Genomic DNA, 135102 nt, shown 5'->3' with positions numbered 1-135102 from the left:
TAAAAGGAACACAAGTGATGTAATTATCACAAATAACTTCATAAGAAAATAAAAGATGAGGGGAAATCAAAATAATAGGGCTGGGCATGGTGGCTCATGCCTGTAATCCCAGCACTTTGAGAGGCTGAGGTGGGCAGATCACCTGAGATCAGGAGTTCGAGACCAGCCTGACCAACATGGTGAAACCCCATCTCTACTAAAAATGCAAAAAAAGTTTAGCCGGGCATGGTGGCGTGCGCCTGTAATCCCAGTTACTCAGGAGGCTGAGGCAGGAGAATCGCTTGAACCCAGGAGTCGGAGGTTGCAGTGAGCCAAGATCGCGCTACTGCACTCGAGCCTGGGTGACAAAGCGAGACTCTGTCTCAAAAAAATAAAAATAAAATAAAAAATTATTGTGAGAAAGCAATACATGTAGAAGCTAGGCACAGATGATTTAACGTACATATAAGTCTTGGAAAAGAATACCAAAGCAATGAAACAACGAATTCTGAAAAGTATAATTTGGCCGGGCGTGGTGGCTCATGCCTGTTATCCCAGTGTTTTGGGAGGCCGAGGCAGGTGGATCACCTGAGATCAGGAGTTCGACACCAGCCTGGTGAACACGTTGAAACCCCATCTCCACTAAAAATACAAAAGATTAGCCGGGTATGGTGGCACGCGCCTGTAGTCCCAGCTACTCAAGAGGCTGAGGCAGGAGAATCGCATAAGCCCTGGAGGCAGGGGTTGCAGCCGAGATCGCGCCACTGCACTCCAGCCTGGGTGACAGAGCAAGACTCCATCTCAAAAAAAGAAAAAAGAAAAAAAAATAGATGTTATAAATGTAGTATAGCCTAAGTGTACAGTCACATTTACTCACCACTCACTCACTGACTCACTGAGTACAAATTCTAGTCCTGCAGGCTCCATTCATGGTAAGTGTACACAGATGTATACAGATGTACCATTTTTTTCTTTCATACCACATTTTTTACTGTACCTTTTCTATGTTTAGATATGTTTAGATACACAAATACTTACCACTGTGTTACAATTGCCCACAATCTTCGGTATGGTAACATGCTGTACAGGTTTGTAGCCTACAAGCAATAGGCTATACCATATAGTCTAGGTGTGTAGTAGGCTATACCATCTAGGATTGTGTAAGTACACTCTTTGATGTTCGCACAACAATGAACTCACTTAACGATGCATTTCTCAGAACATAACCCCATTGCCAAGCAATACGTGACTGTAATACAGTTTCAGGAAGGAAATGGGCAGATATTGAAATAAAATTGATAAGTTGATAATTTTTGAAGCTGAGTGATTAGTACAGTGAGATAGATTATACTATCCCATCTACCTCTGTATATATTGGACACTTCCTTAAAAATTAATTTGTAAAACATGCTTTGTAACAAACTTAGGTCATAGAAGAAATATGAACTGAAATCACAGAATTTCTTGAAAAAATTATACTGAAGATAACATATCAGAATGGATGCAGCTAAAACAGATTTCAGAGGAAAATGAGCAACATTAAATATCTGTATCAATAAAAATGACAGTAGAAAATAAACCGATTATGTACCCAGCACAAAAAGCTAAAGAAAGATATTTATAATACTCAAAAGGTGGAAGTAACTCAAGAGTCCATCAGTGGATGAATGGATAAACAAAACATGGTACCGTATGTAAATACAATGGAATATTATTCAGATTAAAAAAAGGAATTAAATATTGATACATGATACAATATGGATGAATCTTGAAGACATTATGCTAAATGAAATAAGCCAGACACAAACGTATAAACATTGTATGATTCTACTTACACAAGGTACCCAGAATACGCAAATTCAGAACAGAGGTTACCAAGGGCTAGACAGAGGGGCAAATGGGAAGTTATTATTTAATGGGTACAGAATTTGGGGTGATGAAAAGTTCTGGAAGTGGATCGTGGTTATAAGGCAGGATAGGCAGTCAAGGAAGTGACAATGTCCGTGGGACATGGAAAATGTGGCGACACGATAAGCCTCAGCATTCGCATTGCAGTTAACGCTCATTCAAGCAAAGCAATCTTCAGTAGGAAATTTTCCCTGATTTTGATTTTGCCTGTCCTCAAACTGACCCTTTGCTTGTTATAAGAGTGAAAAACACAACCCTGCATGGAGATTTAAGATGCTAATGAGACATGGAACATATGAATGAGCATGTACAGCTACTGCACATATGCAGCCAAGACGTCACTCAGAACATGCTTACTAGTAACACTTCTTCCCACCACCTTAGCAATAATCAACGCTGTCTCATCCTTATGAGCAGCATGCCCAGAATCCTCTTTCAGGGTGTGCTGTCTATTCTTCAGTTAACTTTCGAAATATTCTTTTTCCTTTCCAATAAATTGCCCTATGCTGCATCTCCTTCGCTGTGTGTCTCTTGTTTAAATTCTTTTAAACTAAGAAGACTAGAACCCAACCTGGGCAACATGACGAAACCCCATCTCTACTAAAAATACACAAAGAGCCAGGCATGGTGGCGTGTGCCTATAGTCCCAGCTACTTAAGAGGCTGTGGTGGGATGAGATGATGTGATGCATAGGATTTGCTTCTAAATAATCTAGCTGGGAGAGGATAAAATGAGGTACAAATGATACAAGATTCGCCACATGCTAACTATTGAAGCTGAGTGATGGTTACATAGGGGCTCATCATCCTAGTCTATTTTTATTTGTATGAATCTTTCCATAATAAAACAGCTTTTAAGTGAAGGACCTAAGCTGATTGGGTGGGCCGGGCGCAGTGGTTCACGCCTGTAATCCCAGCACTTTGGAAGGCCAAGGCGGGCAGATCACGAGGTCAGGAGATCAAGACCATCCTGGCTAACACGGTGAAACCCCGTCTCTACTAAAAATACAAAAAATTAGCCGGGCGTGGTGGCGGGCGCCTGTAGTCCCAGCTACTTGGGAGGCTGAGGCAGGAGAATGGCGTGAACCCGGGAGGCGGAGCTTGCAGTGAGCCGAGATCGCACCACTGCACTCCAGTCTGGGGACAGAGTGAGACTCCGTCTCAAAAAACAAAAAACAAAGCAAAAAAAAACAAAAAAAACCTTTCCACATTATACACTTATGAAAGTAAAACAAACCATGTGTGTTGGAAGGCAATCTAGAAGAATATCTTTGCAACTTTGTATGTAACTAAAGAAACAAATAGAAAAACAAAAAACACTAGCCATAAAGAAAGATTGCATAATTGGACTATATTAAAGTTAAGAACTTCTGTTTATCAAAAGATACTATTAGGAGAGTGAAAGGACAAGTCTATACACAGAGACAATTCACAGAGTTCTCAGAGAAATGCTTGGTGTGTAGTAATCATTCAATGAATATTGGCTGCTATTATTCCTATTATTGTTGTTGTTGTTACTGGAAAACAAGAACTGGTCCTACATTTATGAAACAATTATGATGAAATAGTGACCTTCTCTGATACACAGAGCAATATGTTTATGCTCCTAGCAATATGTTTAAGAACTGATAAACATTTTCATAAGTGTTCGAGGTTTTTATCTATGAAGAATGTGTACTTGGTGCCTTCTGTGCGTTTCATCTTGCCTGTTTAGTTTTTATCTGTTCTAAATTTGGTTTAATGTTGCACTGATTGATCCAATCATTTAGAAATGTCATCTTTGTCCCAAACGCTAATTTTCTTGTATCATGCTCACTAGGAAAACAGATAACTGTTTTCACTCCCATGTCATGTTTAGTTCCGTGTCAGTTATCCTCTGGGATACTTTGTTAGCTTCCTTTGAAAGATCTCAGAGATGGATATTGTCTCAAATGGGAATTTTACAAAACAACGTCTTCCATAAGGAATATAAAGGTTGTCAGCCTGGCATTTTCTTTCTCCAGTGAAATCTGCCAAAATCCACTGGCGCCATCCGGCCTGTGGAGAATGTGGTACCTCTCGCCAACTTAATTAAGGAGGATGTCTTCTAGCATTGGTAACATGTTTTCCTTACGTACGTGTTAATAAAGTATTTTAGAAATATATATGTATTTTAAAAAAGGACAAGCATAGAAAGGGAGAACATATATCAATAAACGAAGGATACATACTGATAACTCTTTTATTTTTTAATTTTAATTTTTTTTATTTTTTGAGACGGAGTCTCTCTCTATTGCCCAGGCTGGAGTGCAGTGGCGCGATCTCGGCTCACTGCAAGCTCCGCCTCCCGGTTCATGCCATTCTCCTGCCTCAGCCTCCTGAGTAGCTGGAACTACAGGCGCCTGCCACTATGCCTGGCTAATTTTTGTATTTTTAGTAGAGACAGGGTTTCACCGTGTTAGCCAGGATGATCTTGATCTCCTGACCTCGTGATCCGCCCGCCTCGGCCTCCCAAAGTGCTGGGATTACAGGCGTGAGTCACCGCGCACAGCCCATACTGAGAACTCTTAAAAACCACTAAGAAAAAGCCAGGCAACACAATAGGAAAAAATAGGCAAAAGATATTAACAGGCAAATCACAAGACAAATATCTAATAAACATTTAACATTTCAACCTCTGTAGTAATGAGGAGAATTCAAGTTAAAACCACATTGATACACTATTCTTGAACACCTGGCCTCAAGCTACCTTCCTGCCTCCCAAAGCGCTACAATTACAGTCAATGTGCCTGGCTTTACACTATTCTATCAAACTGGCAATAATTTTAAGAGACTCTAACACCAAGTTCTGGTGAGGATGTGAAGCAAAATATACTTTTATATGCTGCAAGTGGAAGTGTAAAAAAATTAGGCGTTATCTACTAAAATTTGACATACACAAATCGTAAGATTAGTAAATTCATTTGAGTAAAATCCTAGAGAAACTTGTATGTAGCTGCACCAGAAGATGTTCATAAACTATATATTTACAGCCAAAATCTGGAAACAACTCAAATGTCCATCAATAGTATAAGAGATAAACAAACTGCTGTACATTCCTACACTGGAAAACTACAAAGGAACCAGTCCAGGTAGAAAAAGGAAAGCAGAGAGATGTCTCCAAAAGAGGGGATAAATGGATCAACAAAAAAGCACAGACAGATTACCTGACATATCAGAGCAAACAAAATAATTCCAGAAAAAAATTGTTCAAGAAATATAATTCTAGTATAGTACATAGTTCAGCTGTATTTTTTTTTTTCTTTTTCTTTCTTTTTTCTTTTGAGATGGAGTTTCGCTCTTGTTGCCCAGGCTGGAATGCTATGGTGCGATCTCGGCTCACCGCAACCTCCGCTTCCTGGAGTTTCTCCTGCCTCAGCCTCCAGAGTAGCTAGGATTACAGGCATGTGCCACCACGCCTGGCTAATTTTGTATGTTTAGTTGAGATGGGGTTTCTCCATGTTGGTCACGCTGGTCTTGAACTCCCGACCTCAGGTGATCTGCCTCCCTTGGCCTTCTAAAGTGCTGGGATTACAGGCATGAGCCACTGCGCCTGGCGGAGCTATGAATATTTTCATAGTCACAGTAATATAAACATTGAATATTAAACTACCACCATACCCCTCCTCCAGAGAAAATGAGTAGAGAGAAAAAAGGGGATTAAAGGAAACTCCACTTGAAAGAAGTAACAGGAAAAAAAGAAAAGCAAAGCAAAAATATAGTACATGCTGGAAAGCACAAAATTAATCGCTAGACATAAATCCAAATAGAACTGCAATGACAATAAGACAGCCAGAAATAACGATATATGTAAAAATTAGAAGTTATTAAATTGTAATCAAAATAAAATTTAGCTATACGTTATGTATAAGAAAAATACGTAAAAAATAAAGACTCATAAAGACAAAGAGATAATAAAAAGTATACTAGTTAAGGTCTGTCAAAGCAGAAATGTATGTTTTGAATCATTGGCCTTTAAAATTTAGCTCAGGCCAGGTGCGGTGGCTCACGCCTGTAATCCCAGCACTCTCGGAGGCCGAGACGGGTGGATCACTTGAGGTCAGGAGTTCGGGACCAGCCTGGCCAACATGTTGAAACCCCATCTCTACTAAAAATACAAAAATTAGCTGGGCATGGTGGCACGTGTCTACAATTCCAGCTATTTGGGAGGCTGAGGCAGGTGAATCACTTGAACCCCAGAGGCAGAGGTTGCAGTGAGCCGAGATCATGCCACTGCACTCCAGCCTAGGTGACAGAACGAGACTCTGTCTAAAATAATAATAATAATAATAAAATAAAATTTAGCTCGGGATTACTTTATTTCCATTTTTATTTTATATATTTTTGAGATAGAGTCTTGCTCTGTTGCCCAGGCTGGAGTGCAGTGGCATGATCTTGGCTCACTGCAACCTCTGTCTCCCAGGTTCAAGCAATTCTCCTGCCTCAGCCTCCCGAGTAGCTGGGATTACAGTCGTGTGCCACCATGCCCAGCTAATTTTTGTATTTTTAGTAGAGATGGGGTTTCACCATGTTTGCCAGGCTGGTCTTGAACTCCTGACCTCAAGTGATCCACCCGCCTTGGCCTCCCAAAGTGTTAGGATTACAGGTGTGAGCCACTGTGCCCAGCATTTTATTTCAATTTTTAAAGGGAAATTGTTATTACTGATCATATTTTCTCTAAGGGCTTACATCCTTCCTTTCCCCAAAGTTGGATTATCAATGTGGTAATTCTCATAGATACTGCCATATTACTTTCACAGTTATCATTTACACCCTAATTAACACCTGAGAATGTCTTATACATATTGTGAGCATTATTATTTCAATTTTTTTTTTTTTTTTTAAGACTCTGTCACCCAGGCTGGAGTGCAGCGGCGCTATCTCAGCTCACTGCAACCTCCACCTCCTGGGTTCTAGAGATTCTTGTGTCACAGTCTCCCAAGTGGCTGGGATTAGAGGCATGTACCACCTAGCCTCGCTAATTTTTGTGTTTTTAGTAGAGACACTGCTTCACCGTGTTGGCCAGGCTGGTATTGAACTCCTGACCTCAGGTGACCTGCCTGCCTTGGCCTCTGAAAGTGCTGGGATTACAGGCATGAGCCACTGCACTGGGCTATTACTTAATCTTAAACCCATTCTTTGATAAAGGAAAATTATTATCTTGCTTTAAATTTGCATTTCCCCAACTTTTATGAGGTTGAGCATATTTCCTTTTTATTGACCATATGGACTTCCTTCAGGAACTATCAAATCATATGTCTTGTCCATTTTTCTACTGTGTGACAACAGAAAATTTCCTTCAATCCCCTTTTTTCTGTTACTGGTTTTCTCTGGGAGAGAGGTATGGTGGTAGTTTAATATCAGTTCTGCAATTTATGTTGCAAATATAAGTATTATTTTTCTTCCTTACTGTCTGAGGCAAAAACCTCCAAAACAATGTTGAATAATCGTAACATTGTCTACTTGTCTACTTAAAAGAAATAGCTCTAATATTTCTGATTATAAAAACCAGCAAGACACAGTAGGTTAAACAGTCTTTAGGATATTGAAGTTGTCTCATTCTATTCTTATTCCTTCATTAGGAATGGCTATCCCACTATCACATATTTTTTCATCATGTCAATTAATTGCACCAAGTTCTTCAGTGTTAAAATATTTCATTAAGGAATAGGAACAGCTCTGGTCTACAACTCCCTGCGAGATCGACGCAGAGGATGGGTGATTTCTGCATTTTCAACTGAGGTACCTGGTTCTTCTCACTGGGACTGGTTGGATACTGGGTGCAGCCCACGGAGGGCGAGCCGAAGCAGGATGGGATGTCACCTCACCCAGGAAGCACAAGGGGTCGGGAGATTTCCCTTTCCTAGCAAAGCGAAGCCATGAGTGACTGCACCTGGAGGAGCAGTACACTCCTGCCCAAATACTGCGCTTTTCCCACGGTCTTTGCAACCAGCAGAACAAGAGATCCACTCCCATGCCTGGCTTGGCAGGTCCCACGCCAACGGAGCCTTGCTTGCTCCTAGCGCAGCAGTCTGAGATCGACCTGGGACATGGGAGCATGGTGGGAGAAGGAATGTTCGCCACTGCTGAGGCTTGAGTAGGTGGTTCTATGCTCACAGTGTAAACCAAGTGGCAGGGAAGCTCAAACTGGGCAGAGCCCACTGCAGCTCAGCAAGGCCTGCTGCCTCTCTAGATTCCACCTTTGGGGGCAGGGCATATCTGAACAAAAGGCAGCAGACAGCTTCTCCAGACTTAAACGTCCCTGCCTGACAGCTCTGAAGAGAGCAGTGGTTCTCCCAGTGCAGTGTTTGAGCTCTGATAACGGACAGACTGCTTTCTTAAGTGGGTCACTGACCACTGTGTAGCCTCACTGGGAGACACCTCCCAGTAGGGGCTGACAGACACCTCATACAGGCGGGTGCCCCTCTGGGCGAAGCTTCCAGAGGAAGCATCAGGCAGCAATATTTGCTGTTCTGCAGCCTCCGCTGGTGATACCCAGGCAAACAGGGTCTGGAGTGGACCTCCAGTGAACTCCAACAGACCTGCAGCTGAGGGGCCTGACTGTTAGAAGGAAAACTAACAAACAGAAAGGAATAGCATCAACATCAACAAAAAGGACATCCACACCAAAACCCCATCTGCAGGTCACCATCATCAAAGACCAAAGGTATATAAAACCACAAAGATGGGGAGAAACCAGGGCAGAAAGGCAGAAAATCCCCAAAACCAGAATACCTCTTCTCCTCCAAAGGAACACAACTCCTTGCCAGCAAGGGAACAAAACTGGATGGAGAATGAGTTTGATGAGTTGACATAAGTAGGCTTCAGAAGGTCGGTAATAACAAACTTCTCCGAGCTAAAGGAGCATGTTCTAACCCATTGCAAAGAAGCTAAAAACCTTGAATGGCTTTTTCATTCATAAAAACGAATGGCTAACTAGAATAACCAGTGTAGAGAAGAGCTTAAATGACCTGATGGAGCTGAAAACCACAGTACGAGAACTTTGTAAAGCATACACAAGCTTCAATAGCCGATTCGATCAAGTGGAAGAAAGGATATCAGTGATTGAAGATCAAATTAATGAAATAAAGCAAGAAGACAAGATTAGAGAAAAAAAGAGTGAAAAGAAACAAACAAAGCCTCCAAGAAATATGGGACTCTGTGAAAAGACCAAATCTATGTTTGACTGGTGTACCTGAAAGTGATGGGGAGAATGGAACCAAGTTAGAAAACACTTTTCAGGATATTATCCAGGAGAATTTCCCCAATCTAGCAAGGCAGGCCAACATTCAAATTCGGGAAATACAGAGAACACCACCAAGATACTCCTCGAGAAGAGCAACCCCAAGACACATAATCATCACATTCATCAAGGTTGAAATGAAGGAAAAAACGTCAAGGGCAGCCAGAGAGAAAGGTCGGGTTACCCACAAAGAGAAGCCCATCAGACTAACAGTGGATCTCTTGGCAGAAACCCTATAAACCAGAAGAGAGTGGGGGCCAATATTCAACATTCTTAAAAGAATTTTCAATCCAGAAATTTATATCCAGCCAAACTAAGCTTCATAAGTGAAAGAGAAATAAAATCCTTTACAGACAAGCAAATGCTGAGGGATTTTGTCACCACCAGGCCTGCCTTACAAGAGCTCCTGAAGGAAGCACTAAACATGGAAAGGAACAACTGGTACCAGCCACTGCAAAAACATGCCAAATTATAAAGACCATCGATGCTATGAAAAAACTGCATCAATTAATGGGCAAAATATCCAGCTAGCATCATAATTACAGGATCAAATTCACACATAACAATATTAACCTTAAATGTAAATGGGCTAAATGCCCCAGTTAAAAGACACAGACTGGCAAACTGGATAAACAGTCAAGACCCATCGGTGTGCTGTATTCAGGAGACTCATGCCACGTGCAAAGACACACATAGGCTCAAAATACAGGGATGGAGGAAGATCTACCAAGTAAATGGAAAGCAAAAAAAAGCAGGGGTTGCAATCTGGTCTCTGATAAAACAGACTTTAAACCAACAAAGATCAAAAGAAACAAAGAAGGCCATTACATAATGGTAAAGGTATCAATTCAACAAGAACTAATGATCCTAAATATATATGCACCCAATACAGGAGCACCCAGATTCATAAAGCAAGTTCTTAGAGATGTGCAGAGACTTAGACTCCCACATAATAATAATGGGAGACTTTAACATCCCATTGTCAATGTTAGACAGATCAATGAGACAGAAAGTGAACAAGGATATCCAGGACTTGAACTCAGCTCTGGACCAAGCAGACCTAATAGACATCTACAGAACTCTCCATCCCAAATCAACAGAATATACATTCTTGTCAGCACCACATCACACTTATTTTAAAATTGACCACATAATTGGAAGTAAAACACTCCTCAGCAAGTGTAAAAGAACAGAAATCACAAGCTGTCTCTCAGACCACAGTGCAATCAAATTAGAACTCAGGATTAAGAATCTCACTCAAAACCGCACAACTACATGGAAACTGAACAACCTGCTCGAGTTACTACTGGGTAAATAACAAAATGAAGGCAGAAATAAAGATGTTCTTTGAAACCAATGAGAACAAAGATACAATGTACCAGAATCTCTTGGACACATTTAAAGCAGTGTGTAGAGGGGAATTTATAGCACTAAATGCTCACAAGAGAAAGCAGGAGAGATCTAAAATCCACACCCTAACATCACAGTTAAAAGAACTAGAGAAACAAGAGCAAACAAATTCAAAAGCTAACAGAAGACAAGAAATAACTAAGATCAGAGCAGAACTGAAGGAGACAGAGATGCAAAAAAACCTTCAAAAAAATCAATGAATCCAGGAGCTGGTGTTTTGAAAAGATCAACTAGATAGGCCGCTAGCAAGACTAATAATAAAGAGAGAAGAATCAAATAGACGCGATAAAAATGATAAAGGGGATATCACCACCGATCCCACAAAAATACAAACTACCATTAGAGAATACTATAAACACCTCTACACAAATAAACTAGAAAATCTAGAAGAAATGGATAAATTCCTGGACACATATACCCTCCCAAGACTAAACCAGAAAGAAGTTGAATCTCTGAATAGACCAATAACAGGTTCTGAAATTGAGGCAATAATAGCCTACCAACCAAAAAAAGTCCAGGACCAGATGGATTCACAGCCAAATTCTAACAGAGGTACAAAGAGGAGCTGGTACCATTCCTTCTGAAACTATTCCGATCAATAGAAAAAGAGGGAATCCTCTGTAACTCATTTTATGAGGCCAAAAAAAGAGAATTTTAGGCCAATATCCTTGATGAACATCTATGCTAAAATCCCCAATAAAATAATGGCAAACCGAATTCAGCAGCACATCAAAAAGCTTATCCACCACGATCAAGTTGGCTTCATCCCTGGGATGCGAGGCTGGTTCAACATACACAAATCAATAAACATAATCCATCACATAAACAGAACCAACGACAAAAACCACATGATTATCTCAATAGATGCAGAAAAGACCTTCGACAAAATTCAACAGCCTTTCATGCTAAAAACTCTCAATAAACTAGGCACTGATGGAACGTATCTCAAAATAATAAGAGCTATTTATGATAAACCCACAGCCAATATCATATTGAATGGGCAAAAACTGGAAGCATTCCCTTTGAAAACCAGCACAAGACAAGGATGCCCTCTTTCACATCTCCTATTCAGCATAGTATTGGAAGTTCTGGCCAGGGCAATCAGGCAAGAGAAAGCAATAAAGGGTATTCAAAAAGGAAGAGAAGAAGTCAGATTGTCTCTGTTTGCAGATGACATGATTGTCTACTTAGAAAACTCCATCGTCTCAGCCCCAAATCTCAAGCTGATAAGCAACTTCAGCAAAGTCTCAGGATACAAAATCAATGTGCAAAAATCACAAGCATTCCTATACACCAATAACAGAAAAAGAGACAGCCAAATCATGAGTGAACTGCCATTCACAATTACTATAAAGAGAATAAAATATCTAGGAATACAACTTACAAGGGATGTTAAGGACCTCTTCAAGGAGAACTATAAGCCACTGCTCAAGGAAGTAAGAGAGGACACAAACAAATGGAAAAACATTCCATGCTCATGGATAAGAAGAATCAACACTGTAAAAATGGCCATACTGTCCAAAGTAACTTATGGATTCAAATGCTATCCCCATCAAGCTACTGATGACTTTCTTCACAGAATTGGAAAAAACTACTTTAAACTTCATATGGAACCAAAAAGGAGCCCGTATAGCCAAGACAATCCTGGACAAGAAGAACAAAACTGGAGGCATCACGCTACCCGAGTTCAAATTTTACTACAAGGCTACGTAACCAAAACAGCATGGTACTGGTACCAAAACAGATATATAGACCAATGAAACAGAACAGAAGACTCAGAAATAACACCACACATCTAGAACCATCTGATCTTTGACAAACCTGACACACACAAGCAATGGGGAAAGATTCCCTATTTAATAAATGGTGTTGGGAAAACTGGGTAGCCATATGCAGAAAACTGAAACTGGACCCCTTCCTTACACCTTATATAAAAATCAACTCAAGATGGATCAAAGACTTAAACGTATGACCTAGGACCATAAGAATCCTAGAAGAAAACCTGGGCAATACCATTCAGGACATAGGCACGGGCAAAGACTTCATGTCTAAAACACCAAAAGCAATGGCAACGAATGCCAAAATTGACGGGATCTAATTAAACTAAAGAGTTTTTGCACAGCAAAAGAAACTATCATGAGAGTGAACAGGCAACCTACAGAATGGGAGAAAATTTTTGCAATCTATCCATCTGAGAAAGGGTAATATCCAGAATTTACAAAGAACTTAAAACAAATGTACAAGAAAAAAGCAAACAACCTCATCAAAAACTGGGCAAAGGATATGAACAGACACGTCTCAAAAGAAGACATTTATGCAGCCAACAGACATATGAAAAAATGCTCATCATCACTGGTCATTAGAGAAATACAAATCAAAACCACAATGAGATACCATCTCATGCCAGTTAGAATGGCAATCATTAAAAAGTCAAGAAACAACAGATGCTGGAGAGGTTGTGGAAAAATAGGAATGCTTTTACACTGTTGGTGGGAGTGTAAATTAGTTCAACCATTGTGGAAGACAGTGTGGAGATTCCTCGAGGATCTAGAACTAGAAATACCATTTGACCCAGCGATCCCATTACTGGGGATATACCCAAAGCATTATACATCTTTCTACGATAAAGACACATGCACACGTATGTTTATTGCTGCAGCACTATTCCTAATAGCAAAGACTTGGAACCAACCCAGATGCCCATTAATGACAGACTGGATTAAGAAAATGTGGCACATATACACCATGGAATACTATGCAGCCATGAAAAACGATGAGTTCATGTCCTTTGCAGGGACTTGGATGAAGCTGGAAACCATCATTCTCAGCAAACTATCACAAGATCAGAAAACCAAACACTGCATGTTCTCATTCGTAAGTGGAAGCTGAACAATAAGAACACATGGGGCTGGGCGTGGTGCCTCATGCCTGTAATCCAAGTACTTTGGGAGGCCAAGGCAGGCAGATCACCTGAGGTCAGGGGTTCAAGACCAGCCTGGCCAACATGGCGAAACCCCATCTCTACTAAAAATACAAACATTAGCTGGGCATGGTGGCATGCACCTGTAATCTCAGCTACTCGGGAGGCTGAGGCAGCAGAATCGCTTGAACCAGGGAGGCAGAGGTTGCAGTGACCCGAGACCATGCCATTGCACTCCAGCCTGGGTGACAGAGTGAGACTCTGTCTCAAAAAAAAAAAAAAAAACCACAAAAACACATGGACCTAGGGAGGGGAACATCACACACTGGGTCCTGTGGGGGATGGGGGGTTAGGGGAGGGATAACATCACAAGAAATACCTTATGTAAGTGACCGGTTGCTGGGTGCAGCAAACTACCATGGCACATGTATACCTATGTAACAAAACTGCACATTCTGCACATGTAACCCAGAACTTAATGTATAATTAAAAAAAAATTCATTAAAATATACCAGGATTTTCAGATAATAGAGAAACAATGTATTTAACATTTGCAAAATTAATATTTAAAATTTAATTGACTCAACAGGCAACAAAATTTAAAAAGTGAGTTTACTGGTAAGTTATTTTAAAATAAGTATTTAATTAAATGAATCAAAAGATAATGTAACTTATCACTATATTTATTTTTTTATAAAATGCATTTGCAAAAATGTTTCATCAGACACTGGTGCTACAAAAATAAATATAAAACAAATATACATGTTTACATATGTTACTTATAACATAAATACACATTATTTACATCTTCAAAAATTCCAAAATTCCAGCAGGTTTTGTCCATGATTCTCAACATGTCTGAGACGCAGGGAAAACAATAAAAGCACAAATAAACCACACATCATTTACATTTTTGCTTTTAAAAGATTGTTCAATACAAATATATAAACATAGTAAGTTCGGGGGTTATGGTCTAAGAGCAAAGTCAGGTGTTCTATTTTATATCCACTATATTTAGTAAGTGATTCAAGTTTCATTCTGCTTTGTTCTCTCAGAATACATCTTTTACATTATAGGTTAACATTCTTTCATAGAAAGGCTTTCTGAAGACTTTATATTAAATTAAAAAAATCACTTTACTTGAAAGCCAACAAAAAAGTTATTTATTAAACTTATATGTCTGAAAGGAGTTTTAATCAGTGAAAATTAGGAGTCGGATTAGAAAACATCAAAAGGATGGAAGACAGACACTGTAATTTCTGTTTGATGTATTCTGGTAATTTTTCATTTTCTCCATACCTAAGTGAAGCAAAAGAAAAAAAGACAAAATCACAACTGAATTACTTGGTTCTTATGAGAGTCCCAAAAAGCACATTATATTTTTCAGTAATTCTTCAATAACAAGAGGCACCTCAGAAAAATTATAACAATTATTTATTAGATACCTATATCAAGTGAAGCATACACAGTTTCTTTTCTTTTAAAACAGACCATTTTCTAAACACATTTAAATAACAGAAGGAAAATTAGATAAACTTGAACTGGCTTCATAATTTCAAAAGCAAGCCAAAAATCTGGATTCCTCATTAAATTTAAAAGGCCCCAGACAGGCGCGGTGGCTAATGCCTGTAATCCCAGCACTTTGGGAGGCCAAGGGGGCTGGATTATGAGGTCAGGTGTTTGAGACCAACCTGGCCAATATGGTGAAACCCTGTCTCTACTAAAAATACAAAATTAGCCGGGTGTGGTGGCGTATGCCTGTAATCTCAGCTACTCGGGAGGCTGAGGCAGGAGAATTGCTTGAACCCAGGAGGCGGAGGTTGCAGTGAGCCAAGTCGCACCACTGACTCGAGCCTGGGCAACAGAGCGAGACTTTGTCTCCAAAAAAAAAAAAAAGTCCTAATTCTACAGAAAAATACCAAGCTAAACACATTATGAATATATTTCTATTTAAATGTTAACAACTTCCAAATGACCATACCAAATAAAATGTCAACATGTATCCTGGGGATAAGGGTTTTACCCACTTTGCATCTGCATCCTTCCACTTTCTGGAGCACCTCAAAGAGCTTTTAACAAAGCCTCTCACTTGAAACATAGTTATTTAAGTGATGGCACTGCATTATCTAAATTTAACACAAAAATGCAGTTGGTAGGTATCTACAGATTATATTTGTCCCAAGTACTTCCATTACAATAAGCATTTCTCATAAAAGAACATGTCTGCATTGGCATCGTCAGTACCCTACTTTTAGTAAGTTCTGATTTAAATGAGGAAAGCAAACAACTCGTTGTTTTTCGTATTGCCAGATTCCTTATTTTTGGCTTGGTGCCTGACACATATTTTCATATAGAATGAATATACACATTCAAAAAAGTCTTTCAAACATTAATCACTTTACATTAGATTGGGGATATAGCCTTTCATTTGGGAAAAATAAGCAGGTTATATCTTAAAGACTTCTTTTTTCTGTTCTTTAAGTAAACAGGTTTGGTATATTATTTGAACCTAGAATTAGAAGTCCCTTACTTCTGAAAAGGGCCATCGAGTTACACTATGGAACAGTAAGGCTACAAGGAACCCAATCTCTTAGAGTGGATTATTTATACCAATTGCCCTGAGTTAATATAGATAATCATAAAATATGCATTAATGACTACATGAATTGCTAAGAATAATTAACAGTTTAAAGAATTACACGATCATTGTCAAAATGAAAGAAGTATCTTTATTAAATCATCCATTTCAACATATAGAGAAAGAGAAATTATAGCAAAGGGCTGAATCTCGACCAGTATTTTAAGAACTTACCTAGTTGTTTGACCATTTGGTGAGGTATAACTGATAGAAGACACTCCTGCCTGCACAACCAACTGGGACCCATCATTAAACTGAACCCACACAGCTCCACTAGTTAACTAGAAAAATAATAAGCATGGGTAAGAACAGGCACAGAAAAAAAAAAAAACCAGCAGTAGTAGCACACAAAATTACTATACAGTAGAGGGTTTGTGGTTCTGTATTAATATTTAACATATTTAACAGGTTTTCCACAGTTAAAAAAAAACTAAGTGACTACAAATTTGGGGCTATGAAGGCAGAGCACTGAGAATATTCATGTCTTTTTCAGATTATTCCTTTAATAGCTAAGATATTATAATATTAAAATTATTATAAAGTGAATCCTGTTTCCCATTAATTTCCATTAGGATTTATAAGTTTTTTGGTTGTTGGTTTTTTCCCCCACAATATTTAGTATTTCTTAACAAGAAGAGATTTAGGAAATAAAAGCAACATTTTCTTTGTCCTTAAACCACAAGAATTTCTTTCCTGGCCTGAGAATATTACATTTTAGCCTCTGAAACTTCTTCCTGTAGTCATTAATAGTCACAATGTGTCACTCAAAACGGAGAAGTGCATAGTACATGGACGCCAAATCAAACAGACCGAGGCTTACATCTAGACTCTGCCAACTTAAGAGTACAGTGTAGGATTGTGCAAGTTAATCTACCATTATGAAGCATAATTTTACTATCTATAAAAGGAGATACATAAACTTTACTAGGTTATTTTGGGGGATAAACTAGACAAAGTATGTGAAAAACATGGTAGGTACCACAAAGCAAGTGCTCAACAAATGTTACCTACCCCCATAAAGTACTAGGTTGCATTTACTTTACTGTTAAGTAAAAGTACATGTGTCAGGCTCAGAAGTCTCCAAGTTTCAAGATTTTAGATAATATACATATATAGGTTCACAACTACATAAAATTCTATAAGTTTGAAACTCAATATTGACTTCACTTTTTAAAAGAGATGGGGTCTTGCTTTGTTGCCCAGGCTGGCCTCAAACTGCTGGACTCAAATGACCCTCCCACCTCAGATTCTTGAGTAACTGGGACTATAGGCACATCACATCACACCTGGCTTTCACTTGACTTTTAATGGAAAAATCCTTTTCTTCTTTTGCCAAATAAAAGTTACTCTACTGGCCGGGAGCAGTGGCTCACGCCTGTAATCCCAGCACTTTGGGAGGCTGAGGCAGGCAGATCACAAGGTCAGGGGATTGAGACCATCCTGGCTAACATGGTGAAACCCCGTCTCTACTAAAAATAGAAAAAATTAGCCCGGCGTGGTGGTGGGCGCCTGTAGTCCCAGCTACTCGGGAGGCTGAGGCAGGAGAATGGTGTGAATCCAGGAGGCAGAGCTTGCAGTGTGAGACTTTGTCTCAAAAAAAAAAAAAAAAAAAAAAAAAAGAAAGTTACAAGTTACTCTACTCTACTAATATTTATTACAAATAATTTCCAAAATTTAAAACGTCCCAGATATCACACTCTACTCTTCACAATTAGTCATTATCATGACCTCTACTTTAAAAACAAATGGCAAAAGTAGGTCACCCAAGCCTAGCAGGCAACCTCTTATCAGCAATGTCTGGAGTCTTCCAGCTGAATACAAATTTAAGAAGTTAAAATTTTTAATGATATAACCAATGTTAAAAGGTACAAAAACTTCCTTGTAAAAAGATATCATTACAATAATTTGTATTTTTTGGTAATTGTCTTATCAGTGTGAAAATGAAAAGAAATTCATACTGAGAAAATGCACTGTACTAGAAACTTCTCACCTGTGTAGCCCAACCAACATTTTTCACAAAAACAGATTTCAAAAGTTGTGCTGATTTAGGAAGACAATCTTTTAGACTATTAGAAGAGATGTCTGTTCCAGAAGCTGTAGTTGTAAGACCAAGTCCTTCATTTGTAACCATCTACAAAGAATAAAGGACATGAAGAAATTATTCCTCAGCATTTTTATAAGCCACATTCAGCAAAAGCAGACAATTATGAGATTTTTCACTAGCTTAATTTTTTAAAAATAAAAATTTTTTAATGAAAATATAACCACATTATTGGAAATTAGAAAAATACAGAAAAGAACCCCTCACCCCTCCCCCCGGCACAATTGCTGTTTTCATTTTGGTGGATTTCTTTCATCTTTTTATCCCATGGCATGTTCTTTTTGTGCACGTGGGTGAGTATACACAAATACACACACCTATTTCTTTAATGTTGCATTTTTCTACACTGCTATATAATCTTCATTCGCCATGTTCATTAAATATATAATAAATTTAACAATGAGTCTATCATGTGCATTTAGGCAGTTAATGATATTTTACTAGTAAAAATAAAACAACTAGCCTGGCGTGGTGGCTCACGCCTGTAATCCCAGCACTTTGGGAAGCCGAGGTGGGTGCATCACAAGGTCAGGAGATCGAGACCATCCTGGCTAACATGGTGAAACCCCGTCTCTACTAAAAATACAAAAAAAATTAGCCGGGCATGGTGTTGGGCACCTGTAGTCCCAGCTACTCGGGAGGCTGAGGCAGGAGAATGGCATGAACCCAGGAGGCGGAGCTTGCAGTGAGCCGAGATCGTGCCACTGTACTCCAGCCTGGGCGACTCCGTCTCAAAAAAAAACAAAAAACAAAAAACAACTATATATGTATATGTTAATACATTTAGCTTTTCCCAGAGGGCTGAGATTAGGGCTCATTGAGGTAATGTTTAAACAGAGACTTGAAAAATAAGACTTACACATATAAAGTTAAGTGGTTGGGGAAAAGAGTTCCAGGTCAAGTGAACAGCATGTGAAAAGGCCCTTTGACTTGTTTAAAGAACTGAAAGGCCTTTGACGCTCAAACATAGATAGTATGGAATAAAATGGCTCAGGATGAGGCTGGAAAAGTATGTAGATGATAGTAAAGCCACAATAAACTATTTTACATGAAGGGCATCAGGCAATCATCGAAAGGCTTAAAGTACAGAAGTGACATATATTTACTTACAGAGGGATTAAGGATTGGTGCCTGTGTTGGAGAAGCAGCACTATGCATGACCATTCTATTGAAAGATGCTCTGTCTCTTGTTGGGTAATTTGAATCCACAGAAGGAGGAGGTGATAAGGCCTTAGGTGAACTAGTACTACCAGGTTTTCTGAAGGAGAAAAGTCCAAATATATTCCCTTGAAGCTTTCAATTTACAGAAAACTAAAGAATGTTTATAATATAAACATCAAACTTTTAAAACATTTTAGCCATATGTTTAAAATTTTCTGACATTTACCTTCCTATGATTATTGGGAAAAAGGGAGCACTCCTAGTTTTCCTTTCCTCTTCTGAAATTATGGATTCCAGTGCTAAACAAATACGATGACCCTATTTCAAAAGAAGAGTGCTTCTGTCATTGTTTCACCTATGTCATTTGCAATCGTTATTAATTGGTATGAAAAACCTATAATTAGGTATGTACCTCATTAGCATGGTCCATATACATTTTTATCTCCTCTTTCAAGCTATTAACTTCACTTTCACTTTTTAAAGTGTAAGACTTCCCTGTCTTTTCAATCACCTGAATGAAATCTTCTGTTTTGTGTATTTTTACCCCTAAAAAAAAAAAAATCAGAAAACTGTTCTTATCCTTTTTTAAAATATTCCTAGATTTATATTTATTATCGTACCAGTATATAATGGCTCCTGGATCAAGGTATCATTTTTATTCATTTATTGACTATTAATAAAATGAGACTATCAAAGCATTCAATAAATATGGGTCATCCATTTTTTTCCCAACATATATCTGGTTTAAGCCTGATACTTTTACATTTTAAAAAATCACTATATTCATACAGAAAGATAATTGAAGGATAGCTATATGTGTACTGTGTGATATGAATGCTTTCTGTCCCTTAAAGGAGCTTTATAGATTAAAAAATAGTTCATCTTTATAGAATAGATTTAGAAAATAAGAACATTCATCTTTACAGAATAGATTTAGACTCAACCCTATCCTTTTTGCTACACTTATAATTCTCATAATTTGGTATATGTCCATTTAAGGTTTCTAATAAGAAACAGGACATCGTGCATTTCATGTGATTTTTATACCATCAGCCTAGACGTAGTTAAACTGGAGCTAAGTAGGAAAAGAGGACTAATATACATATTATAGGATAAATTGTTTAAAGGAAGGCTAGATAAATTTTGGTTAATATGATTTGACATGTATACTCCGCTGTGCAATTTATATGTATAGTTATGTACATACACATCTTTAAAACTCTGTTGAATTTTAAAAACCCACATATACGTAACTACTAAATTACAAACTAAAGGAACAAATTACCATTTCCAAATGGTACTTACCATCATAAAACCAAACCTCAAAATCAGCACCAGGAGAATTCTCCATCAAAATGCATTTAGCATATCTTGTAAAATAAGTGATTTTGGGAGATTTAGATCTTACAAGCTGTACAAACCTGGAAGCATATTGATATTTTCGCCAGTATTTTTCTAAGGAAAAAAAAATACTTAACATTAGGGAAGAAAGTGTTGACCTGACATACAGTTTTATCTATTTATTGTGATTTCTAATAGGGTTACATTAGAAAGGTTTTCTTATTCTTTTCTAAGAGTTACCTCAATGAAGTCTTACTATTCAGTACTTATGTCCATAGTCCATAATATCTAGAAACCAAACTGGGAGTCAAATTTGGTTAACTATAATTATAAATAATCATTTATGTAGCAGCACTGATTTCAAAGGTCAAAAGCCACAGACATGGTGAATTATTTTTTAAATACAGAATACTTCACAAATTTGTGAGTCACAGGGGCCATGTTCTCTGTAACATTCCAACTTTAGTATATGTGCTCTGAAGTAAGCACAATGTTGAATTTTTTTTTTAACACAACTATAGCCACATTCTAAACAAGTATACAAATTACATTTGTGAGACATATGACTAATGTTCTAGAGTTAGTTTTTAAATATAGTACCATTATAACACAGAATATTAATAATAAACATTGCATTAAAGACATACAACTCTCACCAGAAACAAAGTACAAGAATATGATATGACCTAAAGTTTGACTGAAGCTAAGATATTTATAATTTATTATATCTATATATAGAGTTTATACATATATACATATAAATCTACTATCAAAATTTATTCCCTAGTAAATTCGCATACCTGGTAAATTGTCAAAGCTGTACCTACTGATGTTGTCAGTACGTGAGGGTGGTCTATCAGCAAGAGGAAAACCTCTTCCACCATTTGGATAATAAATAGTGATCTGCCAAAAGATTTTTTAAAAATTCTAATTACATGCCATTAAGTTCCAGTACTATATTTTGCTAAAACATATACAAAGTGTTTAAATGTAACATTAAATATTATTTTATAGAAAAATGTTAAATATTCTGTAAAAGTAATTTTTTTGCTTTTTAACTTAAACCAAAAGTTTAGATTTTCTTACTAGATATAATTATTTTTAACACTGCATCAATTTATTTAAATATGTTTAATATGCTATTTCAATTTTTGAATTCCAGAGACACTATCATACTGGGAAACTAATTTTAAAAAAACTTACATCATTGTAAAATGAATTAGAATGCTAAACGTGCTTAAACGATAATTTGAAGTTGCAAGGTAATAAAGTAACTACACATTACCATATTTCCATCACTAGATATCTGAAGAACTTCTTTCACATATTCTTGAGATGCATACTCCTTTAGAAGCTCCACACACACCTCCTCTGAATCAAGTATGCTCACCTAAAAAAAAAAAAAAAAACCCAAAAATCAGTAATAATTCTTTTGTTTACTAGAACAGCTCTGACATACATAATACTTAGGAGTACTTAACCATGGCAGAAACAAATACTGAAGTCAAAATCAAACAGCTGCTTCACTACAACAGTCCAGATCAGAGGTATATTTGAGCACAACTGTGAACCATATGGTGCAAAGGTAAGAATGTATAATGAAGTGTGAAGTGATAATGAGCAGAAAGCAAACAGAAGGTAGGGTGGAGAATAAGGACTTTGAAAAGATAATAGCAAGCCAAACAAAGGCAAGGATGAAATGGGAAGTAAAATGGAAACAAAGAACAGGATAAAGACAGAATTAAAAAAACACACACCATTATCAATTCACATACAATAACTTTTAAACTCTAAACTTAAATGTGCATATGCCTTTTCTTTAGCTCCAGAAGCTAAAAAAATAAAGTTGTATTTTCCAGTTTTTTAAAATTTGAGGCGGGATTAAATTTATAAACAATAAAAATAGAAGCAAAGGATAGTATTAGCTCACTGACTGGAATTGTGAACAAAATAATCTTTAACACAGCATATAGCCAGTATTATTTTAAAATGTTTTTCATTCAAATCTACTTTAAATTAATAATTTAAAATTCAAAACTTATCAGTATCATGTCACTATTAAGAAGACAGAGGGGAATAAGACCTATTTTTCCATAAACACCCAGTCTCTTTTCTCTTTAATAAAGTTGATCATGTATACACCCCAAAGTAGAAGGACATTACAGAGGACTAAAAAATATGTTCTCCAGAATTGTATTCTCAAGTAAAATGTTATGTAGTAACTTAGGAAGATAACAGACATACCACAGCCTTTTTGGTTTTCTGTCTGATTGGTTTCAACCTGTGAGCAACCAATGGAGACGTAATGCTTCTTAATGTACGATTCTGATAACCCAATGGTGGCTCCATACCCCTAGTCTTGCTCTGTTCAGAAAGAGGATCTGAGCCAAAAACACATTCTTGTTGGATTATCTCAGGTTTACTGTGAAGTGCAGTCATATATTTCATGGTATTTGGCTGTTTTACAGAATGTGCATTATCAGAAGCATCAGAGTTCTTTTTGACTTTTGTATCAGTCCAGGCATTTTTTGATGTGTCCTTCTGCAAATCTGGATGGCCCTGGAAATCCCGAGTTGGGCTGATGCTGTCATATTCAGTAGTTTTTCTTAAATGAGCTATAATATACATAGAATGAAGCAATTTAGTAAATAACTAAAAACACAAGTCGACACAAAACGTCACTCTGATTATAATAGCATTTTTTGAACAAAAGAAATCTAGTTAAAAAAAAACAATAAGAGCTCATAATTTTCTAACAAATAAGCAGTTTAAGACATGACTTTGAAAGAACATTTTAAACGAGATCGTGAAGAAATACCTTTAGTATTCCTAAGACTAAGACATAACAGATATTAACATAAAATTAATTTTTCAATTAAGGCAAAAACTAGTCACTATATGGTCACTTATTAATCCTAAAGCATGCAACTGCCAATGCTCCAACAAAAGCAGATTTGAGTTCCCAAGTAATCATTCTACATGAGAAAAATATATAAATTTACTCTCTTTAAGCTAAGAACTGTCTAGCCCATCTTTACTTAGAAATACTTGCAATTAATGAAAATACGCAACTAAAAGCAAAAACACTATATGAACAGCTTTAACATTAATATTTAATATTACAGATGTACTTGCACCAGCATTTTTTAAAAAAGTCATTAACTTTACCAATTTTTATTTTGTATGGTTTTAAAGTTCACATACAGAACAGTATCTTTTAAAGGCTTTAAATGATTAGATTATATAAAACTTGGTAAGGCAATTTTTCAATGCTAAACTAAAAATTTGAATTATAATTTTTTTCTTAAATGACTTTTTAGTGCTTTCCCCCCACTTTCATTATGACAGAAAGTATTTTGTATCAAATAATATACTGAAAAATTGCAGGAACACTACTGATTATAAACAAGGTTATTTCTCCATCTCAGACAAGTCTGTGTTACTAAATGTAAGTATCTGTAAACACAACAGATGTGCAAAATTAAGTATGTGGCAGTTTTATAGTTTAAAAAACAAACCTGAATTATCATCTCTAATTAGTATAAATAAAAAGATTAATTTCCTTTTGGGCGTCTGAGAAGAATATACATTAAAAAAAAGAAAATAGACTCAAGATAACATACAACTCTCTGGTTAAATTACAGCTGTGTTATTTGCTTTTTGTCTATGAGGTAATACGATACTTAGTAAAAAATGATCTCCTCCTCTCCATATGTCTTTTTTATTCTTTTTTCCATCATTATTTCCCAATTCACCTTCTGTGAATCTGTCATGTTCATTAATGAGGAATGTTTAAACTTCAAACTCTGTATTATAAACAACATAATGACTTGGATGATAGCTGTTTAAAAATGTTTAGGTTTTAGTAGCTCTGTACTTTAGTGTGAGGTCCCATTGGTACCCTATAATGTCCTTATCAGCTTCCACTTAAAAATAAGGTCAATCATCTTTTCATTATTTTATAGGCACTGATAGAAGGTGCTGATTATAGAGAGGCTGCAAGAGCAGGGGTTAAGAATAAAGTCTCTGAGCCAGACTACTTATGTTCGAACCCTGGCTCCTCTACTGAATGGTCACATAGCTTGGGCAAATTAAGCTCTGTGTACCCAGTTTCCTCATCCGTAAGACGGAGATAATAACAGTATCTTCCTCATGTTTTTTTGGGAGAACTTAATATATGTTAAACATTAAGGACAGTGGCTGACTTACAGCAAATATTCAAATATTGTAATAGAGCTTTATTGAGACGTACTGAAAATGCTTTTTTTTTTGAGACAGTCTAGCTCTGCCGCCCAGACTGGAGTGCAGTGGCGTGATCTCAGCTCACTGCAACCTCTGTCTCTCTGGTTCAAGCGATTCTTGTGCCTCAGCCATCCAAGTAGGTGGGATTACAGGTGTGTGCCACCAAACCCAGCTAATTTTTGTATTTTTAATAGAGACGGGGTTTCACCATGTTGGCCAGGGTGGTCTTGAATGCCTGACCTCAAGTTACCTGCCCAGCTTGGCCTCCCAAAGTACTAGGATTACAGGCATGAGCCACCACGCCTGGCCGATGCTTTTTTTTTTTTGACAGGATCTCTCTCTCTGTCACACAGGCTGGAGTGCAGTGTGATCATAGCTCACTGCAGCCTTGAACTCCTGGGCTCAGGCAATCCTCCTGCCTCAGCTTCTCAAGTAGCTGGGACTACAGGTACATGCCACCACACTCAACTGATTTTTTATTTTTTGTAGATACAGGGTCTTGCTATGTGCCCAAACTGGTCTTGAACTCCTGGCCTCAAGCAATCCACCTGTCCTGGCCTCACAAGTGTTGGGATTACAGGCATGAGCTACTGCACCAAGCAAGAAAATGATTTTCTTTAAAAATCTCAAATAGAACACTGCAATGCTTGGTAAGTGTCCAAGTAATTAATTCTTGATTAAATACTCCATTAAAAACTCACCATTTATTTGCAGATTCCCAAACCACTGCTGTACCGTTTCAGTCTGAGGTGTCGGGTCTGCAAATGGAAAAGGAGTTTTTCCTGGACAAAGATGATTGGAGCTAAACAAACAAACAAAAAAAAATCCCATAAACTAATAAAAAATTATCAGGTAACTTTTTAAGGTAAAAATATTAGAAAAGAATTTCTTCTGATTTGAATACCTGAACATTTTAGAATAACTATAGAAAACAATATTGGCATAACTATGCTATCTCTAAAAAGCTACACTCCCATGCCAAAATGCCCAGGGCACTTTGACAGCATTTCTGTATGGCTACTGCCCTCTTATAATTTAAGCATAAAAATCATAAAATGAACAGAAAAAGAAAAAAAACACACACTACAGTCACTAAAAATTAGTTTTCATATTGGAAGCAGTCAGTATTATGACCACTCAATCTCAGCTTTTCTATCTATGTATACAGTTATTATTAGGTACTTTAGGGTGTAAGGTATGACTAATATATATGATACTTTGCACTGGAGACTCACTCCATATAAAATTAAAAAATGAGGCTAAAAATGTCCAAATATTAAACAATCTTATAAACACATTCATGAACACACACACTCCTTTTAAGACTGTTAACCATAGGTCAAAATCCATGACAGTGGTTTTTTTTTTTTAGACATTCATTTCCCTGGTAACCCCCCGCTTAGATGCAGCTTCATATTTATACTAGTATAATGTTACCAAAAAACAAAATGCCTCTGATAGAATTATTCTTACAGTGTTTGATTGTTATCAGGTCTTTCAAAAGATCCAGAACTACTGGATGTCTTTTCTTTAAAGAAGTTAAAAATGTTGGCATTGTTGTCTGTGGGTGAGTACCTCTCTTCATTTTCACCTCCTCCTGATCTTTTGGACATTGAAAGCATTTCTGCTGAGTGACATCGTTCCATTGTATATGTTTTTGCTTGAGATGGACTATTAAAAGTGCCAGATCTATCAGAGGAATAAGCTCTACGAAGGTATCGAGAATGTGGCCTTTCTTCTGCATCTTGAATTACTCTTCCCCTTCCACTATTACTGGTTTCTTGATTTCCCCACTGAGTATAAAAACTGTTTCCATCTCCTGAAGAAGAAAAATCACTTGAACTTTTATTCTTTGGAAATACAGTCATTTTATTTGGGAGTGGCTGACCAATCAAAAGTCTTCTTTTGTCAAATAAACTACCACTTATACTGGTACTGGAAGAAGCTGTAATCGCAGTAGAAAGTGTGGCATGCCCACTATCAATTGAGTCTTCCACAGTTCCTAAATCTTTACTTTTTGTTGAAGAATTTTGGGACATAAAAGGATGGTCCAATACTGAAGACAGACTTAAACGATCTGCTGGATTTCTACGAAGTAACTGGTGAATAAGGTCCTTGGCCTCCATTGACAAAAAAGTTGGCATTTCATAATCTGCCAATACTACTTTATTTAATGTGTTCTTGACTGTGTCAGTGTCAAAGGGTGGTCTCCCGATAAGTAATGTATAAAACATACAGCCCAGGGACCAAACATCAGATTCAAGGCCATGTGCACTTCGAGTGGCAATTTCTGGTGAAATGTAGTTAGGAGTTCCACATAATGTATAGTGCTTTTCATGTGGCATTTTCAGTTGAGTTGCCAGCCCAAAATCAGCAATCTTGATGTTCATATTACGAGTCAGTAGGAGGTTAGAAAGTGTGAGGTCCCGGTGTAGTATACCATGAGAATGAAGATACAACATCCCTGTGATGATCTGGTGCATGAAGTGTCGAGCTGTTAGGATTTAAAAAAAGAGAATTTACAATTTAGAAACTCTGGAAGATTCAGTATCTAGTATTTAGTATACATTATGAAACCCAGGTAAATATTCTAGAGCACTGTAGTAGAACACTGGCTTGGAGTTTAGATTTACCAGCCACTTCAATTATCAGCAATTATCAGAGTGGTACCAACACACCACTCTAAAGATATCATATTAACCTTTAAGAAAACTAGGCATTCCTTTTAATCTTTGCTCTTTCCAACTGATGAGCGTTTTACATGCAGTTGAGAGAAGCCTAATTTTTTTTTAGCAATTGAGAGTCATTAGGGTAACCATAGCAATTAAGAAAAACAATTGTACAAACAATTCATACATATATTCTAATTGTTAAAAAAAAGAAAAACCTAAAGTTCCAACGATGTCTCCCAAACTTTCCCAAGTAATCAATTTGTAAGCTTTTTTTTTAGATGGAGTCTTGCTCTGTCACCAGGCTGGAGTGCAGTGGCACAATCTCAGTTCACTGCAATCTCTGCCTCCCGGGTTCAAGCAATTCTCCTGCCTCAGCTTCCCGAGTAGCTGGGATTACAGGAGAGCACCACTACAGCCAGCTAATTTTTTTGGTATTCTTAGTAGAGACGGGGTTTCACCACGTCGGCCAGGATGGTCTTGATCTCCTGACCTTGTGATCCATCCACCTCAGCCTCCCAAGTAGCTAGGATTACACGCATGAGCCACTGTGCCCGGCTAATTTTTGCATTTTTAGTAGAGATGGGGTTTTACCATATTGGCCAGGCTGGTCTCGAACTCCTGACCTTAGGTGATCTACCTGCCTCAGCCTCCCAAGGTGCTGGGATTACAGGCGTGAGCCACTGAACCTGGCCTAATAAGGCCTTTTTTTAATGAAGTATTATAAAAAAATGCAGTAGTCTTTATCAAGATGAGTATCAATTTTTTTTCAATTTGTATTATTTCTTTGGAATAAGCTTCCAACAATGGAATCTGAGTCAAAGAATATAAATATTTCCATAACTCTAAATACATATGCCCGAATTGTTTTCCAAATGGCTTCTATAGATTCAGATGTACAAGAAGTCTATCAGCAACTACTTCTGTTAGCTTGTCTGTAATCTCAGCAGAGCAAGATAACTTGAAAACAATCATTTGTGTCAATGTACAGACCTTATTTAGTTCTGCTTTGAACTGCAAAAAATTATGAGAAATTGAGGAAGTCTGAAGCTATATATTTGATAGTAAAGAATTATTAGGTGTGACAATGACTTTGTGGCTATGTTTTTAAAGAAGTCTATACTTTGAAATACTTATAGTTAAAAATATGTCTATAATTTGCTTCAAAATACTTTGGAAAATCAAGGTAGTAAAAACAGTAAAGATGAAATAATATGACCATGAGTCACTAGTTTTGGAAGCTGAGTGTTAAGTTCAGGGGACTCATTATAGCACACTACCTGTATGTTTCATGTTTTCTATAATAAACAGTTTCAATGGCTATTTGTGCTTGATTTAGAACCACTTTATAGTCACCAATGGCATCCTAAAAAGGTTACTACATTTGAAAAGATACACAGTAAATTGCTACCAATAATTTAATTTAAAATGTGGTTTTAAGGACAGAAGGATAACAAATTTCTTACTTTACTACTGTAATAACTGAATTGTTTTAAGAATTAGCAGCTTGGGATGTAGGAAACCTCCTTTTCTAGCTTAAAGTAATAATTCAAACAGTTTTACTATATATTATAAAATAGCATATTCCTCAAAACTACACTTTAAAATGCAAAACTTTTATCCACCCAAACAAAACAAACCAAAAAAATACATGCCTACCTTCATTTTCTGAGAAGGGTTTCACTCTATTCTTCAGATACCTGTTCATTTCTCCATTATGGCACATTTCTAATACCAGATACACATAATTACTATCTTCAAAATAGTTATAAAGCTGAAATGTGAAAGGACATAATAAATTAAAATATACAAAAATTCAGTGTCCTTGGTCACTTCTACAAAATTTGTATCTTACCTCCAAGATAGAAGGATGTTTCAATTGGCAATGTATTTTCACCTCATTTTGGACTCTCTGTACCATTCCTGCTTTGTACATGGCTTTCTTATCTATCTAAAAATAACAGGTTTAAATGTTGACAGACTTTCAAATATAAACTGGTTAAAAGTGAACTTTGAAAATAAAGTATACTTTAAAATAGACTGAAGTCCTTTTATACATCTTTGCGGTCAACCTACTGTTATCTGTTTTCCCCATGCACCTAGCAGAGCACTCGGCAGAGAGGATGCTTGGTAAAAGTTTGCCCAATTAATTCTAATATCCTATCTCAATTTAAATAATCTAATAGCACAACTAGCCTAAGTATAAGAAAAAAAATCCCAATTCAGGCAAATTTTAGAGCAAAACCTCCAGTTCTTTTTCTAAGTGGTTTAGATAAATGGTTTTTTTTTTTTTTTTTTTAAAGGCAGGGTCTCACTGTCACCTAGGCTGGAGTGCAGTGGCATGATCACAGTTCACTGCAGCCTCAACCTCCCAGGCACAAGCTATCCTCCCGCCTCAACCTCCCAGGCACAATCTATCCTCCCACCTCAGCCTCCTGAGTAGCTGGGACCACAGGCACATGCCACCATGCCCGGCTAATTTTTTTTTTTGAGATGGAGTTTAGCTCTTTTTGCCTGGGCTGGAGTGCAATGGCGTGATCTCGGCTCACCACAACCTCTGCCTCCCAGGTTCAAGCGATTCTCCTGCTCAGCCTCCAGAGTAGCTGGGATTACAGGTGTGCGCCACCACACCCGGCTAATTTGGTATTTTTAGTAGAGATGGGGTTTCTCCATGTTGGTCAGGCTGGTCTTGAACTACCGACCTCAGGTGATCCACCTGCCTCAGCCTCCCAAAGTGCTGGGATTACAGGCGTGAGCCACCGTGCCCAGCAGCAGCTAATTTTTGTATTTTTGGTAGAGAGGAGGTTTCACCATGTTGCACAGTTGTTTTCAAACTCCTGAGCTCAGGTGATCCACCTGCCTCAGCCTCCCAAAGCGTTGAGATTACAGGCGTGAGCCACCCACCCGGCTGACAAATGATTCTTAATTTGCTTATGTTTATGTTACTCCTATTAGCCTGACTTCTAACAATCAAGAATAATATTTTGTATGTTACAGGGAAATACAAAATTATACACGGTGAACTATAAACAAATTATTTGTTAGTTGATTTCTACTCATTACTCCAAGTATGGATAATTACACCACATACGAGGTCTACTGAACATTAATGAAGATAAAACTTATTTAAGCAAGGTCAAGGCTTTCCTAAAATATTCTTAAGCTCAACGGCTGGACTTGGCACTATTGTCTTCTGACCACGCAAAGTGTTCCTTACACTATAATCAAAGGAAAGGCTGGTACATAAGGAGTTTCTGACATCTCTGATACCTCTCTAGTTACTTGCAAAGTACAGGAGAGAAGTTGATTAATTTATTCTTACCATTTTGATTGCAACTTCCAAACCAGTGTGAATGGACTCAGCTCTGTAGACACCAGCAAATGATCCTTTACCAAGCAGATTTCCAACTTTAAAATCCTTAAAAGTTAAGATTAAAGATTATGTGTGATGACTCACAGTAGAAAGGAAGATGGGAAGGGGCTGGAAAAAGAAGATAAAATGGATCGAGTGGGGAATTTGACAAAATTCAAGCAGGTATTACACCTCGATGCAGTAGGTGTCTAGGGTGGAAGGCATGTTGACTCCGTGCGGGGATACCTGAGCTTCCAGGCTAGACTGGAAGCTCAGGGTGATGGTGCACCCTAGTGATCTGGTTCCTCAACCTCAGTGCAGCCTAAGTGCCCTACTCCCATCTCCAGCCAACCCCTGGGAGCGGAGGGCCTGGTCAGAATCCCGCCGCAGGTCCCGCCAGAGATAACCGCCATCCCCTTGGAGAAGTGGCAGGTAGCCCTGCCCTGCTCTAACGCGGTAGCTCGGGCGGGATTGCTGAAAGAAAGCCGCAGTGCCTCGGGACATTGCCTGGGAACACTGCCGGGCGGCAAGGGACTCACCTGTCCCGCCTCCCCTACTCTTACTGTCTCTGAGGGGCGGGCCGCTCCGCCCCTAAACAGCTGAGGCCTGGACCGTTGGGACCCTCCCTAAGCACCCCGGTGCCCGCCCCGCAGCCGTTAGCTTCGTTCGCTCCCCTTCCCACAGCGGTCTCGTGTCCTCCCACAATTGCTCCCACCCGCCCCGCTGCAGACTGCCGAGTCTTTTCACCTCGATCTTCTCCCCGATGCAGGTCGCCATATTTCCAGGCCCTGGCCTGGGTTCTCCGGATTAGCTTCCTTCACGCAGTCCCTTCGAGGCAGCGCTCCAAGCAGCCAGCCGGCCTTGGCGCCCATCAGGCTCAGCTCTCTAGACCGCCGCTCCAGGCGACGACGCTGAAACCACGGAAAGTTCTCCCTCACACCTTCCGAGGCCTGGGCGGTGCCTCTGGGCTCCCATTTTGAAAATCTCCCGCCGGTTGCCGTCCGAGCTAGGCTGGTGGTGACGTAACGAGATGGCTCGCTCCGGAAAGGCTGCGCTGGGGCGCGCATGCGCGACAGACCTTCCTTTGCGGCCGGCCCAGGGTTCTAGACTTCTGGGCCAAGGGCCGGAAGCGCTACGCAGAGTTTAGTTCGGGCTGGAGGCTGTCTCGGGCCAACTCTCGGAAGAACTTCTGCAAGACGGGTAAAAGAGCAGGCGTTAAAGATGGGATACTTATGGCTGATCGGTTACTTCACGGTCCGAAATACCACTTCTAATTCCGGAAAGGGTTTAAAACTATTTTAAAATGTCAAGCGTTTAAGACTTGACGGAACAGGGCAAAAAACATTACCTTCCTTTAAGGAACACCGTTTACACCACTACCGCTTATTCCGTAGTTTGTTATAACTGTAGTTAATGTGTACGGTACCTTAAGAAAACGAACTCCATTCTTTATTTTGGCAAACTCCTAAGTATTTAATGTTATAATGTCATTTGTATAACAACTTACAGTTAGGAGATCTCTCATACACATAATTTGTATGGATCAAAAGAGACCTGTAAGTTTGGGATGGTGTTTTGCAGGTGAGAAAAGTGTGATGCTTAAGGAAGGATATTTAACAAACAGAAGTAGCGCACAAACTTAGATCTTCTGTTATTAGGTGAAAGCTCTTTTCCTTGACGTTAGTGTATATTTCTTTTTCTTTTTCTTTTTTTCTTTTGAGATGGAGTCTCGCTCTGTCGCCCAGGCTGGAGTGCAGTGACTCGATCTCGGCTCACTGCAGCCTCCATCTCCTAGGTTCCAGCGATTCTCCTTCCTCAGTCTCCTGGGTAGCTGGGATTTACAGGTACGCGCCACCACGACTGGCTAATTTTTGTATTTTTAGTAGAGACGGGGTTTCACCATGTTGGCCAGGCTGGTCTCGAACTCCTGACCTCAGGTGATCCGCCTGCGTCGGCTTCCCAAAGTGCTAGGAATACAGGCGTGAGCCTCCATGCCCGGTCCATTTTTTTTTAAACTTTTTATTTTCAAATAATTTTAAGCTTACAGAAAAGTTGTAAGAATAATAGAGAACTCCTATTGTCCTTTACTCAGATTCACCAATTCTAAACATTTTGCCACACTTGTTTTACTATTCTTCATGTGTAATATACATGTATAAATATATAAATAAGCCTATTATTTGTATTTTATGAATCATTCTAAAATAGGTTACATACACTGTGCTCTTATACCCCTTATTTCTAAAGTGTGAATTTCTTAAAAACCAGGGTATCCTCTTGTATGTTTATCAAATTAAGGATATTTAGCATTGATACAATATTTATATTTAATCTGATCTACAGTTCATATTCCGATTTGTCAATTGTTCCAGTAATGTCTTTATTTAACATTTTTTCCTTCCAGTGTAGATCTAGTACAGGATCACATACCATATTTAGTTACCATATCTTTTTAATCTCCTTTAATATGGAAGAGTTCCTCAGCATTTGTATTTTTGTGACACAGATTTTTGAAGAGTGCAGGCCAATTATTTATCATTCGTTCATTTGTTCATTCCAGTATTACTGAGGTATAGTTGACAAAAATTGTATTTATTCAAGTTGTACAGCATGATGATTTGATATACATTGTGAAATGATTACAACAATCAAATTAACACATTGTCACCACTCTTAGGGGTGTGTGTGTGTGTGTGTGTGTGTGTGTGTTACGGGCCAGTTATTTTACAGAATCTTCCCTACTTTGGGTTTGTCTCATGTTTCCTCATGATTAGATTCAGGTTATGTATTCCTGATTGTAATATTACATACACGAGGTTATATTCTTTCCAAGAGACCACATTTGGAGGCACGTGATATTGTTTGTCTCTCATTAGTGATGTTAATTTGATCCCAGTTTCTCCACTGCATAAATTGCTGGTTTTCTACTTGCAACTAATAAGCAATCTATGGGGGAGACACTTGAATTTCCTGCAAATATTCTGCTCCTCAGCAAACCCCTCTCTCACAATTTAGCAGTATTATTGATTTTTCCTAAACTAGTCTTTACTATGATAGTTACAAAATGATAATTGTTCTCTCTCCATATGTATTAGAAACAATTTTGCCAAAAAGAAGAGCCCCGCCTGGTGTGGTGGCTCAAGTCTGTGATCCCAGCACTTTGGGAAGTTGAGGCAAGCAGATCGCTTGAGCCCAGGAGTTCCAGACCAGCCTGGGCAAAATAGTGGAAACAGCCTCTACAAAAAATACAAAAATTAGCCAGGGGAGGTGGCTTGCACCTGTGGTCCCAGCTACTCAGAAAGCTGAGGTGGAAAGATCACTTGAGCCTGGGTGGCAAAGGCTACAGTGTGCCAGGTTCACGCCACTGCACCACAGCCTGGGCGACAGAGCGATACCCTGTCTCAAAAACAAACAAACAAACAAACAAAAAACAACCAGAAGAGCCCTACATTTTGCCCTGTTCAATGTATACAGATGGTCCCCAACTTATTATTATGATGGTACAATTTATGATATTTTGTCTTTACAATGTATTTGTAAGGCTATTAAATGCATTTTTTGACTTAGGATATTTTTGACTTATGATGAATTTATTGGGATGTAGCCCTCTCACAAGTCAAGGAACATCTGTGTCTTCAGTATGGATTTAGGGATTCCCAGATTATTGAATCAGTTATAATCCATTTCCTCAAAGGATTATAATCCATTACAGTCTTTACTTATTTTGGTGTTCAAATTGTCTGAGATTTGTTTAGTGAGAGCTCCTTTCAACCTAGCTGTTTTGATAGGACATATATATATAAAAGCAGTTCTTTACTTTCTGGTACAACAAGATGTTCTAATTTTATTTTGGGCTTTCTCTCACCCAGCACTGAAAGGAACCGTTTCTGCAAAGTGTCCTGACACCTTATAGTAGAAAATGGTGCTTAAAAAACAATATCTGGGAGCTTAGCAAGCTTATTGCGATTTAGGTGTCATTGCATCTATGCCTTTTCAGCAGATGAAACTAAAGAAAAAAATATTAGTAATCATGAGTTCAAGTTGATATCACCAATTCTAATCTAATTTCACATAGTTGTTCCTACTACCTTAAATTTCTATTTAATCACTGTTACCATATATACATAATTTTAAAAATCAAATTGTTTTATAACAAATATTAATAACAAGCATACAAACTCTGCATTTCTCCTTCCCAGATGCAACCCTCTTCAATTCATTTAACTGTTCATTTTTACATATTCTACCGTATTTCTAAATAACATGCTTATTTTCTTTTTTGATTTTTTTCAGTTATAGATTTAGCTCTATTAACTTTCTATTGTGGAAGATGAGGAACTATTTCTTTAGTTGCTTTTACTTTCACCCCTTTTCTTTTTTTTTTTTTTTTTTGACACAGAGTCTTGCTCTGTCACCCAAGCTGGAGTGCAGTGGCACGATCTCAGCTCACTGCAACCTCTGTCTCCCAGATTCAAGCGATTCTCCTGCCTCAGCCTCCTGAGTAGCTGGGATTACAGGCACACACCACCACACCCGGCTAATTTTTGTATTTTTAGTAGAGACGGGATTTCACCATGTTGGCCAGGCTGGTCTCAAACTCCTGACCTCAGGTGATCCACCTGCCTCAGCCTCCCAAAGTGCTGGGATTACAGGTGCGAGGCACCATGTCTGGCCACTTTCATCCCTGTGTGTCCTCAGTTCTTGTGACCTCATTCTCTAAATGTAATTACCTCATGAATTTTTGTTTTTTCTTTGAGACCGAGTTTCGCTCTTGTTGCCCAGGCTGGGGTGCAATGGTGCGATCTCGGCTCACTGCAACCTCTGCCTTCCGGGTTCAAGTGATTCTCCTGCCTCAGCCTCCTGAGTAGCTGGGATTACAGGCATGTACCACCAAGCCCGGCTAATTTTTGTGTATTTTTAATAGAGACAGGGTTTTTCCATGTTGGTCAGGCTGGTCTTGAACTCCTGACCTCAGGTGATCTGCCTGCCTCTGCCTCCCAAAGTGCTGGGATTACAGGTGTGAGCCACCGCGCCCGGCCTAACTTTTTTTTTTTTGAGACAGAGTCCCCCTCTGTCGCCTAGGCTGGAGTGCAGTGACGCAGTCTTGGCTTACTGCAACCTCTGCTTCCTGGGTTCAAGCAATTCTTATGCCCCAGCCTCCCAAGTAGCTGGTATTATAGATATGTGCCACCATGCTCTGCTAATTTTTGTATTTTTCATAGAGACATGGTTTTGCCATGTTGGCCAGGCTGGTCTTAAACTCCAGACTTCAAGTGATCTACCTGCCTCAGCCTCCCAAAGTGCTGGGATTACAGGCATGAGTCACCATGCCTGGCTACCTCCTAACTTTTGTTTCCCAATATTCAGAGTTTACAATGTTATTATAATTAAGTAAATATTACAGCTGAGATACACAAAATCCTTCCCCCTCTTTGTATAACTTTTAGTTACTTTACGGTTTAAGAAAATACAGAACAAAGCTAGTGCTCTGAACAGCACTTTAAGGAGTAGTGGTGTGTAGTTCTGAGGAAGCTGTGTTAAGACTATCTCATCTCATATCTTTACTTGAAATAATGTTTCCCTCTGAGATAGTCTGAGTCAAGAGATAATTCTTTACTAAGATAGTCTATTGGCTATATATAGGAGCTATGTATAGATGAAGGGATTGCAGGGAACTTTCATTTTCTACCTCCCATAGCCTTGATTTTTAAAATATTTATATTGAGCATGGAATTTTTTATTATAAAAAATTTTCAGACAAAATGATAAGTAGAGAGAACAGTACAGTAATGAATTTCAAAGTTCAGTAATTTTTAGAAATGTGTCATAGGGTGAGTTTAACTTTTTTATGACTCTTTGAGTGAGAGAAGTTCCAGGTGGTGCCATGTCTGTGCAGTCTTAACCAACTGAGGAATCAGACCAGAATTTGGGCTGACCAGAGCAGCTAAAAAGTGAGTAGAAAGGCATACAGGGTGAGAGAGGGAAACCATTAATTCCATGTAAAAGCTCTGCCCAAATATTTGGCTGTGCCCTGAATTACACATGTGCTGTGCAGATTTTAGTGTTAATTTCACAGATTTTTTTTTAGCTGCTGCCCACTCCAAGGAAGATAGAGTTTGGAATTTGAGTTTAGCTCATTTAGATATCTATAAAAACAACATAATGGTACTTTTTAAGACGAATATAACAAAATCTATTGTCTCTAACATGAAGTTTTCAAAATGCCCAGGCTAAAATCTAAAATTAGTAGATATTAACAAAATAAGAAAATGTGACATGAAATTAAAAAAGACAAAACAGAATCAATAGAGACCAACCACAAAGTTGACCAAGATGAAAGAATTAGTACTTAAGGATTTAAAAGTAGCTATTATAACTATTATGCTCCAGAATGCAAAGGAATTTATGCTAGTAATGAATGAGCAAATAGGAATTTCAACACAGAAATAGGAACTAGAAAAAGAACCAAATGGAAATCATAGACCTGAAAAAAGGGCAAATGAAGACTTTGCTGAATGGGCTTAATAGTAGAGTGGGGATGACAGATGAAGGAATCAGGCAACTTGATGATAGATAAATAGTACTTAAAAAATCTTATGAGCCCCCCCTCAAAAAAATAAAGAATACAGCTTCAGTGATCTGTAGAACGATATTTTTAAAAGACAAATATACATGTTATCAGACCCCCACAAGAAAAAAGAGAAAGATGGAAGCAAAAAATATTTAAGAAAGGATAGCCAATGAAAAACATAAATATACATATTCAAGAGGCTCAGTCAATCCTAAGCAAGATAAATTCAATGAAAACCACACCAAGGTACATAATAATCAAGTGACAGTCATAATTTGACCATCAAAGTCAAATGATTATCAAAGATAATGAGAAAAATCTTGAAAACAACCAGACAAAAATCAACATATTATACACACAAAAAAGTAATATAAATGATGTTGACTTCTCACAAGAAATAATGGAAGGAAAAAGACAGTGAATTGACATCTTTAAGTGCTGATGAAGAAAGCCACTGTCAATTCAGAATTCTATTATCTAACAAAAATAGTAATTTAGATAAATGAAAACAAGAGAATTCATCATCCACTGACCTGCACTACAAGAAATGCCAAAGGAAGTTTTTCACACTGCGTGGATTTGATAAGAAATAGAAACATATTGTCAGAAAGTAATGAAGAACATCAGAAATGGGAATTATGGGCTGGGCATGGTGGCTCATGTCTGTAATCCAGTCACTTTGGGAGGCCGAGGCAGGTGGATCGCTTGGGCCAGGAGTTAGAGACCAGCCTGGCCACCATGGTGAAATCCTGTCTCTACTAGAAATAAAAAATTAGCTGGGCGTGGTGGGGTGTGCCTGTAATCCCAGTTACTCGGGAGGCTGAGACACGAGAATCGCTTGAACCCAGGAGGTGGAGGTTGCAGTAAGCTGAGATTGCACCACTACACTCCAGCCTGGGTGACAGAGTGAAACCCTGTCTCAAAAAAAAAAAAAAAAAAAAGAAAGAAATGGGAAATATGTAGATACATATAAAGAACTATTATTTTGTTTCTTTATTTCTTTAAAATACACATCAGTAAATAATGTGAAAATTAAAACATTTTATTTGGCCAGTTGTATATCTCCTTCCTTTTTAAAAAAATATGAGACAGGGTCTTACTATGTTGCCCAGTTTCATTTCAAACTCCTAGGCTCAAGTGAACCTCCTGGCTCAGCCTCCCAAGTAGCTGGGACTAGAGGTGCGCTTGGCTGTATATCTTATTTTGAGAAGTGATTTTTCAGGTCATTGGCCCATTTTTTAATAAAATCACTTCTTTCTTGCTATCAATTTGAGTTCTTTATATATTTTGATATTAACCCTTTATCGGATGTATGGTTTGCAAATATTTTCTCCCAAGTCATAGGTAGTCTCTTCACTCAGTTGATTGTTTCCTTGCCTGTGCAGAAGCATTTTGGTTTGACACAATCTCAGTTGTCAATTTTTGCTTTTGTTGCCTGTGCTTTTGGGTTCATATTTTAAAAAAATCATCGCCTAGACAAATATCATGGAGCTTATCCTTTATATTTTCTTCTAATAGTCTTACAGTTTCAGGTCTTGTGTTTAAATCTTTGATCCATTCTGTGTTGATTTTTGTATATCAGCTGACATAAGGGTTCACTCTCATTCTGCTGCATGTGGAGGTCTAGTTTTGACAACACCCTTTATTGAAGAGGCTGTCCTTTCCATATTGTGTGTTCTTGGCACTTTTGTTGAAGATCAGTTGCCTAAATGTATGGATTTATTTTGGGGCTCTCTATTCTGTTCCATTTGCCTATATGTCTGTTTTTAGGTCAGTACCATGTTGTTTTAATTACTATAGCTTTATAGATTATTTTGAAATCAGGTAGTATAATGCCTCCAGCTTTCTTCTTTTTGCTCAAGATTGCTTTGGCTACTCAAGGTCTCTTGTAATTCCAGGTTAATTTTAGGATTGCTTTTTCTATTTCTGTGAAAAATGCCATTACAATTTTGATAGGGACTGCCCTGAATCTGTAGATTGCTTTGTGTAGTATGGTGTATTAGTCTCTTTTCACACTGCTATAAAGAACTACCTGAGACTGGGTAATTTATGCAGAAAAGAGGTTTAATTGACCCACAGTTCTTCAGGCTTAACAGGAAGCATGACTGAGAAATGACCATAGTTCAGATGTCAGGGATTAGCACGGGATTGTGAGGGATGATGGCTCCAGTCCTGAAAAGCACAACAGTGACGCCTTTGGAGGGGGCATAGCCATGTTTCCCTCTCTGGTGGTAGTGGTGGGGTCTGCAGTGGGGATGGCTGTTGGTTACCTCAGTTGCTGGTGTCCTCTGTAGAGCAGGTGAGTGGGGACCACAGTAGCCCATGCTTTGTGGCTGATACTAATAGCTCCTACCCTTGTCTTTTGTTCCTGTCTCTAGATGTCTCAGGTATACTGCTCTCCTTTGATTGTTCCACATGAGTTATTCTCCATTTTTCTCCTCCACTGTGTTACCGCAGGTTCTTAAATGGGCCCTTAGATCCCTCCCAAAGTTATTGTCATTTATGGTTAACTATTATTATCCATAACAATACTCTGCCAGCTTGCTAACATCACTCTCCTCTCCAATTCATTTAATAATTATAAGATTATTTATTTATTTATTTATTTTGAGATGGCTTCTCGCTCTGTCACCCAGGCTGGACTGCAATGGCCTGATCTCGGCTCACTGCCACCTCTGCCTCCTGGGTTCAAGGGCTTCTCCTGCCTCAGCCTCCCAAGCAGCTGGAATTACAGGCTCATGCCACCACCCCTGGCCAATTTTTGTATTTTTAGTAGAGACGGGGTTTTGCCATGTTGGCCAGGCTGGTCTCAAACTCCTGACCTCAGGTGACCTGCCTGTCTCAGCCTCCCAAAGTGCTGGGATTACAGGCGTGAGCCACTGCACCAGCTGACATCTATACAATTTTATTTATTTTATTATTATTATTATTATTTAGACAAAGTCTTGTTCTGTTGCCCAGGCTGGAGTGCAGTGGCATGATCTGAGCTCACCGCAACCTCCGCCTCCCACATTCAAGTGATTCTCCTGCCTCAGCCTCCCGAGTAGCTGGGATTACAGGTGCCAACCACCATGCCCAGCTAATTTTTGTTTTTTTAGTAGAGATAGGGTTTCACCATGTTGGCCAGGCTGGTCTTGAACTTCTTACCTCAGGTGATCCACCCACCTTGGCCTCCCAGAGTGCTGGGATTACAGGCTTGAGCCACTGCACCCAGCTGACATCTGTGCAATTTTAAAGACACTTCCTTATAGGATGCTTTGGTTCTTCATCTGTTTAATCATAGCTACATCTCTATTTTTTTTCTTCTTTTCTTTCTCTTTTTTTTTGAGATGGAGTCTCGCTCTGTCACCCAGGCTGGAGTGCAGTGGTGCGATCTCACTGCAACCCCCACCTCCCGGGTTCAAGCGATTCTCCTGCCTCAGCCTCCGGAGTAGCTGGGATTACAGGCATGCACCACCACACTCAGCTCATTTTTGTATTTTTAGTAGAGACGGGATTTCACCATGTTTGCCAGGATGGTTTGATCTCCTGACCTCATGATCTGCCCACCTCAGCCTCCCAAAGTGCTGGGATTACAGGCGTGAGCCACCACGTCCAGCCACGTCTCTATTTTTTTAAGTAGCAGTACACATTCAATTCACCAATTCCCTACTTTCTGTAATCAGAGTTGGTGTCAGTTGCTTTGTCACTATCATCACGTGAAAAGAATAAGGTTCTAGATCTCAAGGCAGCATCTGATACTTCCTTGCTTAACTACTCTCTCCTAAAATCAAGACATAGGAACAGGATCCCCCCCAAAACTCATTCAAGTCCTACCGTCTTGCCCACTATGTGTCAAATAGCGGTGTGGTACCCTCACAGCATGTATCCTAGGCTCTGAGAAAAGTAAGGAAAGTCAACATTTAATGAATATTTACAATGTACCAGGCACTATTCTGAGAAGTTTGCCCACATTAGCTGATCTAATCCTCACATTAGGTTTATTCTTTTTCCATTTTAGTGGTGAAGAAACAGATAATATTTTACAGATGAAGAATCTGAGGCAGCCTGGCTCCAAAGCCCACTCCAAAGCACCACATGTCAAGTGCTGGCATCCATTGTTCATTCTTCCTGCTTTTGCTCCTGCCCCAGTTTGTCTATTCACCACATGGAAGCCATTGAAATTCTGTTAAAACATTTTAGATCATGTTGGCCCTCTGCTCAATCTCTGCAGTGGTCCCCATCTCACTCAGTAAAAGCTGAAGTCCTTTCAGTAGCTTACCAGGCTCCTCCACGTGATCTTCTTTCCCATCACGTATCTCCTTGACCTCACTCCTGCTGTTTTCCCTACATCCACTTCACTCCAGCCACACTGGCCTCCTGACTTCTCCCAATACACCAAGCATACTCCGGCTTTGGCACTTGCTCTTCTCTCAGCCTGGAGGGCTAAGTGACTCACCTTCACCTCTTTCAAGTTTGTATCTAATGTTAACTTTTCAGCACAGCCTTCCCTGCTCATTCCATTTAAAAACTGTAAGTCCCTCCCTTTTCCTGGAAAACCCTATTTCCCTTCCCTGCTTTATTTTCAGAAGAAGAATCTCAGGCAGCCTGGCCTGTCTGCTTTATTTTCCCTTACACACTTAACATCATACTTCTTTATTCCGCTCATGGTCTGTTCCCCCACTAGAACGTCCTCTGTGAAGACAAGTTTTATTATTTGTTCTTTTGCTGCTGTACCTTCACTATCTGGAATAGTACTTAGTGTATAATAAGTCCCCAGAAAAATATTTGATGAATGAATGAATTAATCTAAATATATGGAAGTTGGAGCAGATGTTGAGAGGCTGAACAAAAATGGGTGGGTACAAGTCTTACAAGGAGGAATACCTCAGAGGCCTGGAACAGAGAGGATAGGGAGGATTAATGCTAGGACATGGAATAAAGAGGAGGAGGCTGCCTTGGGCTATTACTTGTTCTTCTAACTCCAGGGATCCTTGTTTGACCTGTGTGTATCTTCCTGTAGGACAAGGGTTCTTGATTTTGCACAAGATAGTGATTTGACAGTCTGATGAAGCCTATGGACCTTTCTCAGAGCAATGTTTTTAAATGCATAGAATACATAGGATTGCAGGAAATTATTATGAAATAAAATTATCAAAATATTTTATACTTTGTGATATAGTGCAATGTGTATATTTATAAAAATCTAGCAGCTGATTTAATAACTCCTAGTTTTAAAGTAGCAATGACTGCAAATAATATTTTATTGTACCTACATCTGTAATGCAATGTGAAAATGTTTGCAATTTTTGGTAGTTGCAAAATTAACTACTATAGTGACTTATATGGCTACTATGGCTACTACAGTGATTTGTTGTTTATATTTATGGAATCCTAATCTTCAGTCAGATATTAATGAAAATAAATACTTCACTTTTTTCTCATCGAAAAAATAAACATAAATAAAAATGTGGTATATATATGCAATGAAATATTATTTGGCCTTAAAAAAGAAGGAAATCTTTTCATTTGGATAACTTGGATTAACCTTGAAGACATTATACTAAGTGAAATTAGCAATCACAAAAAGACAAATGCTGCATGATTTTACTTACATGAAGGATTCAAAGAAATCCAACTCATAGAAACAGTGAGTAGAATGGTATTTGGCCCCTTCTACCATGGAAGGGGAAACAGGTAGCTGTTCTTCAACTTTTAGCTCAACTTTGAATCGTGAAAGATGAAAAAGTTCTACAGATGTATTGAATTGCAGTGTGCATTTAATTAGTAATACTGTACTGTATGTACACTTAGAAATTGTTAAGAGGGTAGATTTATGTGTTTTTAAAAATATATGTATCTTTTAGAGAGGGGGTCTCTCTATTTTTCCAGCAATCTTCTCACCTCAGCCATCCCCAGCACACACCACTGCACTGGCCTCTGTGGTGTTTTTTTGTTTGTTTTTCTGCAAAGGAAAAAAAATCGGTCTCCTAAGCCAGACTCTTCTCCTAAAATGCAACCCACTGTATGTGCAGGTGTCATCATTCTATTTGTGCTGCCTGGTAAGAATTAGGCCTCAGGGAATAGGCACAAAATTGCTGACAGCCAGGCTACTGCTATTATTAAAAAAATAAATTGTTCTTCACCCTTGGTCCTGGAGTTTTATGTATACTACCAAAAGTTGGGTATTTGCCAACTTTACCAGCATCAGTGAGACTGTGTCAGGCTGAGTTACCTTGCAAGTAGGGCAAAATCCAAGACTCTTCAAAGTTTGTGACAGGTTTACAGATAAAATAGATTTTGTTGATTTCCTGATTATTCCTCCATTTCTTGAATAAATCTTGCATAAATTAGTAATTTATTTATTTATTTATTTTTGAGATGGAGTCTTGCTCTATTGCCCAGGCTGGAGTGCAGTGGCACAATCTCGGCTCTCTGCAACCTCCCTCTCCCGGGTTCAAGCGATTCTCCTGCCTCAGCCTCCCGAGTAGCTGGGACTACAGGCATGTGCCACTACACCCGGCTAATTTTTAGTATTTTTAGTAGAGACGAGGTTTCACCATGTTGGCCAGGCTGGTCTCGAACTCCTGACCTCGGGTGATCCACCCGCCTTGGCCTTTCAAAGTGCTGGGATTACAGGTGTGAGCCACCACACCCGGCTGAATATTAGTATTTTTAAACAGTGTTAGATTCTTTTTGTTAAGGCTTGGTTTAGAAGTTTTTCACTGTATTTTTAAGTGAGATTGGTCCATAGTTTAATCTTTGCCAGGCTTTTTTTTTTTTTTTATATAAATGTGGGTGTTTTTTGTTTTTTTTTTTTTGACCTTCCAAATTAATTAACTTAATTTTTGTTGTGTGTCCTGGGATGGTTTAAAAATTGGACTCTTCTCTTGAATTTCAACATAATTCAGCTATAAAGCCAACTCAGTCATTTTACTACAATGCAGCTCTTATGCTGTCTACGCAGAGTTAGTGCAGACTCCACAGTTTGAGGACACAGTCCCAATACTGCCCTCACTTCAGACACTTGTTGGAAGCTCAGGTGTTCTCAGGCTACCTGGATTTCTGGCCAGTTGGCTGCAGGGGGTTCCCACTACTCTCTCAGGTTTGATAATTTCCTAGATTGACTCACAGACCTCAAGAAAGTGCTGTACTTACAACAACAGCTTTATCATAAAGAATACAAATCAGGACCAGCCAAGTAAAGAGATGCATAGGGTGAGGCCTGGCAGGGTCCCAAACATGAAGCTTCTGCGTCATCAAGATGCATCACCCTCCTGGCACATTAATTTATGTCACCAATGAGAAGACTGAGCTTTAGTGTCCAGTTTTTACTGGGGTTTCATTACACAGACAAAACTGATTAAATCACTGGTTACACGATTGAACTCAATTTCTAGCCCCCCACTCCTCCCTGAAGGTTGGGCTGATTTCACCTTTCAAAAAGCCCAACTCTTTAATCACATGATGTATCTTTCCATCAGGGTGAGCCCACAACCTGAAATAAATTTATGCTTCTGTCCCTCGCCACTCCCCACCCTTTCCCCTGAGTCCCCAAAAGTTTGTAAGTCCATTGTATCATTTATGCCTTTGAATCCTCATAGCTTAGCTCCCACTTAAGAGTGAGAACATATGATGTTTAGTTTTCCTTTCCTGAGTTACTTCACTTAGAATAATGGTCTCCAATTCCATCCAGGTTGTTGCAAATGCCATTATTTTGTTACTTTTTATGGCTGAGTAGTATTCATTCCATGGTATGTATGTAATTTCCTAGATTGACTCACAGCCCTCAAGAAAGTGCTATACTTGCAACAGTTTTATTATGGTTTACAGATAAAATAGATTTTGTTGATAGAACACACACACACACAGAGACAACAGCTTTATTATGGTTTACAGATAAAATAGATTTTGTTGATAGAACATATATATATGTGTATCTCACATTTTCTCTATCCACTTATTGATTGATGGGCATTTGGGCTGGATCCATATTTTTGCAGTTGATTTGTGCTGCTATAAACATGCATGTGCAAGTACCTTTTTCGTATAATGACTTCTTTTCCTCTGAGTATACTCAGGGGTGGGATTGCTGGATCAAATGGTAGTTCTACTTTTAGTTCTTTAAGGAATCTTCACACTGTTTTCCATAATGGTTGTACTAGTTTACATTCCCACCAGTGGTGTAAAAGTGTTTTCTTTTCACCACATCCATGCCAACATCTTTTAAAAAAATTTTTTTTTATTATGGCCATGCTTGCAGGAGTAAGGTAGTATCCCATCATGATTTTGATTTGCATTTCTCTGATAATTAGTGATGTTGAGCATTTTTTCATATGTTTGTTGGTCATTTGTATATCTTTTGACAATTGTCTATTCATGTCCTTAGCCCACTTTTTGATGGAATTGTTTTTTTCTTGCTGATTTGTTTGAATTACTTATAGATTCTTGATATTATAATAGTCCATTCTCAGATGTATAGATTGCAAAGATTTTCACCCATTCTGTGGGTTGTCTATTTACTGACTATTTCTTTTGCTGTGCAGAAGCTTTTTAGTTTAAGTAAGTCCCATCTATTTATCTTTGTTTTTGTGGCATTTGCTTTTGGGTTCTTGGTCATGAAGTCTTTGCCTAAGCCAGTGTCTAGAAGGGTTTTTCCAGTGTTATCTTCTAGAATTTTTATGGTTTTAGGTCTTAGACTTAAATCTTTGATCCATCTTGAGTTGATTTTTGTATAAGGGGAGAGATGAGGATCCAGTTTCATTCTTCTACATGTGGCTTGCCACTTATCCCAGCACCATTTGTTGAATGGTTTTCTTTGCTTTGTTGAAGATGAGTTGGCTGTAAGTCTTTGGGTTTATTTCTGAGTTCTCTATTTTGTTCCCTTGGTCTATATGCCTGGGTTTTTTTTTTTTTTTTTTTTTTTTTTTTTTTTTTTTGAGACAGAGTTTCACTTTTGTTGCTTAGGCTGGAGTGCAATGGCGTGATCTTGGCTCACTGCAACCTCTGCCTTCCAGGTTCAAGCAATTCTCCTGCCTCAGCCTCCTGAGTAGCTGGGATTACAGGCACCTGCCACTGCACCTGGCTAATTTTTTGTATTTTTAGTACAGGTGGGGTTTCACCACGTTGCCCAGGCTGGTCTCGAACTCCGCCTGCCTCAGTTTCCCAAAGTGCTGGGATTACAGGCATGAGCCACTGCGCCCGGACTGTATGCCTGGTTTTTATACCAGTACCATGCTGTTTTGGTGACCATGGCCTTATGGTATTGTTTGAAGTCAGGTAATGTAATGTGGTGCTTCTAGATTTGTTATTTTTGCTTAGTCGTGCTTAGGATATGCAGGCTCTTTTTTGGTTCCATATATGAATTTTAGGATTTTTTTTCAGTTCTTTGAAGAATGATGGCGGTATTTTGATGGGGATTGTATTGAATCTGTAGATTGCTTTTGGCAGTATGGTCATTTTCATAATATTGATTCTACCCATCATGAGCATGGGTATGTTTCCATTTGTTTGTGTTATCTGTGATTTCTTTCAGCAGTGTTTTGTAGTTTTCCTTGTAGAGGTCTTTCACATCCTTGGTTCAGTATATTCCTAAGTATTCTGTTTTATTTTTGCAGCTGTTGTAAAAGGGGTGGAGTTCTTGATTTGATTCTCAGCTTGGTCATTGTTAGTGTATAGAAGGACTATTGATTTGTGTACATTAACTTTGTATCCTGAACTTTTGCTGAATTTATTTACCAGTTCCAGGAGCTTTTTGGATGAGTCTTTAGGGTTTTCTAGGTATACGATCATATCATCGGTGAACAGTGACTGTTTGACTTCTTCTTTACTGATTTGGATGCCCTTTGTTTCTTTCTCTTGATTGCTCTGACTAGGACTTCCAGTACTATGTTGAATAGAGGTAGTGAAAGTGGGCATCCTTGTCTTGTTCCAGTTTTCAGAGGGAATGCTTTAACTTTTCCCCGTTCAGTATATTGTTGGCTATGGTTTGTCATAGATGGCTTTTATTACCTTTCAGTATGTCCCTTCTATGCTGATTTTGCTGAGGGTTTTAATCATAAAGCAATGCTGGATTTTATCAGATGCTTTTTCTGCATCTATTGAGATGATCATATGACTTTTTTAAAAATTTTATTATTATTATACTTTAAGTTTTAGGGTACATGTGCACAATGTGCAGGTTTGTTACATATGTATACATGTGCCATGTTGGTGTGCTGCACCCATTAACTTGTCATTTAGCATTAGGTATATCTCCTAATGCTATCCCTCCCACTTCCCCCACCCCACAACAGTTCCCTGTGTGTGATGTTCCCCTTCCTGTGTCTGTGAGTTCTCATTGTTCAATTCCCACCTATGAGTGAGAACATGCGGTGTTTGCTTTTTTGTCCTTGCGATAGTTTGCTGAGAATGATGGTTTCCAGCTTCATCCGTGTCCCTACAAAGGACACGAACTCATCATTTTTTATGGCTGCATAGTATTCCATGGTGTGTATGTGCCACATTTTCTTAATCCAGTCTATCGTTCTTGGACATTTAGGTTGGTTCCAAGTCTTTGTTATTGTGAATAGTGCCGCAATAAACATACGTATGCATGTGTCTTTATAGCAGCATGATTTATAATCCTTTGGGTATATACCCAGTAATGAGATGGCTGGGTCAAATGGTATTTCTAGTTGTAGATCCCTGAGGAATCGCCACACTGACTTCCACAATGGTTGAACTAGTTTACAGTCCCACCAACAGTGTAAAAGTGTTCCTGTTTCTCCACATCCTCTCCAGCACCTGTTGTTTCCTGACTTTTTAGTGATCACCATTCTAACTGGTGTGAGATGGTATCTCATTGTGGTTTTGATTTGCATTTCTCTGATGGCCAGTGATGATGAGCATTTTTTCTTGAGTTTTTGGGTGCATAAATGTCTTCTTTTGAGAAGTGTCTGTTCATATCCTTCACCCACTTTTTGATGGGGTTGTTTGTTTTTTTCTTGTAAATTTGTTTGAGTTCATTGTAGATTCTGGATATTAGCTGTTTGTCAGATGAGTAGGTTGCAAAAATTTTCTCCCGTTCTGTAGGTTGCCTGTTCACTTTGGTGGTAGTTTCTTTTGCTGTGCAGAAGCTCTTTAGTTTAATTAGATCCCATTTGTGAATTTTGGCTTTTGTTGCCATTGCTTTTGGTGTTTTAGACATGAAGTCCTTGCCCATGCCTATGTCCTGAATGGTGTTGCCTAGGTTTTCTTCTACGGTTTTTATGGTTTCAGGTCTAACATTTAAGTCTTTAATCCATCTTGAATGAATTTTTGTATAAGGTGTAAGGAAGGGATCCAGTTTCAGTTTTCTACATATGGCTAGCCAGTTTTCCCAGCACCATTTATTAAATAGGGAATCCTTTCCCCATTTCTTGTTTTTGTCAGGTTTGTCAAAGATCAGATAGTTGTAGATATGCGGCATTATTTATGAGAGCTGTGTTCTGTTCCATTGGTCTGTATCTCTGTTTTGGTACCAGTACCATGCTCTTTTGGTTACTGTAGCCTTGTAGTATAGTTTGAAGTCAGGTAGCGTGATGCCTCCAGTTTTGTTCTTTTGGCTTAGGATTGACTTGGCGATGCGGGCTCTTTTTTGGTTCCATATGAACTTTAAAGTAGTTTTTTCCAATTCTGTGAAGAAAGTCATTGGTAGCTTGATGGGGATGGCATTGAATCTATAAATTACCTTGGGCAGTATGGCCATTTTCACGATATTGATTCTTCCTACCCATGAGCGTGGAATGTTCTTCCATTTGTTTGTATCCTCTTTTATTTCCTTGAGCAGTGGTTTGTAGTTCTCCTTGAAGAGGTCCTTCATGTCCCTTGTAAGTTGGATTCCTAGGTATTTTATTGTCTTTGAAGCAATCGTGAATGGGAGTTCACTCATGATTTGGCTCTCTGTTTGTCTGTTATTGTTGTATAAGAATGCTTGTGATGTTTGTACATTGTTTTTGTATCCTGAGACTTTGCTGAAGTTGCTTATCAGCTTGAGGAGATTCTGGGCTGAGATGATGGGGTTTTCTAGATATACAATCATGTCATCTGCAAATAGGGACAATTTGACTTCCTCTTTTCCTAATTGAATACCCTTTATTTCCTTCTCCTGCCTGATTGTCCTGGCCAGAACTTCCAACACTATGTTGAATAGGAGTGGTGAGAGAGGGCATCCCTGTCTTGTGCCCGTTTTCAAAGGGAATGCTTCCAGTTTTTGCCCATTCAGTATGATATTGGCTGTGGGTTTGTCATAGATAGCTCTTATTATTTTGAGATACATCCCATCAATACCTAATTTATTGAGAGTTTTTAGCATGAAGCGTTGTTGAATTTTGTCAAAGGCATTTTCTGCATCTATTGAGATAATCATGTGGTTTTTGTCTTTGGTTCTGTTTATATGCTGGATTACATTTATTGATTTGCATATATTGAACCAGCCTTGCATCCCAGGGATGAAGCCCACTTGATCATGGTGGATAAGCTTTTTGATGTGCTGCTGGATTCGGTTTGCCAGTATTTTATTGAGGATTTTTGCATCAATGTTCGTCAAGGATATTGGTCTAAAATTCTCTTTTTTGGTTGTGTCTCTGCCAGGCTTTGGTATCAGGATGATGCTGGCCTCATAAAATGAGTTAGGGAGGATTCCCTCTTTTTCTATTGATTGGAATAGTTTCAGAAGGAATGGTACGGTACCAGCTTCTCTTTGTACCTCCGGTAGAATTCGGCTGTGAATCCATCTAGTCCTGGACTGTTTTTGGTTGGTAAGCTATTAATTATTGCCTCAATTTCAGAGCCTGTTATTCGTCTATTCAGAGATTCCACTTCTTCCTGGTTTAGTCTTGGGAGGATGTATGTGTCGATGAATTTATCCATCTCTTCTAGATTTTCTAGTTTATTTGCGTAGAGGTGTTTATAGTATTCTCTGATGGTAGTTTGTATTCCTGTGGGATCAGTGGTGATATCCCCTTTATCATTTTTTATTGCGTCTATTTGATTCTTCTCTCTTTTCTTCTTTATTAGTCTTGCTAGCGGTCTATCAGTTTTGTTGATCTTTTCAAAAAACCAGCTCCTGGATTCATTAACTTTTTGAAGGGTATTTTTGTGTCTCTATTTCCTTCAGTTCTGCTCTGATCTTAGTTATTTCTTGCCTTCTGCTAGCTTTTGAATGTGTTTGCTCTTGCTTTTCTAGTTCTTTTAATTGTGATGTGAGGGTGTCAATTTTAGATCTTTTCTGCTTTCTCTTGTGGGCATTTAGTGCTATAAATTTCCCTCTACACACGGCTTTGAATGTGTCCCAGAGATTCTGGTAAGTTGTGTCTTTGTTCTCGTTGGTTTCAAAGAACATCTTTATTTCTGCCTTCATTTCATTATTTACCCAGTAGTCATTCAGGAGCAGGTTGTTCAGTTTCCATGTAGTTGAGCGGTTTTGAGTGAGTTTCTTAATCCTGAGTTCTAGTTTGATTGCACTGTGGTGTGAGAGACAGTTTGTTATAATTTCTGTTGTTTTACATTTGCTGAGGAGTGCTTTACTTCCAACTATGTGGTCAGTTTTGGAGTAGGTGTGGTGTGGTGCTGAAAAGAATGTATATTCTGTTGATTTGGGGTGGAGAGTTCTGTAGGTGTCTTTTAGGTCCGCTTGGTGGAGAGCTGAGTTCAATTCCTGGGTATCCTTGTTAACTTTCTGTCTCGTTGATCTGTCTAATGTTGACAGTGGGGTGTTAAAGTCTCCCATTATTATTGTGTGGGAGTCTAAGTCTCTTTGTAGGTCACTCAGGACTTGCTTTAGGAATCTGGGTGCTCCTGTATTGGATGCATATATATTTAGGATAGTTAGCTCTTCTTGTTGAATTGATCCCTTTACCATTATGTAATGGCCTTCTTTGTCTCTTTTGATCTTTGTTGGTTTAAAGTCTGTTTTATCAGAGATAGGATTGCAACCCCTGCCTTTTTTGTTTTCCATTTGCTTGGTAGATCTTCCTCCATCCCTTTATTTTGAGCCTACATGTGTCTCTGCACGTGAGATGGGTTTCCTGAATACAGCACACTGATGGGTCTTGACTCTTTATCCAATTTGCCAGTCTGTGTCTTTTAATTGGATCATTTAGCCCATTTACATTTAAGGTTAATATTGTTATGTGTGAATTTGATCCTGTCATTATGATGTTAGCTGGCTATTTTGCTCATTAGTTGATGCAGTTTCTTCCTAGTCTTGATGGTCTTTACAATTTGGCATGTTTTTGCAGTGGCTGGTACCGATTGTTCCTTTCCATGTTTAGTGCTTCCTTCAGGAGCTCTTTTAGGGCAGGCCTGGTGGTGACAGAATCTCTCAGCATTTGCTTTTCTTTAAAGTATTTTATTTCTCCTTCACTTATGAAGCTTAGTTTGGCTGGATATGAAATTCTGGGTTGAAAATTCTTTTCTTTAAGAATGTTGAATATTGGTCCCCACTGTCTTCTGGCTTGTAGAGTTTCTGCCAAGAGATCAGCTGTTAGTCTGATGGGCTTCCCTTTGTGGGTAACCCGACCTTTCTCTCTGGCTGCCCTTGACATTTTTTCCTTCATTTCAACTTTGGTGAATCTGACAATTATGTGTCTTGGAGTTGCTCTTCTCAAGGAGTATCTTTGTGGCATTTTCTGTATTTCCTGAATTTGAATGTTGGCCTGCCTTGCTAGATTGGGGAAGTTATGCTGGATATCCTGCAGAGTGTTTTCCAACTTGGTTCCATTCTCCCCGTCACTTTCAGGTACACTAATCAGACGTAGATTTGGTCTTTTCACATAGTCCCATATTTCTTGGAGGCTTTTTTCGTTTCTTTTTATTCTTTTTTCTCTAAACTTCTCTTCTCGCTTCATTTCATTCATTTCATCTTCCATCACTGATACCCTTTCTTCCAGTTGATCGCATCAGCTACTGAGTCTTCAGCATTCGTCACGTAGCTCTCGTGCCTTGGTTTTCAGCTCCATCAGGTCCTTTAAGGACTTCTCTGCATTGGTCATTCTAGTTATCCATTCGTCTAATTTTTTTTCAAAGCTTTTAACTTCTTTGCCATTGGTTCGAATTTCCTCTTGTAGCTCGGAGTAGTTTGATCGTCTGAAGCCTTCTTCTCTCAACTTGTCAAAGTCATTCTCTGTTCAGCTTTGTTCCATTGCTGGTGAGGAGCTGCGTTCCTTTGGAGGAGGAGAGGCACTCTGATTTTTAGAGCTTCCAGTTTTTCTGCTCTGTTTTTTTCCCATCTTTGTGGTTTTATCTACCTTTGGTCTTTGATGATGGTGATGTACAGATGGGTTTTTGGTGTGGATGTCCTTTCTGTTTGTTAGTTTTCCTTTTAACAGACAGGGTCCCTCAGCTGTAGGTCTGTTGGAGTTTGCTAGAGGTCCACTCCGGACCCTGTTTGCCTGGGTATCAGCAGTGGTGGCTGCAGAACAGCGGATATTGGTGAACCGCAAATGCTGCTGCCTGATCGTTCCTCTGGAAGTTTTGTCTCAGAGGAGTACCCAGCTGTGTGAGGTGTCAGTCCGCCGCTACAGGGGGGTGCCTCCCAGTTAGGCTACTCGGGGGTCAGGGACCCACTTGAGGAGGCAGTCTGCCCGTTCTCAGATCTCAAGCTGCAGGCTGGAAGAACCACTACTCTCTTCAAAGCTCAGTTGGAAATGCAGAAGTCACCCGTCTTCTGCATCGCTCACGCTGGGAGCTGTAGACTGGAGCTGTTCCTATTTGGCCATCTTGGCTCCTTCTGACTTTTGTTTTTAATTCTGTTTATGTGGTGTATCACATTTATTGACTTGTGGATATTAAACCATTCCTGCATTCCTGGTATGAAACCCACTTGATCATAGTGGATTATCTGTTTGATATGCCATTGGACTCTGTTAGCTTTTATTTTTTTGAGGATTTTTGCATTTGTGTTCATCAGGGATATTGGTCTGTAGTTTTCTTTTTTGTCATGTCTTTTCCTGGTCTCGGTATTAGGGTGATACTGGCTTCATAGAATGGTTTAGGGAGAATTCCCTCTTCCTCTGTCTTTTGGAATAGTGTCATTAGGATTGATACCAGTTCTCCTTAGAATATCTGATAGAATTTAGCTGTGAATCCATCTGGTCATGGACTTTTTTTGTTGGCAACTTTTTAATTACCATTTCAATCTCATTTCAATAACAGTGAGATTATTGGTCTGTTCAGAGTTTCTATTTCTTCCTGGTTTCATCTAGGACGGTTGTACATTTCCAGGAATTTATCCATCTCCTCGAGGTTTTCTAGTTTTCTAGTTTATATCTAGTGATATTGGTTGTAGTATCTCCCGTTTTGTTTCTATTTGATCTTATTTGCATCTTCTCTCTTTTCTTGGTTAATCTTGCTAATGGCCTATCGATTTTATTTATCTTTTAAAGAACCAGCTTTTTGTTTCATGTATCTTTTGTATTTTGCAGGGGTGGGGTTTCAAGTTCATTTAGTTTTGGTCTGATCTTGGTTATTTCTTTTCTTCTGCTGGGTTTGGGTTTGGTTTGTTCTTGTTTCTCTGGCTCCTGAAGTGTGACCTTAGAGTGTCTATTTGTGCTCTTTTAGACTTTCTGATGTAGGCATGCAATGCTATGAACTTTCCTCTTAGCACCACCTTTGCTGTATCCCAGTGGTTTTGATAGGTTATGTCACTGTTATTGTACAGTTCAAATAATTTTTCAATTTCCATCTTAATTTTATTGTTGACCGAACAGTCATTCAGAAGAGGTTATTTAATTTCCATGTATTTGGATGGTTTTGAGGGTTCCTTTTGGAGATGATTTCTAATTTTATTCTACTGTGTTCTGAGAGAGTACTTGCTATAATTTAAATTTTCTTAAATTTGTTGAGACTTGTTTTGTGGCCTATCATATGGCCTATCTTGGAGAACGTTCCATGTACTGTTGAATAGAATGCATATTCTGCAGTTGTTGGGTAGAATGTTTTGTAAATATCGTTAAGTAAATTTGTTTGAGGGTATAGTTTAAGTTCATTGTTTCTTTGTTGACTTTCTGTCTTGATGACCTGTCTAGTCCAGTCAGTGGAGAATTAGAGGCCCCCACTATTACTATGTTGCCATCTATCTCATTTCTTGGGTCTAGTAGTAATTGTTTTATAAATTTGGTAGTTCCAGTGTTAGGTGCATATATATTTAGGATTGTGATATTTTCCTGTTGGACTAGTCCTTTTATCATTATATAACATCCCTCTTTGTCTTTTTTAACTGCTGTTGCTTTGAAGTTTTTTGTCTAATATAAGAATAGCTATTCCTGCTCACTTTTGATGTCCATTTGCATAGAATATCTTTTTCCACTCCTTTAACTAAAGTTTATGTGAGTCCTTATGTGTTAGGTGAAATCTCTTGAAGGCAGCAGATACTTGGTTGGTGACTTCTTAGCCATTCTGCAATTTTGTATCTATTAAGTAGAGCATTTAGGCCATTTACATTCAATGTTAGTGTTGAGATGTGAGGTACTATTCTATTCATTGTGGTATTTGTTGCCTATATATCTTTTTTTTCATTGTGTTGTTGTTTTGTAGGTTCTGAGATTTATGCTTTAAGGAGATTCTATTTTGGTATATTTTGGGGATTTGTGTCAAAATTTAGAGCTCTTTTTAGCAATTCTTGTAGGGCTGGCTTGGTAGTGGCAAATTCTCTCAGCATTTATTTGTCTGGAAAATATTTTTCCTTCACTTATGAAGCCTAGTTTTGCTGGATACAAAATTATTGGCTGCTAATTGTTTTGTATAAGGAGGCTAAAAGATAGGAACCCCAGTCCCTTCTAGCTGTTGGGTTTCTGCTGATTAATCTGCTGTTAATCTGATAAGTTTTCCTTTATAAGTTACCTGATGCTATTCTCCCACAGATCTTAAGATTCTTTCCTTCATCTTGACTTTAGACAACTTGATGACTATGTGCCTAGGTAATGATCTTTTTGCAATGCATTTTCTGGGTGTTCTTTGAATAGTGGTTTTCCTGTATGTCCTAAATTATTGTCAGTTTGATTCCATGCCATATACATCATTCCTTCCTTTTTAACAGAATCCCAATTTTTTGAGGGAAAGTAACATACAAGGTGAGAAACTAAATTTTTTAGCTTACTTTGCAGATACAGGTAGCCTTGACACTAAGTTCTGGGAAAAGCACATGGGTCACAGTTACTGTGTGAAGGTTCTAGGAATGTTTTCTTGTTGTTGTTTGTTTGTTTTCATTTGCATGGTGGATAGGCCTCCTTTGTTCTTCCCCCTTTATGAGGATATTTTTTCCTGGAATGTGGATATTAATACTTTATAAAAGAAATTACTTAAAATACTAGGCCAGTGAAAATTAATAAAGAGGAAGTGGAAGAATGATTATCTGTCAAGCTGTCTGATGTCAAGGTGGTTAATGAGGACAGTGATCCAAACTGAAAGTAGCCTTCAAGACTTTATTCACTTGCTATGATAGTTCAGGCAACAGACAAAGAAAAAGTGCCAGCTCCTCAGTGTTTCATTTCACTCCATGCAATGGCATTGGGTGAGGGCCAGTCCGATGACAGGCAAGGCAGGTGGGTGGGTAGAGAATGCCTCACTGCTGAAAAGCACTGAACAAAAGGCTTCTGCCATTTATGGACCTACGCTAGGCCTACAGGGAGGAAAAGGGAAGGGCTAGCCGTGGAAAAGTACTGGGTCAAAGGGGAAAAGTGTCTTAGTCAGGGGCCCCTTACAATGACATCTCCATGGAGGCACCCACCTTATAAGGAGGTCTCTGAGTGGAGGCACCTGGACTAAGCCTGCTGAATGTATAAGCAATGATGGCCCTAGGCAGGGGTTGGGAGCTGAGTACTTGTCTGCAGCTGTCCAGAGACTACAGTGCATTGACTGTGCATCAAATCTGATGTGGGTAGGGCAGTTTTCCCCCATGAGGCCTCCTAAGCAGAACTTGTGGTTGGACTTGAAGTATCACACACAGGAATTTGGCCTGGAACCAGACTCCTCATTACCAAGTAAGGTGGAATTTAAAGTTAAAAGGAATAACAGGCATAAAAAAAGGATGTTACATAATGATAAAAGTCACAACTGATTAAAAAGATCCTATAAATCCCTTTGAGACAGAGCAGTGACCCCTCTTAGTGGCTTATAGCTCCCCTACCTTGAAAGCATGAAAATAAAGGAAAATCTTGAGTTCCTTCAAGGGAAATTCCAGATACCTAGTGAACTCTGGGCAGTAAATGAGCAACTTCATAAGCAAGGTTATAGTAGCTTAAAAATGATATCAAGGTAGTTAGAGTCATAAGATGTTTTGTTCCATATAGAAACTAAAGATAAAATCTTAACATGTGTCCTTGAATTACTTTTCAGAAACCTGTACCCCTGTCAAATGGATGCACTGGCACATACATAGACCTCAGATAAGGGGGAAACAGAGGACTGAACTCTGACTACCCTTCTTTGTTCTAAAATTCTTCTTGAGGGGCTTGGAGGAAGTCACACCCATGAGGCAGTGCTAATTCTTTTCTGCTGACCTGAAATTTTTAAACAAAGCTTCTCTTTCTTAACCATTTACAAATCAGAAAATCTTTGAATTAACCTAAGATCTGTAAGACCCCATTTTAAGATATTCAGCCTCTTTAGGTCAAACCAATGTATAACCTCCACATATGGATTTATGACTTTGCCCATCACTTCTGTCTCTCTACCTTTAAAACCCCTTACTTGTAAGCCATTGGGGAATTCAGGTCTTAGCATGAGCTACCTAATTCTCTTTGCTTGGTGCCCTGCAAATAAATGCCTCACTTTCTTTGTTTTTTTTTTTTTTTTTTTTTGAGACGGAGTCTCTCCCTGTCGCCCAGGCTGGAGTGCTGTGGCGTGATCTCGGCTCAGTGCAAATTTTGCCTCCTGGGTTCAAGCAATTCTTCTGCCTCAGCCTCCCAAGTAACTGGGATCAGAGGCGTGCACCACCATGCCTGGCTAATTTTTGTAGTTTTAGTATAGATGGGGTTTCGCCATGTTGGACACGCTTGTCTCAAACTCCTGACTTCAGGTGATCTGCCTGCCTCAGCCTCCCAAAGTGCTGGGATTACAGGCGTGAGCTACTGTGCCTGGCCAAATGCCTCACTTTCTCTCACTGCAGCCCTGATGTCAGAGTTTGGCTTTGCAGTGCTGTGTAGGCAGGCCCAGGTTTGATTCGGTAATACTTTGAACCAAAAACTATAGTGGTTAAATACACAAAAGTATTAGAAATTCAAGAACATGATTTTTTAAAAAAGCATCTATAGTGGGAGATAGCATCATAACTGTGATACATATGGAATTAAATTTTAACAGGCTTGTATATGTATACAAATATACATACATGTACCTGTGTGGATATATGTCTATGTGTGGATATATGTCTATAAGTATGTGAACATATATGGCAACTGTCTCAAACTAGTTTAGTAGCATTTTATTTTTGTTGCTGCCAAGGAAGACAACCATTCAACTCAGGATCTGGTTTTGGTTAGGTACTTTTTAGAACATTATTTGTTGTCATGAATTACAGTTCTCATATTGTGATCAATAACTAATATGTTTAATATTCATTTAGATTTACTCTCATATTTATTTGTATTTTCTGGTGTAGTCTTTTTCTTGCATTTTCCTTCTGTTTGAAGAATTCCCTATTAGTATTATTTTTGGTGAATATTTGGTAAGAACCAAGAGTTTTTATATGAGAGAGTATTTTGTCTTCATTTTTGAAGGGTATCTTCGCTGGGTATAGAATTCTAGGTTAATAGATATTTTCCCTTTTTCTTCACTACTTGAAGTAGTGGACATTTCATTCTTTTGTCTCTTGGAGTTCATCATTTACATTGAAAATCAGCCATTAACTAGTCTTATTGCTCTGTAGAGGAGAAATGGTCTTTTTCTCCTTTTCAACAGTTTTACAACTCTGTTTTTTTTGTTGTTGTTGTTGAGATGGAGTCTCGCTCTGTTGGCCAGGCTGGAGTGCAGTGGCATGATCTCAGCTCACTGCAACCTCCACCTTCCAGGTTCAAGTGATTCTCTTGCCTCAGCTTCCCGAGTAGCTGGGATTACAGGTGCCCGCCACCACGCCTGGCTAATTTTTTGTATTTTTAGTAGAGACGGGGTTAGCCAGGATAGTCTCGATCTCTTGACCTTTTGATCTGCCCGCCTTGGCCACCCAAATTGCTGGGATTACAGGTGTGAGTCACCGCACCTGGCCCTACAACTCTCTTAAAAGAAAAGATGGCCATCGTATTGGGGCTTTGTGATCAAGGAGGAAAGAAGTAAAAGGTGAGGTCAAAGAGTTAATGGTACAAATCATGTAGACCTTACAGGTTATGGTAAAGACTTTGGATTTTATTTTGAGTGCTATGGAAAGCCATGGAGTGTTCTAATCAGAAAAGCAGCATGTATCTGATGCAAGTTTTGAAAAGATCAAATTTGAGTTCCCTATTGGGAATAGATGTTAGGAAGGCCAGTTAGTGCATTGTAATAATCATGTAGGTGAGAGATGGTGGTGGTTTAGACTAAGGAGTGGTATAAAACTATTTTAAAATCATAAAAGAGTAATCAAATAGTTTTTCAGTATTTGTTATTATAATAATATATGTTTTCCTTCCTTAGTCTGTTGACATGGGGAATGATGTAGATTTTTTAACATTAAACCATCCTTGCATTCTTGGGATACCACCAATTTGATAGTATACTTTTTATATATTTATGAATTCGGTTTGCTAGAATTTAGAAATTTATAATTTATTATGTCTATGTTCATGAGCAAGTTTAGAAAAATACTTTTGTTCTTTATACCAAACTTTTCTGGTTTGATATCAAGAGTATACAATGAAACTGGCTTTATATGAGGAGTTGGGAAGTATTCTTTTCCAAGTTTCTATAGCATTTTAAGTTCAAAAGGACTTATTTATTCCTAGAATATTTGTTTGTTAAAACTATAAGGGAATGGTATATTTTTAATAGGTAGATTTTAAACTCAAAATCAATTTCTTTAATGCTTATATGTATACTTACCTTGATCAAATTTGCTAGAGGCTTGTCTGTTTTTTAAAATACATATATATTATTATTTTTTTCTTTTTTTAAATTTTATTTTATGGCCAGATGCAGTGGCTCACACCTGTAATCTCAGCACTTTGGGAGGCCGAGGCAGGCAGATCGCTTGAGCCCAGGCATTTGAGACCAGTGTGGGCAATATGGTGAAACTTGTCTCTACTAAAAATACAAAAAAATTAGCCAGGCAAGGTGGCACATGCCTGTAGTCCCAGCTACTTGGGAGGCTAAGGTTGGAGGATCACTTGAGCTCAGGAGGTCAAGGCTGCAGTGAGTCAAGATTGCACCACAACACTCCAGCCTGAGCAATGGATTTAAGCCCTGTCTGAATTTTTTTTTTTTTTTTTTTAATTTAGGGGGTACATGTAGATGTTTGTTGCTTACTGGTGGGGATTGGGCTTCTAGTTATACCCACTACTCGAATAGTGAACATTGTACCTGATAATGAAGTGGCATTGTTTATCTGGGGGAAATACCTGAAATTCGTTGTTTCACACTAACGAAATTGAAGACGCAGACACACACAAAGTGGCTTTAATGGTGGAAAGTTTAATACATGAAAGAAAGAAGAGACAGCTTCCTCATGCAGAGGAAGGGGGCCCAAGCGGGTTTCTGAGTTTGGGGCAAGATGTGGTTGGTTTTATAGATGAGCTTCAGGAGGCAGTATTTGATTTATATAGGGTCCAGAGGATTGGTTGGACCAGGTGTGCTATTTACACAGCATGTGAGGCAGCTGGCCTTCCCACCCTAATCTTTTACTATGCAGATGGGGTCTCTACCTGGCTGATGCCATGACACTTGCACACGTGGTGACAAAGAAAAAGGAGGAGAAAACCTCCATGTTGAATATACCTGGCTTTCAGGTATCCCTTTTCTATTGGCACAGCTGCAGGCATTCACCTATGCAAGCTTCCACCTTGCTTATCTATGCTTGCAGCTTGACTTTTCAAAAAGGCTGCTTTTTGTTAGAAAAGAAATGATTTGGGGGCTGCTTTTTTATTAAAAGAAAATTCCACTGAGATCTCTTCTACCCTTACTAACTGCCTAAGTAACTCCCTTTTAGCTCCTATATCAATAGGTTATTTTTCAGTCCTCCCCGTCTCCTACCCTCTCCCCTTCTGGAGTCCCCAGTGTTTATTATTTACATCCTTATGTTCATATGTTTAGCTCCCACTTGTAAGTGAGAAAACGTGTTATTTGGTTTTCTGTTTCTGAGTTAGTTAGTTCACTTAAGATAATGGCTTCCAGCTTCATCTATGTTGCTTCAAAGGACTTGATTTCATTCTTTGTTATGGCTGCATAGTATTCCATGGTGTATATATACCACATTTTACTTATCCAGTCAATCATTGATTGACACTTACGGTAGTTCTCTGACTTTGCTATTGTGAATAGTGCCACGATGAACATGTGAGTACAGGTGTCTTTTTTTTTTTTATACAATGATTTCCTTTCCTTTGGGTAGATACCCAGTAGTGGGATTGCTAGGTTGAAGGGTAGTTCTATTTTTAGTTCTTTGAGAAATCTCCATGCTGTTTTCCATAGAGGTTAAACTATTTTATGCCCATCAATAGTGTATAAGCCTTTCCTTTTCTCTGCATCCTCTCCAACATCTGTTATGTTTTGACTTTTTAGTAATAGCCATTCTGACTGATATGAGATGGTATCTCATTGTGGTTTTAATTTGTATTTCTCTGATGACTAGTGATGTTGAGCATTTTTTATGTTTGTTGGTTACTTGTATGTCTTTTTTGAGAAGTATCTGCTCATGTCCTTTGCCCACTTTTTAATGGTATTTTTTTTCTTGTTGATTTAAGTTCCTTACACATTCTGAATATTAGTCCTTTGCTGGAGGCATAATACAAATATTTTCTCCCATTTTGTAGGTTGTCTGTCTGCTCTGTTGATTATTTCTTTTCCTGTGCAGAAGCTCTTTTGTTGAATTAAATCTCATTTGTCTATTTGTAAAAATTTTGTTGCATTTGCTTTCAGGTCTTCATTATAAATTCTTTGCCTGGGCTAATGTCCAGAATGTTTAGGCCAATGTTTTTCTCCTAGGTTTTCTTCTAAGATTTTTTTAGTTGGGTGTGGTGGCTCATGCCTGTAATCCCAGCACTTGGGGAGGCCAAGGCAGGTGGATGACCTGAGGTCAGGAGTTCGAGACCAGCCTGGCTAACATGGTGAAACCCGATTCCTACTAAAAATACAACAAATTAGCCAGGCATAGTGGCACATGCCTGTAATCCCAGCTACTTGGGAGGCTGAGGCAGGAGAATCACTTGAACTCAGGAGGGGGAGGTTGAAGTTGGTCGAGATCGCACTATTGCACTCAAGCTTGGGCAAGAAGAGCAAAACCTCTGTTTTCAAAAAAACAAAAAAAACAGGAAATAAAAAAACAAAAAGATTTTTTTTTTGTTTCAGGTGTTGTATTTAAGTCTTCAGTCCATCTTAATTTTTATATATGGTGAGAAATAGGGGTCCAGTTTCATTCTTTTGCACATGGCAAGCCATTTTTCCCAGCACCATTTATTGAATAGGGTGTCCTTTCTCCATCAATTTGTGTTGACTGTGTCAAAGATCAATTGGTTATAGGTATGTGGCTTTGTTTCTGGGTCCTCTATTCTGTTCCATTGATCTGTGTGTCTATTTTTGTACCAGTACCATGCTATTTTAGTTACTATAGCCTTGTAGTATAATTTGAAGTCAGGCAATGTGATGCCTCTGGCTTTGTTCTTTTGGCTTAGGATTTCTTTGGCTATTTGCCCTCTTTTTGGTCCCATATGAACTTAGGATTTTTTTTTTTTTTTTTACAATTTTGTGAAAAAATGATGTTAGTAATTTGATAGAGATTGCATTAAATCTGCAGATTGCTTTGGACACTATGGTCATTTTAATGATACTGATTCTTCCAATCCATGAGCATGGGATTTTTTCCATTTGTGTCATGTATGATTTCATTCATTAGTGTTTTGTAGTTCTCCTTGTAGAGATCTTTCACCTCCTTGGTTAGATGTACTTGGAGGTATTTGTGTGTGTGTGTGTCTGTTGTAAATGGGATTGTGTCCTTGATTTGGCACTCAGCTTCAAAATTGTTAGTGTGTAGAAATGTTACTGATTTTGACGTGTTGATTTTGTATCCTGAAACTTTACTTAAGTTGTTAATCAAGACTAGGAGTCTTTTGGAGGAATCTTTAGGGTTTTCTAGATATGTAATCATGGCCAGTGAACAGAGATAATTTGATTTCCTCTTTTCCTATTTTGATGTCTTTTTATTTCTTTCTCTTGCTTGATTGCTGTGTCCAGGATTTCCTGTACTATATTAAATAGCAGTGGTGATAGTGGATATCCTTGTCTGGTTCAGTTCTTAAAGGGAATGTTTGCAACTTTTCCCTGGCAATGTTTGCAACTTTTCCCTGGCAATGTTTGCAACTTTTCCCTGTTAAGTATGATATTGGCTGTGGGTTTGTAAAACATGGCTCTTATTATTTTGAGGTGTGTTCCCCTGATGCCTAGTGTGTTGAGGGGTTTTTTATAAGGGGATGTTGGATTTTATTGAGTGCCTTTTCTGCATCTATTGATATGATCATATGGTTTTTGTTTTTAGTTCTGTTTATGTGGTGAATCTCATTTATTGATTTGCAAATATTGAACCATCCTTGCGTTCCTGGAATAAAACCTACTTGATCATGATGAATTATTTTTTTGATCTACAGCTGGATTCTGTTTGCTACTCTTTCATTGAGGATTTTCACATCTGTGTTCTTCAGGGCTATTGGCCTATTGTTTCCTTTTTCTGTTGTGTCCTTGCCTGATTTTGCTATCAGGGTGGTACTGGTTTCATAGAATAAGTTAGGGAGAAATTCGTCTTCCTTGATTTTTCAAAATAGTTTCAGCAAGATCAGTATCAGCTCTTTGTACAGTCAGTAAAATTCGGCGGTGAATCTGTCTAGTCTGGGGTTTTCATTGTTGTTGTTGTTGTTGTTGGAAGATTTGTTATTACTGATTCAATTTCGTTATTCATTACTGGTCTTGTTCAGGATGTCTATTTCTTCCTGCTTCAATCTTGGAAGGTTGTATGTTGCCAGGAATTTATTCATTTCCTGTGGGTTTTCTGCTTTGTGTGCAGAGAGGTGTTGATAGTAGTCTCTGGTGATTTTTTTTTTTTTTTTTTGAGTTAGGGTCTCACTTTGTCACCCAGGCTAGAGTGCAGTGGTGAGATCTTGCCTCACTGCAACCTCTGCCTCCTGGGCTCAAGTAATCCTCCTGCCCCAGACCCCCAAGGAGCTGGGACTAAAGGCATGCATCACCATGCCTGGCTTTTTTTTTTTTTTTTTGTATTTTTTTTTAAGAGACAGGGTTTTGCCATGTTGCCCAGGCTGGTCTCGAACTCCTAAGCTCAGGCAATCCATGTGCCTTGGCCTCCCATAGTGCTAGGATTACAGGCATGAGCCACCGCATCCAGCCCTCTGGTGATCTTTTCTATTTCTGTGGTACCAGTTGTAATGTCACTTTTATCGTTTCTGACTATACTAATTTGAATCTTCCCTCTTTTTTTCTTAGTCTAGCTAACCATCTGTCAGTTTTGCATATCCTTTCAAAGAACCAACTTTTGTTTTGTTGATCCTTTGTATCTTTTTTTGGTCTCAGTCTCATTTAGTTCTGCTCTGATATTTGCCATTTATTTTCTTCTGCTAGCTTTGGGTTTTGTTTGTTGTTGTTTTTCAGGTTCCTTGAGGTTCAACATTAAATTTTATTTGAGATCTTTCTATCAAGATGTAGGCATTTCACACTATAAACTGTCTTAGTACTGCTTTTGCTGTATTCTAGAGAGTTGGTATGTTGTGTCTCTATTTGCATTCGTTTTGAAAATTTTTTTGATTTCCGCTTTAATTTCATTGTTTGTCCAAAGATCATTCAGGAACAAGTTGTTTGGTTCCCATGTACTTGTGTGGTTTTTTAGAGTTCTTTTTGGTATTGACTTTCTTCTTTCTTTCTTTTTTCTCTCTTTCTTTCTTTCTCTTTCTCTTTTCTTTCCCTTTTTCTTTCTCTCTCTCCCTCTCCCTCTCTCCCTCTCCCTCTCTCCCTCTCCCTCTCTCCCTCTCCCTCTCTCCCTCTCCCTCTCTCCCTCTCTCCCTCTCCCTCTCCCTCTCTTCTTCTTTTCTTTTCTTTTTTTCAGTGGAGTCTCACTCTTATCACCCAGGCTGGAGTGCAATGGCATGATCTCAGTTCACTGCAACCTCCACCTCCCAGGTTCAAGCAATTCTTCTGCCTTAGCCTCCTGAGTAGCTGGAATTATAGGCACCTCCCACCACACTGGGCTAATTTTTTTTGTATTTTTAGTAGAGACGGAGTTTCACCATGTTGGCCAGGCTGGTCTTGAACTCCTGACCTCAGGTTATCCCCCTCCTTGGCCTCCCAAAGTGCTGGAATTACAGGCATGAGCCACCATGCCTGGGCTTGTATTGATTTCTAATTTTATTCCACTGTGGTCCAAGAAGATACTTGATCTCTGTTTGTTTTGTTTTGTTTTGTTTTTCTGAGACTTGCTTTAAGGCCAAGCACATGGTCAGTTTTGGAAAATGTTCCATGTGCAGATAAGTATATATATATTCTGCAGTTGTTGGATAGAATGTTCTGTAAATGTCTATTAGGTCCATTAGGTCTGCAGTCCAGTTTAAGTCCAGAGATTCTTTGCTGATTTTCTGCCTTGATGATTTGTCTAGTGATGTCAGTGGGATGAAGTCCCCCATTATTATTGTATTTCTATCAGATAGTTTTCTTAGTTCAAGTAGTATTTGCTTGATGAGGCTGGGGGCTCCTGTATTGTATGCATATGTATTTAATTAGGTTAAATGTTCTTGTTGTTTTGAACACTTCAGCATTATATAGTGCCCTTCTTTGTCTTTTTTTTTTGTTTTTGCTTTTGTTGGATTAAAGTCTGTTTTTTCTAATATGAGAATGGCTATTTCTGCTTGCGTTTGCATCTTTTCAGTGGAATGTTTACTCCATTTACATTCCAAGTTAATACTGATATGTGAGGTTTTCTTCTGTTATAGTGTTGTTAGCTAGTTGCCATGGAGTTTCAATTATGTAACTGCTTTATAGGATCTGTGAGTTTTGTACTTACGTGTTCTTTTGTGGTGGTGCATATTGCCCTTTTGTTTCCATGTTTAGAACTTCTTTGAGCATTATTTGCAGGACTGGTCTACTGATGACAAATTTCCTTTGCATTTGTTTGTCTGGGAAAGACTATTTCTCCTTCACTTATAAAACTTGGTTTGGTAGGATATAAAATACTTGGCTAGCATTTTTTTTTTTTTCTTTAAGGAGGCTAAAAATAGGCCCCCCAGTCTCTTCTGGCTTGTAGGGTTTCAGCTGACAAATCTGCTATCAGTATGATGGAATTTTCCTTATAGGTGATTAGACTTTTCTCTCTTGCCAGTCTTAGAATTTTTAACTTCTTGTTAACTTTGGATAGTCTGATGACTGTATGCCTTGGTGAAGTTCTTCTGGCAATGTATCTTCCAGGAGTTCTCTGAGTGTCTTATATCTGGATGTCTAAATGTCTCCCATGGCTAGGGAAGTTTTCTTTAATTATTTTCTCAAATAGGTTTTCCATACTTTTTACTTTTTCTTTTTTTTTTTTCTGGAATATCTATGACTTATATTTCTTGAAGGCCTTATTTTTTAAAATTCTTTTAAATTTTTGTCTGTTTGGTCTAATTAGAAGGGACTGTCTTTCAGCTGTCAAATTCTTCCACTTGGTCTAGACTGTTGTTAAAGATTTCAACTGTATTTTGTAATTTCTTCAATTAATTTCTCATTTCCTAAAGTTCTGTTTGGGTTTTTAAAATGATGTCTCAGCTTTCATATCCTGAATTGTTTTTCTGATTTCTTTGTGTTGGTTTTCAGCTTTCTCTTGAATCTCATTGAGCTTCTGTAAAAATCTACTTCGATTTTTTTTTTTTTTTTTTTTTTTTTTTGAGACAGGGTCTTGCTGTGTCACACTAGGCTGGAGTATTTTGAGTTCTTTATCTAGTATTTCAAAGAGTTCATTTTGGTTGAGATCTGTTGCTGGAGAGTTAGCATAATCCTTTGAGGGTGTTGTTTCGGTCTTTTTTTTTTTTTTTTTTAAATTACTTTCAGTGTTGTTTCTCTGGTTCTTTCTCACTGGATAAGCTATCTCTCCTTATATTTTTTTAACTTGCTTTCATTTGGACAGGATTTGTTTCTCCTTTGAAGGGATGTCTATAATGTATTTTGTGTAGGGTGCTTTGGTTTTGGTTCTGGGTGCTTTTGGTGGCAGAGTCTAAGTTGCCTGGTTATAGATAGTTTTTGTATGGTGGCTTTTCCAAACACTGTAGCAGCAAGGTACTGGGCATATGAGCAGGCTCATTGGCTCCTGTGTGGCTGGGGTGGAGGAGGTGTTAGGAAGCTTATCTTATTCTCCAGAGTTGCATGCTTGTGTCAGCAGATTTCCTATTGTGTTGTTCCATTTAACCTCCAGGCCAGTAGGTGATGCTTATGGTAAGAGTCAGTTGTGGCTGATGCAGATGGGTATATACTTGATCCTTCTTTACTGGGAGAAACCCTCTGTTGCCTCAGGCATGAGCTATGGAATGTACAGTGGTCTGAGCTCCCTGATAAGACCTGGAGAAGGGGAAAGATGGGTGGGACTAGACTGGGCAGGCCTGCCTACAGATTCTCCAATGGCAGCAACAGGCACCAGCTCCAAGTGGGTGGGGGGTTTCCAGTGGGTGGATCTCCACTGACCCAAGTTCTCTGCATGGGAAAGAGGGGCAGTCTAACCTCCTAATCTAGGAGTGGGTGCTCCAAATGCCTGAAGATATGACCAAGCAGTGAGTGGTTAGAACATGACTGCAACCAAGATCTGTGCACCTGAAGGGGTGGGATGGCTCAGGCTCCTAATCCAGGTGAATGGGTGAGCCAAATGCCTAGAAATATGTCCCAGCAAGGAGCTGAGAAACTGCTGCTGCAACAAAGACATTGCAGGGGATGGGAGGGGTAGCTCAACCTCCTAATTCGGGGAAGCAGGTGTGCCTCAAGCAGTTACAGGTAGTTAAACAGGCATGAGTGGGGCAGGAAAGGGATCTCCTGCAAACTCACTAGGAATGCTGGGTGATGGTTTGGCAATTATTGCATTGCCTATCTAAAAGTGATATGTTGGCAGCTGGTGCCAGGGAGAGGCCATTTCCTGATGGTCCACACCTGTTGCACTAAAGTGTTAACTGAATGCAGATGCCAGGGAGAAGCAGAAGGGCATGCATATTAAGAGATAAAATGGCAGAGTAGGATGTTCAAGGGGCACTCCACTGGAAAAAGGAAGAAAGCCTCAGATGGGCATACATACAACTTCTGAAACACACTGCATGTGTTCACCTCCCAAGCAAAAGGAGGGCGCTGCACATGCAAGCAGCCCATTCTAAGGGAAGAGTCATGGGAAAGAGGTGAGCCTATAAAGTAGGATCACAGTTAAATGTCACACTTGACCTTCAGGTGCCAACTTGGGTCTCTTCCAAGTGAACTTTCCTTTCCTTCATGTTCTAAAGCCTTTCTAAATAAATTTCCACTCCTGCTCTGGAACTTGCCTTGGTCTCCTTTTCTGCTTTATGCCCGTCAGTCAAATACTTTCTTCTGAGGATGCAAGAATTGAAGTTGCTGCAGACCTGCATGGATTTGTTGCCAGTATCACCTCCCACTGGTAACAAAACCAGATATAGATAAGCCCAGGGCAGGAGCAGAGAAACTGCTACCACAAGAGGGAAAGCAGGGGTGACTCAAACTCCTAATCCATGGGAGTAGGTGTGCCAAATGCTTGGAGTTACATCTGGGAGTAGAGCAGAGGGAGTGCTGTTGCACCAAGTTCTTTGTGTGCGGAATGGGAAGGTGGCTTAAACTCTTATTCTAGGGGGCAGGTGCACTGAAAGTCTGGAGTTACATCTGGGTATGGAGCAGAGAGTGCACCACTGTATCAAGATCTGTGCACAGGAAGGGAGGGGCACCTCAGTCTCCTAATCTAGGTGAGCACATGCCCGATGGCCTGGAAATGTGTCCACTGGTGAAGAGTGAACAACTGCTGCTACAACAAAATATTTGCAGGGAAAGGAATGGGCAGCTCAGGCTGCTAATCCAGATGAGCCAGTGCTCCAGATTCCTGAAGATATGCCTGGGTGTGGGGGCGAAGAGGGCCCCGCTGCACCAAGTTCTCTACACAGTAAGGGAGGGGCAGCTCTGTCTCCTAATCCAGGCTAATGTGTTCTCTGAATGACTGAAAATGTGTACCCTGGCAAGGAGTGGAGGTACTGCTGGTGCAATAAGGTCTTTCCAGGAAAAGGGAGGAGCAGCTCAGGCTGCTAATCAAGGAATGTGGGTGCTCCAAATGCCTGGGAATATGCCTGGGTTTGGAGTGGAGAGAGTGCCACTGCACCAAGATCTCTGCACAGGAAGGGAAATGTGGCTTGGGCTGCTAAAGTTACTCTGAATGAGTTGGACTATGAGTGTACCACAGAGAATGCACCCCTGACACTGATGTCTTTGCAAGGAAAGAGGAATTTGACCCATTGCTCCCAGTCCAGGCAAGACAGAGTGGGGTCCACCTCCCACTCCTTGTAACTGGTGGGGCACTCTTCCGACTGACCAAGGGAGCAGGATAGGGTACCCAGACACTTGCAGACTGATTCTAGCTTGCAAGGCTGTCTCTGGTTTCAAGTTTCACCACCCAGGATAAACCTCAGCTTCAGCAACTCTCCTGCCGCTATAGTCCTCCAGTCCTGCGGTGGTAGGGAACCCAATTCCAACGCCTAGTGCTGGGGCACTTGCCACACTCACTGCTCAGTTCTGGCTGTGTGGGCCATTTCCTGCTCAGAGTGTGTGCTCTAATCCCCAGCCAGAGACTAAAATGCCTGCAGTGGCTCCTGCTGCCAGGTAACCAGTGACTGACTTTGTGTAAGCCAGGGTTAAAGATTGCGTCCTCATCTCAGTCCCAAGTCCGGGAAAACGGCTGCAGCTTTTCCTAGTGTCTCTCTGTCTCTTAGCCTCTCTCCAAGTTATCTCCGGGGTTTGAGACAAACAAGTTATTCTCCCTTGGCCTGGATTGCACGGATCCCTGGTGGAAAGATGAGTCACGGAAACTGGCTCTCTGCCCCCTCACGTACTGGAGTGTCACTTTTATCAGCCAGAGACTATCATGGGGGCCACTTGTCCACCTCCTCCTCCTCGGGATCTGGGGTGTCTTTTGCTATTCCCGTGAATTTCTGTGTTTTTTTTTTTTCTCACAGAGTGGATCTTTATGCATTATTTTGCTATTTCCAAGTGGCTGAGGCACACCATCTTGGGAAAATTCCATTATCAATTTATGCCATTAATTCCTTCCAAGTTCTTTTGGTTTATTTTGTTGTCCATCTCTACTTGGATGAGCATGTCATTAAATAATCATTTTCAGTATATGCATTAAAGCATATAAACTAACACTTTAGTTGCATCCTACCAAGTCTTACATGCAGCTTCCATTTATTTAAAAATTGTTGATCTCTTACTATGTGCCAGGCATCCTTGTAGTTGTATGGAAAAGATAAAAATTGCTGCCCTTATGGAGTGGGAAGATACATTTTACAGTTAACATGTATACATACATGCACACATACATATATAGGGATAGATGCAATGGGAAAAATAGAGTATATTAAAAAGCAGTTGGAGTTTAAGGGGTACAGTTGCTAAAGTAACTTAATATTCACTGTCATTTGAAGTATTTTCTAATTTTCAACATGATTTCACATTTCTAGAAGTTAATTCTTTCAATTCAAGCATATGGACATTTGGCATGTCTTGGAGTATCTACATATTTTTTTAAAATTAAAAACATCTAAAAACTGATATTTGTACATATTAGTGGGGTATATATGTGGTATTTTGTTACATGCATAGAACGTGTAATGGTAAAGTCAGGATATTTAGGGTATCCATCACCTCGAGTATTTATCATTTGTGTTGGGTACATGACCAGTTCTTTCTTCTAGTTACTTTGAAATACATTGTAAAGCAAATGTATACACTGTTAACTACAGTCACCATCTCTATTTCATAGGTGATTTCTAATCTTGTCTCATAAGGTGATTTCTCTTGTCTGAAAAACTATTATGGTCTTCAGTATTAAGTTTTGCTTTGTGGTCTACTATAATGAATTTTTATAAATATATTATTCCATGTGTACTTGGAAAAGTTTTACCTAATAGTCCAGTGACAGTTTATTATATAAGTTCATTAGATCCAGCTTTTAAATTTTGCTCCATTCTTTTATATACGTATTCACCACGCCCGGCTAATTTTTAGATTTTTTTGTGACAGGGTTTCACCATGTTGCCCAGGCTGGTCTCAAACTCCTGGGCTCAAATGATGTGCCTGCTTTAGCCTCCCAAAGTGCTGGGATTACAGACATGAGACACCACACATGGCCTATTACTATTCTTATGGGTTTCAGCTTCTCATTGTGAATTGCTTCATATATTTTGAGGCTGTTTCAGAGTTATAATCCTGGTGAATTGCTCCATTTATCATTGTTAAAAGCTTACTCTTTATTCCAACACTCCCTTTATTATTTTACCTTAAAATCAATTTTGAGGTAATTCCAAAGCAAAATCAGTTTTTTTATCTGATTGTCACTTCTCTTTTGATAGATTTTTAGTATATCTTTTCCAATCTATTTTTAACTATTACATTATTAAGAAGTCTCTGTAAACCATTTTTTTTTTTTTTTTTTTTTTGTGATTCTCCTGCCTCAGCCTTCCGAGTAGCTGGGACTACAGCCACACGTCACCAGGCCCGGCTAATTTTTTTTTGTATTTTTTTAGTAGAGACGGGCTTTTACCATATTGGCCAGGCTGGTCTCGAACTCCTGACCTTGTGATCTGCCCGCCTTGGCCTCCCAAAGTGCTGGGATTACAGGCGTGAGTCACCGCTCCCCACCAAAGTGCTGGGATTACAGGCGTAAGCCACCGCACCCCATGCCCGGCCCACATGTGGTCTTTAAACTTGCAAATTTATGGTACTTATTGTAACTACTTAGATATTTGGATTTGTTATTTTGTGATTTTCTTCTTTGCTTCTCTGTTGCCTTTAACAGGGTTCATTTTATTACATGTTTTTTCTTATTTATCTAAATTTAACCTGATTTTTGCCTAATACACAAATACTTTCAGGTTTATACTGCTTTATCACTACAGCTGGACACAACTGGTTTCATACTGCCTTCTGGCAATTGCAGGATGTCTGAACTCTCTTGAACCTATTTCCTTACCTTTTAAAATGATAAAATTTTGTGGGTAAAATATTGGGTACTTACAATCAGACAATCACCTCTGAAAGGTTACAACTCTTACCTCATTAATCACTAGGAACAGGGTTTTGATTTACAGCAAAACTCTTATTCTTCCAAACTGAGGAGTTAGCAAAATGGGAATGAACTGCCAGTTATTCCGCCTTCTAGACTTTATTCACATTTGTTTAAAGTGCATAGGCGTATAAACACTTTTCTGGATTAAGGATCCAAATCCTTCAAATTTCCCAAGTTGTCCAACCACAAAAAAATTAAGCACCAAATGCTCCAGTCTAGACCGGGGACCTCAACCATTTTCTTATCCCAACATGCTAAGCTATTTGACACATTTTTATCAGGAACAGCAATTCTCAAAACTGAGGAGCTATTATCAGAATCACTGGGGCAGGAAGCTTCTGTTTGCCTGTTGAGAATTTCTAAAGTCTTAAAATTCATTTATTCCTGGGTTCTTCTCTAACAATACTTCCAACATTAGCAAAGTACTGTTTTAGTTTTCAGAATCAATAGTATCTGAAGGTTTGAAAAATTTGCCTGGTTACTTAAAAACCCTCATTGCCAAGTAAATTTTTGTAAATGAACTTGATGATCTGTCCACAGACCATCATCAAATCAATAAAGTTCAATAGGTGAAAATTAAACCTCAGATGTGCAAAATTCATGGTTCAAGGAGTAGGTAGACATATTTATTATAATTACACGATTGTTAACAATGTGTACTGCCATCCAAAAATGAACTACATTTATTGCTACTTCGTTCACTAGCATAAAGATGAAATTTACATACATAGAAAATATTTTATATGCTTTGATACTGCCATGTGTAAACATTCTTATGGATACGTTTGTGAACTAAAATTGACAAATATATATTCCTGTGTTACCAACTTAAGATCATAAACCATTCTCATGTCTGCTCATTAAAGCTAAAGGGTCTATTACATGTGAATCTCAATTATTTTTATAGAAACATCACACTTGATTACCATTTTCTGCATTTCAGTGGTTGCTGTTTGTATTGAAAACAAACTGGGAAATTGAGAAATCAAATGTAGTACCTCTCTTAAAACGAGGAATTGTTAACAAGTAGGAACTAAACTGCCAAAAGTTATTTTCCATAATGACTAGAGTCAGTCATTACATACACAAATTATTATTTACTTATTTTTTCTTGAGATGGAGTCTTGCTTTGTCACCCAGGCTGGAGTGCAGTGGCACGATCTTGGCTCACCACAACCTCTGCCTCCCAGGTTCAAGCTATTCTCCTGCCTCAGCCTCCCGAGTAGCTGGGATTACAGGTGCATGTCACCATGCCCCCGCTAATTTTTGTCTTTTTTTTTTAGTAGAGATGGGGTTTCACCATGTTGGCCAGGCTCGTCTCAAACACCTGACCTCAGGTGATCTGCCCAGCTTGGCCTCCCAAAGTGTCCAGTTATTTTAATAATGGAGAAAAGAAAAGATGACCTGGATGCCATATTAGGAATACTAAACAATTCAGTACCCTCATTAAAAATTGCTTCTATTTGCTGTGGTATTAAATAACAATGGCTTTATCCTACCAAATATAAAAACCACTTTTAATGTGAGTCTTTTTCCAAGACATTAAATCATAAAAGTTTATTTCAGGGAAAAAATGCAACACTTTAAAGCTTCCTTTACCTAGATTTCCATTTCTAATTAAATTTTTTTTTTCTTTTTTTTTTTGAGACAGAGTCTCGCTCTGTTACCCCAGGTTGGAGTGCAGTGGCAGGATCTCAGCTCACTGCAACCTCCACCTCCCAGGTTCAAGCAATTTTCTTGCCTCAGTCTCCCGAGTAGCTGGGACTATAGGCACACACCACTACACCCGGCTAAGTTTTTCTATTTTAGAAATGGGGTTTCGTCAGGGTTCAAGCGATATCTCCTTCCTCAGCCTCCCGAGTAGCTGGGACTACAGGCACGCACCACCACACCCAGCTAATTTTTTGTATTTTTAGTAGAGACGGGGTTTCGCCATGTTGCCCAGGCTGGTCTTGAACTCCTGAGCTCAGGCAATCCACCTGCCTCGGCCTCCCAAAGTGCTAGGATTACAGGCGTGAGCCACTGCACGGGGCCTCTAATTACATTTTGACATCTACATTCTGGGTAGAGTCATATAATTTTAAGAACATTTTAAAATACTTAAGTCCCCAGAAGCAAAAAATTTAGGAAACTCTAAAACAACAAGGAAGATGCACAACACACATACATAACCAGAGAGCAGCAAAGAATCAAAGGTGTCTAACAGCTATTTTGAATTTCTGACCCTTGTTATTCTGTAAAATTGATATTTGGATTAAAAATGAGGGATGTTGTTTACTTAATAGGCAATACTCACAAAACTGACCTCTTTTGGTCCAGAATTAAAGTATTCCAAGGCCAGAATACAAAAAAAAATCTACTCCAGAATGCTACTATTAAATTACACAAAGAAATAACATGGCTTATCAAGTACGAATTTATAGCCAAAAAACCCTTAACAGGAAGAATAAGTATTAAAAAGGAAACAAAAAGTAATAAAATTAACTATCCAAGTGATTGGATTATCAGTAAAACTATTTTTAAAAAGCCATGAACAAAAATATCTAAAGGATAATAAAAAATAACAAATACTTGAGAAAAATACAGTGATTATTTAAGAGTCTAGAATTGGATAAGAGGATAAATAAAGCAAGACAAAGGAAAGACAAAGATCATTTTCATTTATAGTTTATATGCTATAATGCAATTAAATTATTTAAAACATGTTGAATTTCACCATTCTCTTTACAGGATAGGTAATTTTCAGGTGTCAATGACATTTCCCTAATAATCATCCTGTGACTTAGGGCATGACAGTAAATTAGAGATTCCAAAGCAAAGAGCATACTATTAATTTTTTTTGTTATGGATTTTTACTTGCCTGACAGACCGAACCAAATGTACATTATTTCAATTAGCTTTGTTTCTTTGACTGGAGAGCTCCAAGTCATTTAGTAATCTTTTTCAGCAAACCTTCTTTTTCTTTTAATACTTACTCTAACAATATGTTAGAAGTATCCTTAGGGATAAGGAAGATGAAAGAGCCATCACCCACTTAACACTGATCACCTCCATAGACATTTAGGTTTCTTCTTTTCTTCTAAGCGGTTTCAGTTTTTTAATGTTCTGAAAATTCCAGGTGCCCTTTTATTGTATAGAATAATTACCTTTGAATTTAGAAAAAAAATTGTAATGACATCTGGCAGCATTATAAATCCAAAGCTGTTTTGTTAGAAAACATGAGTATATAAAAGAACATTGGTCGGGTGCGGTGGCTCATGCCTGTAATCTCAGCACTCTGGGAGGTGGATATGGGTGGATCATTTGAAGTCAGGAGTTCAAAACCAGCCTGGCCAACATGATGAAACCCCATCTACTAAAAATACAAAAATTAGCTGGGTGTGGTGGTGAGTGCCTGTAATCCCAGCTACTTGGGAGGCTGAGGCAGGAGAACTGCTTGAGGCTTGAGCCCAGGAGGTGGAGGTTGCAGTGAGCAGAGATCGTGCCCTCCAGCCTGGGTGACAGTGTGAGACTGTTTCCAAAAAAAAAACAAAAACAAAGTATTAATTTTCATGCATTTTAAATTAGAGAGGTGATAGTTAAACAGCTAAAGTTTCTTTTTGCTTGTTTTGGTTAAAAGCCTTGGTCTTTGATCTGCATTAAATTTTTGTTACTTTTTATCAAAAGAAATTATATGCTTCTTAAAATTATTTTATATTCTTGCTTTAGATTAAATCAAATGTTGGGCAAAACCCAAAAGGTATAATGTTAAACCTGCCATCTTTTTTGATAAAAAGTATCTTCTGAAACTGACTGCTTTACAAAGATTAGTTTGCTAAGTGGACTGATTTTTGCAAAACATACTGTAGGTAGTAAGAGGAAAATATCAGAATTAAGCTTTATAAGCATATCCCTCTCATGCCACATGAAGAGTCATCAAGGGCTATTTAACCAGTGTTACTAGATTTTAAATGTATGTTGATATGTACAATTAGCTGTGCCTCTCATTAACAGTTTATACAATAAAATATCACAAAACAAAATTCTGCTTACAGTTCAAAACTTTAGAAGTTTAACCACAAAATAACATTAACTTTAAAAGCAAAAATTTTTGGCCGGGTATGGTGGCTCACGCCTGTAATCCCAGCACTTTGGGAGTCTGAGGTGGGTGGATTACCTGAGGTCAGGAGTTCAAGAGTTCAAGACCAGCCTGGCCAACATGGCGAAACTCCGTCTCTATAAAAATACAAAAATTAGCTGGGTGTGGTGTCATGCACCTGTAGTCCCAGCTACTCAGGAGGTTGAGGCAGAAAAATCGCTTGAACTCAGGTGGTGGAGGCTGCAGTGAGCCTAGATCACCCCATTGCAATCCAGCCTGGGTAACAAAGCCGTACTCTGTCTCAAAACAATTTTTTTTGTAAACTTTTAAAAACTGAGAAAGTTATATTTTACCAATAACTTAAGAATCATTTCTAAATCTATAATTTGTAAAATTAATGCAATGACTTTAATTGTGGACTACCAAATACCAACTATTTACTATAAAACAGAAAATCCTAATGGGAGAGGCTTATTATTTGTCAAATTTATGAAAGTGGAGGAATGGTTGTATGTATTTAGGGTGAAAGCAAAATCAGTTAATTTGATTACTATATTCAAATGTCTACTACCTTTAATAAATATGGATTTTTCAAAACAGTTAAAGATGGGCTAATTTGGATTAAGTGCTTTAACACTGACATTATGTTAAATTATTGAGCCCCAAAATTCTCTTTAAAGACTTCTATCATGGAATTAATCACAAATATACTAAAAATTGACACCCCCCTCCCAAAAAAAGTCTAAGAAAACTTTACTTCTTTTAGCTCTTAATATACTAAAAATTGACACCCTCCTCCAAAAAAAAAAAAGAGTATAAGAAACCATTAATTCTTTCCTTTAGCTCCTCTTAGTAAATGTCTTGTTTTCCTTTTATGTTTTTGTTTTGTTTTGTTTTTGAGATGGAGTCTTGCTCTGTTGCCCAGGCTGGACTGCAGTGGTGTGATCTCGGCTCACTGCAGCCTCCGCCTCCTGGGTTCACACCATTCTCCTGCCTCAGCCTCCTGAGTAGCTGGGACTACAGGTGCCCGCCACCACGCCTGGCTAATTCTTTTGTATTTTTTAGAAGAGATGGGGTTTCACCATGTTAGCCAGGATGGTCTTGATCTCCTGACCTCATGATCTGCCCGCCTCGGCCTCCCAAAGTGCTGGGATTACAGGCGTGGGCCACTGCCTTTTATGTATTTGAGACAGGGCCTCACTCTGTTGCCCAGGCTGGAGTGCAGTGGTATGATCATGGCTCATTGCAGCCTTGACCTCCCAGGCTTAAGTGATCCTCCACCTCAGCCTCCTGAGTAGCTAGGACTACAGGTGTGCACCACCATGCCTTGCTAAGTTTTTATTTTTTCTAGAGACAGGGTCTCACTATGTTGCTCAGGCTGGTCTTGAACTCCTGGGTTCAAGTGAGCCTCCCTTCTCAGCCTCCCAAAGTGCTAGGATTACAGGTGTGAGTCACTGTGCCCAGCCTTCTTATCCTTTTCAAAATCAAGTTTATCTGTTATTTCAATAGCCAAATTCTTTGCTGTACTCTTTCTAGTTTTTTGGAAGATTTTTTGTTTTTTTTGAGACGGAGTCTTGTTCTGTTGCCCAGCCTGGAGTGCAGTGGCACGATCTCAGCTAATGGCAGCCTCTGCCTCCTGGGTTCCAGTGATTCTCCTGCCTGAGCCTCCCGGGTAGCTGAGATTACAGGGACATGCCATCACGCCCGGCTACTTTTTTGTATTTTTAGTAGAGACAGGGCTTCACCATGTTGGCCAGGCTGGTCTTGAACTCCTGACCTCAGGTGATCTGCCTGCCTTGGCCTCCCAAAGTGCTAGGATTACAGGCGTAAGCCACAGCGCCTGGCCAAAACTTAATGATTTTACATTACTGCTAAGGAATTAAAACATCACAAACTTCCGTTATATTATTTAACAATTGTTTTTTATAATCACAGTACAACTGGCTATCAAGAGATGGTTTCTAAAACCACAATTTATATTTTCCACAGAGCCAAAGTATACTAATTTATATTAATCATTCCAAATATTCCCTACAAACTTCATTCTTATTTGCTTACCATAGGAAAACACTGTTTTACTATGCATCTTTAAAAATAATTTCTGAAATAATAGCTTTTTATTTTGAAAATCTTTGTCTAGCATCGCATATTTTAATGTAGATTAAAATTGGACTGAATTAGACTGTCTACCCAAAGCTGTATTAAAGAGAGCGCTCTCTTTCATTAATGAATTAAATAAATAAATACATTATAAGGCTAAATCACTTTTGAAATTATCTTTTAAGTTGAATAATTGGGTAGAAAAAGTATATATATATTTCGATGTATTTAAGTTATTAAATGAAGTGTTATATAACTACAAAAATTAGTGGTACTATCTGACTAAAACACAAAACTAAAAGTGACTTCAGAGCAGGAATGGAAAATGTCAGGATATACTAGAAAATTTAGATGTATTAATAGAAAAGTTGTTCCCATATTTACTCCCAGGAAGTTTCTGAGGCATAGCTCCTAACCAAGTGAGTGGATGTTTTAACTCAAATAAAAGCTCTAAAGTCCCTACTTGTATTGTTACATATTTGCTTTCATTATCTTCATGCTTTTCTTGAAATGAATCTGTACATTCAACATACAAATAAAAAGCATCTATGTTTTTAAAAAATGTATTTCATCACCTATTGGATATACCTATTTCATTTTAAGAGAATTAAGAGAAAGTTTAAAGACTAGGAGAGTTTAAAAAATATATTTTTATATGATTTTTTAATTTAAAAAAGAGATTCTTCCCCTCAAAAGACGGAATAAAAATCCCTGCAAAATGCACTACTCCATACTCTCCATTAAGTGCCGACTACATTGTAGAAACAAAATCTCTCGTAGAGAACTAGTTGTGAGAAATAATGACTATCCCTAAAGATATTATACTCTCAATTTTTACAACTTAAGTCAATATTTAATTGTTCCTAATATAAAGATTTAGCTTTGGGAGAAAATGAGCCTTTTGAAATTTTAACCTAGGTCAATCTAGTTGATTGGCATTAAGGACATAAGGGCTCATACACTTGTCTATGCTTCTGTCTCTTGTAGGTTGAAACACCATTTCAGTCTGTTCCCATACTTAAACAGTTTCAGGTCTCTGGACAGAAATTAACAATGTGAACAAGTTGGGTGATGAAGCACAGATAAAGTCCTTAAAATACATCCTAAGTTTACAGTCCCTTTTCCCATTTAATTTGTATAAGAAGCACCAAAACTGGAGCCAAGGTTTCAAAAGGTAATGTTAACAGCAGGAACTATAATTTAATCACACAACACTATGTAACATTCTATATTTTTGCCTGTTGATATGTAACATAGTTAAGTTTATTACAAACATTATTTCCTAAGACTTATGGTATAAGTGCTCCTTTTCAAGTATTACCACTTAATAGTGTTTAATCTACAAGGTAACATTAGGTAAATCAATGATAAATGTATATAATGCAATACACTGTGCCACTTCTTTGTACCCTGTGTTAAGGTATTATTAACAAAATCAAGAAAAAAACAAGACAACTATTATAACTGAAACAAGGCTATGAACATCACAGATGCATGTCTGAGTAGATAAACAGCATTTCCCCTTAACATGAAAGTCATTTTGTCAGAGACTCCTATATCTTTAGGCTAGCATTGTTTTAGCAGCAGCTAGTCTTCAGGACAAGATCAAAAATTTCAAGCGAAAAAGACAATGAGTTACTCTGAGAAAACATCAATCCACATTACTAATAAAAGAAGCAAACTGCTGGTTTCACCTTAACATAAAATTGGGTGTGTTCCCTTTCACATGTAGATTTAGTTCATTTATGTGATGACAGCAAAGCTTTGGATTTCTGTGGTACATCAATGAGATGGACTAATTTGTTGAGAAAGCTCTTATTTGTTTTAATATTTAAATTGTAGCAATACAATAACTAGAAAAAGGTCAGTGCCTCTGTAGCTTTAAACCCCATCAATTTTCATTTGTTTTTCAAAATAAAGATGCAATTAAATCTATGCTTCTGCAACAATAGTGCAATAAAGTATCCTTTCCTGAATAAAGGAATTGAGGTTTATCCCAGTAGAAGCTTTAAATAAGGTAGAGTGTTGCCAACTATGTATCAATCCTGTATGTTTGACATAAAATTATCCGGAAAGCTTAAATTGTCTTGTAAATCTAATTCGGCTAAAGCTTCATACAAGCAGCAATGGAAATGAACAGAAGTGCACTCAATATAAAACACTTTTCAAAACTACTCCAAAAAACAAATGACAAAAGTGGTTAAGAACAACTGAGCATCTGTTGTGTGTACCAGATGTAAAAGATGGACCCTGTGGTTACTTGCACTGTTTGAATTATGTGAAGGTAAAATTAAGACTTAGTCCACTTCCATCTCTCCAGAGGATTTAGTAGGCTGTGAGTTGTCTTTTGTTGAATCTGATTTAGTTTCGGTTCCACTCGGTCCATCCATTGGGCCATTGTGTTCATTATTAGCTTTTGCTTTGTCTTCAGGAACTTCTACTTTTGGTTTGGGCTTGTAAATGATGGGGTTACAGAAATTATCCAGTTCCTAAAGACATGAAGAAATTGATTATATTAAAACGATTACATAACAAGTTACCATTAACTTTCTAAATTCCACATTAACTTTCTAAATTTTCACATAATTCCCCCTTTCTGAATTTGCTCAGCTAGATAGCCAACTGTTTTCTTCAAATGCCTCATGATTTACCTTGTTTGTTAGTATATATCTGTGGCAGTCAAAAATTATTGAATCTTAAACAATTATTTTTTCTACTTAACCTTTCTAAAGCTTGTTTCTTTATAATAATTCAAATACAGTTTACTTTGGCAGGAATAATTTTTAATTCTTCCTTTAAATTATGTGTAATGCTTTGCTATGGAGAATTACATCAAATAACACCTATTTCATAAATTGAAAATTTTCAACATTTATATGAAAACAATTCTGATAAATGGAATCATACAAATACATACACAAACAACATTTTTTTTTTTTTGAAAATAGCTGAGTAGCCTCTTCTGAAGGAAAAAGTGCCATGAAAGTAAATTGGAACTTAATAATTTAAATGAAACAATGTTCTTCAATTTCCTTGCTTTTTACAAACAAACAGAAGACCACTATACAAACACTACTCAAATTTAAAAACCTTTGAAGATCAATGTCACAAAGATTGGGGTAGGGACGGAAATACAGGGATTAACATCTTAGGGGGAATGTTTTAGTTGCAAACTGCTCTTGTCACACTCCACATCTCATCTCATTAGGAGTAAAATATATATTATAGCTTATTGGCAAAACTTTGTTAGAATAAAAATATTGTTATTATTTACTTCATTATAAAAAACACCAGCTTTTGTTAAAAAAAAGAAAAAATCACATATCCCAAAACATACTGAATGTTATTTTAAAAATCCCCTGAAATTCCATCTCCTACAAATTAACAATATTAACCTTTTGGTGAATATCCTTCTAGATGTATGTTCAGGCATACACATACATATAAACAAATCTATGAGCACACATATTTGTACAAATGAATACATTTTATTTAGGTTCTGTAATTTAACTTGGCAATATACTGTATACATCTTTATATCTAAACAGATATCTCTATATGTAAAATGCTATGTTTAATGGCTGCATAGTGTTGTATGGATGCATCAACTTATTGATCTAGTTTCCTACTGATAGGTATTTAGATTGCTTCCTTTTTTTTTTTTTTTTAATAGACAAGGTCTTGCTCTGTCGTCCAGCCTGGAGTGCAGTGGCACGACTGTAGCTCACTGCTGCCTCAAATTCCTGGGCTCAAGGGAGCCTCCTGCCTCAGCCTCCTGAGTAGCTGGGACTACAGATATGCGCTACCACGCCCAGCTAATTTTTGTATTTTTTGTAGAGATGGGGTTTCGCCATGTTGTTTATGCTGGTCTCAAACTCCTGGGTTCAAGCAGTCTGCCTATCTCAACCCCCACAAAGTGCTGGGATTACAGACGTGAGCCACCACGCCTGGCCAACATTTTCATTAGCAGTGTTTTTTAAATTGGAAAGTTTATCTCGGAATAAGATTTCACCATGGAAGTTTATACCCTTCAAACTAGGTCAAAGACAGACTTATACTGAAAAATTTTGTAAGGAAGACTTAGAGGTCTCATCCAACCTATAAGTCTGAAATACTTAATCAGAAGTTGTCACATTGCTTTTATTTCATTCTGTATTACTCTTGAAGTTTAAAAACCAGCCTGGTATATGACAAATTAAATCAAGGGATACTCCATACCTAAAATCTTAAATTTTTTTAACTAAATAAAAAATTAGTCTTAAATTTCTGTTCTAAGTTCTTCTGCAAGTTGATTATTTGCCAAAGTATGACTCTCATTAAAAATTTTAATACTTGAAACCATTAAAAAGGCAATTTCATAAACTTCTTACCTTTGACTTTGCTACTATTTCTGAAACTTTTACCACAGGATCTTGAGTGAGACTTAGTTTGTTCTGTGCATTCATCTTACTATTCAGCCAACTCATGGCATCACTGATATATTTTTCAACCTTTTCCATTTCAGTAGGATCCAGATGATCATATCTTTCATCCTATTTAAAAAAAAAAAAAACTTGACTGCATGTTAACGATTTTTCAGCTAGCACTAGTTTATTAGTAATTTCTACTTTAAAAATTTAGACTCTTATTGACTGTATACCTCAAATGTACTCATCTGAAGAAACCCCATACAAATAACACAGAACTGAAGAGAATGGGATAAAAGATAAGATCAGTGTGAGTTTAAAAAGGAAAGGCTCTCTGAAGAAATCAGGTTTGGGAAAGAATGACTACTAAGGAATACTCATGGAGAAAGCACTTAGCCAAGGAAGAAGTTGCAAGGAAATGGAATTTGTAAAGGAGAAATAAGGTGAACAAGGCATATAGCAAACTAGACACAAAATTATGAATATATAACAGAAAAGCATATTAAATTCTTGATTAGAAAAATGATAAAATTCTTCCTGAAAAAGAGAAACTGCAGCTGTCACATGTAATACACAACCAAGTAGTCATGGTTTAGATTAGTAGTGACAGAATCACAAAGAAATGGCAATGAACATATAGAAAGAGAATCTCCTGATGGATTACAGTTTGGACACAGAAGATAAAGGGAAAGAGAATGTAAGAACACTCCAAAGTCAAAGAAGTGGGAAGATGGTGATGCCATTTTTAAAACCATAAAGCTATATATACGAAGAAAAAAAAAACCCAAACAAACAAAACACCCATAAAGCTTCCTAGGATACCCAAATCCTCTTTCTGCTTTTATTACAAGTTATGCATCAATCATCTGACTCAGTTTCTAGGTCGCCACATTTTCTTGAATTTCTTCCTATGTCATGGATCACTTTTAAAGTTTCTTTTGCCAGTTCATCCTCATTCATCTCTCTACCCACATGCTTTAAAAAAAAAATCTCTAGCCTGAACCTCTTCCCTTAATTCTCAACTCTATATCCAACTTTGACTTTCTATTTGTAAAGTTTGAAATGCTTATGTTTCAAACACCTGATTATGTCCCCACCTACTCTTCCCAGTTTTCCTCATCTCAGCAAATGGAAACTTCATTCTTTCCGGTCAAAATCCTTGGAGTAACTTTCAACTTCTTTGTGATAGATTTACATCAAATCTATCAGGAAATCTTAAAAGCGTCTACCTTCAAAATAAATGCAAAAATCTAACCACTTCTTGGCTCCCCAACCCTACCATCTGGGTTCAAGCCTCCCTCATTTCTTGCTGTATTATTCTAATAATGTCTTATTCCGTCTCTCTGCCTCCAGATCCTTAAAAAAAAGGCCAAATGTTATTACTGCTGTGCTCAAAAACCTCCAACAGCTTCCTATCTCAGAGTGAAACCCAAACTTTTACAAGGGCCAACTAGACCCATTTATGATCTGGCAACTGCTACACTTACCCCTGTTTTCAACCACAGTGACCTTGCTGTTCCCCTAACATGTTCTCCCCTTGGTGTTTTGCAACTGCTATTCTTTGTCTAGAGCATTTCTCTTCCAGTTATCACACATCTTTGAGTTTTCACTTCATTTCTCTCCTAACATGTATATCACCTTATTAGTACACCTTTCTGACAAACCTCTTCCAACCCTGGCAGTCCTATACTTTTTCTGCAGCTTTTTATTACTATCTGACATAACTTACAATAATTTATTGTCCACTTTTCACTATTGAAGCATATTAAAAACAAATTCAATGTTTTGTTTGACAATATAGCTCAGTCATCTAGAAAATAGCCTAGCACATAATAAAAACTCAAATGTTCGAGCAAAAGTGAAGTCTTGCCTTGTGTGGGATAATATCTTAAATCTGCATATTGAAGAAGATAGCTAAAGCCTGGGGAGCACTGTGACACTAGTAATTATACCAGATTTAAAATATTCTTGGTGTTTTCATTGGGTTGTTTCTTCCTTCTTACTTTTTCATTATCCTTACATTCTATCTGTGCCTATAAGAACAATTTGAACACTGATATTAGCCGGCATATTTACAATCAATATCTCAATTTTTCCTTTAGGTTTGCTGGACTGCAGCTTTTGTTTCACAAAACTAAAAAATCTCTTATTTCTAAAATAAGTAACTCTTTTCCATTTTGTGTAGTGGAAAGCAGTATAGTTGCTGAGAATTTGTATATTGATGTCAGACTGGTTAGGTTTGAATATTGATTCCATCATTAACTACTTGGGTAAACCTCAATAAGTTGTTTAAGTATTTCTGTTTTCTTAGTTGTAAAATAAAGATAATAACATTAACTTTGTATAGGATATATCCTGGTGAGATAATCCACAAAAAGTACTTAAAATTCATAACGTGCACAATAAATGTAAGCTATTTTGACATGCTTGAATATTCCTGGTGCTGGTCTCTTCTTCCTACTAATGCACGTTTAACATCAATGACAAAAACTAGGGATTACAGAGAATATTTACTTAGAGTAGGGATTAAAAAACTTGTCCCATCGGCTAAATCCAGCCACTGCTTATGATTTTTTAAATAAAGTTTTTGGGAACACAGCCATGTCCATTAGTTTGCATATTGTCTATGGTACTTTTGTGCTACAGTGGCAGATAAGAATAGCTGTACAGACACAGTAAAAACTACAAAGTCTAAAATATTGTTTGTTTTAAAAAAAAGTCTGATAACTACTGATTTAGAGGAAACAAAACAATAAGCTTAATTTTCTCAAATTTTACGGTTATATCTAAATGGAAGTATCATCTGTATAACTACATATTTGAGGCTTAAAGACAGTGGAAAGATTAAGGTTATATAGATTTGAATATGTACATAAAAGAATAAAGCGTACAGGAGATTATGGATGACTAATGGACTGGAGGACAAAAACGAACTAAAAGAAAAATAAGCGAAGAAACAAAATAAAGGCTAGCAGAGTCCAGTCTCAAAGAGGCCCATAATTAAAAAAAAGTCAAAGAAGTCCTCTTTTTCACTACATGAAAAACATAAAAATGAAATCTCTAAGAAGAAAACAATGGATTTGGTCACTGGGTTATTTTATAATGTAGTTTCAGGAAATTCTAGAAGATGAAAGCTACGTACCTTTACTGTATTTCAAATGTATCAGAATCCTTAAATGAAATTCTCCAATAAAAAAAAAAGTTTTAAGTTTGGTACATAAAGTCTCTGGAATTTGACAGCTACAACTGCTATAGCTTTGTAGCTGAGAACTTTTAGATTTGCCCCATTCTATGTACCATGCACATGCCATCGTCACCAATTGGCTTTATGAATTCAATACCTTGTTTCTATAAGCTTCTATCACTTTCATGACAAGTTGGATCTTTTTTCCCAAGTCATTTAAGGCTTTTGGTCTCTCTTCATGCTCCATGTACTTCATTTGAATAGGCTGGCCATATTTCTGTTAACATAAGAGATTTTTAAAGAAGAAAAATTATTATTTGAGTTTTAACAGAAAACTTTTATAGGGCCCTTATAGGATGATAAATAGGAAGAAAAGATGGACAGATAAAAATATATCCCCTCTTATTTTCCTGTATGGAAGCAAGTTACAGTAGCTACTTCCTCAATCCTACACAAGGATGCCTTCCTCACACCTTATCTTTTTCTCACTCATTAAGATTACTTCTTAGCTTCTCAAATCCGATGTCTCAATCAAAACTTTAATTCCTTAAAAGCTGGGTGTTAAAACTATAGAACTATTAAAATAAGAAAACTGTAAAAACTATACTGCATGCAGAATTTGTAGATTTGAAACTTGGTATAAAATACTCAAAATCATAATATAACCCTCTATGTACAACATAATTACTGGGACTGATAATTATTATCAACTAAATATTATTTATATATTTAATCAGTAAAATGTGTACTGTAGTATATGTAGGTTTTTCCCCTACATGTCTTGGATTAAGGAGTTTCTAAATGTTAAAACAGACTCTGTAGTTTCGGGAAGGGGAGCACATTAGAAGGATAAAATATTTTCTTTTAAATTCTTTATATACTTAAATAAAAATCAGCTTATTTTAGAACAATTTTAGATTTACAGAAAAGTTAAAAGGAAATTATACAGACAGCAAGCACCAGACGCTTCTCTATGCTTTTCTCTAATGTTAGCATCTTAGGGTACATTTGTCAAAACTAAGAAACTACCACTGGAGCATTACTATTAACTGAACTACAGTCTTTATTCAGAGTTCATTATCATCTGTTCCAGGATACCATTACTACATTTGGTCTATTCACATCATACTTTTTATAGTTTAAATGTTTTTGAAAGGGAAGCAAGTACTGCATTTTTTTTTCATTGGGACAGGGTCTTGCTCTGTCACCTAGGCTAGAGTGCAATGGCGACAGCTTACTGCAGCCTCAAACTCCTGGGCTCAAGTGATCCTCCTGGCTCAGCCTTCCAACCTGGAACTACAGGCACATACCACTGTGCCTGGCTAATTTATTTTTTTGTAGAGATGGGGTCTTGCTTTGTTGCTCAAGGCTGGTCTTGAACTCCTGGCTTCAAGTGATTCTCCTGCCTTGGCCACTCAAAGTGCCAACATTACAGGTGTGATTCACTGCTCCTAGCCACCATTTTAAATTTTTAAATGCCATCTCAAAAACAGAAAAAGTAAAACTTGTGAAAACTTCTGTAACATTCATTTCTATGGCTACTTATATATTTGAAGCAGAAGAATCCATAATAGGAACTGCTGGGATTTCCAGTTATTTCTATTGGCATCAGCTGCTTGGCTTGTGTTTCTTTTTTTCTTTTTTTTTTTTTTTTGAGACGGAGTTTCGCTCTTGTTGCCCAAGCTGGAGTGCAATGACGCGATCTCAACTCACTGCAACCTCCGCCTCCTGGGTTCAAGCGATTCTCCTGCCTCAGCCTCCTGAGTAGCTGGGATTACAGGTGCGTGCCACCATGCCCGGCTAATTTTTTGTAATTTTAGTAGAAATGGGATTTCACCATGTTAGCCAGACTGGTCTGGAACTCCTGACCTCAGGTGATACACCTGCCTCGGCCCCTTTGGGCCACTGGGATTACAGCTATGAGCTACTGCACCTGGCTGGCTTGTGTTTCTTTTAGGGAGACAGGGATTAAAAACCACCAAGAAGACATGGTAAAGCCTAGTTTTGCTATCATAAACTTAGGTTTTCTAATTATTTCCTTTGGAAGTAATTTGTTGGCATGAAGGTAATTTTTTGCACAGTATTAACTTCTTTTACTTTTAAGTTGAATAACTTCTTTTGCACACCTTCCCCCACCTAATGCCTGTCCCAAGTTGTAAAAAGGGCCATCTTTTCCCATATTCTAAAAATCCTTGTTAATGTCATCATTTAGCATCTATGTAATCCCTTGCTACTCAAAGAATAGTTCAGGGACCAGCAGCATCAGCATCACTTGGAAGTTTGTTAAAAGTGGGCCCACCTTGTATCTACTGAATCAAAATTTCCATTTCAATAGGCACCCAGGTAATTCATATGCACATTAAAGAACTGCTATGATCCATACTAAGAAGGAATGACTGAAAATTTTCTTCATCCTTCCAATATAAACTTTTTTTTTTTTTTTTTTGAGACGGAGTCTCGCTCTGTCGCCCAGGCTGGAGTGCAGTGGCGCCATCTCGGCTCACTGCAAGCTCCACCTCCCGGGTTCACGCCATTCTCCTGCCTCAGCCTCCAGAGTAGCTGGGACTACAGGTGCCCGCCACCACGCTCGGCTAATTTTTTGTATTTTTTTTTTTTAGTAGAGACAGGGTTTCACCATCTTAGCCAGGATGGTCTCGATCTCCTGACTTCGTGATCCGCCCGCCTCGGCCTCCCAAAGTGCTGGGATTACAGGCGTGAGCCACTGCACCCGGCCCAATATAAACTTTTAATCTTTTAAGGTATTTTTTCCAGATTTGGTAGCAAGTATGGAAGGTCTTTCCCTAAAATAACACCACTGACCTAAAAAAGGAGATTTTGTGGCCAAGTCTCCTTATTTGTGAAAGGATGTTAAAATTCAAGAGCAGTGATACTATAAGTCCTTGGCTGGTCAGGTATCCCAGTGAGCTTCACTGAAAATACAACAGGCCAGTGTGGTATTACTCCCTAACATCAGAGAGTTAACAGTCAGAGGAGCAGAAAAGGGTGACTCCTTTAATGGTCAAGATGATATACTTATCACTTCTTAAAGACATGCCAGTAATATATAGCTTGTGCAAAAGTAACACTCTGATCATCTATAAATATTTATATTTCAACATTATGACTATACAACATCTGATTTCAATTATATAGCATTGCTGGCTTCTCAAAATGCTTTTAAAATTAGAACATTTCCTCCTATACATTTCTGATTAGTATTTTTTCACATACTTACTAAAAACATACAGATCCAGCAATCTCACTACTGTGTATATATCCAAAGAAAATAAAATCAGTATGCCAAAGAGATATCTACACTCCATGTTCACTGCAGCATTATTCACAATAGCCAAAATACAGAATCAATCTAAGTGTCCATCAATGAAATGATGGATAAAGAAAATGTGGTATGCATATACAACGGAATACTATTCAGCCTTAAAAAGAAGTAAATCCTGCCATTTGAGACAACTTAGATGAACCTGGAGGACATTATGCTAAGTGAAATAAGCCAGGCACAAAAAGACAAATACTGCATGATCTCAAAGGTTGAATCTAGAAAAGGTAAACTCTTAGAAGCAGATAGTAGAATTGGTGGTTATCAGGGGATGGTATGATGGAGAGCTGTTGGTCAAAGGACACAACATTTGAATTAGACAAGAGGAGTAAGTCCAAGAGATCTGTTGCACATCATGGTAACCACAGTTACCATATATACTTAACAATATACTGTATATTTGAAAATTGCTTGAGAGAGTAGATTTTAAGTGTTCTCCCTCCCAAAGAAAGAAATGTATGTAAGGTAATGCATTTGTTAAATAGTTTGACTTAGCCATTCCACAATGTGTGCATAATCAAAACATGTCATACACCACAAATATATACAATTTTCCTCTCAATTAAAAAATTAAAAATTAATAGAACATACACTGTGCTCTTACACCCTAATTTTTAGAAAAAGTTACTGATTTATACTAACATGGACTTTAAAAAATGTACCTTTAGTTCTTGAAGCTTATCCACATAAACTTGTTTAGGTTGGTCCTCTCCGTCTTCATAAAGCCAATTTTCTGTGTCTTCCAATACTGCAGACAGTTTACTCAAGTCCTAGTAATATATTTGAGAGACACTTATTAAAAATACTTTCCTTAGAAATAAAAGTCATCATTGGGCTCAGTGCAGTGCAGTGCCTCATGCCTGTAATCCCAACACTTTGAAAGGCCAAGGTGGGAGGATCGCTTGAGCCCAGAATTAAGAGACCAGCCTGGGCAATATGGCAAAATCCTATTTCTACAACAAATTAAAAAATTAGCCAGGCGTGATGGCATGTGCCTGTATTCCCATCTACTTATGAGGGTGAGGTGAGAGGACTGCTTGAGCCCGGGAAGTAGAGGTTGGCAGTGAGCTGAAATCGTGCCACTGCACTCCAGCCTGGGCGACAGAGCTAGATGCTGTCTCAAATAAATAAATAAATAAATAAAAACTAAAAATCATGGAAGGACAGAATGTTTTTCAAGTATAAAATATTAAATTTCAAAATTTTCTAACTTCTTATTCAAAAATATGTTTTTCACCATACTTCTGCAACTTGTAAAAATAACTAAGAACCTTCCCCATATGGGCCCAAGATTGGCAACAATAACAACATTTGGTACATTTATTTATGTAATTTGTACTAGCATTCTTGAGTAAACCTTTAAATAGTCCTCACAAAAAATTACAGAATTTAGACTTACTTCTGGAGTGATGAATTTTTCATAGACAGTGCCCAGCCTGTCTCTAAAATCATATACATATTCTTCAACGGCATTCTTAGCATCGTTTCTTTCTTTCTCTAACTTATCTTGCATAATCATCTTCCCCTATTCAAAAAGCTTCAGATTAGTTGCCATAAGAATATGCATTAGGGAAATAGAAATCAAAACCACAAGATACCACTTCACACTCACTAGGATGATTACAGTAAAAAAAATAAGTATTCATGAGGATGTGGAGAAAGTGAAACCCTTGTACATTGCTGAGAGGAATGTAAAATGCTGCAGCCACTATGGAAAACGTTTTGGCTGTCCCTCAAAATGCTAAGCACAGAATTTCAATTTCACTCCTAGATACACCCACAAAAAATTGAAAGCAGAGACTTGAACAGATATTTGTATGTCAGTGTTCACCGCAGCATTATTCACAATAGCCAAAAAGTAGAAACCCAAATGTGCACTAATAGATGAACGAATAAAAAAAGTATATAAACTCAATGTAGTATTTTATTTCATTTTAAGAAGAAATGAAGTTATGATACGTGCTGAAACAAGGAATCTTGAAGTCATTATGCCAAGTAGAATAAGCTAGACACAAAAGGACAAGCATTGTATTATCCCACTTAACATGATTCTTATCTATTGATAACTAGGCAATTCACAAAGACAGAAAGTAGGGAACTGGGAGAAGGGAGGAAAATAAGTTATTATAGAGTTAATGTTTGGGGTGATGGAATTGTTTTGAAAATAGACAGTGGTGATGGATACACAGTATGGTGACTGTAATTAAAGCCATTGAATTATACACTTAAAAATGGTTATAATAGCAAATTTCATGTAAAAAAATTAACGTAGTATACCAAAAACCACTGGATACTTTAAATGGGTTAATTATGATATGTAAATTTATCTCAATAAAGCTGTTAAAAAACAGAAGAAAACATAGCCTATGTCATTCTACATACTCAGGTTAAAATCCTAGGTTCCCTATTTACTATCTTGAGATAGCAGGAAAATCATCTAAACATAAGTTTTCTTATCCTAAAACAGAGAGCATAATTCCATCTAACTCATAGGGCTGCTAATAAGGTTGAGAGAATTCATGTAAAATATTTAGTTCCATGTTTGACACATAACTGGTAATGAATAAAAGCCTTGTGGGGGTGGATATGGTATAGTGGTTGTGATATTGAGCTCTGGAGAACAACCACCTGGATCCAAATCCAAAGGGTATTCTCTGATCCTGGGTAATTTAGTCTGCTTGTGTCTCAGTTTCCTCACCTGTAAAATGTAGTTCTCTAACAGAACCTACACTTCATAGGTTTGAGGGTAAAAATAAAAAGTATTTATAGATGTTGGTTTATGATGAACAAAAGCAAAGAAATAACCTGAAGATTATAATACTTGAGCAAAATTTTCACTTTAATAAAAACACATGTAAACGTAAGAATCCCTTTATAAACTACAATGCATTCACATTTGTGAATTGAAAATAATGAGACATTCAAAAGTTAAGAAAATCTCATTTTATATACAAAATTTGCCATAACTGTGCTTCCCTACAATTCATTCCTTTTGGAAAATTTTTCTCAAGACACACAAATTCCAAATTATTTAGTATCTCCAGGAATGCTTGCTTCACATAAAATGCAGCCTTTAACAGTTAATGAATGGATGATATAGGTAGGTACTACAAAAGCAAGCATTGTAAAGTCAGAAGACTGACCTTTTAATGCCAGCTGAGCTTGTAAAAATTAGGAACTACCACTTAAATGTAAACTTATAAAATATAAATTACTTCTTACACAGATACTGGTAAAGAAACAAAACTTGTTTCCTCTAGAGACTGTAACTTAAACATGTAAATAGAAAAGAACATGTAAGAAAATGTCAAGAATGATAAAGATTTTTTAAAAAAATATTTAATGGATGTCAGAAAACATTTTGAACAGAGATATAATCTTTAAGGACAACACAGGAGAAGAGGGGAGCAGCTAATATTTCCCCATATGTGGTCTGCTGGGTGTCATTATTAAAGACAGAATAAAAGGAAGAATCAATTTCAGAAGTCTTTCCCTATAGAGGAGGCAATACATGTTTTTCACCCAACTAAGATGATAGCTACACAGTACATATGGCATTAATACAGCTCAGTATTTTGTAAAAAATAAAGTAGTTTAGTAATCTACTTAATATAATTCCTTAGGAGTTATAAACTAGTGCCTTAAATTTTGGAGATAATCATTGACTTCTACAAAATTTCAGAATAAACTACCACCTATTTCAGCATCAACTCAGATTTACATACCTCATTTTCAATGTAGCTGTTGAGAAGATCTTGGCCCAGTTGTCTACATAGGCTACTCTGGATCGGTAGATCAATACTTTTGACTTTTCCTTTTTTAAGTGTCTGATTTAATCGGTCTTGTTTGTCTGAGACAGCTGACTGCAAATCCGAAAGAGAAGTATAAATTTCTAAAATTAGCTTAAAAACAGATTTAAGAGGTAAAACAGAAAGTAAAATCAAAACGATTACGATCTGTTATATTTATTTTAAAGTACTACCTTAAGACTGATGTTATTTTGTAGTCTGTGTATGTTAAATTCTAGTTTCTATATTAAAAATATTGGGTTGGAAATGCAAAGCAAAACTAAGACGAGTAGCTACTTCTCACCCATTACAATGGCTATAATAAAAAAATATAAAATAATAAGTGTTAGTGAGGATGTGGGGAAACTGCAACCCCTCATACATTGTTTGCAGGATTGTAAAATGTTGCAGCCATTCTGGAAAAGTTGGGAAGTTCCTCAAAATGTTCAAGATGACAATGTTAACAAAAATGTTAAACAATTATGACCCAGCAATTCCATTCCTAGGTATATGCCCAAGAAAAATGAAAATACACACCCCCGCAAAACTTGTACATGATTGTTCATAACAGCATTATTCATAATAGCAAAAAAGTGAAAATAACCCAAATGTCTATCAACTGATAGATGGATAAATAAAATGTGGTATGTATTCATACAATGCCATATTATTCGGACATAAAAAGGAATACTGATATATTCTACAACCTGGATGAACCTTGAAAACATTATGTTTGGTGAAAGAAGCCAGTCACAAATAAGTACATACTGTATAACTGTACGTATATGAAATGTTCACAATAGGCAAATCTATTGCCTATTCCCTGTGGCTGGCAGGGAGAGGGTTGAAGGGAAATGGGAAGTCACTGCTAATAGATACAAGGCTTCTCTTTGGGATGATGAAAATATTCTAAAATTGTGATGATGGTTGCACAACTGAATACACTAAAAACTATACAACTAATTGGATGATTTGAATGATATGTAAACTATATCTCAATAAAGCTGTTCAATAATTAAAATTTTGAAAAATGTCAGAAAAAAAGTTTCCAGGTTTTAAATAACTTTAGAATCTAAGATTTAAAACTAAATCTTTATAATCTCTGAGAAATGAGTCTATTTGGCTAACCTGCATAGATTAAATTCTATGCAGGTTAGAATAATCTGTTGAAGATGATAGCTTTAAGAGTTATAACCACATTCATCTGGGTGACTGGGGCAGGGCCTCTCCCTTCTGTCTTATTGGCAATCACTATCTTAGAAAAATAATTACTCTCAATAAATCATTTATCCTTTAACATTTTATTTTTGAAAGTATTAATTTTTACACATAGAAAAATATTTTATGATAGGCAACAAAATACTTAGAGTGGTTAATTCTGAGATATAGAGTACAGCTAATATAAGTTTTCCTCATATAGCTTGTTCCATCTCATATTTTTCTGAAATGATTTTTTTTCACTTAAAGTTAAAATTTTAACTTATGTATTCATACTTTAGAAATACAATGCGGTTATTGGTGAAGCATGAGAAATAATGAATTAAAGAAATAAGGTAAAGAATTCAGGCAATTTTATTGTTGGGTTCTTTGATAAAATTTCCTTTTTTTTTTTTTTTAACTTTTAAGTTCAAGGGCACATGTGCAGGTTATATAGGTACACTCATGTCACAGGGGTTTGTTGTACAGAGTATTTCATCACCCAGGTATTAAGCCTAGTACCCACTAAGGGGAGGGATCCTCTCCCTCCCTTCCACCCTCTACCCTCCACCCTCCACCCTCCAGTAAGCGTCAATGTTTGTTGTTCTCCTCTATGTGTCCGTGTGTTCTCATGAGATGAAGAAAAAGTTAATGAAACATGTATCTTTTTTCCTACCAAAAAAGGTAATTTTGCTGATGTTGTTAGGGTTCATTTCTAAAAAACACAACTCTTAATAAATCATTAAAGTATATTCATTCTGGCTATCAGCCTTCTATACTCTCTCACAATTCTAAGATCAAAAATATCAAGTGCGTTAAAGAAAGCATTATAAAATACAATAATTCAAAATATCAATTTCAAAAAGACATAACTACAGAAAAAGTAAACCAAACCTTTGTTTTGGCTCCTGTATGATCAATTTCCTCTTCTGGGGTGTGTTCAGCATGACATTTTTGATGCCCTCCTTCTTCTTGATCAACCTGCATTTTATCCTAGGAAGAAAATACATAATTGATAATATATGCAGTGTCTTTTTTTTGTTTTAAAAATGTAAACTGCATCTTAGAGTACAAGCCTGTTTTGCACTGTAAAATGTAGAAACAGTTAAGTAGAAGCTCATTTTTCAAATGAGAATTGCTACAAATAAACAGATTAACAGGTAAGTAAAGTAAAAAGATCTATTTGATGCTATGGGATAAATCTTGTTTATCTATGGCTAAGTAATTGCAAAATACGTGGAAAATTGTTCTCAAGCCAAATTTACAAATCAAGATTCACAAAAGCTTACAAAAAAAGAGAACATTCAAGGGTGGGGGGCTAGGGGAGGGATAGCATTAGGAGAAATACCTAATGTAGATGACGGGTTGATGGGTGCAGCAAACCACCATGGCACGTGTATACCTATGTAACAAACTTGCATGTTCTGCACATATATCCCAGAACTTAAAGTATAATAAAAATAAATAAAATAGAGAACATTCAACTTGATATGAAAAATGTTTATAAATAACACGAGAAAATAAAATGAAAAAGATACAAAATCTATGAATTACACAAATACAATACTATATCTTTAAACTGTAAAATGTAAAATAATTAGAAATACGCACTTTGAGTTTTGATATAAATTAATCAAAATTTATCAAATTAATCAAAACTCAAAGGGGGTGTTTCTAAATTATTAAAAGGTATACTTTTAAGATTTTTTTTATGTCTAAAAACCAAACTTTCTACCAATAAAATCTCCAAAATGAACTCTCCACTTGGTAAATAATCCCATATATATAATAGATTTTTTTGGTCACCTTCTTAATCCTATCTGTCACCATCCTCCTGAAGAAAGCTTGAAATGTAGGAATCAGCATAAGTTAGGTCTTCAACTACATCTAGAATTAAGCAAATCTGTAATACCCAGAAAGCTATCTTGAATAAAAGCTTATTTCTGCCAAAGAGGAGCTAATTTTTTTTTTTTTGTAGTTAAAAGGTCAATTATTCTTCGGTAGGCCAAGGCAGGCAGATCACGAGGTCAGCAGTTCAAGACCAGCCTGACCAACATGGTGAAACCCTGTCTCTACTAAAAATACAAAAATTAGCCAGGCGTGGTGGCACACGCCTGTAATCCTAGCTACTCAGGAGGCTGAGGCTGGAGAACTGCTTGAACCCAGGAGGCGGAGGTTGCAGTGAGCTGAGATCGTGCCACTGCACTCCAAACTGGATGACAGAGCAAGACTCCGTCTCAAATAAAAAAAAAAAAAATCAATTATTTTTGATATTTCAACTCCCCTGCCCTACCTTACAACCTCCCCAACCCTGTTGATAGGTAAGATAGGTGAAAAAAGTGATAAAGTGTTGAGTTATTAACTCTAATTTTTGTATTACTCAGAAAAAAATGCTAAATGGTCACAATGCCTTATCACTTAGAATTTTTATATTTATTGAAAGAGCTCTTTTATTGTTTATATATTTATATCTTTCATAGAGAAAAGGAAAATAAACCAGATTAAGTAGTTATTTCTAAAATTTCTTCACATTCAGAATCCAACTCTTCTGAATCACTTAATCCAGTTGTTAATGTATATTTCTATACAATATCACTCTGTGTCATCAGGAGTATAAATGACCCACCATTTGTTTAAAAGTTGCTCTAATATAGCCTCTAGTGTTTTCTTATAAGCCACTAACACCTATTCTACAAGACTTATGACTGTATCTTTATCACAACCTGTTTTCAAACAACCAGGACTCATATTCCTTCCTTGAATGCTCCTTAAATGGTTTGTTCACTAAAATGTTAAGAGGTTGCCAACTACCTAGTCATGCCACTAGGAATTACAACTGAGTTCACAGATGCACAGGTGATGAGAAGTATCTCATGACTATTGCCATGATCAACAGCAAATATAAGATGTTATCATTTGCAAGACTCACTAAGATATATTTAAAAGCAGAAAATTACACATCTTAAAATGGATATGAAATGGTAATAAACTGTTAATTCTTTAAAATGATTTTAAAATGTTTATAGAAATATTATCAATAGTGGGATAATTAATGGAAGTGCCTCTAGACTCTGACTTCCCTGATAGATTTTAAATTCCATGGGAGTTGAAACCATCTGTTTGCTGCTATGACCAAGCACACATTTTAGGTACTCATAGCTACTTGCTAAATAAACATAAAGCACTTAAGAAACAAATCTAGATACTATCATGAACTGTAAGGTTTTACCCAATTTGTCGCTTGATTTACCCTCTCAATTTCATTTTTTCCTGCTATTCCCCCATTCTCCACACCTATATCCTATACACCAACCACTCTTCTATTTGTTACAACAACAAAAAAGAAGGCCTTCCTGTCTCAGTGCCTTTCTATTTGTTATTCACTCTGCCTGGACAACTACCTACCTACTCCTTACCCTTAAGCTGCCTTTTGCATCTTTCAGACTAGCTTACCTGTTCCTTCCTAAGTGGTTTCCTCATCACTATCACACAATTCCCACTACGCATCCCCATTAACTTCCTTTATATTTATATGCTATCTTTTTGCTTCATGCCTGTCCTCTCCCACTAGACTGTAAGTTACAGATGGGTGGCAACCTTTTCAATCTTGTTTAATCACTGTATCCCCAGTGCATAGAAGAGTCCTGGCTACACATAATCAAATATTTGGAATTAAAAAAATAAATAGAAGTAAATAAAAAGATAAAGAACCCAAATGGTCAACAATTGGGAAATAAACTGTGGTACATTAGTAAGACGAATAGCATATAGTTTCTTTGATCCCTGGGTTTTGTCATATAGTTTAAGATGTGATCATTTTTCTTTTTTTTGCGGACTATGTTGTCCAGGCTGGACTCAAACTCTGGCCCCAGTGTCCTGAGTAGTTGTAACTATAGGCACAAACCAAAGTACCCGGGGCTTGATATGGTAATTTCTTAGTAAGTACCCGGAGCCTGATGTGGTAATTTCTTAATAAGTACTCAGGGCTTGATGTGGTAATTTCTTAATATGCCCCTGTATTAAATTATACCTACGAGAGGTGTCAATTTTCTCACACATCATTATATTGAAGTCAGCAGGCTCTATTGTGATTTTTCAGGAAAATCAATGCTATTTTAATTTTGAATTAGAAAATAACACATATAAAATAGTCTTTCAGAAACTGACCCTCATAGAAAAAAAAAGGCTCCTGCTGATGTTCACTGGTTTATGTCTGGGCCTCTTTATCTACCTCGGAGCCAGCAATACCATCAGCTAGGATAGAGTAAAAAGAAGAACTTATTATCTTATTATTCCCCACCCCTTGAAATTTAAACAATTAGCTTCCAGAGTCTTTGAATTGGTTCACTTTTTTGAGGGGAAGGGGAGACTACTTTATAATGGTATTTAAGTCTTTAAACTTCCAAATACAGAATTAAAGAGAAAAATCCTAGAGAGAACCATTAAGCAAGTGCAAGGCCGGGCACGGTGGCTCACGCCTGTAATCCCAGCACTTTGGGAGGTAGAGGCTGGCAGATCACAAGGTCAGGAGTTTGAGACCAGCCTGACCAACATGGTGAAATCCCATCTCTTCTAAAAATACAAAAATCTGCCAGGTGTGGTGGCGTGTGCCTGTAATCCCAGCTACTAGAAGGCCTTGAGGCAGGAGAACTGCTTGAACCCGGGAGGTGGAGGTTGCAACGAGCCGAGATTGTGCCACTGCACTCCAGCCTGGGCAACAGAGCGAGACTCCGTCTCAAAAAAAAAAAAAAAGGAAAAAGTGCACAGAATATTTTCAACACAGTGTATTCAGCATCATCGCTTTTATTAGCAAGGAAAAGGAAATAAACTACAATTTATTCAATATTTATTATATTAGCTGTAGTAGGGATTTAAAAGATTTAGGCTGGGCATGGTGGCTCAAAAAAAAATAAAAAAAAAGATAATACATACATGAATGTGCTCACCAACAATGCCAAGTATATGATCCATAACGTTAGCTACCTTTTTTTCTTTTGATTACATACATTGTAAAAGAAATATTAAGGAACACATCACCTATCTAGAAATTCCTTGTATGGGAACCTCAACTGCCTACAAATGTTCTAGCAAGCCAAAAACTATCATAAGCAGGTAAGTCTCTGAGTAACCAAAGCAGATGTCATAAATCCATGCACTTTATTCACAGGTGAACCCACTTAGTTCACATACAGAAATCATCCTTTAAAGCTTGGTTAACTGAATTTCCAGCTCACAGACAAACAGAAGCAGCAAATAAGAACTGCCAGGGGAAGTACAAGATGGGTACCATATTATTCTTGTTGTATTTTCAGTTCCCAGGATTCACTAATATTATATAAAGAAAATTAAAGGTCTCAGCAGAAATACTTAAAAAAAGATAAATGAGCCGGGCGCAGTGGCTCACACCTGTAATCCCAGCACTTTGGGAGGCCGAGGTGGGTGGATCAGGAGGTCAGGAAATCAAGACCATCCCGGCTAACACAGTGAAACCCCATCTCCACTAAAAATACAAAAAAAATTAGCTGGGCGTGGTGGCACATGCCTGTAGTCCCAGCTACTTGGGAGTCTGAGGCAGGAGAATCGCTTGAACGCAGGAGGCAGAGGTTGTAGTGGGCCGAGATTGCGCCACTGCACTCCAGCCTGGGCTACAGAGCAAGACTGTCTCAAAAAAAAAAAAAAGAAAATAGATAAATGATTATAAACACCTGGTCTTAGAAGGCATACAAAGCACTTTCAATTTCAGTAAAAATAAATCTTAATGGATTAAATTTACATATCTAAATTATTGTGGATAATTTGAAATATGAACTTTTCACCAATTATTGTTAATTTATGAAAAACTGTATCTTCACTAACATAACAGATAAAGACATTTCCTCTTCCTCAATTCAAATAAGAAAGCGATTACAAAATGATACCTGGAAAGACTGAAAGAAAAAGCCACAGTCCTTAAATGAAGTAGTTTAAAGGCTAGTGGTTGAATTCTGATCAATTTGGAAGAAAGATGCATAGTAATTATTAATGAAAACAAAAAGCAACCTTAAAAAAAGGGAGAAACTGCCTTAAAATAGAATAAAAGAAAATCTAGGGCAGACTTCCAATTGTAATTAGACAAAAAATCTAATGCCATTAAAAATAATGCACAAAAATAATTCATGAGGAGCGCACATAAAAAGATGAAAATGTTGTGTAATTAAATACAATAAAGTTCTCCTAAGATTCCTTCATCTATAGTATCCCCACAGTAAATTCAGGTCACATAACTCTTTAATAAAGAAAAAGTTAAAAAATCTGGTTTTTTTTTTTTTTTTTGAGATGGAGTCTCGCTCTATCACCCAGGCTGGAGTTCAGTGGTGCGATCTTGGCTCATTGCAAACTCCGCCTCGAGGGTTCACGCCATTCTCCTGCCTCAGCCTCCCGAGTAGCTGAGACTACAGGTGCCTGCCACCGTGCCCGGCTAATCTTTTGTATTTTTAGTGGAGACGGGGTTTCACTGTGTTAGCCAGGATGGTCTCGATCTCCTGACCTTGTGATCCACCTGCCTCAGCCCCCCAAAGTGCTGGGATTACAGGCATGAGCTACCGCCCCCGGCCAAAAATCTGTACTTTAACATTACTGAATGTACAGCACATTCCTCTGCTTAACTGTCTCAGATGTCCCCCAAATAAACCCTGAAAAATTCTTTATTAAGCATGTATTTTCAATCTAAAAAGAATGTATAGTTCAAAATTTATCATTCTGAAGTGGTTTTATCTGTAAGCTAAAAATCTAGCCATAATAAAATACATGTTTTAATGGAAGTTAAGAACTTAGGAAAGAACTCCAGGTTCACCTGCTCCATGTAATACTATGAAAGATGCACCAAACTCTTAAAAAGTATATGACAACGTGAAAGATGTAAAGCATTGAAAATAGTATTATTCCTTAATGCTTTTATCAAAAGACTTTACACGGATTCATTCCCACAGCAGAAAATCAAAGCAAAACCTCAGAGAGTAATGTATTCAACTATTAAAGTCCCAGTTATGACTAAGATATACTGTATACACTATCTATTACAAGAACATTGAGAAAATTTCTACGTACCATATTATCTTTGTTTTCATTTTTAAATGAAGTTTCTGTCTCCATTGGAGCATCACTGTGATCGCCTTCCAAATTTTGCTTCTCAATTACTGATGCGCTAGCCACACTGAAGATTCCATGGATGTTAACACGAACTTTAACCTTCACTTTGGAACTATCACCATCAGACTGTGGAAAAACATTCTGAATAGTGAAGCTCCCTTAAGGAAAAAAGAACTCCAATCAGTATGTGAGCTTCAGATTAACTTATTCAATTCATTGAATAATTTGGCTATCATCTTTAAGATGCTGGCAAATAATCATCTTGGCAATAATTATGATCACATCCTGATTGATCACTATGGGGCAGGTACTTCCCCCAGATTATCTTTTATAAACCATAACAAACCTGTTATTAAGTCTCAGGAAGCTTAAGAAACCTGCCCAAAATAATTAATGCTAGGAAAAAAACCAAAAAGCACTGGGAATTTAACCATGGACAATTTGATTCAAAGGCAGTAAGTTATCTTATAATACTGCTATTCTAAAACCAAAATAACAAGATTCACTTTCTGAATTTGAAAACAAAATAGATTTTTTTTTTGATATAAGCTTTACAAATCATAACCGTCTTGGTAATTCATAAATAAAGCAATTCCAATTTTTATTTTTCCTATAGCAAAATACCTGCAGAGATCATTATCAATGCTTTAAGAAATCTACGGATGTTTTATTTCTCTAAAGAAATCTCATATATATATTATCTATAGAAGAGAGAATATTAGGCAGTAAAATCAGGTAGTAAAAAACTTGGATGACTTTTTTATGGGTTAAATTTTGCCCCCCACCTGCTCCCACACTGTGCTTAGTACCTCAGAACATGACTATGTGTATTTTGTTTTGAGACACAGTTTCACTCTGTCATCCAGGCTGTAGTGCAGTGGCATGATCATAGGTCACTGCAGCCTCAAACTCCCAGGCTCAAGCAATCCTCCCACCTCAGCCTTCAAGTAGCGAGGACTACAGGTGCATGCTACCATGTCTAGCTAATTTTTCTGATTTTTGGTACAGATTAGGTCTCACTATGTTGCCCAGGCTGGTCTTGAACTCCTGGGCTCAAGCAATCCTCCTGCCTCAGCCTTCCAAAGTGCTAGGATTACAGGCATGAGCCACCATGCTCAGACGTGACTGTATTTGGAGATACCTTGACTTCAGACTTGTAACCTCCAGAAATCAGACAACAAATTTCTACTGTTTAAGCCACCTAGCTTGTGGTACTTTGTTATAGCAGCCCTAGCAAACTAATATAATGTTCAATAATTTTACTGCTTTATATATCCTTGAAATATTTATAATATTTGTGCTGTCCCCTTCTTAGTCTATAAAGCAGTACATAGAAAAAAATTTAAAATTTGAAAATCCTTTTAAATGTTATAATTTCATATCTTCTGAAAAGTTCACTCAGTTAAAATGGATATTACAATCTTCTATTCTCACTTTCTTTTTTTTTCTATTATTTTTAATTGCATTTAGTCACATCATTTATAAGGGAATATGTTTATAGAAGATGGTTAAGACTGGTTAGTAATTTATTCTTGGGGTTTGTTTTACACTGAGAAAGGGGGAAGTAGTTATGAGTTCATAAAGAATATTTTAGGATGATATATGTTGACTGTAAACTCAAAAGTACACTGACACCAATCCTATAAATAGCAAATATGGATGTAACGGATTGCAGCTTATTGGTTCATTTTTTAAAAGTACTCTTGTTTCTTTAAAGTTAAGTACTATAAATGATTCTTGGAAATCTACTGTGGACATGATATATTCAGTCAAACTTGCTAGGGGTTGGGGAATGTTTTTGTGACCATCCAGTTCAGAGTCTGACTACTGTTAAACAGCATTACAAAAAAGTTAGTCACGGTACATAATCAATTCCTTGGACGATACAGCCTCCACAGCTCTCATCATCCTGGTTACCCTTCTTTCCGCTTTCACTTACACATTCCTTTAACAAACAAAAAATATCAAAGTTCACCAAAATTCTGAAAGTCACAGTTCATCTAGCACTGAATGACAGTAGCTTTGGCATTTGATATTACAAAGTCACTTTTCCATCACAAATATTTTCCTCATTCTGGGTCAAGGCAAGGTAAAACAGGAAGAATCAGGTTCCCAAATGCAGAGTCTTGAGTTATGAAGTATCCAAATGAATGTGCATGAGCATGCTGCAAAGCTGCCTTCTGCTGGGCTGCAATATACTGCTGCTCAGCGTGATCCCGGAAGTCCTTATTAAGACAGGGTCTCGAGAGTGCAATGCTAGCTCCAGGATGATTTGTTGAAGACTGGTTCTGCATAAGTAGTTTTCTTTTCTCTTTGTCCAGTTCTGCCAAGATTGCAACTTGTTTTGAAAACCTTTTCCTGAAGAGTTTGCTGCAATTTTCCTATTTTGTTTCAATTATGTCCAGTGGCAACTGGTGAGCACTTCACTATCACCTGGGACGCAAGAACGCCGGGACCGCCTCACCTTCCAATCGCCCTCACTTTCATATTAATCCATTAATAGTCATTCTAGTTGTTGCCAGTAAACATTAAGTTTAAAATTAGAATATACCGATTAAAGTTGTTTTTCAGTAAAAAATAATTATCACACAAACCTTTCAGGACAGTTACAGAGCATTTTATTTTGATAGAGGGAGTCTCGCTGTGTCGCCCAGCCTGGAGTGCAGTGGCGTAATCTCAGCTCACTGCAGCCTTTGCCTCCTGGGTTCGAGCAATTCTCCTGCCTCAGCCTCCTGAGTAGCTGAGATTACAGGTGTGTGCCACCACACCCAGCTAATTTTTGCACAGCATTTTAAATATAGAAGTAAAAATGAATTAGAAATATAGCTGTCCCCTCAGTATCCATTGAGGATTGGTCCCAGGTCTCTCTGAGGATGCAAGAACCTTTTATACATCGTTTTGCATGTGAGTGAAATGGGGTCTCACTATACTGCCCAGGCTAGTCTTCAACTCCTGGGCTCAAGCAATCCTCTGGTAGTCAAGTCCCTTATTAAAAAAATGACATAGTATTTTGCGTATAACCTACATACAACCTCCCAAATACTCTTAAGTCTGTATCATCTCTAGATTAATGATACCTACTACAAAATAAATGGTATGTCAGTAGTTGTTACATGTAATTGAATAATGACAAGAAAAAAAAGTCTAGACATGTTCAGTACAGACACTTGTTTTTCCTAATATTGGCTGAATGTACAGATGCCAAACTCAGGAATACTGAGGGCCGACTGCAGTAAACCCTGCTGTCATTATAGAAATAAACTGAGCACTACAAATGCACATTTTAAGAAAGAGTATAAATATCTTTCTTTAAAAGTCCCATACTGGCTTAGCTGAAATGTCTATTTATTTCCTTGATTCTAAAATAACACATTATTTACAAAAGGACAAAATGTTATGGAAAACTTTTTTTTATCTTACCAATTCTTGCATCAGGATAAGGCACTTCATGTAAATTAGTATAAAATGCTTCTAGTTCAAATGGTTCCTTCTTGTGGAAAGTAATGACTTTTGAGAATGGGGCAGGATGGTTCTTACAGAAAACTTCACATTCCCTAAAATGGAGGGAAAGACACTCACTTAGAAACAAATAGAAAGTTGCCTATGAACCTATTTACTGAATCCATTTCATTCTTAATTCATTAGCAGCAACTGCAAAAATCTCTGCACAAATAAAAAGAAAAAACAATTACTGATTTTGCTCTAAACATGCATTGCAACAGATTTATGGCTCAAAGTTTTCATAATGTCTATCATAATGACAGACAACTGTATACTATTAAAAAGAGAAAAATTACCTGAGAATATGTATATTTTAAGGCCAATGTGTAGAGTTTTTTCCCCTCACATCTGAGGGCCAAGTCCTGCCCATTAACTTCTAAAATACTTGCCACCTATTACCCTTTTAATTCTGGCTACCTTTAATAGAAACTTTTGTTTGCAAATAATTTTAAACCTACGAAAAGGTGCAAAATTAAAAATAGGACAAGGAACACTTGTATATCTTTTACCTAGATTTGCTACTTTACTCCATTTGTTTCATCATCTGAGTGCACACACTTTCTGTGTATATGTTTCGTGAACCAACTGAGGGTTATACACACATTATGGTGCTTTACCCCTAAAAACGTCAGTGTGCATCCTAATAGGGATATTCTCTGATGCTTTACTATTCATATTTCCATCTTTTTTTCAGTTGATATAACAATGTCCTTTGCAGTATTTTACCCCTCCAATACAGGGAGTTTTTAAAACCTACATAGAAATTCCTATTCCTTAAATTGTTTAACAGAAACAGTTTATGACTATTTGTTATAGTGGCCCAGAAACCAATCTTTAATACTATATTATCATCCTATTACTATAAGTATGGAAGATTTTAAAATCTTGAATCCACAAACCGCTTACTCTATCCTAGTTTTCAAGAAACTACCAATACCTTCTACTTTCTTTTTGTAGTCATTAGGCTATATTTACTTTTCAATTTATCTCCCCATACGTTTTCTTACAGTTTTTTTCTGGATCACTTATACCTTGAAACTGAAATTAAATTTTATAGAATAATGATTCTTGCCTCAAAATTGACATTATCTGGGGCAGACAGCTGAAAAAATATTTAAAAAGAAAAAAACTGACATTAACACATGCCATTAAAATCTTTTGCAAGACATTCAGATAAGGCTGAAAATCTGTATTTTTGAAATGTATACAAAAATCTCATTTTCTTGGGGGTACTTATGTACAGAACACAGAACAAAATTTAAAAAATAACTTCAAAATGTAAACACACCATTATTCATTGTACAAGCTATATTTCTGAAAAGCAGGCAAGTAAAATATTTGAAATATAAATTTTGATTCTGGTAGGGAAGCAGGCTACCTAAATCCTGGGCAGTTCATGGAAAAAAATGTAAATGTTAATGCAAGCATGAAAATATTGTAGCTTATGACAGAGGGAAAAACATTAATTTAATAACAGTGATTTTTTAAGAAATATCGGCATGTTCAATTAAAAGTATAGGAGAAAATGAGCTAAAAGAGGCAATCTCATGAAAGTTAACAGGAATATAAACCAGTATCCTTTTAGTGAATAATGTGCAAATATTACTCAAAATAATGTGCATATTCTTTGGCTAAACAATTCCATTCCTACACTGCTATCTTACAGATATACCAAGCACAACTGAACAAGGGTTTGTGCACAAGGATGTTCTTACTAGCACTGTTTAAAATAGCAAAAATATGACTTACTACTGTATTGGTTAAATTTATTATAGCACATACAACTATTGAAAAAACAGTTACTGTCTGTTGATATGGAAAAATAAAATACAATATAATTTAAAAAGCTAAGTTGCACTAGAGATTTATAGATAATTCTATATGTACCTAAGAAGTATATGATTTTATTTATTTATGGATAGTCAAAGAAAATGACTGGACAGATAAACTAGCTTTTAAAAACGTTTGTCTGTAAAATGGGCTAAGAGAGAATATGACAAATGCAGGTCTTTTTTATACTTCTATACTGTGATTTATTTGAAAATGAGCCTTGTTTTACTTTTATAAAAAAACATAAATTTAAAAATATGCCCAATTATGATTTATAGGTGATATATCATTTTTATATTCTCTTTTATCTAATACATTATTTAAAAGTATTTGGCTGAATTTTAAGAAGCGTACATTTCTCTAATTTAGAAAAGTAGCTTTAACTGGTTAAAGATTTACGACAAGCTCTAATCAAGGTTTTAAAAATAACTTACCCACTTCCATCTTCAAAAGAGGTCTTCCACCTTAATGTGACTGAATAGGGAACAAGGTCTGTGATGGAAAATTCACGCACTTTAAATGCTGGTGAGAGAATCGCACACTGAAAATAAGATGTATACCATATTTAAATCAACAAATAAAAAACATACCCTAGGTTACTCTGATTGAACTGCTTAATAGAGTCCTCCTATTACAACTGTTACATTTTAAAAGTTACTGGTTTTTGGCAACGAGAAATGAAAATTTAAAAGGGACTGAGTACTCTTTATGTGACCTTACAAAAATTAACAGAATATCTTTACATCTCCAAAAGGGATTTTAAATGGGCAGACTGCAATAATTTGTAAAATTAATATTCTTTCAGTGTCGTTACAGACACACTGTCCTATTATAGCTTAAAAATATAAATGGGAAAGACATAAGACTTATTTATCAGAAGTAACTTCAATTTACTTTAGCTTATTGGTAAGTGGATGGAACAGATAACATTAAAAGGCCCCTTTGGATCTATCACTCATTTCTGGCAAAATACATATTCTAAAAAATAAAATAACAATTATACCTGTAATGCACATCCTCTTGCAACAGCTTCATCAGCATTTAATGTGGTACTTATGTCTTTAAGAAAGAATTTAGTGATTTGTTCTTTCACTGCAGGAATTCGTGTTGCTCCTCCTACAATTTCTATACTACTAATGTCTTCACGTTGTAAGTCTGGAAAATTTTTTTAATTGAGAAAAATGATAGTCTTTAAAAATCTTAACAGAAGGCTTTGTCGAGTACTTTTTTAAAAAGTGGACTGACTTTTTACTTGTCGGAAAATAAAAGGGAAGAAAAATACAATTTTTAGAAAGATACAAAATTTAATAAATATTATTTATGTGACAGGCAATGCCCTTGGTCCAACTTGGTCCAGATGATGGAGTGGCAATAGGAAGAGAAAAGCACTTCATGGGTTTTAAAGGAGCTCTTCAGAGTCCTTCAATTTTCTTATTTCTACCTCCTGAATCCCTATAGAAGATATTTTTAATTGATTACCAAAATCCTTATGAAAAAGCAATCATGTCCCCATTTCTACATTAATTTCATTTTAGAATCATCTATAGTTTATAAACACTTCCAAATAGAACTAGCATGAGTTTTTTTTTTCTTTTTTTTGTTTTTTTTTTGAGACAGAGTCTCACTCTGTTGCCCAGGCTGGAGTGCAGTGGCATAATCTCAGCTCACTGCAACCTCCGCCTCCCAGGTTCAAGTGATTCTCTGGCCTCAGCCTGCTGAATAGCTGGGGTTACAGGTGTGCACCACCATGCCTGGCTAATTTTTGGAATTTTAATAGAGATGGGGTTTCACCATGTTGGCCAGGCTGGTCTTGAACTCCTGACCTCAGGTAATCCACCCACCTCGGCCTTCCAAAGTGCTGGGATTACAGGCATGATCCACCGTGCTTGGCCAGAACTAGCATGAGATTTATGATATAAACAATAAGAAGACCCAGGAAGAATTCTCATAAACCCAGAATTATAGTGCCTTACTTTTATGAATAATGAGTTATAATCTCCTTCTCTAAAATGAGAAATATAAATATTTTTAAAAAACAAAGTTTTAAAAATTTATTTTATCATTATCTACCCCCGCTAAGTAGGCAACATTATGGTACAGTTTTGATAGTCCAGTAATTTCCACTTACTAGCTTGTTCCATTACTGCTTTTAAAGGTGGTTCAACCCTGGCCAAAAGGGAAGCACACAGTTGTTCAAATTGAGCCCTGTGAGAAAATAAAATTCATTATTCTGGGATTAAAAGTTGAGCGTACCTTCTAAAACAACAAACAAATCAGACGTGATCTAAACATTATAAAATAAGTAAACACTTTTCAAACTAAAAACATACGTGGTACCTGTTCATTTTACTAGAAACATCAAGGTCATTCATGAAACACTCAATGTTCAATGGAAGATCTGATGCATTTGCACTCATTAGCTTCTTTAGTTTTTCACATTCCTGATATAAACGCAACAAGGCCCGAGAGTTTTCTTTCACATTTATCTTATATTTGGTCTTGAACTCATCACAGAAGTAGTCTACTAAAGCCTCATCAAAGTTCCTGCCACCCAAATATGGATCAAAGGTAGTAGCCAAGACCTGTTTAATTGAAAAAGCAGAACTGTATTTTCAGAAATATAGATTCTTCCAAAAAAAAATAAAAACCTCTAAAATAAAAAAATGTAAAAATAAAAATGACGCTAAAAAAACTTGTCCAATCACAGGGGTGCTGAATTTGGAATCAGAGTTAAATTATCACTTATATTTAGTCAACATATTTCCTTATTCTGAATTTTCTACTTTATAGTTACAGATCCATATATCATAATTAAAAGAATTCTAATTCAGAAATAACTGAATTACAACAACTAAAGCCTCATTATCTCAGTCACTTGGTTCTACAACAGCACTGAACAGATAGACCAAAACCAAGTTTAAGAGAGCAAAGAAACAGTCCTAAGCATATAAACAAGAGCAAAACATCCAAGAAAAGCAGATTCGAAGATTAAATATAAAATACCATAATTGGTCAATTTACGGATCAGAAATTAGGCCTTTTGACTATTACAAAAAACAAAAATAAAAACAAAACACACAAAAAAACAAAAAACACAACCAAAAAACCAACCAACAAAAAAACCAGGTAACAATTTAACAAGCTGGTTGAGCAACAGGCTTCCCAGCAGAAGAGAGTCATAGAAATTCAACACTATAGTTCTTGAAAACAGGACCAAACATCTAGGCTTTCTCTAGGGTAAAATGACTACTTACAACAGTCACTAATAAAGAATCCTACTGTTGGGGTGGTTTTGCAGCTCTTTCGTTATAAGGTGGGTGGTGGGGTGGTAGTATGGTGGTAAATATCACAGGAGGATATGAGTGCAATCTGCGTGGAATGTCGCCCCACAGACTAGCATGGAGAATCCATGTATAGACCTCTCATGAAGTCTAGTATTACCCAAAATTAAATGCAAAATTATCTTGGTATATAACTAGTACAGGTGTGTATTTTGGGAAGAAGGGCTATAGCCTTGATCAGATTTTCAAAGGGGTCTGTGATCTAAAAATCGTATTTCACTACAAAGTTACCTACTAAAAAGGAAGGAAAAAAACGTTCTTTTTAAAGTAAGTTAATATGTAAGACTAAACACCAAGGAGTAAGTCAATATTTACTGAAAATTACCCTATATTCAGTCTGAGTCATTTCCCTTTAATTTTTTGATTACAAAGATGTTATTATAGTAATATAAATTAAGACAGAATACTCTTGCAGTGTTGCAGTTTATCTCCTAAGTAAACTCTACTCTGTGTGTAATGGAGAGAGATCATAAATCTGGACAAAAGAATCAATGTAAAAATGATTATAAATCCTAATTTGTAAGAAGCACATAGAAGTAAAATTACGATTAGAACGCTTGGATAGAAAGGTTTCTAAAATCTATGGGAATCATTTTAGAAAATGCTTCCTGTAATTATATTTATGGATAAATAGTTTATGCTTCCTGATAGATGACTTAACAACCTAACAATAGAAACAACAATAAAAATAGCTAATATATATTATAGCAGCTACCCTATGCCAGGCTTTCCAAAAATTTTGTACACATTAACTCATTTTGTCCTGAAAAATTATATGAGGTAGTTACTATTGTTGTTCTCAGATAAACAAACTGAATATTTAGGGAGATTAAGTAACTTGCTTGAGGTCATAGTTTAAGGGGCAGAGCCAGGATTCGAACCGAGCTATTATGGTTCTTTAGTCAGTGTTCTTAACATATGTGAATATAACAAACCATGTGCTTACTTACTTTAAGTTTTCCTTTGTTAAAAGCACAAACCGAGACCTGATAGGCAGAATGTCCCATATCAATAAATACTACATTTCTTGGTTTCTCATCTAACTGGGGAAGATCCTGTTTATAAATTCCATACGCCAGTGCAACTGTATAAGAACAAAGGATTATGTTAATTCTAGCACACTAATTACTTGGAAAACAAGAAATGTCACTTTGATACTGTACTTTAATATGCAGTATAGTAATACATATTATTATCTTCAAAGTAAATTAACTTTTCACAATTCAGTTAATAATGTTTTATTTTTTCCTTACTCAACTATAACTCTGTAATAGTAAAGATTCGTAAAGCCATTAAGACATATTTAACCTCTGCCAAAAAGTTGTACTACAAAGTAACAAGCTTATAAGAATCAGTACACACACACACACACACACACACACACACACACACGTATTTATATATATACATAATTTTTTTTAAAGAGACTGTGTCTAGCTCTGCCTCACAGGCTGAAGTGCAGTGGTATGATCATAGCTCACTGCAGCTTTCAACTCCCAGGCTCAAGCAATCCTCTTGCCTTGGAGTTAAAAAAAAAATAATGCTTTGTTAATAATTAGAAAAAAACTCTAACAGTATTTTGCTTATAGTGATTTTCAAATTGCAAAGTGCTTACCTGCAGTAGTTTCATTCATCAACCTTAAACAATTTAAGCCTGCAACCTGGGCTGCAGCCATCACAGATCTTCTCTCGGCATCAGTGAAAAAACTAGGAATCTAGTATTTAAAAACAACAGTTAAGTATAATGTTTTACTTAAACATTTTGTCAACTGAAAAATATAATTACCCTAAAACTTATGTACAGTTTAAGGCAAATAATGATGTTCTAACTAAAGAAAAAATACTAGTGTTTTATTTTTGAAGTCTGACAATTTCTATACCATAAGAATCTGACCTAAAGTATGAATACTAATTTAAAGTAAGGTAATATGGCAGGGTTGCCTAAGTTTTATTCATCTAAATACTTCCTGTGTTAGTCTGATCTATTAAAAATACATTTTCTCATCTTTCATAATAAAAAACTGAAAACTCAAGAGTCTGAAAATGAGATTAGAGAAATATATTATGGTATATCCATATAATGGAATCCTATGTAGCTGTCAGAAAGAATCAGGTAGATCTGAATTGTTATGGAATTCTATCTTTATTATGTTAAAAAAGGGCACACATATAACATTACTTCATTATTGTGTGTATATACACCCAACCAGAAGAATACAGTCCCCACTGTTTAAAACAATTATATCTCAAAGGAGGGGAACTATATTGTAGGGAACTTGTGATAAATATGAATTTCCTTTAACAATCACCAAATAACATTGAAAAAATATACATACATACATACACACACACATATATATGTATATATAATTTTTTTTTCTGAAAGAGACTGTGTTTAGCTCTGCCTCACAGGCTGAAGTGCAGTGGTACAATCATAGCTCACTGCAGCTTTAAACTCCTGGGCTCAAGCAATCCTTTCACTTCAGCCCCCTGAGTAGCTGAGACTACAGGTGTGTGCCACCATGCCTGGCTAGTTAAAAAAAAAACAAAACTGTAGAGACAGGTCTCAATATAGTTGCCCAGGCTGGTCTCTAACTACTGGCCTCAAGCAATCCTCCTGCTTTGGTCTCCCAAAGTACTGGGGTTACAGACATAAGCTGCCATGCCCAGCCCATTAAGTACATCTCTATTTAAAAATTAAACTCAGTCTTAAAATGTATAAACATGTATGTATGTATACACCCTAGTTTTATCAAACTGAGAAGTATTTTAATTTGACATATAGACCAATTTCTAAAAAGCTATTAAGTGTATTTACATATAAAACAACTTGGGCTCTTCCAGTTTTAAGTTTCAAATAAGTAGCTTCCTTTAATTTTATTGTTTTATGAATTTAGAAATTTCATTGAACAGATTAGCAACAGGAAAAGAATATAAATTTTGCTGATTTGGTATTATCCTCCTGACAAAAATCTAAGTTATAATGCATGGTTCATTTAATATTCATTGAGCACTTACAAACCAGGTACTTTTCTAGCTACCAGGAAAACAGTGCACAAACCAGACAAAATACTTGTCCCTGTAGAGCTTACAATGGGTCTATTGCACCAACTACAAAGTTAATAATGGTCAAAAGTTTGTATTACTCTGTTCTGACATGAATTTCTGACACACAAGGAAAAGTATAATTAAATAGAAATGGATTTGAATTTAAGATGAATCTTTAAAATTTGTATGATTCTAACATATCCTTTCAAGTGGCAGTATAACAATTATGAGCATGGGCTTGGGAATTAACTATCTGGCTCTAACACTATATTAGCTGTGCTGATTTTGGGCAAGTTATTTGACATCTCAATATCCTACTTTTTGAATCTGTAAAACTAGGGTTAATAATATCCCTACCTCATAGATTGCTTCTGAGATTAAATGGGTTAAAATGCCTATAAATAGTGCCTGGTCAATGGTAAACTCTATTATTTGCTATTACTAAATGGCTAGAAAATAAAATATTAAGCTCTCATATTTTTCTCCCATAAAAAAATTCCAAATGCCTATGAAAAAAAATTGATTACTAAACTCACTGAAAAGTTCATCATCTGATTCTGTTTTTCTGATGACATGAGACTCTTGAACTTTTGTAGTCAAGTTTAATAGTAGGAATCTATCAATTTAGTTAACAAGTAGGTAAAGAACCAGTTAACGATGTTTAATGGGACCTCAAGAGATAAGACGGTAAATAATTTAAATGTTGTTAAGAATCCTTAAAGATCTTTTTTTCCCGATACACAACCTCAAATTCCCAACTAGAAATTTCAACCTTTGCTATAAAATGTTAAGGTCCTCACAGGTGGGAAGTTAATTGCTATCTGAGAAGATTCTTAGGGATAAATCCCAGATAGCAGCAGTCACTAGTTACGTAACAGTTTTTTAAAAGTCACTGCTCATCATAATTGATTTTATGGGAAATTCAATCCTAAACTTTAGCAAATAAGGCAATTTTTTAAAAAAAGAAAGTCAGATGGATTTAGGTTATTTACTGGATAAGAGCAGAAAGTGTAAGGGAAGAAAAATCTTTCAATATTACATTAATACATTGAAAAATATAATTCAAGGATATTCATTACTAAAGTAAAACTTACTGAAATCACACAGTCAGCCACTGGTTTCTTCAAAGCATTTTCTGAAGTCTCTTTAAGCTTGGCTAACAGCATTCCAGTAACTTGCTCAATTGCAAAAGGTCTCTCTTCCTCTAAGTACCGCACCTAACACCAAAAGTTGGGATATTTGTTAAGAGTCATTTGTTTATCCAACAAATATTTAGTGAGCATCTACTCTATATGTGATAGACACATAATGTGAAAAAGACACCCTTGCTCAAGGAAGTTTTATTCCAGAAAGATTGTCATTTTAGAATCATGATCCCATTAAAAACAGTGACTATGTCATTTCTGAGGCTGTAGTACCTTACAGACAGTATTATAACCAAAGTATTTTCAAAAGTGTAGTTTCTACCCTCTCAGATCCCCACTTCCCACAAAAACAATTTTTGTCATTCATTTTCCAAATGTGACACAGCAAACAATGAAAAAGGAAAAGATCAAATAATCTTTCTTTTGAAAGTCAGAACTCTCCCTGGGTTTAAAATAAAAGCTTCAGTCACACAGTTTTGGGAAAAGGAAATGAGAACATCATTCTTTCAAGCAGCACAACGTGTTTATGTGTATGAGTATGTATAAATATGTATATCTAATGACATAAGATTTACTTTGAATCAGACCTAAAATTGATAAGCATTTGTTTCCAAACCTATTTACAAGTAAATTCAAAAACAAGTATTATGCCAAATTACTGCCTTTAAACCAGGGGTGCATAAAGAAATCAAGCACACAGAAATAAGAGAAAATGAATCATAGTCTTAATCTGACTTTCAGAGGCATGATCATACAGTATTCTTTTGTATAAGAACATTCTATGTAATCCCAGGACCTTGGGAGGCCGAGGTGAGCAGATCACGAGGTCAGGAGATCGAGACCATCCTGGCTAACACGGTGAAGGCCCGTCTCTACTAAAAATACAAAAACTTAGCTGGGCGTGGTGGCAGGTGCCTGTAATCCCAGCTACTTGGGAGGCTGAGGCTGGAGAATGGTGGGAACCTGGGAGGCAGAGCTTGCAGTGAGCCGAGATTGCACCACTGCACTCCAGCCTGGGCGACAGAGCAAGACTCCATCTCAAAAAAAAAAAAAAAAAAAAAAAAAATTAAAAAGTTAGATGAAATAAATTTAAATAAATGTATAAAAAACAAATGTATAACATGCTTGAGGAGTTGAACACTGATTTTCTTAAGTCTTCAAAAGATGATGTTTCAAAGCTTTTTCTACTAGCTTACAGGCACTTACTATGAATGTATAAAATTATATCACTCAAAACTTTGGTTCTGCCTTTCTTTAAAAACATTATTCTGTTTTTCTCAGCCTATTCTCAAAGCCTCATCTATTAATTTTCACTTTAAGAAGTTAAACTACTTACAAAATTAAGTAGTTCAAATTTTAAACTGGAGTAGAATAAAACTGCTCTAGGTAACCATTAACCAGAGCTTATCATATCTAAAAGATACCTGATTATTTTTTATCTCAGTTGTTACTATTATAACCCATCCAGCTTCTCACTTTAGTAACCTGAAAATTTCACCTAAAATATGGCTTCACAATTTGTTCCCTGTCTTCAACTTCTCATGGTGTCTTCCTCAACTATTTTAACAGCCTCCTGTCTCCTTACTATGATTCATCATCCACCTTTTAGTCAGAACCCTCTTCTAAAAATGGAACTGTGTACATATCCATAACACATATATCAAGTCTAAAATTAGTTACTAAAAATAACTTTCTTAAGAGATAATTTGCACAGCATTAAGTTTATCCTTCTGAAGTGTACAATTCAGTATATTCACAAAGCTGTGCACTGATCACCATTATCTAATTGTAGAACATTTTCATCACCCAAAAAGAAACCCATTAGCAGTCACTCTCTATTTTCCCTTCCCCTTAACCCTTAGCAACCACTAATCTGACTTTGTTTCTATGAATTTGTCCTACTCTGAACATTCTATATAAAAGGAATCATACAGTATGTGGCCTTTTGTATCTGGCTTCTTTCACTTGGCATGTTTTCAAAGTTCATACATGTTGTAGCACATACCAGTACTCCATTCCTTTTTATGGGCAAATAATATTCCATGTGTTAAGATATACCACATTTTGTATATCTACTCATCAGTTGATAGAAACTTGTATCGTTTCCATTTTTTGGCTATTATGAACAATGCTTTTATGAACATCCATGTACAAGTTTTTGTGTGTACATATGTTTCAATTCCCTTGAGTATAAGCCCAGGAGTGGAATTTCGGGGCCATATAGTAGTTCCACGTGTTATGAGGCTAGTTTTTGAAAAAAATCAGCACAAACATGTTTTGGTTAACTCATCTACAACTATCTCAGAATATAAAATTAAAAATTCAGAATCCATCTCTTACTTGGAAGAAAAGTATGCTTTAACATTTATAGTATAAGATCTTTCTAAATTAGAACTCATTAAACTCATTATAGCTATTAACATACTTTTTGGGTCCATTCTTCTGAATTAACATACTTTTTGGGTCTATTCTTCTGAATCCTATATACCTTCATTTTTATCCCCTAAAAACTATTCTCTTGAGTCTCAATAACCATTTTTTTCCTTGACAATAATAGTGTGATTTGAATGAAAAAATTATCTAAATTAGATCTCCTGGCATTCACTAAAATTATTACAAAAACTACTATCTCTTGGGTGTGTATGTACTGTATCTAGAGGAAAAAGGTCAAACTATAAATAGCAATATTATCACATTGGGTTTACTTAATTTGAAGATATGTTTGTAACCCTGGGAATATAAAGCTTACCTTAACTCCTGCACTTCCATCAGGCATCTTCTGCAGTTCATAGGGAAGCCTGATCCTTTCAGTTTGCACAATGGGATCATCAAATGATCGCCCATGAAGCTTTTTGAAGCCATGAATTGTATTTCTTACGTTCGTGACTATCTGTTGGCAGTAAACACTTGTATTTATCAGTTACCTAATAAATGCAAAATAAAATTCTATCCTAGTACTTGACAACCACCAAGTTCCTTTATCCTACACATCCAAGTTTAGGATTACAAATAATCATTCATTTTTTCTGGTTTCCAACTGATGGTAAACTCATACAATGAGAATGTACACAATTTAACACTTGCCTCCCAAATTATCCACCTATCCTGGGAATGTTAGATTCAAAATTAATGTCTTCAGAAGAGAAATAACAAACCTTTAAAATGTTTCAAATAACAAATATCTACAACTCATCTTTTTGGTTTTCCTTGATGCTTTTGCTGTAGTGAATGAGTACGAGCTGAGCATCCCAAATCCAAAAATCTGAAATCTAAATACTTCAATGAGCATTTCCATTGTGCATCATGTTGTCACTTAAAAAGTTTCAGATTTTGGAGCATTTTGGATTTCAGGATTTGCGATGGTCAACCTGTACAATGCAAATATTCCAAAATCTGAAAAAATACAGAATCTGAATACTTCTGGTCCCAAGCATTTCTTATAAGGGATATGCAACCTGTATCTTTGATTATTTCCACTTCCATGCTGTTTTAATTTAAACTGGTTTATTATTGTCTAGGTTTTATTTTCCCTCTCCATATCTAATTCCTTGTGAAAATCTTCATGTACTAGCATGTTGCTTCCATTGCTGCGGATTGCTCCTAGGCTAGTAAATTAAAATCCCTTCCATGTAGCATAGTGCTAAATGAAAGTGTCTTAATTTGTAAACGGCTTGCATTTTTGCAAAGCAATTTTTTCTTTAACTAGAATATGCAGTTCAAATTACAGAATATTACTAAGATCCAGTTGCCATAATCCTAGTGACCTTTAAAGCCAAACAGACCTTGATCTTCAATTATGAGATGAAAACTATACGGATGCTGAATTACTATGTTGTTCTCTTTAGCTCCTTAGGAGAAATGATTTTAAAGGCTGCTTTTAGAGACTCTGATTATCTGTGACACACTTAGAAGGTCAGCCAGAATATGAGATATAAGACCCAGATAGATATATATATAATGCAAGAAATAATTGTTAAGGGCTTTTAGTTCAGGGAGGTAATGAAAGTCCAAGGAAAATCAATCTATAACATGGAATGTTAAAAGTCAACGTTCTAATCATAAAGATTTCAAAAGCCTAAAAATATAAATACTTCAACAAATTCTACGTAAATTAGTGGTAGCCACGTTGAGTTACTCTGGAAATTAGTTCTTTCATTTTTCCTACCTTATTTTACAAAGATGTTACTTACCTGTCATTGAACTGTATGTTCTAGACAGAATATCCCTCATTATTCCCTGGATAGTCATCTGAGGGACCATTCAGGGAAAAATTGATGTCACATAGTAGCACACCCTAACTTCACAACTAAAAAATATTTTTAAAAAATAAAATTCAAGAAATATTTTACAACCCAAAGCAAATTATATCTTAAAAAAACAAAACAAAACAAAACAAAGATGTTAGTACCTGTCCTATTTTCCTCACTCTCTTATTCACTCTTAACAACATAACTTAAGGAACTTAGCTACCAATATTCAGTTAATTCTTCCTGTAAGTCAAAACATCCATATTAACAATTTACCTGGCTCTTTGCTGCATTTCCAATGGCTCGAGTTCTTGATCCCAATGATATACAGGCCCTAAACCAGAAAAACAAAAAGTTTGTTCCATGGTACTTTTATATTATCGTGCTATTATTTTGCTTCTCCTTATACGAAAATGAATTTAAAAGGAGAAATATAACCATATATTATTTTAAAAATAGGTTATGCAAATCAAAAATTTATTTTAAAGTTTCCCTATATAATAAAATGGTGGTCAGAATAAATGTTACAATTTAAAAAAAAAAGTCGTAATAGCTGGCAATACAATGTTGATCTCCAAAATTGTTTTTCAAATTACATTGATCTATGACCCATTAAAAGAAAACTCAACCGTGTTGACCAATGGATTTTCAGGGAAGGTAAACAGTTAAAAAGGCTAAATCCTGGCTTTGCCACTTAACCTTGTGGAAATTACATAACCATTAGGTGCTTCAGCTTCTTGTCTGGAAGACAGTGATAATATCTGCTCATATGGTTATGTGAGAATTAAGAGAATCGATATAGGTAAATGCTTTGAACAATAATTGGCACATAGTAAACATTATGTAAATTCTTGTATTTTAATTACATTTAAATGTAATAGCATGGAATAATAACACAGAGCAAGCACAGAATAACGTCTTCATCAAAATACCATTTCATGTTATGATTCAAGAAAATGTTTCTGTGATTTCAGTTATAACTACAGAAAACTACATTCAATCAACAAATATTTATAGACATTCCATGTATACAAGTCACAATACCTGTCTTGGAGAATGCATAGTCTATTGAAAAAAAAAATCAATAGAATATATAGAATTATGAATAATACTAGCAAAGAAGAGAATAATCACTTCTAGATAAGAGAGGTGACTTCTTGAATTAAGACTTGAAAGGAGAGAAAACATTTAATATCTATTTGTCTTGCAGAAATAGACATTCCTGATATATAGGTATGTAACTCTGTTCTCCATATAGCAGCCAAAGTGATCCACTTAAAAACTAAGATCATGAAACTCTGCTGTTCTCTGATCATGAAATAATCCTCCAATGGTGCCCTATCTCACAAAGTAAAAGCCTGGGTCCCCCTAACAGCCTTATTGGCCTTTCATGGTCTGGTCCTTGGCTGCTCTACCCTGCAAATTCAATCTAGGCACACTGGTCTCCTTGCTATTTCTAGAATATGCCAAGCACCCTTTTGCCTCAGGACCTTTGTAAATGCTGTCCTCTCTTTCTGAAGTGTTCAGAAAATACATCCATGTGGCTGGTGCTCTCACTCCTTTCAGGTCTCTGCTCAAATGTCAGCTTATCGGAAACACCTATCCTCACCATCCTATATAAAAAACATTCCTGCTCCTCCCCAACACATACCTCACACTGTTAACCCAATTTTATTTTTCTCCATAGTATGTATTACCATCTGATACAATTCATTTAGTGACTGTATCTCAGTACCAGAAGCCAGAAGGTGAACTCTATGAAGGCAAGGTAACAGGTATCCACTGCCTTGATCTGCACTATCTAATATGGTAGCCACAAGCCATGTGGTGCTAGTACAATTTCAATTAACTAGAATATTCAGTTTCTCGGGACTAGTCACATTTCAGGTGCTCAATAGCCACATGTGGCTAGCAGATATACAGAGAACTGAATATACAAGAACAAATATACAACAGAAAGTTCTACTGGATAGCACTAGCCTAGATCTTCTAGCCTAGATCTTTTTCTAGGACATAATAATGCTACATAATGAATGGAATAATGGTTCCTAAGATAATGCTTATTTGAGGACTAGAAGAATATAATTTGGACTCAGCCAGGGAGAAAACAAAAAGAATACAACTTGGCTAGTTTCACAGGACAATTTGATAAGATAGTATCAAGGCCAGATTATATAGGGTCTCAGGTGCCAGATTATAATCTTAAAATTTATTCAGTTAATGAGGATTAAATTTCAATGAGGATTCATTAAAGGTTTCTGAATAATGGAGAGGACCCTACATACTGATATATAATACAAACTGGAGAGGCAATATTCCAGAGCAGTGCTTTCCAAGGGCTGAACAAAACACTGTTCTGCTGGGGACTACTGGATTTTCAGGGAAAGCAAACAGTTAAAAAGTTAATTTAGTCAATTTAGCAGATGTTTGTTAATAATTACTATATGCCTGGCACACTGTTAGTTGCTAGGGATATAATAATGAAAGAAAATATGGTTTTGGCTCTCTTGGATCTCACAATGCTATAGACTCACACAAAAGAAAGTAAACTAGGTGCTATAACAGAAGGTGAACATGGTGCTATAAAAGTTTCTAACAGCAAGAATTAACCTAGAGGAGGAGAGTCAGGAAAGGCTTACCCAAGGAAATAAGATTTTAAGGAAGAGTAAATGATGATGGGATAAAAGTGGTAGAGAGTTTGTTGGAGATCATATTGACTGTAGTGTTAACTGATAAGAGGAGAGCAAAAAGTTACCAGTAATCTGTATCAGGATGGTGACAGCTGGGACACAAGAAGAAAGAAGAGATATTCCGGAGGAAACTTAAAGGACTTGGTGACAGACTAGATCTTCACCATCCCATATGGTAGCCACTAGCCACCAGCCATATGTGGTTATTATGCACATGAAATGTGGCTAGTCTGAATTGAGATGTGCTTATATAAAGTGTAAAATAAACTCTAGACCATGGGTGACCAACCGTTTGAATGCAGGGACTCTTTTGTCTGTGGTGGCAGATATCACAAAATTATGCATGGACCTTTTTTCTAGCTCATCAGCTATCTTTAGTGTTAGTGTATTTTATGTATGGCCCAAGACAATTCTTTTTTTTCCAATGGGGCCCAGGGAAGCCAAATGGTTGGACATCGGTGCTCCAGATTCTAAAAATTTAATACTAAAAAAGTAAAATATCTCAATTTAAAAATATTGATTATATATTGAGATAAAATTTTGGATATACTGAATTAAATAAAATATATTAAAATTAATCTCACTTGCTTCATTTTGCCTTTTTAATTATTGGAACTTTTTTTTTTTTTTTTGGAGACAGGGTCTTGCTTTGTCACCCAGCTAGAGTGCAGTGGCGTAATCTTGGCTCACTGAGGCCTTGACCTGCAGGGCTCAAGTGATCCTCCTATCTCAGCCTCCTGAGCAACTGGGACTACTGGCTGATTTTTAAAATTTTTTGTAGAGATGGGGTTTCACCATGTTGCCCAGGCTAGTCTCCTAGGCTCAAGTGATCCACCTGCCTTGGCCTCCCAAAGTGCTGGGATTACAGGTGTCAGCCACTGTACCTGGCTCTATTAAAACATTTAAAATTACCTATGTAGCTCATATGCTTTTATTGGACAGTGCTGCACTAGATAGTGGGAAGAGGCAAGTGACAAGAATAATGTCTAGGTTTCTAGATGCACTCAATGAGACAGAAAATTTTCTAAGAAAGATAGGTTTGGGGACAGGACAGTCACAAACTCTATTTTGAACACGTTAGGCTTGAGGTAACTTTGAGGCATCCAAGCAAATATATATTTAGAACTGAAATGTTAAAAGTGATGGTCAGATTAAAGAGGAAATGGAAGTTACCAGTCTTTAGTTGTGATTTGGTGAAAAACAGGAAAATAAGGGTATAGCAGGAATCAGTAGCTTAGATGACATCTTCACATCTCTTATAAATAACTCCTTGATTCAACATATTCTCTGCCAGAGTAAAAATTTACATATCCAATTTGGTAATGTGTGGATGTTGGCATTCCATCCTAAAACTCATCTATTAGAGAAAATATGGGTTTGCCATTTCTCAGCCTACCTTATAACCCATCTTGCTCCCAACTCCATTATTTGGACACACTTTCAAATACTTCTAATTTTTCAATACTAGGCTACCATCACTTGACTACACTGAAAATCTTATTTGTAGGTTGAGTCTCAAGAGTTTCATTTTTGTTAGAACAGTAGAGCCAAATAAGATTCAGATTCAACTATCATTAAGCGCTGGTTCCTTGAAATATGTTTCATACATGTATCACTTCATAAAGAAAGCTAAATAGTTACCAGTATCAGATATTCTCTGAAATTAAAAGCAGACAACTTTTAAAGTTAAAAAATCTGTCATTTAACCAGGCTTGGAAATGCCCAGTTTAAAATACATAGAAAACCCATTTCATAAAGGCACCCTTCAAACTCCTTCGATTTTCTTTCAAATACATTCCAGGATGTTATAATCATTAAATAAAAAATACCTGCCAAGTATTTTCAGAAAAACCCAAATAAATTAAACACCATTTGCTCTCAAAACTTTTATATTAGTAATGGCAAGGGAAAGAGACACATTATAACACATATTAGGCTGATGTAAGAGTTTTCACAGAAAAAGATACAGTTTATCCAAGTGTATACAGCATAATCTATATTATACTTTGTATTGATTATTTCAACTACTATTTAGAAATGTCATTTTATGGCTAAAATAAAGGGAGGGGTTTCAATGCAGTTTAAATCTATAATATCCAATCTGCTCTTGCTATTGTGTGGTAATCTCAGATTATCAGAAAATACCACAAAATTCTAAACAATGAAGATTTCTAAATGTCCTATGTTCCTTTTAGTAGGAGAGGGGCATAAAAATCAGATGACGAGATGCTACTTTAAGAAAGCTGTATCTGTATTTTCTCTTTAAAATTAGGATTTTCTTCCTCTCTCAAAAAGCTAATTTTCATAAGGTCAAGCATAATTAGGTTGGAGAAAATACATACTACCAGAAGAGATTTGTTGCCTAAAAGCTCAGCACTAAGTTTGTTTGCTCCCTATTATTCTCCATTAAGATTCAATCCTCACTCTCTAAGCTTTAAAAACAGCCCTTTTCTTTTCCTTGCCAGTTCCATAAAATCACAATTACTCTTTACGCTCTGCTATCAGTGTAATCCATAGGTTTAAATCAAGGGCTGAACAAATAGTTTCAACTATGCTTGCCAAGATGTCTACAGAGCAGGATTTCTCTACCTTGGCACTACTGACATCTTGGCCCAGATAATTCTTTGTTGGGTCACTGGGGCTGTACTGTGTGCACCGTAGGATATTAGGAGTATTCCTAGCCTCCAACCACTAGATGCCAGTAGTACCTCCTCTTTAGACCTCAGTTGTGACATACCCCAAAATATCTCAGATTCTGTCAGTTATCCCTTCAGAGGCAAAATCACCTCCAGTTGAGAACCTCTGTCCTAGAACATTTCCCAAATAGTGTTCTATGAAACATAATTCCTCAGATGTTCAAATAAGCTTGGGAAAAACATCCCTTTCTTGGAGAATTTCAATGCTTATGAACAAATTAAGGGATCTACGAAATTCTACGGCAAAGAAAACATCTGGATATTGTTTCTCAAATTATTTGGAAAAAATGTTGTCCTAGGAGGAGGAGAGGGAAGAATGCTCTCAAAAAAACTCACTGTTGCAATTTGCTTTCTAGCTTGCTACTTAAAAATAAGACTTCTAGGCACATATGATTTAGTAATAACAAAGCTTTCAGCTTTTCATTATGGACAAAGAATTAAACATTTAACAATATATAAACAATAATAATTTAAGAGTTTTCAAATGCTTAGTAAATGTAATCATAAATAAATTAGCTTGAAGCCATTAGTAGAAACCACAGAAATATTTACATAGGTAGACAATATTTTAAAAGCTGATTAGGTATACTAGCTACATTAAATTTGATACATTATTTAACTATTAAATTATATTAGATATATTATTTGAAAAACTCATATTACCTATAATTCACTTGGTTCAAACATAAATATCAATGTGTAACAATGTTAAAATTCTTTTGGTTGTAATTGTTTAGACCAGGAGTTTGCAAACTACCACTACCTGCAACCTATTTTTGTAAATAAAGTTTCATCACAACACAACTATACTCATTAATTTATAATGACCACATATTAAAAGACTATCAGTGCTATGTTAAACCTTTTTTTTTCAGTGTTTAAGGAAGTCAGTTCAATGTTAAACATTTAGAAATAACCTGGCTTTTCACTCATCTCAGCAAATTTGATTTAAAAAAAGCAAAGGTATTCACTGAATTTTTATATGTCGCTAGCAAAATATTAACTTGAAATGTCCAAAACAGTCACTATATCAATGGGATACTATACAGCTAGCAAAAAGAATGAAGTAAATTAGAGCCATAAGTTTGAGATGTCCACATTATTTTGAGGTGAAAAGAAAGCAATTTGCAAAATATTTAAAAAATATTTTTTTAACAAAAGCAGAATGTAATGTAATTCTGCTTTTGTTAAAAAATCCCAGTGATGTACATATAATCACATACTTGTATAGCTAGAAACATAAATCAAACTTTAGGAGGTGGTTGGGAAGGGATGAAGGGGGAGACTTACTTAGTGTAATTCTTCAGCATTTAAAATATTTTAAATAAAATATAAGCTCAAATAGTAAGACATATAAAACCAACTCATGTAGTAAAAAGAATATTTAACAAAAAAAAGGTAAAAGCCTCTTCTTCATCCCAAACTGCCATCACCAGAAAATGCCCATCTATTATAGTCACAGTTAACCCCCGGGTTTGGAATTTTCTATGTGCTGTTGTTTTCAATGCACCAAAGTGATATCTATTTTCATGCATTTAAGAGGGGTCTCACTCATCTGAAACAGTGTTTAAACAGCATTTTCCCATATTTCCAGATTATTCATACACTAGTAAAGAAATAGGAAAAAATAAGATAGAAAACCAGAGAACTGAATATTGAAGAATCATACAGAATTCTGATAAAATATTCCTAACAAAAATCTTGACACAGTTTCATTTAAAGAAAATCCATATTCCCTATTACAAAGTATTAATTACAGACTATAAATTAAAAGCACCTCCTCCATAATTCTACCTCTGAGAAGTATCTATCCATTATTAATAGTAGTTTATTGTCTTCCACACTACTTTTTCTCCAAATGTTTACACTAATATATTTTGTATGTATTTTCTATGAATTTTAAAAACAAAGTAAGATTTTTACATGTCCTTAACATAACTTAAAAGAATTACTGGCCGGGCACGTTGGTTCACGCCTATAATCCCAGCACTTTGGGAGGCCAAGATGGGAAGATGGCTTCAGGCCAGGGGTTCGAGACTAGCCTAGGCAATATGGCAAGACCTTGTCTCTGTTGGAAAAAAATAAAATTAGTGTGGCATGGTGGCAGGCACCTGTAGTCCCAGCTATGCAGGAAGCTGAGGTGGGAGGATCCTTTGAGCCCAGGAACTCAAGGCTGCAGTGAGCTATGACTGTACCACTGTACTCCAGCCTGGGCAACAGACAAAGACCCTGTGTCAAAAAAATTTTTAGGAATTATTAAAATAATGTTTTTAAAAAAGATAGTATTTCTTAAAAACTAGCTAAAATTAGACATTTATTGATGGTAGAGCAAAGATGCTTTCCTGTACAATAACTGCTCAACCAGGTAATTTGTTCCTTTCATCATTAACCTAGTTACGTATATGCCATCCTTACAACAATGGATACTGGAAAGACATTTGGGTCCCAGGGTCAGAGAGGCCTGAAACAGAATCCAATTCATCGTCTTACTAATTCTTGGCCAAGTTATTTAACTTTGCTTTGGGCTTCTTACGGAAAAAAAGATAGCTAGTATGATCAAACTCACAGAATTGTGATATGTATGACAATGCTTGCTTAGCACATAGCAATCACTATTCCAATTTACCACATGCTTTAATTTGATACTTAATGACGATTCTTGGCTATCACTTTTTTCCCCATGTGTGAAACTAATCACCTTAGTATACTTAAGCCTGGGATGGAAATTCTAATCCCCACATCCAACTTAAGTGAACAATACAGACCAGGCCTTTAAAAATGTGGACACTCAGTAATTCTACTTCTAGGAATTTACTTGAAGGATCAAAAATTTAGTTACAAAGATAGTTATTGCAACACTGTTTACAAAGTATCATAAACAACCTGAATTATTAGGGTATGGATTAAATTATCATGATTATACAGATACTACAACTGATAGTATAGAAATATGTATGTTTTACTAAAACATAGGTTTTACTAAACATAGGTTTACTATGTTTAGTACTAAAGGTTACTAAACATAGGCTGGGTGCAGTGGCTCACACCTGTAATCCCAGCACTTTGGGAGGCCGAGGCGGGTGGATCACCTGAGGTCAGGAGTTCGAGACCAGCCTGGACAACATGGTGAAACCCCTTGTCTACTAAAAATACAAAAATAGCTAGGCGTGGTGGCAGGTGCCTGTAATTCCAGCTACTCGGGAGGCTGAGGCAGGAGAATCGCTTGAACCCAGGAGGCGGAGGTTGCAGTGAGCTGAAAACGCACCACTGCACTCTAGCCTGGGCAACAAGAGCAAGACTACATCTTAAAAAAAAAAGAAAAAAAGAAAAAGGTTACTAAACATAAAGTAAATACTTCCCCTTCCCTTCGAAAACACACACAGAAAACCATCTGGAGGAATTACAATTTTTAATTTCATCTTTTAATGTGCCAGTATTTTTTATAATGAGTACATATTATGTAATAATTTTTCAATAAGATGTTCAGGAAAATTATTTTGTCTCTTCAATTTATGCAGGTTAATTTCTCTCTGCCTCTTCAACTTATGCGGGAGATGAGAGGCTAGTATAAACACTCCAACTTTACAGAAGGTGAATCTGAATAAATAGGTTAAATTAACTTGTCTTTTGTCCCTTAATTATAGGCCAAAACTTGGTACTTTTTCATTAAACTGTCCTTCTTGGTTTATATGGAATCCTCTCAACTATAAGCAATCAAGTATGTTAATGAAAGAAACGTAAAATGTATGAATGCTGAAAACAACTAAATTGAACATTTCTTTCCTCTTTTCATAGAATCATTTTATAATGCATTCACATCTTAGAAAATATGTCACATTACCTTGATGTAAGCAATTGGAATATGAAAAACATTTTATTTGCAAAGCTAACATTTTATTTATGTGTGTTATAAAATACTGTGGTGTATTAGAAAAGTTAAAGGTTATCTAATAGTTACAATGCTTTTTGCATGATCGGTGTTGAATTGATGCATAAATGTCCTGAGGACCGGAAGGGCTATGTTTTTCCTCAATAACTGGACCCACAAAGCAATACATAGTGTAAGAGCACTACACTACCATGAAGTACTTTTGTTCAGAAACAACAAAAGATACACTTCTGAGGTAAATGACAGTGCCCAGCCATGGAGAGAAGAGTTGCTGATGCAAGCTAAGTGAGAATATCCTTTCACTTTTTAAGAACTTTCTAGTTTAGATTAGGCTCATTAAATCTAGATATTACTATTGGCTTTCTAGCACACAAATCAGAAATATCACATTACTTCTCAGCCACACAGAACCAGCGAATATGCCTAAGTACAGTAACAAAGAGACTTTTAGAAGACTCTAGAAGCCCACTTTTTAAAGAACTAAGTCTGGCCGGCCAGGATCTTTAAAGAGTCACAGGTTCACTCACTATTAAAGAGATTTCTCAGCCTGGAAATAAAGATCGATCCTTCTTACTGTTCTGGTTTCTGATCTTTTAGGATATGGCTTTAAGGACTAAAAGAATGTCCATCCTACCTCTCAGTTTTTTCTCTATAGGTTGAGAGTCAATGAAGCCAAAGATTGCTCCTATTTTTAACCCCTACTCTGCTGAAGGTGGAGAGTGGAATTTCCGGTCTGTTTCTGGCGAAAGCCAGTATTTGTTGTGGCTTAATACAAAACCTTGTAGAGACGAATTCATCGACTTCACAGTTACTGTTTCGGCCTCCCACTGTGCATAAAAGCCAGAAAAAGATGTAAAAAGTAGAAGAGTTCAAACATTATTGAGGATTACCTTATCTATGCCCATATATTGAAAATATAAACGTCCAAAATGTTTAAAATTTCAATAGAAGAAACATGTACATCTAGGAAAAAAGGTACAAAACCTTCTAGAATCTTCTTGGAAAGAAATCAAAGCACAGACTGCTTCAAGTGAGCTACTCTTCAACATCTCTTTGCCATATTTTAAAGCTGTCCATAGAATAGTAAATGAGGCATTTAAAGACCATTGGACACTGACCTTGTTTTAGTATAGTTGAGGTATTATATTTTGGACCATTCAGAACGGTCAAATTAAGATGCCAAATTACCTTCCCATAAAAAGTAATATAGGTTTCATACAGTTGGTTTCCTCATAAAATTACCAGTAACAGCAGCCTATAAGCAGCAGCTAGTTTTTCATATTTCAGAATTACTTCATTATATTCCTTGCCAACAAACTTCCCAGGCCAGAGAAACAACGGAACATGTGGAAACATGTTTCCATGACATAACGCCGCTCCTCCTAAGCCTTTCATTAAGCGTTCATAATAGAATCACTCCACAGTCATGTTTATACGGGACAGCTGTCCCCGAGTCCAATTCACTCTGCAGAAACACGCTTTTGGTCCGACCCAACCCCGCCGCATTCCAGCAACTGACGTAGTTACCAATGCACGAGTCCAGTGACTCCCATCCCGAGGCTCTCCCCATCAATGCACCATTGACCTGGCCCTGTAAACCGGCTCCATTACCTGCAGTTCTCAAGGGCACTGGGTTTTGTAAAACCCCACATGCCTCACTCCCCGCCCTTAAAAAAAAAAAAAAAAAAAAAGGCTTTCGGGTCCAGATGAACCTGCAATTCATCTCTGACGTGTGCAGCCGAAGCCGACTTTTTACTTTTCTGAGAAAAAGCTGTCACCCAGAGGGACGGGGAAAGGAAGGAGGGCAGCTAGCGCGGGGCCGATAATCCCACGTAAACCTCGTTAGAGGCAACCGGAGATCTTTCTCGATGTTCCGGACGCCAGGGGCTGTCCCACAGCAACCTCTTTCTCTCAAGCAAAAGAGGCGTTGGGGGACAGCGGCACGAGGAGGCAGGGGACGTGCGTGGGTACAGAAAAGAGAGCTGCGCAAACTAGTGCGGTCCCTCGTCCTTGAAGGAAAAGAAGGTTTGCGGGGCGAGGAAGTCTGACCGCCACCCGGCGGTCTCCAGGGACTGCGGTTGACGGGCTACACCTGTCATCTCGGGGCTCGGCGCACATTAGGGGAAAATCCGAGGAAGCAGGCAGACAGGACAAACGTTAAGGACGGGAGAGAAAAACGTTTCTTAGGGTCGAGGTGATGCTCAGCAGAGGTACTTACGGGGTACACCTGTCGCTGTACTCATTGGCGATGGTCTCGATGCCGCCACTCCTCGCGACAGCGATGTAGCAGTTGAGAAAGCCGAGGTCAATGCCAACCACAGACATCCCGCCGCGTGATGGTCGGGCTGCTGGTACTGAACCCTTCGGTACCGGAACCGTGTCCTCTTCTGGGCTATTGCTGCTGGGATTGCGACTCCTACGAGAAGCAAACGAGAGGGGACCCCAAGTCGCTAAGCAGAAAATCTAGGGCAGGGAGTCGGAAACCCGCGGAAGGAGCAGAGGCCGTCCGCGCCGCAGCCTGCACCGCGTCCCGCCGCCTGGGTCTTTCCCTACTGCGGTTCGGCCGCCTCCAACCGGCGGTTACTGGGACCTGCGCCTGCGCGCTCGGCCGCCCGGGAGGCGCGCGAGCCTCCGCTCCGCGCCCGAGCCAGCTCCCGGCCCGGACTTCGGCCGCTTCCGTCAGCACTCGGGCAACGGCTGCCCAAGGAGCTGCGGGTTCGAGAAAGATCTGGAAAATGGAGGCTGCTGAGCTATCCGGGGGCGGGAGAAGCGGGAAGGCGGGGCGGGGAGGATCGGGGAAAGGAGGAGGCGAGGCACATTGGCTTGCTCGCCCTCGCGCGGCAGCAGGACGTCGGGCGGTCGGGCTAGGTGAGAGGCAGGCGACCAGCCGGCCCGGGGCTTTGCAAACGTGTTTTGAGGCACATTTTTGGGTTGTTTTGGCAACCGGAGGCGTGCTTGTCAAGGCGGTAGGATGCTGCCCTGGCTGGCGGGCGCCGCCCCCTCACCCCCTGCCCTCAGAAGAGCTCGCCCGCAGGCCTTGCCTCCCCGAGGGGTCCATGTGCCTGCCGGCGCACTCCCCCTGTGGCTCGAGGCCCGCCGCTCCCGGCTCTGTGAGGTGGCGCGCATTGTCCGGCGTCCGCCGCTCCGCCCTGCCTAGCCCCGGGGGAGCTGCTGAGCCCGGGACAGACTCTTGTGCGAAAGCGGGATGAGCACATTTTAGGCTTTTTTCTTTTTTCTTCAGCAGGATTTGAAATATCAAAAGTCAAACTTCTGTCAAGAAATAAGATCACACTGACAACTTTCCCTCCACGTACCTTTCCTCACACCATTCTAAAAGATGCTGGCCCCGCCGCTGACCCGTGCCTCTGGAAACCAGTTTTACAGGAAAGTGATCTTAATTAAGTGTGCCACTCACACCAGCCAAGTCTGTGCTTTAGCCTCCAGCCGCTGCCCTGTCGTCCTCAAAAAAGAGCCCAGTGTGGTCCAGCGCCCTCCCTCTTGGTTTGATCGGCATGTGTTGCCTGTCTGTAATTAACCAAGTTTTATGTTACACTTACGAAATTTGGCTGCCCTGTTGCTTTTCGTTCAGTTTTACGTGTGTGCCCTGTTCCTTCTCTCCCAGTCCTTGGTCTGTTCCCCGTTCCTCCCCGTCCTCTTCATCTAGTCTCTGTTTCTTCTCATCCAATTCTTTGTGTGTTTTCCTGTTCCATTTTGGTTGCCATGTTGAAAATAGGCGTGGTTTTTTTTGTTTGTTTTGTTTACTAGATTCTTTAGTATTCTGATTATCCCTAGTTGTCCACTTCTTTAAAGAACTTAGACTTTTTACTATTAATAATGTTGCTACAGCAGCAGCAGCAAGGGTGGCTATAGTTCCTGCTGCTGTTAGAATGAACGTGAAATCCATTTTCAAGGGCAATACTGAGGCAACTGGATTGTACAGTATTGCTTGGGCTCTGGTCTCTACATTGAAGAAATAAATCAGGCCTCTCTTCACTTCATGAGCACTCAGGAGACGTGGAGCGCCTGGGCGAAGCTGCGCTCTGAGACACTGCAGAACTTGGCGTCCCAGCGGGCAGCGCGTGAGCAGAACAGGGATTGGGCGTTGCCCTGCGACTGAACCCTGGGCCCCGGTCCTGCTGAGCGCCCGTGACTTCCACCAGTTCTCCTCACACACCTCTTCTGACATCGGCCACCAGTGTCTAGATTTATTCCAGAATATCCTGAAATGCTCCTAGTACAATTAATTTATCTAATTCCATTCGTTTATCCATGTTGTCTATACAACTTGAGGGTGTAAGAATGTTTTTTTTTCCTATTAAAAATACCACTTAAACTATCAAAGTAAAAAGAAAGTTGAGGCCAGGAGCAAAGTGGTGTTATCATCACGTTCCTTACAATTACTGGCAGGACGTGAGACTACCCAGTGGTTAAAACCATGACGGGCTTTGGGGTCACACAGATTTGGGTTGTAGTACCAGGCTTGCCTAACTTACTACCTGTATAACGCTCCAAGCCACAGGTTCGGTCTGTTAAAATGAGGACAAATGTGCCTACTGGGCTGTTTTTATGATTAAATAATGTAAGCACTTCATCAGTCCCTGGCACCAAACGGTCAATAAATGCTAGCTATGCTTAGCTGCTGAATGATCCTGATTCGTGTACATTGGTCATGTATCCAGCAACCTTGCTGTATTCTCTTACAAATTCAAGTATTTGCAGAATTTCTTGGATTTTCTGTGTATAGAACAATATGGCCTGGGAAATAATGAATCTCTTCATTTTTATTTCTTCTGTTTCTTATTGTTTTGCCTGGATTATGTTGCTTAAGTGCTCCAGTAAAATTTTGAAAATAAACAGTAGTGGTAAGCATCCTTGTCTTGTCCCTAACATTAAATACCTTTGTGTTTATGATGTAAGAAAGTTAACAAAATTATCTTCTATTCCTACTTTGCTAAGAGATTTTTCTCATAAAATCCACTTACACGCCTGTAAGTGGATACTGAAACTTAACAAATGTTAACCATCATCTAATGCCCTGTTTGTTGCCCTTTAATTTGTTAATGCAATGAATAACGTTACTAGAGTTTTCTAACATCCTTGTATCCCTGGGATAAACCAGAAAGGCCATGATGGTTCTGATTGTTTTGGCTTGTGATTATTTTATGAAGGATATTTACATCTATATTCATAAATGAAACTGACCTTTAATTTTTCTTTCTTTACTCTTTTTATTGGCGTCAAGATTATCGCCTCATAGAGGAAGCCAAAGGGGTTTCCTCTTTTTTGTTCTCTTCTCATAGTTTTGGTAAGAAAAGCCTGTAAACCGGCTGGGCGCGGTGGCTCACGCTTGTAATCCCAGCACTTTGGGGGCCGAGGCGGGCAGATCACCTGAGGTCGGGAGTTTGAGACCAGCCTGACCAACGTGGCGAAAACCCGTCTCTGCTAAAAATACAAAATTAGCCGGGCATGGTGGCACATGCCTGTAATTCCAGCTACACAGGAGGCCGAGGCAGGAGAATTGCTTGAACCTCGGAGGCGGAGGTTGTGGTGAGCCGAGATTGTGCCATTGCACTCCAACCTGGGCAACAAGAGCGAAACTCCGTCTCAAAAAAAAAAAAAAAGAAAAAAAAAAGGGCTGTAAACCATCTTAGCCTAGAGGTTTATGATGAATGATTAAATTTCTTTAGTGGTTATGGTCTATGTTTTCTATTATTCTTGAATCATTATTGGTTATTTGTTTTTATTAAAAATTTACCATTTCATCTAGGTTTTCAAGTTTGTTGGCACAAAGTTGATTATTCACTTAAAAAAATCTCTAGTTATATGTACATCTTTTTCACTCTTAATATTCTTTATTTTAATCTCTTCCTTTTCTTGGTTCCTGTCAGTATGGTTTGTTAAAAGAACCAGCTTTTGGTTTTCTTGCCTGCCTTAATTGTCTTTGTTTTCTGTTCCATCTGCTCTTTGTTTCACTATTTTTGTTTATTCCTTTTCTAGTTCATTAATTTTCAGTTTCTTGTTTTCTGATACATACACTTGAAGCTGTAAATTTCCTTCTACATACCATTTTAGCTATATTCCTACCTGAATTTTCAAAGAATTGGAAGTTGGAGAGTAGGCAATGGGGATAAAATGAAACAGGTCAATGGTCACTGGTCTTGTTGTCTTAAGGTGTTATCCGAGTTTGTTGTCTCACGACCAAAGGAGCGTGGATGCAAAGGGTGAGATAGGAGCGAAAGCAAAAGAAGAAAGCTCTGCACAGTGGAGAGGGGAGCCCTAGTGGGTTGCTGTTTTTACAGTTGAATTCAAAAGCTTTTATAAGAAACTCCCCTCATCTCTGTAGCTGTTTGAGTAATTTCTCTTATTTGTAGCTGTCTGTGCAACTCCCCTTATGTAGTTGTGGGTATGTCTCTAGGCAATCACAAAGTGCCACTTCTCGTTTCTGTAACTGTGGGCTTAATTTAGGTAATCCCTCCTTCTCCCTGCAGAAGTTCCCATGGAGCCCACCGTGTACATGTCTGAAAAGGGGAGGACACTTTTTCCTGGGAGCTGGCCAATCACATAAAGAACAAAAGGCTTCTGTGCTGGACCCTGCCTGCTTATCTGTGCAGGTGCAGCCTGAGTTTTCCCCAGGCTGCTCTATTTTTGCCTATAGGTGTGATTTTGTAGGCAGGCTGCTTCTCTGAGGACTAGCCTTAGCTGTGTACCTAACATTAACATTACAGAAATGTCTTAGGTGCCTATGGGTTTGTTAATTATTGCACCCCAAAATTAAGTAGACTTATCTAGTCACAGTAATACACACTAATGTTACATTGGGGTCTTCTCCTATAAACTCATATCAAAGAGCAAGAGAAAAGAATGTGTGTAGGCTCCCAAGAAAAGTGAGAAAGAGGCTAAATTATTCTGAAATTCATCAAGATAAGTCACTCCTCTCATCAAAAAGTATGTATTTTTCCTTTCACAGGCAGTGTTTATCTAGGTCTACGAACATGCTTACCAATTTCTTTACTTTGTTGCTGCTTGCATTCAACTTGAATTCTTCTTGAGTTCGGTTTCCTTTCAGCAAAGGCAGGGGTCCCCAATCCCCAAGCAGCCAACTGGTCAGTGGCCTGTTATGAACTGGGCACATGGCAGGTAAGCAGAGGGCAGGCAAGCATTACCACCTCAGCTCTGCCTCCCATCAGGTGGCATTAGATTCTCATAGGAATGTAAACCCTATTGTGAACTGCGCATGCAAGGGATCTAAATTTCATGCTCCTTACGAGAATCTAATGCCTGATGATCTGAGGTGGAACAGTTTCATTCCGAACATCCTCCCCCAATTTGTGGAAAAACTGTCTTCCATGAAATTGGTCCCTCATACCAAAAAGGTTGGGGACTGCTAAGCAAAGGTCTCTGAATGGTGAACTACTTTGTTTGAAAACATTACTGTCATGGAACTGTTTAATAACAACTTAGCTGACTATAGAAATTTTGACAG

The 135102-nt window shown here is 37.4% G+C and overlaps 3 protein-coding genes and 1 pseudogene across 6 annotated transcripts; all 4 read right to left on the bottom strand.

Moving 5' to 3' along the window:
- Nucleotides 1-14103: 14103 nt before the first annotated feature.
- PLK4 (polo like kinase 4) lies at nucleotides 14104-34983 on the bottom strand. Of its 3 annotated transcripts, none has more exons than XM_054485067.2 (16): nucleotides 31729-34983; nucleotides 30952-31047; nucleotides 29485-29580; nucleotides 29289-29403; nucleotides 26434-27454; nucleotides 25662-25762; nucleotides 22963-23333; nucleotides 22004-22108; nucleotides 21519-21621; nucleotides 20683-20832; nucleotides 19790-19923; nucleotides 19604-19695; nucleotides 19327-19474; nucleotides 18106-18246; nucleotides 16290-16396; nucleotides 14104-14776 (listed from the first exon to the last, which is right to left on the bottom strand). In XM_054485067.2, the coding sequence occupies exons 1-16, from the start codon at nucleotides 31756-31758 to the stop codon at nucleotides 14674-14676; spliced, it is 2913 nt and encodes a 970-aa protein (XP_054341042.1). In that variant the 5' UTR covers nucleotides 31759-34983; the 3' UTR covers nucleotides 14104-14673. The 3 variants fall into 3 exon arrangements, with proteins under 3 accessions (XP_054341042.1, XP_054341043.1, XP_054341044.1); XM_054485068.2 differs by having other exon boundaries at nucleotides 26536-27454; nucleotides 31729-32018; XM_054485069.2 differs by lacking the exon at nucleotides 31729-34983 and having other exon boundaries at nucleotides 29485-29576.
- Nucleotides 21116-21207, bottom strand: LOC129035938 (U6 spliceosomal RNA; annotated as a pseudogene).
- A 44374-nt stretch (nucleotides 34984-79357) lies between the features above and the next one.
- HSPA4L (heat shock protein family A (Hsp70) member 4 like) lies at nucleotides 79358-133219 on the bottom strand. 2 transcript variants are annotated; one of them, XM_054485064.2, is made up of 20 exons: nucleotides 131177-133219; nucleotides 129838-130035; nucleotides 118621-118678; nucleotides 116847-116987; nucleotides 114047-114169; nucleotides 111520-111619; nucleotides 110855-110988; nucleotides 108901-109145; nucleotides 108692-108768; nucleotides 107567-107718; nucleotides 106998-107104; nucleotides 104653-104786; nucleotides 101191-101390; nucleotides 94999-95097; nucleotides 92845-92982; nucleotides 90519-90644; nucleotides 89782-89889; nucleotides 85940-86059; nucleotides 82563-82724; nucleotides 79358-80681 (listed from the first exon to the last, which is right to left on the bottom strand). In XM_054485064.2, exons 1-20 carry the CDS (start codon nucleotides 131803-131805, stop codon nucleotides 80490-80492), a joined length of 3243 nt encoding a protein of 1080 aa, XP_054341039.1. In that variant the 5' UTR covers nucleotides 131806-133219; the 3' UTR covers nucleotides 79358-80489. The 2 variants fall into 2 exon arrangements, with proteins under 2 accessions (XP_054341039.1, XP_054341040.1); XM_054485065.2 differs by lacking the exon at nucleotides 131177-133219 and adding an exon at nucleotides 130661-130743.
- On the bottom strand, nucleotides 102667-104598 carry LOC129035043 (SOSS complex subunit C). Its single transcript, XM_054485066.2, has one exon. The coding sequence runs from the start codon at nucleotides 103524-103526 to the stop codon at nucleotides 103302-103304; it is 225 nt and encodes a 74-aa protein (XP_054341041.1). The 5' UTR covers nucleotides 103527-104598; the 3' UTR covers nucleotides 102667-103301.
- Nucleotides 133220-135102: the final 1883 nt, after the last annotated feature.

This window comes from Pongo pygmaeus, chromosome 3 (assembly GCF_028885625.2).
Source record: "Pongo pygmaeus isolate AG05252 chromosome 3, NHGRI_mPonPyg2-v2.0_pri, whole genome shotgun sequence".
NCBI lineage: Eukaryota > Metazoa > Chordata > Mammalia > Primates > Hominidae > Pongo > Pongo pygmaeus.
Note: the sequence above shows the minus strand (reverse complement) of the source record. Positions and strands in the feature narration are given on the sequence as shown.

What these genes read in the sequence shown, in the direction of transcription:
- PLK4 (XM_054485067.2), bottom strand. Translation starts at nt 31,758, where the DNA reads ATGGCGACCTGCATCGGGGAGAAGATCGAG. An exon ending in TATCTAGTGATGGAAATATG is followed by an intron (nt 21,622 to 22,003) that starts GTAATGTGTAGT and finishes ATCTTTTGGCAG; the next exon opens with ATCACTATTTATTATCCAAA. An exon ending in CCAAATGGTCAAACAACTAG is followed by an intron (nt 14,777 to 16,289) that starts GTAAGTTCTTAA and finishes TGCTTCACTTAG; the next exon opens with GTATGGAGAAAATGAAAAAT.
- HSPA4L (XM_054485064.2), bottom strand. Translation starts at nt 131,805, where the DNA reads ATGTCAGAAGAGGTGTGTGAGGAGAACTGGTGGAAGTCACGGGCGCTC. An exon ending in GAAATGCAGCAAAGAGCCAG is followed by an intron (nt 116,988 to 118,620) that starts GTAAATTGTTAA and finishes TACTGCCAACAG; the next exon opens with ATAGTCACGAACGTAAGAAA. An exon ending in AAAAATTCATCACTCCAGAA is followed by an intron (nt 89,890 to 90,518) that starts GTAAGTCTAAAT and finishes ATATATTACTAG; the next exon opens with GACTTGAGTAAACTGTCTGC.
- LOC129035043 (XM_054485066.2), bottom strand. Translation starts at nt 103,526, where the DNA reads ATGCAGAACCAGTCTTCAACAAATCATCCTGGAGCTAGCATTGCACTC.